Source organism: Pelecanus crispus, chromosome 2, assembly GCF_030463565.1.
Source record: "Pelecanus crispus isolate bPelCri1 chromosome 2, bPelCri1.pri, whole genome shotgun sequence".
Lineage (NCBI taxonomy): Eukaryota > Metazoa > Chordata > Aves > Pelecaniformes > Pelecanidae > Pelecanus > Pelecanus crispus.
Genome location: NC_134644.1, coordinates 137,845,916 through 137,990,094, shown reverse-complemented (window position 1 = coordinate 137,990,094; position 144,179 = coordinate 137,845,916). Strand labels below are relative to the sequence as shown.

General features: G+C 41.8%; 1 protein-coding gene across 1 annotated transcript; it reads left to right on the top strand.

The window, feature by feature from the left end:
• The first annotated feature begins 54,825 nt into the window (after positions 1-54,825).
• Positions 54,826-131,984, top strand: SLCO5A1 (solute carrier organic anion transporter family member 5A1). Its single transcript, XM_075706093.1, has 9 exons — positions 54,826-55,795; positions 89,761-89,893; positions 97,587-97,813; positions 105,806-105,970; positions 110,486-110,684; positions 123,152-123,311; positions 126,913-127,154; positions 130,208-130,272; positions 131,539-131,984. Exons 1-9 carry the CDS (start codon positions 54,826-54,828, stop codon positions 131,982-131,984), a joined length of 2,607 nt encoding a protein of 868 aa, XP_075562208.1.
• Positions 131,985-144,179: the final 12,195 nt, after the last annotated feature.

Here is a 144,179-nt window from a genome sequence, read left to right as displayed (position 1 = left end):
GCCACCATGAGTCATATTCTAGAGAGCGGTAATTCAGAACTGAACACCTTAAGAAAACATTAGTGGTCCCTCAACTATCCAGTTATTTCACCCATTGGTGAGTAACCTTAATGTATAGAGTCTTCACCCAAATGACCTCTCAAGTGGGGCCAAATCATCCTTGTGTGTGCTTTCATGTCCTCATTGAGGTAAAACTCCAACTGATTTAATGAGAATTTCAATAGTGCAAAAACTGAACGGAGACTGAGTGAAGGAGTTTTGAATTTCAGCCTGCTGTTACTATATAGAGGCAGTTCATTCTTCCTAGTATGTAGGATATATGGCCTGATGCAAAACCATTGCTCAAAGAGCTGGAGAAAATAAAAACAACATGAGGAAATACTAAGCTTTGAGAACACCAACAAGGTTTTCACTAGCCAGGTTTGTAATAAAGATGACGAATAGGTGCTTGCCTTTTGAATTGATCTAAAAGGATACAAAACAAATGTATCAATCCTGAACATAATCACTATTGTTGGAAGTCTGCAGGGTCTATAGGTAGGTGATACATGAACATAAGCGCTGACACCACCATACATCATTAATGCTGAGTTCATCACAGTAATCACCAATAATTACTGCAGTCTTCTGTCTCAGGCAGGCAGGGCACAGCTGTGTGAGCTAGGAAAACGGGAAACTTGGAACAACAGTAAGAAGCAGAGCTGTTTGACATCAAGCAGGCTTTTAATAGACTGTGTCAATCGTTCACTGCCAAAGTAGTTTGAGAGTTAGCTTTTCAAAATTATATCCAGTTACTACTATATCTGTTGCTTTGGAAATATCCGGTGCTCATAGCATGGGGTTAATGTTTTTTGTCTGCTCATGCCAGTTTAGCGATGGTATCTGCTTTTTCCTCCCAGTTTCCTGTACAGAGCGAGCTATCATTTAAATGACATGTGAAATATCATACCCAGTTTTAAAAGGGCAGTTGTAAATGCTGTAATTGTTTACTGCCTTGGGAAGATTTTTACATTTAAATATTAAGAAAATAGATCAATTTTCTCTGGTATTAATTTATATTTTACAATCACTGGGCTTCTAACAGAGTGGAAGCGTAAATCTTTTTAGTCACTGACTGTTGGGAAAATGTCCCTCTTGTTTGTGAAATGAGGCCATAATCCATTTAATCACTCAGCTGAGATATGTTGGTTACCTGAGCTGATACCACCTGGTATTTCTCTGGAGGTGCCAGTAGCATAACAGCCTCGTGTAGCATAACAGCCTTGTGTAGCACAACAGCCTTGTGCCAGGTCCTTGACAAGCCTGTTTTCACTCAGAGAGGTGTATTAGCTCCTCTACCATCTCTTTCATTGCTTCAGCAACAGAAACAATGACTGCAGTAACAGTGGTTGCTTGAATGACCTTCAGGAAAGTAGTTATTGTTGTTGTTATTAGTATTAGCATCAGTGTTAGTATTATACTCTGGGGCTGATAATGGATCTTGCAGTTTTGTGGAGTAACGCTTTTTTAATAAGAAAAATGTTCATCTCTTAAATTCTTGATAGCTGGAGGATATGCTTCTGTTAAAGTGCCCAATCACATGTGTGTGTTACTCCTAGTACTACTTTTCCCTGAGAGAACAATGACATAGTCTCTTCTTTATTCTTCATTCTAAATGTTTTAGGCAAAGATGCCTTCATGGCTAGAGAACAACTCTCTTCCTGGCTATCCGATAGGTAAAAGAACATCTGTTACTTAAGCAGTGTTATTTTCCATGAGTAAAAGAAGGTACTTGTGCTGCTAGATTCCCATGTAAATGATGCTATGTTGTAGCTTATAGGCCATTCTTCCCAAATCCAATGCTTCATGTAAAAAAAATGTCATGATACCTGCTAGACCCAGAGCGTGAGTTTAGAGAATAACTCTACTAACTTATTGTAAACCAGGGTTGTGGCAGGACCATGGAATTGGCTTTTTTGGAGTCAGAATAATGAAAACCTCTGCTTGGCTGAAGTGCTCTAAAGCATTAGAAGTAAGTTACACTTCCACTGCTGTAGGCTCAACAAAGCATGAAGTCGGTCCTGACTAATTATGTGATTTACGTCTTCATTTCTGAAAGTCTCTTCTGACACTGTGTTGTCATTTTCTTATAATCATGTATTAAAGTTCTGTTTCTTACCAAATTTGGACATCGTCATTATCTTGTTTCTAAGACTTGTGTCCTTTAACAAAGGCAAAATAACAATAAGAGATTGAGAGTTGAAGAACTTAAAACAGTATGAAATGCTGTGATTTGTCACAGCATTCGATTTTGTAAAAGATGGGATTAAGAGAGAGATAAGCTAATATGCTCAGGAAGAGCCAGACGTATCAGAGGGATGTTTTGCCATTCAGTACAGTTTGATCAAATAAACAGTAAGAATAGAAGAGAGGAAGGGAATTAACAAGCAAACAAGCAAAAAAGATCTAATTTAACTCACCATTTTTGCTTTGGAAATGTTTTTGGTTTTTGTTTTTTTTTTCAGGTTGCTTCAGCTGCTTTGAGAAGACCTACCAGTCTAGCTGGAACAGAATTTAGTATAGTTCCTTTTAGTTAGCAAATTTTAAATTGCCACAGAAAGGGGTTTCCCTCTGGGTTGAGAACGGGGGTGCCAGTAGTACACAGAGCAAAGCTAGCTATGCCTGGAAGATCCCTTCTTGAAGATTAGGATTATGTGACAGAAGGACACATAAATGCTCCGGTATTTTTTCCCTGTGGGTATGCTTGTAAGGCTATTGCTGAGGCAGTGCAAGGGAGAGAAAAAGTAAGGGAGAAAAATGTTTGCAGGTGTGTCTTGTAATTGCTTGTAGCATTCTCTGGGTGCACTGGAAGAGCATACAGTGGAGAAGGTAAACAAACCTCACCGCCTGACTTTATGAAAGGTTAAGCTAGTCATCTGACTTTTACTTATGCTTTTCCTCTGTATAACCTTTTTCCTGTTTTGTAATCAACTGAAATACCAAGTGAGTTTATCCATTAAGTCTCTAGTAGGACATTTATTATGTGGTGGTTACTTCTAAAGAGAAATCCCTTATCCTTTGGAATTGATGCTTATTAACCTTGGCCTAATTGTGGTCTTGAGCTGTCACTCATTTATTATTTATCTTCAGACCCTTTAACCTGCTTCTCTATCCATTTTAACAAAACAAGGCTACCCTGGAGGATTTGCCTGGTCTAAAATACATGTAGCTTTCCAAGTTGCAGATGGCTTTGAGTGTTAATATCCAGCAACATCACCTATTTTAAGGAGAGGCTGGCTTGCTGCACTAAGTGGAAGCTTTGCTGAGCCCCTTGAGAATAAGTAAGCACAAAGTTTGTTACACCAACTGCACTGAAGCCTTTTGTCTTGCCTTCTGCAGTGTTCCTGTTGTGGATATAAGTCATGGTGCTGGTTTATGGGTGTTTTTTGACTATTTTTTAAAGCATTTTTCCATTTGTTAAATTTTAAAAAAATCAGGTCTGTTTTCCCGTGTAGTGCAGCAGATGTGCCCACAAGCAGCTGCATTAGATCAGCTAAGGGAGCAGCGTACCATTGAGTAGGAATTGGAATGAATGGAGAATAGGGGGGTAACTTATACTGGCACATCACCTACCTTCCTACCAGTGATGTGGAGCCGTGAACGCTTGTACCTATAACTACTAAGTCACCACTTACCGTTGCTGTTGGGGATTTACTTTATCAGCTGTATGAACCCAGTAAGCTGAGTTTCAAAGCTGGCACAGAGTGTATTCCATCCACATTGCCAGCGTTAAACTACAGCTGTTTCAGAAAATGGGAAAATGATGTTTGGAAATGAGCTCCAAAAAAGTTTACATTTAAGACACTTCACGAATTTTATTATCACTTTGTTCAGTTCTTAGTAGCATGGGAAGATGTACAACTAACAGGCATATTTCTTGAAAATCTGTGTTTAAGTCTGTTGCCAGAGTTTTGCAGGAGCTGAGACTTTAATTTTTTGGAACACAATGCAAAGTGTTATAATTTCTAGTGCTTCTTGGACTGAACTTGTTCTGAAGGATTTTGTGCATATTTTTAAAAAAACATATTTTTATATGCATATATTTCACTGCTTATTTTTAGTATCACTGTGTATTCTGAAATGAGAATTTCAGTTCTTCATATCTAAAGCGTTGAACTGCTTCAACACCATTTTTACCAATGTTCTGTTAAAGAAGAAATTCTAACTGATAAGTGAGTTTGTAACTGAAAAATACAATCTAAAAATCCTTTTTTTCCCCTCAACCAGTTCTGCTTCTCAAATTTCCTTTGAACATGAGTTAAATGAAAAATGAAATCTGCTTTATGGACAGTTTAAGGTGTAGGAAATAATGCATTTCTGTTTAATTTCAGAAAGGTGAGACAGACCCTCCTTGAACCTACATGCCCTGGCTGCAGAGCTGGCTTGCTCTCCACAGAGTGGAGTCAAAGGCTGAGTGAACATGTAGACAACAGAGATGGTTGGGCCTGATGTGGGGAACGAGGCAAATTCCTGAAAATTCACCCACATCTAAAAGAAATGCACAGTGGAAGCAATTGCTTTTATCTGCTTCCTCTAAATTTGTGGCCATTTTAGAGTTTGCAGAGTTACCTGCTCTTTACAGGTTAGAAAATATCTTTGTCACCAAACCAATGGGATCTTCATGGGGATTTGCCGCTTTGCTTTCCAGCTCAGGGCTGTCTGTAATAAAGGCTGGATAAAATCCCCCCAAATCTCTTGTCTGGAAAATTGCTAAGAAATGTTTCTTCTGCAGCTTTCTGTTCCTCATTGACGTGGAACCAAGTCTTCTTAAAAGAGTAAAAGAAATCATAACCCAATCGCCTCCCACCCAAAAAAGAGGCATACAAGGGCAGGAGAGATGTGAAGATGTGACTCGATCACTTAATGCACATGAACTAAAGGCTACCTGCTACCAAACACAGCATTTTGTTCCTTCATTCCTGGTTGTGCTCCGCTTCCTTTGTGCTGCTACCGATGCTTCTTGGATCCCCCACAAAGAGGCAACTTAGGGACCAGAAATGTCTTTTTTTCCCCCCCTTTTTGTAGACTTTGTATTCTGCCTGTCTCACCCATGAACATGGAGCTGGACAAATGTCACTGATGGTGCAAGCAAGAGGGAATTTGTGGAAAAGTCTGCCTAGGAGCTATAGGAATAGCAGTGAGATGCTTGATAAATTTATCTGTATTACAAAATAACACAGTTTTGGTCACCCAGCAAGTGATGGTTTATCGGAAGTGGAAGCCCTTGGAGGAGACAGAGGAAAATTCTCTTTCTCCTGCAGTAGCCCAGGGCTAGTGCAAAGCAGGGACAGAGGAAGAATAGGTCTTCACCATCCCAGCCAAGTGTCCTAATCACTGATCTATTCCTTAGTCTGGGGTGGAGATGTCTCTCCAAATTCCTGTGCTGGAGAGTCCTTACCTGGTGAGAATTTCCTGGAGGGGGGTACATTCTCAGGTAATGTCTCCATCTCCACAAATTAGCATGAGGTTTAAAAAACAAAACAAAACAAAACAAAAAATCCAAAACTTTTGTTAGAAAATTCCTCAATAGTTCCCACTTGAGACCAGTGCTTTTTGTAACAGTATTTGGCAGCTGCTGAAAGGCTGCAGTAATGTCACTGACTATACAGCAGCAACTCAAGAAGTCAGGCAAAAGGAGGGCGATACACTGGTAGGTGCTGTGCATAAATAACCGGGTCTCAAAACACCATGACTCTCCTATCCTGCACGTATAAATAGCACAGTAGTAAAACTGTGACTGGAAGGAGAGAACCTTGCACTGATCAATTAATCCTTGACCCATTTGCTTCTCTAGGTGGTTCTTTGGGGACTGACAAATAATGGATCCAATATTTGGATGCAATCAACACTGACATTATGAGAGTTAATAAAACTCATCCTCTGGCTGTGTGCTCCCCATGGCAAGGGAAAGGATGTTAATTTAACATTTTTTTAATTAACTAACATTCTAAGTAGCCATAAGCCTCTGCCTCCAGCTAATGTTTAAAAAATGAAAACAAAATTTAGAGCTAATCTGCTTGTGTAGTGAAAAGCCCCAAAATTATGCTACTAGCCAAGCAACCAAAATTATTATATTTCTTCATTTTTGAGAGCTTGCCTTTGGACGATTATTTAAATTTCACTTTTTCTGGTCTCTTATGTAGTAAAGTAATGGAACAATCTTTATCCTAACATAGAAACCATACAAAATGTCATTTACCTGTTCTATTATTGGTGAAATGTATGCATTTGAGACATCTGGCTTGTGACCAGTAAGGAGTGAAGTGGAACAGGCAAATGACTCAGGACCTACCCATGTGTGCAGGAAGGTTTGTGTGGAACTGCAAAAGAAAACTCCGGTCCTACTGGATCTGAAAGGAGAGGAAAGGCTTTTCAGCATCTGTAGCTGAAGTGGAAGGATGATGGATCTGCGTGGGTGGGATGTTCACTAGCCTTGAAGGGCAGATCCTTTCACTGAAGACGGGCCTACTGACCTCTGGACTGTGTTAGACACCTTGTGCAAACATTATTCTAAACTTTAATCATGGAAAGCTAAGTGCCTGGGATGAGTTAATCGTGTATGTCCTTGTAGATAGTCACTGTAGACATCCTCTTGTCCCAGCTGGTTTACATACCTTCTTGAGGTGGGAAGAATATCTCTGTGAAGGTGCCTATTCTGTCTCCACTGGCCGTGGAGGGAGTCTAGGTGAGTGGGTCAGACCAGAAGCTCATCTGTTGGGTGGCTGAACAGAGGCAATTCCCACCGTTGTGTAGAGGGGATTATTACCATTGCCTACAAAACCTAGGGCTCTGATTAAGAAAGCTAAACCAGCAGATTTCTTTGCTGTCTGTCATAACGCAAAGTCTGTGGGCAAACCTTCATTTTATGTAGATTTTATCCAGAGGAAGCCTCTTGGCATACACCCCCCCGCCACTGTGCATTCAAACTGGCAGAGTGGCAGGGGATATTATTCTCTTTGGTCATTATTTTGAACTTGTGGAAAAACATGAGTTATATTGCATAAATTCTGCTGCCAAAGCAGTGTATCCAGCTGTGGAGTTCAGCATTGCCCCCTGCCCCTGGAGCCCAAAAAGCACTGGCTGGGGTGATTGCCATGGTGGACTGGTTGTTCCCTCCCTACATCTCTTCACAACTACTCCAACACCTGTAGTTACAGATATATTGTTATAATGGTAATAATATACTAATACAGATCATTGTTTTTGAGAACAGATTAAGTCAGACAAACACAAGATGTCTTTATACCAACACAAAAGCAATGTATAAATATAAATATAAATATAAATATAAATATAAATATAAATATATAAAATACATACAAAATTTGGCTAGGATTAGAAATTCAGAAGTGACCAGGACAGAACAGTTATGAAGTTACTGCCTCCTAAATGAAGGTTTTAACTTTTAAACCACCCAAGTTCTGCACTGGAACAACTTAGGAGCACACAACTACTCTAGCCCTGCATTTCACCTGCGAGTATGACAATTTTGACCTGGATCACCATAATTTAAACTGTTCTAGGTAGATGTTTTGTGTTTCTGGCCATACCCTGTCTCTGTCTGGATAAGCATGACTTTATAATTTCAAACTGCTCTTCTCCCCAGGACAGGCTACCACTCAACATTTGGTAATTGAAGTGGGTGTTGTGCCTTACCAAATTTGGGCCCAAAGACACTATCACAGAAATATATCTTGCCAAAGCTCCTAAGGTGTGTCTAACTGCCCTGGTGACTCATTACATTAGCTAGTTCCACTTAGAGCTATGAGCTAAATCCTTGGGAAATGAAGTCAGCCATATTTCAGTGACTTTAGTATGTCTGCATAGATTTAAATCAGAGTATTGCATCCACTGTAGTTTAAATATCTCTTCTGTGTGTTATTTATAGGCACAAATCCACAGTTGTTTGAAAATGAGACTTCGCAAACTTTGGTTTTGCATTAGAAACACACTCTGCAGTCCATTCTGCTACTGGATCATCTGTTGCTGTCTCCCTGCCTCCCCCCCCTCCCCGCCCCCTGATCCATTCATTGATAAATACCTCATGGACATCATGGAAGAGACATTTATCCCTTGGCAAGTACAAACTCTATTTACACTATCTACTGACAGAGCTGCCTATCACATGAAACGTTTTAATATTTCCATGACAGAGGAAGTCTCAGAAACAATACTTTACAGCCACAGGACCAATAAAAAATCCTTTACCTCTTATGTGCATTAAACCAGTTGATATAATGCGTTAGATTGAAACTGGCAATGAAGCTGAAATCCAATTGAGGTCAGTTCTTTTTATATGTTGTTTCTGTTTAAGGGCTTTAAGACAATGCCAATCACCTCTAATTGCTCTAAACAGTCTGCATTAAGTGTGATTACCCTGTTGAATTCCCACTGTTGTTAGGGTCTTTATTTTAGCAAAAAGTCTAAGCACTTATCAGATCTTCCTAACAAAACACTTTAGCTGCAGCCCAATACCTTAACCCTGCTGTGCTATTGTCTAGTTTCAACTACATCCTGTGTCTAACTATGCCATCTTTGATGGATCTATGTAAATATGGACTGAAAAGCCCCAGCGAAACCTTTTGTTAAGTAAATATGGAAATTCAAATAAGGACACAACACAAATGATTTCATCATAAAGCTTGCGTACGGTCCAGCTTCACACAATATATTTATTTACATGCCTTAAAAAAATCTTTGTTATCAAAGCTATATAAATATCAGTGACACAAATCTTTGGTCACACAGGCTTATGCAAGTCTAGCGTCTAGGATTTAGAAGATATGGTCGAGCAATAATATAGAAATACAATTATAAATAACAAGAATGTATTTTAAATATAAAGGGGGGTGTGTGTGTATACAGAGATCTTGTTTATTTAACATTTTTCTGATGAATCAAAAGATGCAAAATCCTGCTATAGAATTTTGTGTCTGTAGGTACTAATATACTACACTTCACAAAGTCTTCATTGATTTCTCCTAATACACTGTTCTCTGGTAAATGTTTGCGTTACCATTCACAGGTTGAGGAAAATAAGCCAGGCAAGCCTGAGCTTGTTAACTTGGTTAAGATAAGCACAAATAAGACTATAGAAGTTAAGTTCATCTACAGCAGTGGTCTAATTTGGGGATCAAGATTTCCTACCCTGGCTCCCACAGTAACAGAAAAGCTGATGTATTTTAAGTCCCATTTGTATGAATGCAACAATTCTGGTAGGAGAAATTAGATGTATGGTGTAAGTGTCCTGCTTTCTCTGCTGGCAAAGCCAGTTTGGGAAGTTGCCTCCATGTGTGATTTTGGAATCCCTCCTCATGGTGATTTTGTTTGCAGCATTGCCCCCCAGAGCTGCATAAGCACAGCACTGTGGGCTGTAAGCCACAGCATGGGAAGCAAATTGTCTGAAGGTAAGAGGGGTGAAAAAATGAAACCCAGGAACTTCTCAAGGTCTTTTTGCCACCAGAGACAATGGCAGTATAACTGGATTCACAGTTTCATATAAATTGCGCAACTGCTCTCCCCATCCATTCCTTCTCTGCTGTCATCTTCTGCCTTCAGGGACAGAAGTTCCAATATGGAGGAACCTGAAGAGTCTCTAGGACATCACCATGGTTTGTCAAATCTCTTAAGCTACAGATAACTGCATTAGCTTAGACCACTGCTGTAACAAATGAATGGTGAACTCAGTGTTGTTCTGGGTATTTGGTGGCTCCTGCTGGACTCTGTGAATATCAACATTTGCACCGGCTAGTTTAAAAGTAAAGGTCTATGCATGCTGCAACCACAATTCTGATTGCAGCATAGACTTATCCTTAGAAAGGAAGGTGTATTTGAGCCCATATTTTTTTATTTCACATTCTTAATGGGATGGGTTTGCATTTTTCATCACTTATCTCAGATTGTGTCTCATCTTTTTCATCTTCTGCTCATGTCTAATTTAATTCTATGTACCTACAGTAAGATCTTCCTGCTTCCACCCAGACCAGGAGTTCACTGGGTGTTCAACAGGAAGCCACAAGCTCCCTCCAAGTTCTCAGTAGGTTGATTCTGACTTGTCTCAAAGCTTTTCTTCCACCAAAACCTTTAATGTTCAGTTGCAAGCCTTTACCTCATTACCAACAAATCATCTATCTATTTAATTTTTGAAAAAGTGCACGGGGACACATTACTAACTTGCTTGATGAAAAACAGAGAGGAGTTTCATTTCACAATGTAAATATTTCCCCAAAAGTCTTTAGTCCTCCATACTTATTGCAAAAAAAAAAAAAAAAAAAAAAAAAGGATTCCATCAAGATATGCACATGACAAATTATGAGAAAGAGCCTGTTTTATTTTAGCATTTAAAAGGTACATTGCAAGTATTCTTATGAATGTCACAACAAGTAGCTATATTGTGTTACATTGGTCTCAAACTCAGCAGTGAGTGGCTATAATCTATTTTAAAAGCACTATTGGTTAAGATACTCTGTGGCTTCTTACAGTGAGTAGATTAGCACCTTATAAATCAGTTCAGGAACCAGAGCTGGCCTAAAGGTGCTGGGAAAACACAATATCTGAATGTACCTTGCCCCCAGAGACCTTTCAATGCAAATGGATGAGATAAGTGCACAAGGAGAAAAAGGAAATCATGAGACAGCGCAGTGACTGCAGGATGGCAGCAAACATTGTTAGTTACAGTGGCTTGGGGAGAGCAAAGCAGAGGGAAAGAAAATGAGGGAGTGAAAGAAAGAGGATTAGACTAGACAGCCAATGAGCAGAAAGAGGTGAAAATATGCATACAGCTGTAAAGATATCTCTGGATGTTCAGTGACTCCTGCTTTGGCTGCTTTTGAGATTCCTTCTACTGCCTGAATCCTAGTTTTACCCTAAATCATGCTACATAAGTAAAGGAAGATGCATCACATTTTCTACTGCTTGTACAATGGGTGTAGGAGCCCATGAATGCTCTTTTTTTGACCCTCTTCCTACCACTGTAATAGTCCTTCCTCTGACTTTTTATGGTCCCCCTCTTGGGAAGTATCTACCTGCTTGGCATTTGGCCACAGCCCATGTTCAGAAAGCTACGCCTTCTCACACAGGCAGCACCTTGTGTAGTCTCTGTGATACCTTTGTTACTTTTCTTCTTCTTCTTCTTCTTCTTCTTCTTCTTCTTCTTCATCTTCTTCTTCTTCTTCTTCTTCTTCTTTTTCTGTTATGTTACATTATACATTAAGTCTTTGTTATTTATTGCCCAGTGGTTGTTTAGATGTTCAGGGGATTCTTAAAAAGAAAACTGGACCGTTTGATAGTTTTAAAAAGCTAGATCTAGTCAACCTTTCAGTTCTCTTAATGATTACAGTGTTAAAAAGGATTACCATAGGCACTAACTTACTTTGTGTTGGATGCTGAGTTCCTTCATCACCTGGGAATTAAGTCCTACATAAAATCCAGTGGCTACTGAGAGTTCATTCACAAGGAATGCTATGCTCAGGCAGTTGTTGACTACAATAACCTGAACTGTCCTTCTATAACTTGTTACCTACATTCTCTTATGGCTGGAGTGAGAACCAAGGGGGAGACAGTGCTTTTGGTGGGCTCATGGTTCAAAGATGACTGCACAGCTTCCAATTTGAGCATACAGTCATATAACTAGTATTTCAAAAATATGAGACTTCCCTGTCCCTTGGGAGGTAAGTAGTATTTTCAGAGTAGAAAGTACTACATAAGGCCCTATTTCATGTGTAGTCTTTTAGGTATTTTGTACCAGTTCAAAGTCTTTTTACTATACTAAAGATTTCCAACTGTGTGGTGCAAATGTTCCTTTGAGATTCTCCTTTCGTGTTGATGTTACTCAGAGAAAAATATGCAGGAGATACCCTTTTTTAATTTCTTTCTGGGTTTGCAGTAGCTTGAGGGATGATCAGAGATGACTTGAAAAGCTGATTAGTTCTTCTGAGTTCCCTTATTCTCTCTACAAGATCATAAGTCTGTGGAAATTTCTTTTGGAAGTCCAGACACCTCTTGGCATAACTTGCTGACTTACTGTTCTTGTTTCATAGAGAATATAACATCTCTTCTACTTGAGTTGCAATAATAGGCACTAACTCTAGAAATGAAGTGTAGCTACTTGGTATTCACCGAGAGAGCATACAGTCTTTCAAAAAACACCCTGAAGTTTTTCTGACTCAAAGTCATATAATGGACTATAATCTGCCATGCTGGTAGGCTGTAGTTGCTGAAAGTGGCCACTGAACATTTAAAGTACCTGTTTACTATTAGTTACATGTATTTATATAAGAATGACCAGCTCCCTCTCTTCCTCCCCAGTTCAACCTCATTAAAAAATATCCTCCACAAAAATAGCTACTAAAAAATAAAGATGTTAAAGACCAACCGCAAATTATACCAACTCAGATGCAAAGATTGCCCACAGAAGCAATACTGTGGAATGTAAATAGTCTCATTAACATTAGAAAGGCTGATTATTAGCCGAAGGTCTAATGCTAGGCCTTCAGACCTTTTTGAACTCCTAGGCCTAGTTTTCTTTCTATTTCCCCAAAAGCCAAGAAGTCTTACAGACTCCAAACACAAACATCCACCTAGTCAATCAAGAGAATTTTATCTTCCCGTCCATGTCTGTCTGGAAGGGGTATGTGCAGCTCAACAAGTTTCCAAGACCTTACAGGACTGGGTCCCAGTTTGCAATGGCAAAAGAACACCAAGGAGGGTGCATGTTCCCTTTTCCTTGGCATGTGGTGCAACATAATGGCCCAGTAGACTCAATGTAGCTTTGGTTGACCAGTTTGAATACTGCCCAATGTTTAGAATACTACCAATAATTATAAGAGGTTTGACTTATCTGTTTGACTTCCTGTGACCTTGTGTAACACAAGGCAATAAGGTTGCTTGTACCACCAGACCACTAAAGGCAGTGATTCCCTGAGCTGGATGATTAACAAAGCCCTTCAGCAAAGATTAAACTGGCTTACAAAAATGATTGTCAGTTGAAGTGTATCTTATAACTAGATTTTTCTTTAAAAACACATATTTTACTACTTAACATATGAAAACTTTCTCTGAGTTTCATGGGAGCTAGTGGCTAGGCCTTTGGGGGATTTTTTTTTGGCTTATTTAAACCAATAGTTCATATCTCCCTTGCCCTTTCAGAAATTTCAACCATGCTATTAGAGGCCATGCCATCTTAACCAAAAAACTATTTCTTCTGCTTAAATATCAGTGGAAAGATTTACTTTTATCAAGAACAGTGGATATCAAAGACTGGCTCACTTGTTGATTGTTAAAACTGAAAGAAAAAATTCAGCCTTCTGGTGGAAAATACACTGTGTTCATGTTGTAGTCATGCTGAAAATGCTAAATGACCCTTCAGACTTTGCAGAGAAACATTATCTATTCAATTAATGGGCCATAAAATGATTTAGATAAAAGAGAAGCCTGAAATGTCTTTAGAAATCCAAGAGAGGAAAGCTAATACTATCTAATTTCTCAAACTTCAAGGATATAAAAGGTTTAGGAAATGTAAAACATCACTTGCACTGGATTCTGCACAACACTTTAGGAAACCAGAAACTACAAACTGAAGGGGGAGGAGAAGTACAATATCCTATATGCGGTAAAACACACATTAATGCATGAACGCACACTGTCATTTTCCAGGGGCGATGCATTTAATACACTTTCCAGCTAGGATGACTGAAGAACAAGAAGGTCAAGTGATCTGACTGCAGACATTGGTCAATGGCTCTGTGTGATTGGAATTAGCACTTTCCTGGCTCCCACAAACCACTACACCAGGACCTCTCATAAATATATTTTTTTTCAATCTGTGAAATAATTTATTAGCTGTCATGGCTATTATGCCACGCTAAACCAGCAGTTTTACATCTTTATTGATACATATCTATATGCAGAAGATGTTTTAAAAAAAGGAAGAACAAGGACTTGAATTGATTTTGGCCAACTTGCTTTGAAGATTTCACACCGTAATTGCAAAAGTTGCAATATTATCTCAGCTTTGCAGAAAACTACTTGAATGTTAATGATTTTTTTTTCTTGTGTATGTTTTCTTGTCCTGAATATTTTATAGTATAGTAGTCCATCTATTATCAGTTAACTAATTTCCCTTCAGCTACACCCCTGTATGGTGATTCTGACCATAGCACCCCTGTCTCAGGTTGAAAGAAATTCTTATTTAATCTTTGGTAGGTCCCTCAAGTGGACACTGCACAGCCTTAAGGAGCAATCATGATGTACAGAAGAGGGAGTCACAGGAGCTCTCTATTGCCACACATTTCATGGCAATAAACTGCAGCCAAGGCCCTACACAATCCAGTGAGCTGTGGTCAAGATACTGGGTTTTTATGATGTTTGCTTTGGCTGACTCAAAATCATTGAACCATTTGAGGAAAACTAATGATTTTCCAGATCTAAATGTATAGAAAGGAAAATGTAGGTGTCTCCAACGAGAAGAGAATAACAGCAATTAGCAGTGGTAAGGAGTCATTCACACTGCATACAAAATGTTATCTTTGTCTTTCAAAGCCCTGAAAATACTCAGTGTACCACTGAGTCACACATGGCTGTGTTAATGTGGCTGGCTAGCTTATTTTTTTATAGATATAAAGGCATAAACCAACCTCAAAATAGTAAGAAAGCTGGATATATATTGAGATATTTTAGGCAAACTTAACTTTCATGATTCCAGTAAATTTAATAGAGGGTTATTGCACTAGGAGATAAAACCCAGTAAAGCAGATTTCAGGTGCTGGATGTCAGGATAAGGAAAGCAAAATGCAAGAAAACAATAAAAATGTGTAAATTGTATTAGTAGAAGGCAAAAAGGACAGTGTCTCTAAGGATAGTGAAGTTTTATAAATAACACTAAGCTTGCTCTCCAGTAGAGGTGTGACCTGGGTCTTCCAATCTTCCACATCCTCTCCATGTTGTTGCTGCATTGAGTCCCTGCCTGCTGGGCAAGAGCAGTGCCTTTGCCTGCTCAGGAGCTGCTGGCTGCTGCCTTTCCTCTGCGGGAGCACTGGCTGGGGTCTTTTCCCTCTAGCAACACTGCAGTTCTTGTGCAAACTGCAGTAACGTAAAATCTTTGAGGCCTTTACCTCTCTCAGTTATGAGTACAATTGACCAAGAAGTTCAGACATCACTATAAGTGAGAGGACTGACAGACGAACAGACACTACACTTGTATGTGTATGCTTACACACGAGGCATACCTCCTGCTGCTAAGAAAAAGGAAGTAAAAAATAAATGACAGAACAACTTACTAGCTCTGCCTAGTGATCATGGGGCTTTTCCTCAGTAACAGACTGAACATTTTTATATGGCTGTGTAAGAACTGCACAAATCCAGGAAACTGTAACTTGGTACAGGGGAAATGATGAAGGGCTTGTCTACCAGAATGACCAGCAAACTCTTCACCCTTCAATAGCTATGACCAACACTTGACACTGCTATGCTGATGATGACAGCACCATTTCCAGGTGAGGTCTCCTCTCGGGCACTCTACTCCAGATGTGTTGCCATGAGAATGCTGTCAAGTTCCTCTTGAGAGCTTTCATACCCTCCTTACATGTGGGTGGTAAGACCAGGCTTTGTCAAGATTACTTTGAGTTTTCAGGTAGTGCAAACCTTGCCAGGGATATGCCATGATTTCTAGTAGTGTGGTTTATAACTAGCTCACAATGCCTGAGTCCTTTTTTATGCAGGTGCAAATGCATAAATACAGCAACATCATTGTTGCCTATGTAGGTATTCCTGTGAGTACTGGAGGGACAACAGGGCAGGTGATGCTGGTGTGACCTGACTTCACTGACAGTTTAAATTCTGAAGCATGATTCCATGACAAGTACTATGGTCGAGGAAATGTTGGCTGACACTGCTTTCCCAAGTTCTGGGCAGCAGCTTTATTGCCTGTACTGTGACCTCATGAGAGCTCATGGGTTAGCAGAGCTGGTCCTAGATAGACCCTGTATGTTTTCTGAGACACTATGGCAGCTGGTGACACAATAGGCAGCTGTCCTCCATGTAAGCCACTATCCCACAATGACTCCTTTGGTCAGTCTGATGGGATGCAAGTGAGTAGGTTCTTGGTTTTACAGTAGTCAAAATACCAAGGAGCAATTCACAAGAGCATCTAGGTCAAACTACACGTGTCTGGACTAACTAAGTCCCTCTTAACTTTTCAGGGCTGAGAGTATTTTTTTGTCTTTGTCTTGAACCAGTGTGCAGTTGGTACATGCTGTGCTCTCCAGAAGTTAATTCCTGCGGTGTGTCAGCTGAACCTTCCTTTCCCTTGGCTATATTAGCTGGTAGAGCTGATGTGCTTCATTATTTAGTGTTTGTAAAGCTCTTTTCAGCTCTTTGAAGCACACAAGCTGGTAATTACTCAAGCCATGGCTGTTGTAGTGCACAGTGTTTCTGCAGGAGTAGGCTACTTGGTCTCTTGCTATTCAGGACAACTAAAGGTCATATGAAACACTTTTTAGAAGAATCTAGCCATGGTATTTTGCTTATAGTTAGTCAGCAAGCAACATTTTTGTAGGAAATATCAAGTTGTGCAAGATTTGACTTTTTGATATAAAAAAAAAAATAGACTGAAAAAAGTAAATTGTTTAGAGGATGCTGTCTGTCTGCACTGCCCTGGGGTGATCTCGATAAAGGTCATCTGTGGTGTGGGTGAATGTTAGCCTGAAACTCTGGCAAAGTCTGCCAGGAAACTTGCCCCAGATTTGGCAAAAGTTCTCCGAATATGAGGTGCTTCCAAAGAAACACTTGGGTGTAGGGCATCTGTGCTCATCTGTGCCATTCGACTGCCTTCCTGACCCCTCTTTCCACTGTGGTTACCTCCCCTTGGCCCTCATCACAGGGGAAAAGCACTGAGAACAGGAAAAGAAATTACTTTACTCACTTTCCTAGTTCAGTGAATGGAGATAGTTTCTGAGCTGCCAAAAGTTCTCATAAAATAGTGCATTGATACCACCCAGAGGGTTTGAGAAAAACCTTTAAGAGGACCCCTCCAGGGTGGTTTTGTGGCTCAGAGCCTGCTCCTCAGGGTGGGTGAGGGAGATGTTTCCCCCAAAACTTTGAAGCATACGTGCAAATATACTTGAAGAAAGGCAGCAAGAAGCAAATAAATTTATTTTAGGTTTTTTGAAAGTTCAGAGAAGGGAAAATAGCCGTGTAGAGGAGTTCAGCTCTCATGGCAGGAAGGCAGGAGAAGGGGCAGGGAGAAGCACAGAACAGTAAACTCCCCCTGTGTCCACAGGTTTAAAGTTCACATGGAAAGTGGAGAAGCAGAGAATGGCACAGCTAAAAGTGCTTAAACTGGATGCAGAGGGGAACATAGAGGCAGATGCACCCAGAGTGTGCACAAGTCTGTGCCAGGAAGACCTGCAGGACACGCTGGTTGGAAATGGCGAGCAGAAAGAGGACAAGGCAGAAAGCAGAGGTGGGGAGGACGGAGGGGATGCTGTGCTGGCTGCATGCACACGGCCACTGCCTCTCACACGCACGCAGGTCTGCAATGACAGTGCAGCAGCGTGAGAGCTGAACTCCTCTACATGGCTATTTTCCCTTCTCTGAACTTTCAAAAAACCTAAAATAAATTTATTTGCTTCTTGCTGCCTTTCTTCAAGTATATTTGCACGTATGCTTTAAATTAACCCCTGCTTTCTGAGGATAAATCACAGCACTTCAGACCTTCAGGTGGAAGCTTCAGCAGGCTTGTAGTCGGCAGGGGGTGAGAGGTCTTTTGGTGAGCAGGGCTCTAACGGGACACGCTCGCCAACTACATAAAGTAGCGAAATACAATATAGTCATAAAAGGGAGCAGAAATGCCATGTTATATTGGTATAAAACGTTATTTCCCGCCCCCCCTTATTTCATAGCATGAATTTCTGGCCTGTAAGGAGTTAGTAAGACCTTTGGGTGCTTTAGGTGACGTAATATTGCCCTCTTCTGGCCAAATATGGAAATAACTTTTTTGGTGGCAGTTAAAGCGTACAGTCTGGTCTTGCTCCTGCGAGAAAACGGGATGGCTTGGCTGACAGCGGCTGCAAAACCAAGTCATGTTAAGTTAGGCTTAAGAGGCCTCTGTGGGAATTGCAGAGTGCAGAAAGCAGCAACCACCGCTCTGTAACCCCGCGCATCGCAGAGCTGCATGGATGCACCAATGTGGGTCACCACATCTCGCTGTGGCTGAAAATGTCAAGCACTGGTTCCTCCTCAGCCCAGGCACTGATTTTCCTCAACCTTGCAAATCCAGGATTTAGATAACTACCAGTGGACTGCACAGTGCTTTTCCTATGCACAAATGCAAGCACGTGTTGCAAATAACCACAAATTAATGTTGCTAGACCTAAGTGGTGGAAAGTCTAATGTAAGTTCCATAAAATCAGGAGAGTGACAGTTATAAACCGTGGGGTTTTTTTTTCCCCCTGCTTTCTGGTTTTTGAGTTTTCTCAGGTACTTTTGTATAAAAAAATTCCCTAAAGGTTTAATGGGAGAAGATCTTGTACTTGTTTTCAAGAGATGGGTCTTTATGAGTAAAATAAAATCTTGAAACTTGCGTTAAAATTGGGAAAATTGACAACGTCATTGACATTATTTAAACACCTAAGCTATTAATTTACACTTGAGGTCGGTTTGTCCCTGGCCATTCTCTTCTCTGTCATCTAGCACTGGGCTGCAGAATGCTAAATGTACTCTCCTTTTTCAAGGCTATGATTGCATTTAGTATGCACAATTCATATGGAGGCTTGTCCCAAAACACAGCAGAGCCCATCATAGCTCATATTATTACCCAAATTACCATTTTTTTCTTCTCTCACTTTTTTTTTAAACTTTATGGGAAAATGTTCTATGGAAAATACTTGCCATTGCATACTGAAGAACATGCCAGTAGGGATGAATGAAGATGATTTTCTGGTTTGTGTCTCACTTCTGAAATATACAGCATAATTTAAATGTTTGGTAACAAAAATACCAGTTTTTATCACTGCAGCAGCAGAGGAAATCTTGGAAACAGAACTCATGTGCAACAGAGATATTTGCTTTGGACTGGAGCCATTCTGCAAGTAGCAGAAGAAGATAGTCTTCTCCTAAGGACCAAATCTAGGATTTCTTCCACTATTGCAGTAGGACAGCCAGTGCCACCAAGAGACTGGCAGGAGATGCTAAGGCTCCTGCCTCTCACAGAGGGCTGGTGCCCTGCTGTTACCAAGGCCTTTCATGAGATCCTTGGCTGGGGGGATGAAGTGGCCAAGACTTTTACCACCCATCTGTGGTGGGCTGCAGGTCCTGCATGAATAAAGACTTCCACTGAGCTGTGGCTAAAATCCCACAGGGTTTAAATTCAGTCCTTTTTGCATTTCTTCAGTGATTGTGCTGCAACATGTACCTGCTCAGTTAATCAGAAACACTGGATGAGTGACATCTGGAAGGGTGGTCATTTTGTGGGAATTCATATTAATACATATACCACAAGTCTTAAAAGCTCATGGCTATTACAACTTTCCTAGCTATCAGGGCTCCTCTGGCTCTGGTTTCAGAAAGTCTTTCTTGCGTTGTTCATGCAGGTTTTAGCTCTTGAGGAGTAGACCTGTCATTTTTTTTCAGCTAGAAAAAATAAGTTCAACAATGATGCTGTGCAGTGCTCAGTGAACCGAGCAAGCAGGAGGCCTACAGATGTGTGTGATGAAGCCAATGCTCTGGTGATTCACCTTGTCTCATGCCATTGCTGTGTCAACCAAATAGCTCATCCCTTCGCCTTCTGCTTAGGTCCTTCTATGCTCTGAAAGTAATTTTTCTTGCAAGTGCTGGGATTACTGTTCAGGCAAATAATGTTGTTGCATATGCTCAGATTTCTTGATCTGTGGCAGTTGTGTGTTACTGGGTAATACTGCCTTGCCATTTCATACACCCCACCCCCCCCTCCCCAAAATCCTGGATGAAGTCAAAAAGTCTCATGTACTCATATACATATACATACAGACACCATTTGCAGCTAATGAGAATAGCTCAAGTGTGGGAAAACACAATAGGTTGGAGTAGCCTTATTAATGAGTTTTGAATGTCTGAGAGGCCCTGTTAAATAGAAAATTAATCTGAAACCATTTCTTCAAGCAGTCTGTCAACAACATGTTACACTTGATTTTTCAGAAGCAAAGGAAGTCAACAGTCCAACATGCTGCTTAGGAAAGGAAAATGAACATCAGGAAAAACATAGAGCTGATAATAATTTTAAAAGGAAACTTGCAGTTGTCTCAGAAATGGCAGAAGCTTTACAGAGATTTCCACAGCCAGCAGAAGGAGGCCTCTGTGCCACTCCCCATGGTTACCAGCGTGGCCGGAGTCCCACTGGTGGTGGCTGCTGCCAGGCAGGCTGCGCTCCTGCACCTCTCTGCAAACTCATCAGTGGAAGGAGCATTGGGGGCTGCCTGTGGGCAGAGCTGTGGGGCCTCTGGGCTGTGTCCTGAAAAGACCCTCATCCAGAGGAAGCTGCTGTGACTCAGGCATGTGTAGGGTCTCCATGTCAACACAGAAATAGATTGGGAGAGATTGTCTCTGGGGTCAGAAAAATACAGGAGAAAAAGAAGAGATCTGGAGGTATTCTTATTTCATCCTTTGTAATTTTCTTCATCTTTTCCCCAAACAGCTACAGTTTTTTGCAGATATTTAACATGCAGTCGGGAACAGGAGTGAAACAGGCATTGCGTCCATTCAGGAGCTGGGCTGTGTGGTGCAGAGCAAGACATTCTTCCAGCTAGCTTTCAAATCCTTTGGGATTCTGAACTACTTGTTAGAGCTACTCAATGTGTTAAATATAGTGGAGCTTTATTTATTAGCAGGCAGAAGATATAAAGCTCTCATCACCAGAGTGAAGTGTATTATCCAAATGCAGAATTAGTAAGTTATTTGGTGGTTTAAATCACAGTGGTCGCATGGAGGTCACTACAGCTACATCTAAACAGCAAGACCTGAGAGAACATCTATTTTGAGCCTAATGTCTACTCCTGTTATGGAGTTGGAGCTAGGACAAGATTTGGGCATCTCTCCTCTCAAATTCTGTTTTCCATGGGATCAAAACACAGCACAGAGACAGGACTCATCCAGCCATCTCCCCCCAACCAGAGTACTGAAGACAAACGCTTAGCCTGTATGTAGGTCATTGGGTTTGCTCATATTTATTTATATGAATCCTGACCTTCAAGCACACAGCATGCAGAATTCCCACTGACGTTAACAGGCTTTTTGGGCTAGTGAAGTCCTGCAGAATCATATCTTAAAGGCCTCTGTCTGGAAGGATCTTTGCACCAAGGCTGGGCAGTTGTGAGGTTCCATGTGAACACAGGTGTCCCACCACACACTTTTAAGTGCAGTTTAAAGAGATGTCTGCTACATGCAATGACATGGTGACAGAGATGGAGTTGTCCCTCTTTATGAGGGAAGGAAAACCAGTAACACCAGAGGGTTGTGCTGCCATCCAGAGGGACCTCGACATGCTGGAGAAATGGGCTGACAGGAACCTCATGAAATTCAACAAGGAGAACTGCAAAGTCCTGCACAACCCCATGCACCAGTACAAGCTGGGGGCCATCCAAGTGGGAAGCACCTTTGCAGAAAGAGACCTGGGGGGTCGTGGTGGTCACCAACTTCAACATGAGCCAGCAATATGCCCTAGCAGCAGAGAATGTTAACGGTATCCCGGGCTGCATTAGGAGGACTGTTGCCCATTGTGGAGGGAGGTGATCCTGCTCCTCTACTCAGCACCGGTGAGGCCACACCTGGAGTACTGGGTCCAGGTCTGGGCCCCCCAGTACAAGAGAGGCATGGACATACTGGAGAGGGTCCAGCGAAGGGCAACTAAGGTGATGAAGGGACTGGAGCATCTCTCCTGTAAGGAAAGGCTGAGAGAGCTGGGACTGTTCAGCTTGGAGAAGAGCAGGCTCAGGGGATCTCATCAATGTAGATAAATACCTGTAGGGAGGGTGGAAAGACAACAGAGCCAGGCTGTTTTCAGTGGTGCCCAGTGACAGGACCAGAGGCAATGGGCACAAACTGAAACACAGGAGGTTCCCTCTGAACATCAGGAAACACTTTTTGACTGTGAGGGTGACTGAGCACTGGCACAGGTTGCCCAGGGAGGATGCGGAGTCTCTATCCTTGGAGATGCACAAAAGCCATCTGGATATGGTCCTGGGCAACTGGCTTTAGGTGGCCCTGCTTGAGCAAGGGGGTTGGACCAGATGACTCCAGCAGTCCCTTCCCACCTCACCAATTTTGTGAGTCTGTGATCAGAGTCATAAGGCCCAGGATATGTAATACCCTGATTCTTCAGAATTTTCAGTTTATCCTGAAACCATGGCACACCTTGTAGTAACCATACTATTTTGAAGATGGCTGTGAGCCTGGCAGCACTGTTTCAATTGGTTATGTGAGAATTTGTTGTTGGTAAGGGTCTACAGTCTCTAAGGCAGGAACTTAACGTATGACACTCTTGCAGTGTTCACCTTTAAAAAATAATTCAGCCTTAGCTGGCCTGTTTGGTATACCGTAAAATGTTTTGTTTGCAGTATCTGTTTCATTAAAGTCTCAAAAATTGAAAGTTTCAAAGTAACTATTGCTGACTGCGGCATTCATTAATCATAGATGGTCTCCTCTCTATGCAGGTGAAATAGAGTCACTGCACATCTCTATATATTCTTTTTGTTGGTGAAGAACAGAACCAGATGAAGATTTTTTTCATTCCAGCATGGTATGGATCCAAGGAAAACTTGGGTGTATGACTGCAATGGAACCTTGGGTTGACTCACTGGTATGGATAGCAGATCTAGGTAAGATAGCAGATCTACAGAAAAATGTTCATATTCTTCAAACACCAGAACAACATGTAGCTATTATGACTCTGAGTTGTTACTCCAAAATCTCCCTTGATGAAATATTTCCAGCACCTCTCCTAAACAATTTTTTTTTTTTTAAGTCAGAGGTATGAACTTGGAAGCAATTTCTCCAGTAATTGTTTCTATTTGCTGTTGTCTATGACATCCTCCATGCAAACACCATCTTCTGAGGGCATTACCTGCAGGTGAGTTGTATATAACAAACATGTCTATTCCAGGTAACAGAGCAGCTATCTGCTGTCCAAATGGTTTGCTGACAGCACTGTTACCACTGTATCACAGGCTGTGAAGATAACATTTAGCAGCTCTCCCCCACCTATTTCAGACTTCTGAGTCCAGACTTCTGGACCAGATGCCCAACACTCTAGATCTAATAAATGGCAAAATATAATAGCTAGAAAACTGTCTGGTAAATATTCCTGAATGGTGTTTGTACTAGTGAAAATGTCAGGATTTGCACATCTTTCAAGAACAGTCAGCAACTGCAAAAAATGGTCCCACTAAGAGCAGCTGCTGATTCTGTCAACATGTCTTTTCATGTCTTCATTTTCTTAGTCAATGTAGGACAGATGGTTCAAGTATTTAGCTGCAGGTACAACTGCAGCTGGGGTAGGAAGAGTATATTTAATGCAGTGCAATCAACTTTCCAATCTATTTAAATAGGGTTATCATTGTTTCTTACCAGTCAGCAGGGAGAGGGGATGAAAGGACACCAGCACTTTCTGAAATAAAGCAGAAAATTGGGGTTCTTTTCCTCCTATCCTGCCCTGCTCCACAGTGCACACTCAAACGCACAGAAGCACTCATGTTTCTGGAACCCAGTGAGGTATAGATTTAAAGCAAATGAAATAATAGTACAATAATGTGATATGTTGATAGGAAAGAGCTGTCAAAGTAATTAAGACTTGGTTATAGATTAGAATAATGAAAGTCATCCACCGTCTGAGCACAGAAAGGGGAAAATTTTATGAGGGAAAACACGTTTTCCCAATCTTACTATAAACTTAGTTACAAGTAGCAATGTTATTGAATAATTTGCCCAGTCATATGTAATGTATGCATAATGAAAACATTGAGATGGCCTCTGGACATATGTATGAGCAAGCAGAGAATGACAATTGTGAGGCAGATATATACATTTAGTCTTTAGATCAGATAGAGTACATATACAACCAATAAACTATAAAGAGACATGACTCCTTGGGGCATGTTCAGGATCTTTTTTCTGACTTGCTGGTTTTGCTCATGAATATAAGCCTGCTCTGCTGTAAATCTGGACATTGAGTCCTAGGTGAAACACATTTCTGTGTCCCTACTGTGCTGTGTTGGCATTTGACTGAGACCGGTTGTAGAACAACTGTAGAGATGGTTCTGTGGGACATGACCTTTTTGCTTGGAGTGGGTTGGGTGGCTTGTGCAGGAACACAGCATTCAACCTGAAAAAGAAATTCAGACTAAAGAATAGGATAGAAGCTAGAACTGGAAGAACACTTCTCAGATCTTTTCCCTTTCTTTCCTTCTGAAAAATGCATATTTGAACTCAGGAAATCATGTCAGATTATTTCCGGTTTTGAGACCATCAAGTGATGGTCTCATTAAAAAAAAAAAAATCAGTAAACCTTTTTCATTTGTGTATTTACAGAGCAGCATTTCAGATTTTTTCTTTTGAGACAGAATTTCATTTAGACATCCTGAAATTAACTTTTACCCTGTTTTACAATAGATCAACAAAGGCTTAAACAATGATGTATACATATGTGGGTGTGTATTCATTTTTCCCATCATGTTGTCCCTAACAGACTTGAATCCCATCCTGATTTTGGCCAGTTTTAGCAGCCAGGTAGTGATCTCAGAGGTCATGAAGACAGGTGTTGCCTTGGAAGCCCAAACATGAGAAAGCTATGCTGCATACTCGCACAGTGAACCCATTAAGTGGAAAGAACTTCTGGGTGGCCAAAGATGAGAAGATGCTTCAGTCAGTACTCACATTTTTTACATTAAAGTTACTTACACGTAAGATCCAAATGCAAAGAAAATCAGTTCGTTAAGAAAAAGATACCAGCACATTTTTAAGACCAGACTAATCATTTAGATTTTTGTCTTAGGCAAGGGAACCAGTAAATCAGCTAGCTGCTCAGTTCTCCTTCTGCAAGGTATTATTTCAGTGAGGGACTTTCAGAACAATTGCCCTGGTGCAAAGGTCAGAGGCCAGCCAAGAAGACAGAAACCACAGGAGAGAAAGTTCTGTAGGCATCATGGAATAGCACCGCTGGTGGCTCAGTTTTTGGGCTTACCCCAGGGCTGACAGGAACGAACAGAGCAAGACGGAAGGTACTGAAGTATGACTTGTCCAGCTGGACCCTGTTGCTGTCCATTCATGCCCATGATTCCCTCCATTTTGCAAGGTTATCAAGGGAAGGGTCTTGTCTCCCCTAGTTCATGTCTCCCCTTAAAAGTCAGTTGGAGCACCTGGATCCTACAGTCAGAAGCAAGTAAGCATCTCCAGAGGATGTGTCATCCTATGCTAAACTGAGTGCCTAAAGTAAGCTGAACTGCCTCCCTCAAGTGCCTATTTCTTTCCACTGACCAACAAAGAAGTTCACAAAACCAGCTCAGGCTGCAGCCCTAACTTACAGACGGATTGAATTAGGTGAGTTGGATCCTCTCCAGGTTGTACGACAAGGCCAAGGAATGACTGTGGTGCACAGAGCCTTTTTGCAGGGATTGCAAAGCCTGCAGAAAGTACTGGCAAAGGTTTGATCAGTTCCTGTGCCAGGAGAACCAGGTCCCTGATTACAATCCAGCAGACAGTTAACTGCACTTTAGGTTCCTTCCTCATTAATATTTCCAGAAGTAGGAAGTGTTGCTATAATGCTATTTTTTAATTTGATTTAAATGATTCATAGCATTTACAAGGACTCTGTTTTGTCATCGCGGTTATTGACCAATTATGTCTACCACGCTACCACTGCCCTTTAAAAGATCACAGAGGTTTTTATTTTTAATGAAATCAAGCTTTAAAAATATCTTTTGAGAACATTTCATTTTCCTTAATGCAGTCAGCTGAAAATACCCAGACTTTCCAAATGCATTCATTTCTGATTTCCCCCTTACCCTCTCTTCCCCTTGCTGGGTCATATTGAGACTTTAGGCCAGTGCTTGTGTTGTGCAGGGTGGCCAGGGCTGTCTCCCCGCTGCATGACATGATGAGAGGCATTGCAGCAATGACATGTCAAACGCCAGTTGAGAGAGAGACGTTTTACTGGAAATCCTTTCCACGTGGCTCTTGCACATCTGATGCACAATGAAATACAGGCTACAGTGACTACAGTATCAGTACAGTCTCCCTATATTTCCTAGTTTATTCTTTTTGCTTGTTTTTGTCTCCACAAAGGCCCACACAGAATCACTTTAAGAGCGACTTCCAAGTAGATGTATATGTATGGTTCTGCTCTCTGCTTCTCAGGTAATGATCCAGTCTGGAGGCTATAATTAAGAGCATGCACTACCTCCTTACCTCCTTAGGGACTGCAAGAGAGGCTTACTGTTGCTTTTTCCACCTGACAAATTAACAAATCTCCTCTCTGCCTGTCAGCTGTGAGGCAGACCAGGATCTGCTTCAAAGACACCAGCCTGCAATCCGGCAGAGATGCACATGGTGAATCACATGAAAGATAGTGTTCCTTGTATCAGTGCAACCACGGGGCAAGACCCCATGAGTGCCCCAAGTCAGTGTAACTCCACCAGTTGCAGTAGAGATTTAGGACAAGGTCTGTGGTGTCCTTGCAGGGGTCACAAAGGGATTTTCTTTGCCTGTTCGGGTTCTGCACGTCACAGCTTGTATGGGATCTCTTTAGCCCTCACGAGCATGACTCGGTACTCCTGTGAGGCAGATGGTGTCCAGACAGATGAGCTATCTGCCACATCTCAGCCAGCCAGAACAGCTGGGGAACCTGTGTGAGGGCAGTAACCGGTGCTGAGGGAGGTCATTAAAGGATTGGTTTCTAGTGGATGAGCTTTGACATCCAGGGCTCGTACATGGGAACTGTAGTGTCTGACCTTTAAAATACAGTTTAATTAAGATGGACATTCAGTATATTTGTATCCACAGGTTTAATTCCTGAGACACAACGCCACACAACCATGGCTGTACCACTTCTCACCCTGGGCTGGTGGGTGTGAAACAGGCCCTTGGGCCTCCACAGCACTCCCACATCTAGAGCTAACAGGATTCTGACTTAGATTTGCCTGCCCTTGCTGAGGTGTGACAGGCTCTTTTCCAATGTGTTGGGTGGTGTAGGGAGGCTTTCGGCTCCCTCTGTGCTGGGGCCCCTTGTCTGGAGGCAGCATGAAGTCTGATGGCAGTGTGGGACTGGCTTGTTTGATACCTGCCTGGGAAGCATGTTTTGTTTTCCCTTCCACCTCCACACCGGCATACAGTGAGAGCTAAGACTGCCATTGTTTCTGTTCAGGTTATTTTGTCTTGTGGCATGGGAGGTGGACAGGACAGCCAGCTGCAATGGCACCACATGGCTCGTCTGAACACTTTCCTTTGTAGTTAAAAGCATTCAGTCCTCACAGGGGTGGAGTTTGATAAATGTAATGAACCAAAACTCGTTCCAAAGTAGGGCACTTGGGAGCAGGATACAACTCCATTTTCTTTCTCTGCCTTTTGCCTTTCTTTTGTAGCACTACTTGAAGAAAATGATGCCCACTTCTGTTGGTACGATGCTCCTCAGTCTGATTCACCCCTCCTAGCCACAATTTTCAAAACATCAGTGCTTGCTGTAACTGACCCTGAGCAGAAGTGGAAATCGGAGGACAGATTAATGTTACCAGATAAAAAAGTCTTTTTAACGCTGTCATTTTTTGTTTAGTGGACATTGCAGACCACTGTATTACAGTCTAAACTACTTTCTCTGGAACATGGGGTTTTCCTACAGACCATCTCAAGGTGGAGTTCATAGTTGTTCTTGTGATATTTATGCCAAAGTTCTCTATTTTCAGTGAGTCAGCTTCAGAAAGAAATCAGAGGCACTCTACTGCTCTTGTGTACTTTCAGCTCGTGTATAGATAAGGTCTTCGACTACATCTATCTACATGTGAAATCTTTCATTGTCTCACACATTGATACAAGAGGTACAAAGATTAAAACAGTAAAAATTCCCCAGCTATTGTAATGAAAGGTTGTACAACAATGGGTTTTTTTTTGTAAATACAGACCTCAGTTCCCACATCTTTGCTATTCATCTTGGATCAGCTAGGTTAGGACTAGAATTAGTCAAGCAGGCATTGCTATTCTCATCAAGAGTCTGAAAAACAGTGAACTGATTGGCATTTCATATCACAGCAGGCTTTAACAATCATAAAAAAATAATTAACATTGATTTGGCTTGTTTGCCTATTGTTTTGAAGAAATGCTATGAAACTGTGCTATCGTTGATGCTAATTTTAAAGTAGATTGTTATCCAGCTGCTCTTTAATGCTAATACCTCCAAGGTTGTGTTGGGAACAGCTTGATTCAGTTTGGATGAACTGACTGCTGAAATCACAGCTGTACCCTGAGCTGCCTGTTAAAACCTGCTCTCACTGTGCCCAGCTCCCTGCAGCCAGTCTCTTTCCAGAAGCTTTTTCCTTCTGCTTCACACCCAGAAGTCCCCGACCTGTGTGCATACAAGCCTGGGAGGAGGCAGTTGCTTTCAGGTGTCTGCCTTGGCCCTGCCCTGATCTGTGCCCAGGAGGCCAGGGACATCCACGGGGCAGCTCACCCCTGAATAATCTGTTATAGCTATTTACTGCAGCAGAGCGTGAGGCAGCCCCATACCTAACTGACAGCAACGAGAGCATCCAGAAAAGTCCCTCGCTGCGCTAAAGCATTGGCTTATTGGAGGCCGAATCCCGCAGTCCTGAAATATCTCTGTTGCTAATATCCTCCCTCAATTCCCCAGGAGCAGCCACGGTTATGGATACCCAAACTGATCGATGTCTGATACACGTTTTTTAATAACTGAATCATAAAATATTCAGTAACCCCCAGGACTGCAGTGCCTGGTCTCTAGCCATGACCTAGCATAATTTTCTGAGCAGCTGCATCTCAGGGCCTGAGGGCTTAATTTAGAGTCCATTGAGGTGAGCAGGAGCTTTCTGTTGGCACTGGTGATGCTGGATCTGGCCCAAAGGCCCAGATCCTTCGTCATCTTATTCCTACAGGTGATCCTTAAGGAGTCTGTGCTAGGAGTATTAAATGTGTTACTTCTGTACCATATTGGCCTCCCCAAACCTGAGCAAATACCTCCTGAATCTCTTTCCTCCTCACGCATTACTTGAGGGAATTTGGGTGTTTTTTTTCCTCTGAGGACTAGGATAGATAAGCCTACGTAGACAGTCCTGCTATGGATCTAGATGACACTTGATGCCGGATCTGTTTTGAGCACCCCTAGGCAGCATCACATCATGCAGGGCAGACCTATGAATTCTGGTGCTGTAGCAGTTCTATTAACAGGCCACATTTCAGCCTGCTTTATCCATTACAGTTAGACAACCCCATGTTACGTGGTTGATGAAGCATGACAGAGCACCGCAAAGGGCTGCTACATAACCTGGAATCAACATTGGGACTAACCCTGCTCAGGGGTCTGAGGAACAACTTTCACTGGTATAAAAGTGGTAGATTCCGGTATTAGCAATGAGTTAAAAATACAGAACAGTTTCTTTCTCCTAGTGGAGGCTTGTGTTATTTGACCACAGAGAAAAGGGGATAAAATTGGGCAAATTGCAGAAAAAAGTCCCCATGTCCCCCGCAAATGCATCTGTGAGCCCCTGGGCCCAGGTTTTGTCAGGCACTCTGCTGAGTGTCTGCAGGTGTGAAACTGGAGTCTGCATGGGGAAAGGCTAAATGAGCAACTGGCAGAGCAGGAATGGGAAACAGTAAGCAAGGGAGGCCTTGCAGGGTATGAGGTCTCACGGCCACACCACATAAATCCCATTTCTTAGAGTTTAATCACATATTGAAAAGAGGGCACAGTTAATCAATCAAACCTGATCAGGCAAACCTGTCTCAGAGCTGCAGGCGCTTCAACTCTACCTGTGTAACTTCTGGTCCGTGTTTTTTGGATCTACTATCAGGACATGCAATTACAGAGAAAATTCCCAATTTGAAACTCACCAGTTGTATCTGTTTGTGTTCTTTTCAGCATGAATTCTTTTCTACTTGGTTGCTCTGTGTCTTTAGTGCAGGTCCAGGGTAACATAGTCACTGGTTTATTTGTGTCTGTCTTTATTATCACAGCTCAAGTGAATGCCTTCTGGAAGGCATCATCACTGAGGATACCACTCACTGCATCAGTCTTGCCAGCTCTTGTAGCGTACCTGCAGCTAAGCACAAAGAGGATTCGCAGCTACTAAACATTTTCTGGCCACTGAAGGAACAGCTTATCTCAAATGCTGTTCTTGGAAATGGGAATGGCTTATAGCATCAGCCCTGTTGCTTTTCCAGCAGCATCTCTGCAGCATTGGCGAAATGCACTGCCCATTAAACAATGTATGACTAATACCCATAATGGCTACATTAGAGAGGGACTCTTTTTAACTATTTTTCCTTGGTTCTTGGAGGTGAGGCTGTGGGATTAAACAGTGCAGCAAGAGCCAAGGGCATGGGGTCAACTTTCAAAACGGTGTGTGGCAGAACTGCAAAGCAGAGTGTGTTACAGAGGTTACAGAGAGGAGAAAACTGGCTGCAGCTGGACTCATCCAGGTCTTTCTCTGCATTTCTGAATGTTATCGCTGTGTATTAATATAGTTTCTGTGTTTACTCAATATTTGGGCTACTGATAGTCGAACGGCAAGATTTATAGCTTAATTGATTGACACAGCTCCTATAAACTCAGCCAAGTTTGTACCACCTGACAGTCAAACGCTAAAGAATATTTTTGCAGTGTAATTTTGATCATTACCCGCAATCAATACAAACGCTATTTTTAATCACCAGAGTTAATGGGGAGATTGTCACCGCTGTGAGCACAGAGTAAATTCTGCTGTGTCTCACAATCACATTGACTTCCCTGGTCCCCCCACCCTGGGCATGGGTACCCAAGGGGCAGCATAGTCAGACTCAGCCCAATTTCTGCTATTCCTGCCCAGTCCCTGGACTCCAGTTTTGCAGTGGAGGAGCAGCCTCAGGCTACCCTGCACTGTGACTGTAGCTGTGATAGGTGCTCAGGAGCAAAGCCTTACTACACTCTCTTGACTTTCTGCCTGTAATATTAATCAAGCTGTCTCCTTTGGGAGGTTAAATTGGTACTCATGTTTTCCCGGATATTTTTGAAAGCAAGAATACCATTCTTTGAATCAAATGAACCAATCTTTGAATCCAACCATCCAAGTTCATCCTTTAGGTGACTTACATCTAGTCTTAGTTCCATACTCTCAGTCGCTATTTAAATTGTATCCTGCATCAGGATATTTTATTGCCAATGACACTGACTTTCTTGATTCATTTAATTTTTGTTCTGAATGAAATGCAAAATCCCATACAGATATGTTTATTCATACGCTTTATGTAAATTCATACAGGCTTGCACATGGGGCTTGTAACAGAAAGTGTTGGTCAGCCTTAGCTGGAAGGGCTCATTGCTAATGCTGTCAATACGAGTGTATAACATACATACAGATAGGACAGGATTCAGCCCCAGCAGTGACCGTGGAGATGCTCAGCTGTGGTAGTCTGCCCAGAACTTTGCATATACCATGCTATACAACAGTAATAGGAGGGGCTACAACTACACCTTCTCTCCAGCCTAATTCCTTATACAAATTATTTTAATTTCAGTGGAACTGAAAATCCACCCGTGTGATATAACTACCTAGTAAGCAGAACTTAATATTCTTTTTGAGGCACTGATTCACATAAATTGTTCCATATCTGGCTCCAGATCTACCGTTTTCCTTTTTGTTCAATACATAGTTTCTATTATCCTGATTATCACTTCTCTGAGCCTCAAAATGGAGGGCCACTGTGATGGGAAAGCCCAGCGGGTGAAGGTCAGACAAACCTTATATGTTTTCTGATGTTCTATAACAAAATAAAGACCTCTGGTTAATGAACTAGTCTAAGAAGCACAATGAAGTATCAAGAATCCTTGGCAGCACTGATATCAGAGGCTAAGCATTACTCAGGCTGCCTTATCTAGGAGGAAGACTTTGCTCCATTTCCATTCCTATTAACATACACAACAAAGTCCCCAAGCAGAAGAGCAGGGAAGGAAGAAGACACAAATGGAGCTAGACTGCAGTCCTATCCCCAAAGGACCAGGAGGTTTCTGAGATTTATTTTCATGCTTTTTTGTACTCATTGTGTTCCTGATGTAGGAAGAATGCAAAATAAAGGATGAAAATCAAGGAACTTGCTGACCAGGGACCCGTCCACTAATATGACTGTGGCTTGCCAAGGGCCAGAGATGAAGCCAATATATTAGCTAGAAATTTGTAATCCATTTACTTGCTTGACCTCTTTATAATTCGGCATCCAGGTTTGCAGCCCACCCCTTAGCCCATTGCTTTAATAGAATAAGTTTGATTTAGTCTGTTCCTAGAAGAACATCTAGCAGTGAAGATCATAGTATAGAATCATAGTATGCTTTGGGTTGGAAGGGACCTTTAGAGGTCATCTAGCCCAACCCCCCCAACTTTGTTCTCAAAGTAATGTAACAAACACGATAGGAGCAGCAAATCTACAGCCAAGCTGGTGTATCCTAAACTTCCTACCATCTAGCCTGGGACAGAGAGAGGGACACAGTGAAAACACTCTTTATCAGGCTGCTAGGGTGGCTTGGGGACCGGTGAGGTCAGGTACCTGCTGCCAAGAGGGAAGCTTTCCTTGGCAGGCATCAGGCACTGGCTCTTCAGTAAGCAGCAAGCGGCCGGAAGGCAGATAGCGCTGAAAGCATCCATTATTGTGACAACCTGCTTCAGAGCAATCATTAAAAGGTGCCAGGTGAAGATAGAAGGGAGGGAAATGTTCAGAATATTTTTTTTGATCCTGATAACTGTGCAGCCACAGACTAAACAGAGCAGATGGTTTTCAATTTTTGTCCCTCCTGTTTCTGTCTTGCCATCAGTTGTATGCTCTGCATGAGGCACACAGCTGCCATGGCACTTTGCAGGGACAATCTTTGTCAGTGTTGGATGAATGAGGCTGCATTCCAGGTGGAGATTTTTTGTTTCTTGGTTTTGATCTGATCTTCTCTAGGAAGAAAACATGAATTGTAAGAAATCAGCCTTGATTTGGGATGCTCAGTGAATGGTGGTGGTGGACAGAGCAAAAAGCTGTCTTCTACTTCTCTCTTTTTTTTCAGCTGTTCAGATTTGTATGAGGGCATGGAGATCATCTGACTCACTCTCACCATCAGCAGCACTACTAAGAAAACGAGCCAAAAGTGGAATCACAATTCTTTTCTAATGCCAAAGTGTGCCAGAGGCATCCTCTGTCATTTTGAACTGCCTGGGCACATGCAGAATGGGTTACTACTGACCATAGCACAGGTTTTATTTAATCCGATTGTGCCATCTGTAGTTTCAGCACTTTCCCTAGAGGACTTCTTCCCTTCTTTATATTTGAAGGGTATTTTTGCCTAAAAGAACATTTGTTACCTCACAGGTCTAGTCATAGCTAAGAAGGCAAAGCATTAACAAGATGGACAAAGAAAGACAGTAATTTCCTTTAAATACTGAATCCCTTTTGTTACTATCTTTGACAGCAACCTACTAAAGAGTCATTGCATGGAGTTAGCGTGTACCAATATGCTAGGCAGGACTCCTGAGATCCCTTTCAGCCTGTTTTCCACAATTTTACACACAGATCAGCTTCTTCTAGGCTATTTTCAAACGCACAAGATGTCCTGTTCTGGGCTGGGTGCGGGAAGGGAGACACAGCTGTCAGGGGCCAGGGGTTGTCTTTTAATTTAATTTTTCTTGCTCTAATTCACTGAAGTATGTTGTTTATATTTGCGTGGATGGGGGAATAACCTTATTTGTGTTCTGACAATCACTGTGCTGCTTTTCTGGAGGGGCTGATTACCTCTTAGTAGAGAGGTACCAGCGTCAGCAAATAACTATATTTAAATATACAGTTATTTTACATTTAAAATAATCAACATACATGTAGACAAAGCAGGCACGACAGAGGCAGTCAGCTAGCCTTAACTCTGCTCTGTCATAATACTATACAGTAACCACAAAATCCTGATGATTGCATGGCTGGATTTTTTATAATCGGTTCCTTGATTCTCAGTTTCCCAATTTATATTGCCTGAGCTTTGGATAATTACAGTAGTCCCTTAATGTATTTTACCCTTGAATTATTGACAAGTGCTTTCAACCTTAAATCCACTTAAATGTAGAATAGATTTCTGAAGTGATCATTATGCTGTCTTGTGTGTCTCTTCTATTACCCTTCAGAGACTATATAATATTTGTATGTTTACATTTATATATGAAGGAAGTGTCTGAAAAACTTCTTCACTATGGACACACGACGAACTATCTGCATAGGATTTTTACCCAGTCTCCTCCTCCATTTCTTCTTTTTGCTTATTCATTATATGAAGTCTAAACTCATCTTGCTTTTTAATTCCTTTTTTAATTGAAGTTTCTCTTAAGAAGGAGTTTTGCACATATTTAATATGACACACCAGACATGCAATAGTAACAGATACAAAAATAAGCTTGACACTTTTATTAGAGAGAGATTTGATAGCAATATAATCATCACATTTTTCTGGCTGACAAGGGCAGGATGATTCCTCCCACAGTCTCAGGCTGAATGATTTAGTTGCTTTTGATAAGACTTGTGGTCACACTCAATTTTTCCTAACCCTATATTAATTTTAAAATGGTTTTGATATAATTTAGAAGTACTGGAAATTATTCTAAGTACCTATGTTAGGGGTCTGAGTCATCCCTTGGAGAAGTAATTCTCCTGCTTTGGACTATTGGAAAATTAAGAAGATTTTACTGTTAGATATTTATAGGAAAAGAATGAGAATAACTCCAGTATTTTTTGTGCCATCACCTCTACTGTCCTGTCACTGTAAGAAATCACCAAATAAGCACAGTGTGCTTGCTCCAGGCACAGCTACTGCCTGACTCCTGGGGCCCCAGGAAAGGACATCTCCCTCCTCTCTTCCACAAGCTTGGAAGATGCACCTTGGCTGACCAAGCAGAGCCTTCAAGGTCTACAGCCAGGGGTGCTCCTGGGGCTGATATCACAGTGCATAAAATACAGTTTAGAGCTATAAATGTTCTGGACTTGCCTTCATTCGGAGGAGGGAAGCAAAGCCAGATGTGGGAGTGAGCTGAGTCCCCAGCAGCCCAGCTGAGCTCCATGGATGCTCTGCCTGCCTGGCTGTGGTTCCCCACTTGTTGAGGTCTCCACATGCAAAGAGGTCTCATCCACGCATCTGGCATCCACACATCTCATCTGCCCACATCTGGCATGTGCAGCCCAAGGAATACCCTACACATGTCTTGCTGTTTCTAGTATTATGAGCGAATGTAATTCCCAAAGCTCTGTTTTTAAACCTAGTCCTGTGTATTGACGCTTCAGCAGATACCTTTTATAGAAGTGCAGAAGATGGTCTTGATGGGAATAAATGGTGTTCTGTATTTTCCAGCTTAGAAGAATCTGGATTTAGACCTGGGATCATCAAATGGGTAAAAGTCTTCATGCTCAGAAGCGTACGAGTACACTTATAAACTGGTTAATCTCCATGTCAGCTGTCTTGTTTGCTGGGAATCCTTTGACAAAGGCCTGAGGGCCATTGTGTCTCATGTTTATGCTCCTCCATAAATTGTTTTCCTGACTGTGAATGTGAGATTACATGAAGCTCTGCCATTGATGACTGATTGCACCTACTTTGGGAATGCTTTTAAGGGTACATCAGGTTTTCCAAAGTTACCTATAATGAGTGATACTTGGAAAGGAAAAGAATATTTTCTTATATCAACTACTGCAAATGATTTCTCTGAGATGTTACCTCCTAATTCACTCTTCTCCCTCCCTCCTTCCATCCCTCCCAAAAGATCCCCAAATCATTTCAATTGCTGTGCTGGCAACCAATCCATTTGGACTGCTACTTCATCTGCTTCTTTCTTCTCCCTTCCCAAGCAGTGTCAGTATCTGGATTTAGGCCTATGTTCCTTAAATGGATGAATCTCTGCACACTCAGCAACAGGCAAAAATGCATTTATAAATGGGTTAATCTCTTTGCCAGTTGAGTTTATTTTCAGGGAATCTCAGCCCTTTCCCCTCTCATGGATTTCAATACACACAGGCTGATGTAAAGCTAGTGATATAAATCAGGTCAGCTCTGAGATTAGAGGTGTGGGAGAAAGGCAGAGAGAACATAATCAGTGCCTGCATGCTGCTGTGGTGCTAATGACACGGTTACAAGGAGTAACTTTAATCCCGAATGTCCTATGTGTTCTTCAAAAACGTGTCAAGCCAACCTGCCAGGATTTAAGATAAATCCACTGAAATGAACTGTGGCCTTTGCCTTTTTTTAAAGTGGCAGATGTGAGTTTAAAAAAACAAAACAAAACAACAAAACCTCATTCAAATGCAGAAATTTAAAAATAGAAGCTAAAACAGTTTCAGCTTTCTGGCTAGGTGGCAGATCATCTGGCTGTAAAAAGTAGTAAAAAAATTATGGCCAGAATATATTTTAGAAAACAGAAGAAGTTTCATTACAGTAGTGAAGAATGAAAGCTAGAGGAAACCCATGATATTTCTGCAGTGTGATCAGCATCACACAGGTTCTGGCCTTAATTGCCTGCAATAATTGTAATTCAGTATATGCAAAACTATGAGCTGGTTATCTGTGCAGTTCCATGCTGTAATTATTACAAACATGAATAATTAATATTTGGGGAGAGTATTCTTGGTAAAAAGGTCATTTTAAAATTCTTTCCCAAGGTGTTTTGTTATGTAAGTGCACAAATCCCAGATTGATACTTCTAATTAAATCAGATGTTTCTTCCGAGGTGAGCATGTTAGGTAACAGGGACAGAAAGCAAAGTGGGCAAGCACACAAATCTTTGAACTTATTTTTAACCTCTTCATCATACTTGGTCCATCTTTCCTCAAATAGATCGGCTACTAACAGTAACACTATCTCCTACTGCTTTTGGGACTTGTTAATGTTTTTGTAGGATCAGTTTGGATCAGACTGACAGTCAGTTTACATGGTGAGCCCAAATTTTTGACACTGATGGAGAATTTGGCTTGAAAATGCCAGAGCCACAGCTACAGGACCAGGATTTAATCAAATACAGTAGACAGCACAGTACAAGTAACAAGCTCCTATTAGGTATTTGAACCTTACTGGATACTACCAATGTTTGGGTCCCGCTAGCTCCATCTTTCAGCAGGTGCTTTTGTACTTTTGCACTTAAATTGATAGTGTATTTCTGGGTTTTATTAACAGTGTTTTACTGATTTAACATAGCAATGTAGTGCTAAATTGTACTGATGGTTGTTTTCATGCTTAAGGAGTTCACGGCTTTGGATAATAATAAGATCTGAGAAACAACCTGATGTTTCACTGAAAAAGGTGAATTAAAGAAATGATCTCTTAATGGGGAAAAAAAAAACCCCAGACAACCAGGATGCCCCTGGGAAGGAAGATTGCATGACAAGAAAACATTTAAAGAATTCACTCCTTTCATTTAGCAGCAGATTTCAGGACAGGATTCAGAGTGCACACAGCTGCCTGAGTCCCACCTGCCTCAGGCTCTGGCCCTCTACCAAATGGGTACGGAACGGCTGGGGAGTGCCCCGGGGACCGCTCTGCTGCTGCAAGGTGAGAGCTGGGCTTTTGGGTTGAGACCCTGTCACTGGTGAGGCAGTGGTTGTAGTGGTACCAGCTGGGAGGAAGGCAGTAGGGAGTGGGGCCAGGATGCACCTCTTGGGGTCAGGAGGGATCAGGAGCTGCGGGGAGAAAGTGCGTTGTGGGTCAGGACCCTATACCACAGTGGCAGTGAGCTGGAAAGCAAAAGCCATACTGGGAAAGGAGGTTGGAAAGGAGAAGAGACTGAAAAGGGCAAGGGAGGCGAGGGCAGGTATTTAGGGTTGACCCCATAACGAGGAGGTCAACAGTGGAGGGAGGAACTGTTGAAAGGTGTCGTTCAGAGGAGCGGGGTGACAGAAATAGTCTTTAGATTGATGTGTGCTTTTAGTACAAGGATACATAGGTGTTACAGTCAAGATATTCAATAAAGGACAGCCAGCATCCTCTACCTATTTTACAGGAGAAAAGACAAAGTCCAAAGAGCTGGAACAGAGCTGCCTGCCTCAATCTGTAAAATAGTCAGAGGTGCAACACTTAATGCAAATGCAGACACACTGGAAAGTGCTGACTTACAGCTCTTCTTTCTTCAGAGTTGATGGGGATGAAGCACTCTTCCTGGGGCTCGTCTGCATTGGTTCTGCAGGGTGAAAGGAGGCGACAGGGTGGTGGAATCTCTTGCGGAGATACACAGCCCATTTACATTACAGAACTGTGAGTCTCCTTCTAAGTCTGAGCAGGAGGGTTTGGGCAAAAACAGGCTGGGAAGCATACCGACAAGACGAGCAGATCAGCATCCTCCTGTCATTTCAGTAGAATATGAGCAAAACTTTTTGACAAATAATTTATTAATTGAAAATGCATTTGGCACACATAGTTCAGCTGAATATAAAAGAATGATGGTGGCTGGAGAAACGAGACCAAATTAAGCTAAGCTTGGCTTTAGTTTAAAAAGCAACTGAAACACCACACCTTTGATATGGGAAAGTTGACATTTTTGTTAAGTTGTTTTACTAAGGAATGGATTTTTTTTTTACATTAAATAAAGTATCTCTACTTGAAGTTTGCCAGTTCACCACACCCCCCCCCCAAAAAAAAAAAAAAAAAAAATCTACACTAATTACACAGTTCCTGAAAGAGTAAAACAGGCCTAAGACAGGTCTACGGAACCTATTCAAGAAAAGGATCATTCCAGCTCTGGTAAGGAGCCATACTTAGGTTAGATAACAAGACTGGTTTATTTACTTTTTTGAAGAGGTTAAAATACTAATATTTTCTTCTTTGTCATATATTTTACACCAGAAATTGGTTCTTCCATGAGGACATGACCATTTATTTTTGTAATCTCTCAGTTCAGCCCTGGGAGTGAAGAGATCTGCATTTTATCTAAGTTCACAGTAGCAAAATTCTGGGTGAAATGAGAATAAATGAACATTTTTATTATGAAGTCCCCATTGGCTATAGAAGCATCCAATAGTAAAATGCTTCTCTATGCCCATAAATTTGTTTGTAAAAGCTTATTTCATAGTTTCCAAAACCCACAAAAAACTCTTGGGAAGACATGTTTCCTCTCTCTTTTGCCAATCAGTTATGGTCTACAAGCTTCTTAAAATTAAATTCAACTTTAAATACTCCTTACTCAAAGACATGTGCCTAAATTGCACATGCACTGCAGAACTATGGCCATGCACCTGAAGACAAAACCCCTGTGTTGCTTAGGCAAAAGCAATTTCACCAGCTGATGTACCTCAGCACACTGGCAGCTACTGTGAGTGCTTGAGCATGATGATGACGTGACTTTGTATTTACGATTGTGCTCAGAAATTCACTTAGCTGAATTTAATATTTTTTTCATATTTCCACTGAGGTTGTGCATGGTAGGCAGGAGTTGCAAAGCCTTGTGCATGAGCACGAGATTTAATGTAGGACATCATGTGTATATAGACCGAACTTGAGACCCGAATCAGCAGACCTGTAAAGCATATCCTAAATTCCTGGAATATGCTACAATGCTTCATTGAATAAAGACAAAACTTATTACATGCTTAATGGTAAGTACTTTGCTGGAGTGGGACCTTACCCATCAACCTATTCCAGGCAGTGTCTAATTCTGGAAATTGCTGTTCCCTGAAACATCAGTGTTACCTGACGCACAAGACATTTTACTTCTGTCTCTTCAGTTCCCAATAACTTTGTGTTCTTATCTGCACACCCATGGTGATATTCAGCACCAGATCACTGACACTTAAATTTACGTACCTAGATGTAGGTAGCAACATGGGAACTAGGTGTCTAAACTTTTTACACTCAGTGGAAACCTAACCAATGCAGCTAACAGACTGCTCACTGCTGTGAGCTCTTCAAGTCACCCTTAAAGAGTGGTCTACAGGAGAAGCTCCAAAGTCTATTGAGTTTGCCTAATGGAAGAATCTAATGTGCTTTGGGTGTCCTGCCTGATGTCCTGATGAAGTTTGGAAAGTCATGGGTCTCTTCTGTGACTTGTGCCACATCTGCCACCTTTACTGTACTCCCAGTTGTCCTGTGACATCTCTGACGGCACTTGACTTGGCAAATGAATCAAGTATTTTATCTTCAGTGACTAGAGCAGGAACTTCTATGCTTAGATTATACGTAGACACCTACATTTAGACACTAAAATGTCCTACAGGATGGAAAGTATCACATTTTTTTGAAGTATTCTCATGTTATCCATACAAAATCTATTCCAAAATATTTATATTCTTTAATGCTAAAAGCAACAACAGAGTCTTACCTGAGTTTTAACACAGCTGTTTAAAAATCTGTGCTTCCTTACCACTCACTGTAGTGGCAGCAGAGCACTGACAGTATGGTTTTCTTTTAGGGAAGAGTAAGAGCTCTGTATAGCTAAGAGGTATCTGAAATTCTTCCCTGTCTACTGCGCTTTGAAGATCTCCCTATGGACTCCTGACTGAAACTCTCAGATGCACAGATTTTATTTTGCACGCAAGATAGGACAAGTGACTGTAGAAAATTTCTTTCTCCCAGGGCCAGCAATTCTCATTGAAAGAACCAGATGTATGGCCTTTTGCAAAACTAGCAAAAGATATGAGGTTTCCATACTGATGTACATGCATATCCTGAGCTTTAAGAAAGAGCTGAAAGAGCTTTTTGCAGCTGAAGGGGCCAGGGGGTGGGGGGGAAAGAAGGAAAAAAAAATATTTCTAAACACCTTGCCCCAAATGTAAGCTTGTCTAAGGTAAGTCAGTCTGTGAAACATCCATGCTATTCCCATAGTCTTAACTGCTTACAATTTTCTATGCTTTTATTTGGATGTGCTAGGATATGGCAGTGTTCCGCCATTTCTGTTATTTTAAAGCACTGTAGATAGAGGTTTACAGCCATTAACCTCTCAGCTATTAAAGATATTAAACTTAAGGAATTTGAAGCGTCTAAGTGCTGGGGATACTTTCTAACTTACACGTTTCTTTTGTGTCCTGAGGTACCAGAAAGGATAGAACAGAACTTGCATGTTTATAAGGTCTGTCTGTATTTGGGAAAAAAAAAAAAAATTAAGAGCTCATTAACATTTGCTGTATCAGATGCAAGACTTTGTTACATCATGATGCCTCTTTGATGATCTGACACAAGCTCTGCTTGTGTCATATAGCTTTGCTCTGAAAGCTAGATTCAGGCCAGCTTGTTTGGCTGAAGGAGATGAGGAGAGTACAAAGCTGTGCCATCATGCCGAAGTGAGGCTGGTAGGAACAATTCATCCTTCTGTGGTCTGCACCCTCTTCCCTGTGATGCAGAGACCATGCGCTGCAGGAGCTGGATGTCTGCTTGCACACCTACTAGGTGACTTCTAGCATAGCTGGCAGAGCAATGGGACAGACCTTTTTGGAAGGGTGGATGAGGAAGGGGGTGGGGTTGGATAGGACGAATGGAGAAAGTAAGCAAGCCTAACACTAATCGCTGTACTGTTTTATAATTTTGTTTAGGATTTCTGACTAAATACGAGTAGGAAAATATACAAGTTGTACAAATTTCAGGTTTTTTTCCCTAATAACTAAAAAGCTAAGGGCTTTCAAATCCCATATATGAGAAATGTATCAACCAAGCACTAACACTGAAGGGTATTGAGATAGATGTAACGTGTCTAGATAACACAAAACAGGTAACTGAAGTCTTAAGTATTCATGCATTTTAGTTTTGTATAAAATCCCACTGACACTAAGCAAAACTGTTCAGAGCTACTTTGTTGTACAGATGTTCTAAGCATTTTCATGTTGGAGTAACTAGCTATTCACCGTATGTGTATAAAGAGCAAAACATGTCTAGAGGACAACCACTGACTTCTCTCTGTATTTGTTGAATATGGAGTCTAGTCCATGAACCCAGCATGGATGGCCACATATTAGACAACTGCAGTTAGGTGAGTTGGATCCCATTCACTGCTTTTAAAATCTCTTAGCCTGATAAGGGGGAAATGAACAGACTTTCCACAACATGAAACTGTAATTTATCAGAGATAAAATGGCAATTTTCCTCTATGTGCTTACATTTTCTGTGTCTTCTACAGCTGCAAAAAGAGTAACTAGCAAATGAGAAAAATACCACAGATTGATGTCATGTTCAGCAGATGACAGTCTACTAGTAGATACGTTTCAAAAGAAAGAAGGAAAGAAAGGAAGGAAGAAAGAAGGACAAATTTATACAGTGACCTGGCTCATCACTTGATTATATTCTATATTCTGTTTAAAATTGGGCTGTAAAGGTGTCCATTTAATAAAACAATGGACTTCCTTGCTATGCAGTGTCTGCTCCAATCTTATCTAAATCAGTGGAGCTACATCTCTGTAACCTCATTTTGGTGAAAGAACACAGTGTTTATGCCAGTAATATTGCGAAGATGAGTATACTGAAACTGGCAACTCAACACGAACAATGCTGAAGGCCTTAATATGGAAATCTTCTCTTTCAGTATCCACAGTTTTAATTTTGCATTTTGAGGTTTTAAAATTTGTTCAACTATTCCTTGCCTTATTCTTCTGAGTCACTCTTCAATCTCCTTCCAGCATTCTGTTTCTGATTAATAGTTATTAAGTAGTAACAGCAATCATGGAAAAACGTCTATTTTGTCCTGGAAAATTTAGCAGTTCTAATAACTGCTAGTATTTCCACAGTTGAATGTGAACATATAGAACAAAATCTGAAGCAATGCTAACCTTTTAAAATCTCTCTCTAAAGAATATTGTGTTTCTTTTGCATTTTCATTATGACTGTGAGCTACTATGTTTTCTCTATAGTTTATTTTAATAAAGCTGGTATTTCCTTGTGTGTCGTAAACAATAAAGCTGATCTTTCTACTGCAGAAACAATCTACGCTGTAGAAATAATTAAAGCTATAATTGTGCAAAATGCCAAAAAGAAGGGTAAATTGGATAATCCAAACATCTGGTTTTGTTCACAAATGCAATGTAGAGATCCCTAAACCCACCCAGGGTAAATACAGACTGCTTTGTATTTAAATTCAAATTAAGCACCTACAGAAGAGGATGTCAATTTTTTTGCTAGAATGATTGGGTTTCAAGGTTCTTAACAATGAGGCTCAGTACATATTTCAGGTGAAACCATGGAAACAGCAGGAGCCATTTTACTCAAAATAGAAATACCACAAATGACCTTGACATTTAAAAGCTGATGCTGCACATTGTCATTTAGGTCATGAATGATGGGCATATTATCATGTTCTCTGTTCCAAAATTGTTCTTGGTCTTCCAATAAGGAGTATTTGAAAGCTAGGGACCGCTTTCATCTCCCATTTTTATGGGTGCAAGGTAGGTAAGTAGCAAATATGCAGGAAGACATGACAAACTGTAAATTATGTCAGTGGAGCTTGAGAGAGAGGCACTGGGAGGAATTAATTTGCACCTGAAGACTGTAGTTTGAATTCTGGCTGAAGACCGAACATGCAAAACTTCTTCCCTCAGGTAGCTGTGTGTGAATGGCTTTTTGCTCTCTACGTGCAGAGAGACAAAATTTTTCTACCTTACATGTTTGAACAATACTAACATTTCAAAAGACTGCTGAATTGAAGGATTTAATCCTTTGGGGTATTGATGAACAACGTGATTTCTTAGTCTACAATGTCTGCATAAAAACCTAACTTCTACCATCTTTAAAGAGCTCAAAATTGCAAAGGTATATTGGCTTTTGCTGTCAAGCCATCCTTCTCAGATCCATATTTCTCTTCCCATTTGAATGGTATTCTTGTTGCTGAAACATAATTGCTGATCCAAGGCCAGTGGGGGGACAGGGGTCAGCAGAGGACCCCTCTTAAAAGGGTCCTATTGGAAAACACATCTTCCAAGAGGGACCATCCACCACTGCTTGTCCCTCTTATAGGACCTGCTGCCAGGGACAGGCACCTTGCTTGGTGGCTAGCACATATGCTCTGGTGTCAGCACCCTGTGCCCTGGCCCTCACCAGCGGGGGAGAGTGAAGCAATGCCATGTCTGAGTGAGGTTGGTTGTGAGGGTACAGCAGTTTGGGTGAAGTTCTTCGCTGGCACTAACTTCTTCGGAGGCACTAACTGGAGGTCATGTGTGGGAGGATGGGACTGGCACTCCCCATTCTGCAGCTTGTTCTCCTTTGAGAAGACTGGGCCATGTTATTTTCCCCAGGTATTCAGGATCAGTCAAAGACACTCCTAAAGAGGTTTCAGATGCATGTAGGTTCTTTGTTTCTCAGAAAATGGGTTGAAGGAGACAATAACCTGGCGAATCAGTCCTGGCAATGGGGATTTTACCATTGACTTTTGTGGGGCCAGGACTTTACTGTTTGACTTTGGACAGCATTTCACCTCTTGGGTGTAGCTAACACTTAAAAAACCCCCTTGTTGAATTCACCACTGCCCCCATCCACTAATTCACAGAACAAAAGCCAACACATGTCAGTGGGAATTTCTGCTTAAATGATGAGCAGTAAAAGAGCTAGCATTGGGCACCATATAAGGAGAGAGTTGAAACGCCTACTGGAGCTTGGTTTGCCTTCTCCAGTGGCTTTATTGATCTCCATTGAATTCACACCCTTTCTTTCAGTTTTCAGCTCAACTCTTTCCCTTTATTCATTACTGGTATGAGTCTAGTCTGTGTGCGCGTGTGTCTGTGTGCATACATGGGTGCACATAAGTAATAACAGTTTTTACTTGTCTTTTCTTTCACTTTGTTGAGTAATATTTTTACCTCTAAATAAGATTTTTAATACTTAAAGAAGCCCACTAATACTGCCTTTGAAGCTTTACCTACTTTGTCTTGTCCTCATGCTGGGAGTAACTCTTCCTTTAGGTGACGGACAGGAAGCCCATTTTCTGACATTTCATATCCAGCGATGTCATGACATGAAAGGCAAAATAATAGCTGCAGGGGCAACAATGACAGACTAAAAACGTCTGAGTAAAAATCTGTTTTATGAGCATCATTTTAGCCAGGATTTCCTTTTAAAACTATTTAGGATTAATTTTACATAACCATTTTATATGTAAAATAATTTCATTCCATTCACCACAGGTAATGTTGCATATTGAAAGTGAACATGCTGCAGTATTTCTTGTACAAACACAAGCTCTGTCCCTGTGGACCAGAAGGGTTTCTGAGGAGTAGTAAAGACAAGAAGAAACTCAATGTTTACTCCTGCTGACAATGGGAGCAGCAGTCCCAGAGATGTCCTGTATGATTTCAAGTCTACCACGAGAGCCTTGAGGTCACACTCCACAGTGTGTCCTTGAGCACTGCACAACACCCAGGTCTTAATGGTCCCTACAGACATCTAACAATAACTTAACAAATAATACAAAACATTTTTTTAAATAAGAAAATAAAAAACCTACCATCTGTGTGAAAGGAGCCTGGCTTTGGCTGAGTGGATTCATGCTCCAGGGCAGGCTTGGGTCAACACCTTTCAAACACTACTCCGTCCCTAACCTTTTTGCAAATTGTATTATTGGTTACAGATATAACAGACAAAATAACATTTACTTAGTATCCAGGCCAGGACCATGTTGCCAGCCGGGGTGGGTGGAGGAAGGGAGCAGATAGAGCCTCCTCCCTCCACAGCGGGAATGGAAACTGCATTTGCAGAAGAGGGAACTGCAGTCCCTCAGCCCCTCTTGCAATTCCACTTCTGCCAATGCCTCGCTCTGCTCTAGCCAGTATTTCTAATGAAAATCTCCCATCTTCCTCCTATGATTTAACCTGCTAGCTAAAGCTAAAATGAGAATAGGCCTTCCCCAAAATGTCATAAGTATCTTACAAGTGCCTGTGACCCTAAGCTGAAGAGCTGCACAGACTTAGCTTAGCTGATCAGAATATTATCATTTAAAGAAGGACGGCAACAGTCACCTTCCTCTTCTTGACAGCAACGAGGTAGCTGGATCACATCTGGAGGCAGCAGTAGAGCCTGCAGTAGGAGACTGAGAGCAGGAAATTCACTGGAGAAAAAATGGGGCTGGCTTGCTTTTCCCCCTTTGAGAAGGTGTCCTCTCAGCCCGACGTATCTCCACCTGTCTCTGGCGACACCCAGGAAACACTAGAAACACCAACCCCGCTGTGTGCAGGACCTATGAGGTCAACAGTCATCACATTTCTGCTCATCACTGCAGCTGCAGTGCAGCAAGGTTCCCCAGTCCCTGCTGAACTGATGAATACTGGATTAAAGTCAGTGTTCATCCTCAGTGGCAGCTGGACAGCTGATCTCAGTCCTATGGGTAGAACAAACCCAACGGTATTTTCCTGAACCCAGGGGAATTGCTTTGTCCTATAACTCAGATGAGAATTTGGGCCACAGAGATGAGAGCTCAGGGCAATAGTAGGGTGGTCTTTAACACAGAATGGGAGGCTGCAATAGTTTAAATTTACCATTGGATTTCATATATAAGCCTCCATGACTGCCATGCCTGAAAGCTTTCTTGGGTCAGCAGCTGCAGAGCCTACTGCTTGCTGAAATAAGCCTTCAAAGTGCCCACATTAAAAACATGTTTTCAAGGATAAAAGGTGAATAATGTTTCAGCACATGGTTCTTCTTAGAGCATTTCCTTTGGTGCTTTTTTCAGCCTTATAATAACAAATACATAACTTCAGGATAATTTTGCATGCATTCCTCTAAGAGATCTGCAAGTTTTATTTGTATAGGGACCCTAAGGCTGTAAAATATGCCTTGCTGGGCAAAATATTCTTCCTAAAAAAACAACAAAACCCTGCTCTGATATCTGGCCTAAATCTGTTTTGAACATTGGTGCATACTTACCAGCTGCTTTCCTGGCTACTTTTTTGTATCTCTGCTTTTTACACTGTATTGCTTCAGACCAGATAATTGTAAATAGCTCACTACATTCCTTTCTGTTTTTCATACTCTAGGTAGAGAATCTGGTTTAAGTGCTGGAGATGTACAGTAGCCCCAGGGCTTTGAAATGGCTTTACCACTCCAGAGGTAGGGAGTAGAAGTTGTATGGACTTATCTCAGAGTATAATCCTCTTCATTTCAGCAGTTTTCTCCCTTTTCAGGTCTACTGAAACAGGAGGAAGCTAGCTTCTCTACCGGCAATTGAAGAATGTTTTTAATACTCTCAGATTTACTGAACTGGTTGTATTAAATCCAATTTTAGATGGCAGTGTGTTTCATGAGAGTCTATTCTCATCACTCCTTCTTGTGTTACCCTTATTTTGTGCTACCTTTCTCTATATTCATCAACGTTCAATTACTTTATTGCTACTTGCTAACTAAACTTGCTCACGATTTTATTTAAAGGTATTGGTTCTGAATGACATGCACTTTCCCTGGACAAATACTCTTTCCCTTTGTGTGAAGGCACAAGTGCTGATTCCAGGTGGCACATTTTTGACTCCCATCTGAGGTGACTGGCTGGGGTGACACCTGGAGTGACAATTCAGACAGTGGCACAGTCCAGAAAGATGTATTTGATGTGTCTACCTCTAGACACACAGGAGATTTACTTAGAAGCTGGCAATGAAATTGAGGTTTTTTTTCCCTTGCTCTCTGTTTAATGGTGCATTATAGATTTTGTGGGGTTTTTGGTGTTTTGTACTAAAACCCCTACGTTTTGCGGTTAGTGATATTTGTGGTCAGGCCACACTGTGGCCCACAGTAGACTAAAAGCCTCTCATGTCATGTTAACTGAGATCGGGGCATGATGATCCAGGAGTTCCCAGACATTTTTATGTTCCTGTGTACTGACTTTCAGAGAGGATATTTTTACTCGGTGGCATTCTTCCATGTTTCTTCTATTGTGGCGCCAATATTTTGTGATTTTGCCAGTGCCTTTCCCCTGAGAGAAACTAATGATCAGGTGGGGGAAAAAACAATGAGCAAATGTTCTATTTTAATATGGAATTTTGAATTTGGATATGGGCAAAGAATTCAGACAGATTCAAACTGTTATTTCAACGTAATTTGACCTTGTCACTTAACATTTAAAACTAGCACACTTGAAGGCATACAAGTGTAGAGAGGAGAATAATGTTTAAGGATGGTTAAGGTCATAATGCATATATTAACCAAATATAAATACATTAGCTTATACATGAATACGGAATTCTTGCCAAAAGGCCGCTGGAAGGTGACATTGAAATAAAGCGGCAGATGCTGAGAAATGAGATCTCTGTGAATGAGACTAAGAGGGAAATCTGGTTTAGTCTTTGTTCATGGCTTTGATCCTGGGTTCAAACAATGTTTCCACAGTTTCAGATGAATGCTTATATCATTTTAAAAGCAGGATGTTGTAGAGGAACTGGGACTTTCATGGAAAAAAATGTGAACATAAAGAATGAAATAGCATAGAAAGGCACAGTACAACTCCCTTCTTCCTCTCCCATGGAGACTGTGAGTATCTCATGTCTCCTTAATGCCTGATACTGCTTTGGCAGTAGGAAAAAAAAGGCTTAAACCCAGGGGTATAGATCTTAGGAAATAATTATAAGCACTAAATGTGGCTTTGCATTCAAAGCATATACCATATCTCATCTCATTGCTGCTAGGCTACCACAGCCCTGTACACATTCCTAACAAAGTATCCTGGCGTTTAATAATCTGGTATATCTTACTTGTAAATATCTTGGAAAAAAAGATATCTTTGATGATTAGCTGGTGCATCATCTGCCTTTAGATATTCCTTGCTCCGGGCTAGAGTGCAGCACTTACAGCACTGTGTTGCAGGATGAGCTGTGGCTCAAAGCTGCCCAGAGCCTCCGCACCCTCTCGTGCTTGAGTGAGGGGCTCCAGCCCTGCTCCAGAGCGGAGGAAAAGGCCTGCTCCTCTCCTCAGCGCAGGGACAGAGGAAGCCCTCACGGCTCTCCTCAGACCTGAGAGACTGCCCACACAGAGGTCCTGTGCTGACTCTGAAAGTTTCCTGCATCCTCCCCCTTCCCTCTGCCCCAGGAGACAAATTCCTAGCACAGTCTGACATGTTGCAGGATGGGGAATTAGAGCCCCTGCCTCCTAGTTTGTCACTTTGCATTTATCAATATGAGGTTAATGGTATGTAGAAAAAGAAAATATGCTTTAGTTTCTTCTTGTTTCTTCTGTGCTTTCTCTTCCAGTTTTTTTAAAATTTAATTTTATTCTTTATACTCCTTATGTATGAAAACAACTGAGACTTTTTACACTTAAATTTGTTTTTCAAAATAAGAGTTTTTCTGTGTGTACTTGCATAGGAGATAGACATAAATAATTGAGAGTCAGTCCCATTTCTAAGATGCTCAGCTAGCTTTTTCAGACAAACACACTTAAACATTTGGCTTTTGCTTGAGAAGGAAAGTCTAATTTTGAACGCAACTGCTAAAATTATCTCAAGTAGATTCACTATAGCTTTCCTCCTGAGACTTGGCATCTTCTAAAATAAGACAGTAGGCTCTATAGAACCCTCACTATCACAAATATAGGTGGCATGGGCTTTATCTAGGCACTCAAAGGGGAGCCCACGTTTGTAGGCATGCTGCCAGTTTCAGCCCTGCGATGGGCAAGGCATGTCAGAGCCTTCCCCGCGCTACCCTTTGCAGACAGCCTTATCACCCGCTGCTTCTGACTGGGCCCCCCGCGCTGATGCAAGCCCGGCTCACCACCTCTCCGTGCCCAATGATCACTGGATGGTCAACGGAACCCATTGCTCCCACTGCCCCGGCCCCGCTGCAGATCAGGGGGCTGCTCCCTGGATGGGAGGGCATGGCACGGGGCAGACTATGATGTAGAAGAATGACCTCTAGTGAGAAAAGGTAGTCCTTTCTTCTCTGATACATACAGTTTTAATGTTGACAGCTGTGACCCCTAAGCTTAACCGTTATTTCTGTGACTATCTTTCTCTTTTCTTCCTTTCTCTTATTGCTTTGCACCTTCCTCCCATTCATGGTTTCTTTATTTCATTCATCAAACTGTAGCTAGCTCTTCTCTGGAGACCGATGAACATTAAGGTGGATTTATCTGAACAGTATCTGAGTGTGGTTAAGCTCATTTCTTGTACTAAATGAGCTGTTTAGGATCTGCTGGTATAAGCACTCTCTCTGACATGCCAAATAGAAATAACGAGCTGCTCTCTCCCAGCAGTGAGCTGCCCTCGGGAGTTCATTAGGACACTAGCTAGCTTGGTGAGGGTCCCTGAGGAGTAAAGTTACTTGTCCTTTCGCTTTATGCTTCCCAATGCTCATGCTCCAGGAGGACCTGAAGCCCATTAACCTCCTAATGCACATCCTGTTTTGCTTATTGCTTTATTAATATTGGTCTGGGAATGAAGAGCAGATGTTGCCCAAAAATGGCAGCAGTGTTAGGGAAAAGGGGAAGACAAGCGTGTTGATTTATTGCATTTGTGGCATAGCATCGAATGGAAAACCTGGCTGGAAATGTGAAATACTGAAGGAGAAGCAGAGACATCAACTCACACCATCCTTCAGCTGAGTTTTTCCCCTCTCTTCGTGGCCTAGAATAGACCAGGCTGAGGCACCTCATTGGGTGTCAGCAGCTCCCTGGACTAGCAAGTACATGTAAACCCTCAAATCCATCACAACTAATGTGTGACCTTAAAAAGATGGTGCCTTTGTAGCTCTTTTACCTTCTCTTCTGAAACCGATAGAGCTCATGAGACCAAACCAGCTTGAGTTAAGGTACTTCTCTTTCTCTCTGCTGGTGACTACCATCTTCCCTCCAAGAGGTCATGTCCCTCAAAGGACAGCAGCTGAGAGCACTGCACGAGCGCTCACCACTGCGGCGGGGGCAGCCCACGTGTAAAGGAGGTTGTGTCAGCTGGGAACTTAGGAGCTGTTAAGATGAATGGCCTGTCCCCCGCTAGTCCTGACTTAATGTCTTTCACTAACACAGATAAATCAAAAGTAGGATGTCAGCCTATGTCCTTAATCTAGCAAAATGGCAATGATGTTCTTTTGCAGTTGTAGCCATAAACAGATCGTTCTGCAACACCAGTTGATTGCTTTGTGCTTGAGGGATCCTGTATATTTTAAATTCACTAAGGTGAAACTTTAAAAGCAGAAAGTTTGCATAATAAGTCTTATACATTTATATTTTATTGTGAACTTGGGTACCATCATTGCACCTTCTCTAATCAACCTGTCAAGTGAAGGGAATAATATGCTTTCCCATTCATCACTTGGATGCTCATACCCACTGGAGACTACAAATAGTCTCTTTGCTCAGATAACCTGTTATTTAAGTATTCAGAGCCAAAAGTAAGCAGGGAAGTCAGGCATTTTAGCAGCTGTAGTCTGCTAGAGTAACTTCCTAAAACAAATATCTTCACACAGTCCTAAGGACAATTTTATGTCTTGATAGGTTTGCCACTGCAGAAAGAATTGAAATCGTGCCGCTTTGCAGGCTGTACTGTTTGCAACTGCTGTGAAGGCGGTGAATGCTACACCCTTATATTTTCCCATGGGATTGGAGAATGCTTTTGTAATACCTATGTGTATTAGGTTATTCTGTGATCTCCTGAAAATTATTGATTTTATATAATGGCTAGGAATCCTGGTCATAGAACAAGATCCCAAAGCTGATGTATGAATACATGATCCAGAAAGCTTATGAACTGCAGTTACTGGCTCACATACTAGTTCAAGTGCAACGGAGTTACTGAAGTTTAACAGGTTACTGCCTATCAGCTGAATTATACATATGTTTTCAGGGATGGCTCAATGAGATGACTGAGTTGAATTAAGAGCTCATCCTTGTTGAAATGGGTTATCCTCTCTCCTTTCCCCGCAGACCTCCTCTCTTCCTTCCCTTTTTTATGCAAGCTCTTGTGCTCCCATTCTTGGTGAAGTGATCCAGCTCACAAAAAAAAAGCAAAAATCTGTCTTTCCTTTGGGCTGGTTTCATGCCACCTCAGTGAGCTGAATCAGCTTACCGAGGGCTGAGCTGAGTGCCAGAGCCGGTGCAAAGGAAGCTGTGGCCATGAGGGGCTGGCAGTGGAAGAGGTACAAAAAGAAGAGAGGAACTGCAGTAAAAACAAGCTGTGGGATGATGAGATAGAAGAAACTGTGTTAGGGAGCTTATGTGGGAAGAATCATTGAGGTGGAGAATCACTGACATGAGTCTGAGTCGAACAGAATACTAAAACCACAGGCCTAGACAACCACTGGCCTTGGGCTACCTTATCAACAGGAGAAATACGGTGAAAACCTAGGGAAAAAAAAAAGGTATTGTTTTGGCTGTGTTGAGTTTGAGCTATTTGAGTGCAAGCAAGCACAAGGAATTATCAAGCACAAGCTTGATAAAAATTGAAAATGGCGTCCTATGAAACTCCTATCGATCAAGATTATAAATAAGTAAACAAATGTGGTGAGTCAGTCTTAACCACTTTTTTTTTTTAAAGGAGGGGAAACAAATCAAAGATAAATCCTCTATCCTGCCAGAAAAGCACTAGCTATTCAGAAATGTGTGGGATATTATACTTCTTTGGTGTATTCCTCAGCATTATTTTTTGGTAAAACTTCGGGCAAAAAGAGGAATACCTCATCCGTTCACCCTCTATCAAACCACAACAAATGTAATAATTTGCAGGACTATCGAGACTTATCTTAGTACTAGGGCTTTAAAAACAGAGACTTGAGATGAAAACAAACCAGTGCGAATCAAGACACTACACAAACCGAGAAAGGGGGATTAAGAGGAAACTGCGAGGAGTAAACTCCAAACTGCTTTTCTCAGGTTTTGTGTGTGTTTCCAGCTTCTGGAGGTGGCTCGTGTTGGAGACAAGAGCCTGGACAAAATGGATCATCAGGTGGCCTGGCTTTCTATTTTCCTTAAAAAAAAAAAAAAAAAAAAAATCCCTTTCTTCTTTCTTTTCACTTTTCAGCAGACCCTGTAACTGAGGTATCGCCTTCCGACTATTTCGTTACCTTTTACAAAACACGGCGCGACACCACACGGAGCATCCTAAACTTCGCCTGGGGGCTGACGACCGTGCCTCCGCCCGGCGGGGCGCTCCGCCGGCCCGCTCCGCGACGGCCGCCAAGTTGCAGCCCTGGGCAGCTGCAGCAGGAGAGGAAAAAGCAGCGGCCAGCCCCCCGCAAAGCCTCCCCCGCCGCCGGGCTCACCCTCCCGCAGGGGCTCCGTACCCTCCTGCCAGGGGAGGTAACTCGGTTTACCGCCGGCTGCCCGGTGGGTGCGGGCGGCGGGGGCCCCGGCAGCCGCTCCCGGCTCGGCGGCCAGGGGGAGGCCGGGGGGGACGCGAGTGCCGGGCGGCTTCGCAGGCAGCGGCGGGAGGCGGAGGCGGCCGAGGGGGACCTGGCGTGGGGTGGCGGGGTGGCGGGGGCGAGGGCCCGGCTGGCTCCCCGGCTCGGCCGCCGCCCCCCCCCCCCCCGCCTCCGCCGCGCCGCAGCACGGTGAGTAGCCCCGGCTTTCTTCTCCCCGTCTTCTTGCTTTCTCCCCCGCCCTGCCCGCTGCCCACCCTCCGGGGGTGCGGGGGGGGAGCCGCCGCGGGGGCGCGGTTGCCCGATCTGCCGCTACCTCCCCCGCCCGCCCCTCCGCACCGAGCAGGCGGCGGCGGGGAGACAGAAGCGGACAAAGGAGGCAAAACGCGCCTTTCGCTGCCGGGGTAGGCAGGGCTGGGCGTCGCTCATCGCTCGCCGGTCCCGGGTCTCCGCGGGCACGGGGGGGCACCCGGGCGAGCTGGGGCGGCAGGGCCGGCCCCGGGGTGGCGGCTGCCGGGGTGCCCGCCGCCGCTGCCCCGGCATCGGCTTTGTTCCCCTCCCCTGCGCCCGCGGCTGCTCCCCGGGCCGCCGAGTTGGAGCGGGGTGTTTTATTGCAGCGTGTTTTATTTTCGGGCTGGAAAATGCAAGGCTTGGCATGGCGACCTTTGGCCGCCGCATCCGGCGCCAAATAAAAGGGTCGCGCTGTGGCCGCGGCCCACGGGCGTGTGCGCCCGCCCCTGCGCTTATGCAGACCCCCTGTGCCGCCCCCCAGGACGCGGTCCCCGTGCGGGCGGCGGGCGCTCCCGGCGCTGCAGGCAGACCCCGGGGGGTCGGGCGGGCGGAGGCCGGGGCGGCGGGGAGGGGGGCGCCGGGGCCGGCGCCGCTGACCTGCCGTGCTTGCTCTCCGCCCCGCAGATCGGCAGCAAACCCCCCCCGGAGCTCCGTCACCGGCGCCGGCGGCGCGGAGAGAGGAGGATGCGGGCGGCGGAGCGGCGGCGGCGGGCGGCGCTCCCCGCCGGCGGGCGGGCCGGCCGCGGGGCCCCGGCGGGCGGCTGCTGAGCGCGGCGCCGCGGGCATGCGGCGGCGGGGAGCAGGAGCCGCCGGCAGCGGGGGCGTCCCGGCGGGCGGGCGGCCCCTTCGGCGAGGCTGAGGGAGGATGGAGCCACAAAGGACTTTGGCTGACACGTGCGGCGGGGCGGCCGGCGGCCGCGGCTAGGGCCACCCCCCTCCCCTCCCTCCCTCCTCCCCTCGCCGCTATGCTGCGCTCCCGCCGGGCCCCTCAGCGCGCTCGACGCACGGCGGCGATGGAGCCGGCCGGGCTCCTCTGAGGCCGCGGCCGGACCCAGCATGGCCTCGGCGGCGACGCCGGGGCAGCGGCGGCCCGGGGCGGAGCGGGCGGCGGCGGCGGCGGCGGGGGGCCGGGCGGAGGCGGCGCGGTGCCGCAGCCTGCCCGCGCTCGGCGGGGCGGCGCCGGGGGGCCGCGGCCCCGCGCTCGGCTCCCCCCTGGCGGCCGGGGGGGGCGGCGGCGGCGGCGGCGCCGGGCCGAGCCCCGCCGCGGCACCGGCTGCCGAGCACGGACGGGGCGGGCGCGCCGCCGCCGCCGCCGCCGCCGCCGCCGCCGGGGCTGCCCGGGCCCCCTCCGCCGGCGGCAGCGGGAGCTTCCCCCGCAGGACGGAGCGCGGCCCGCCGGCCGGCCGAGGGGTGTCCCCGGGCCCCCCGCTGCCGCTGCGGCCGCCGGCGGGCCCCCCGGGCGGAGCGTGCCTGCGGGCCGTGCTGGCGGACTCGCGGTTCTTCTTGGTGTGCATGTGCTTCCTGACCTTCATCCAGTCCCTCATGGTCTCCGGCTACCTGAGCAGCGTCATCACCACCATCGAGCGGAGATACAGCCTCAAGAGCTCGGAGTCGGGGCTGCTGGTCAGCTGCTTCGACATCGGGAGCCTGGTGGTGGTGGTCTTCATCAGCTACTTCGGGGGGCGCGGGCGGAGGCCGCTCTGGCTGGCTGTAGGGGGGTTTTTCATCGCCCTGGGGGCTGCGCTCTTCTCCTTACCTCATTTCATCTCTCCGCCGTACCAGATCCAGGAATTGAACTCCTCCGTCAGTAACGAGGGCTTGTGCGTGACTGGCAATGGCACTGCCAAAGAGCAGTGGGACTCACCGGCCTGCGTCAAGGACTCCGGCGGAAACGACCACTCGCTCTATGTAGCTTTATTCATTTGTGCCCAAATCCTCATTGGCATGGGCTCGACGCCCATCTATACCTTGGGACCAACCTACTTGGATGACAACGTCAAGAAAGAAAACGCCTCGCTTTACCTAGGTAAGGCATCTTAAGTACTGGCGCGCTGTGAAGGCTGAACCCCGGGTCTCTCTGAGGGACAAGGTACAGGTACTTCTGCACTGTTCCTTCTGAACAGCGTCCGTGCTAAGCTTTCCTTCTGAAGTGAACTTTTGAAGTAAAATTGCCAAGCTTTCCTATTTCAGAACGTTTTTTTCCTCTTTCTTGTGGAGCGGTGAACAGCAGTAACAGGTGAAGCTAACGTAGTGTGCGTGAAAGCGGCTGTGCTCGCACTGTCCCACGTGGGAAGTGGGACAGCAGAGAAGGTCAGCTTCTCTAATGCTTTTCAGCACTTGGCATTAGCCGGTGACTTTTTCAGAAAGCAACGTTAAAGTTTGCCGTGCCCCTTTAAGTTTCTTTTTGCTAATACAGAAGCTATATATTTCTAAATTTTGGTCAGCATGCCTTTAGCCTAGAGTCCCTATCTATCATGTTAATGTTTTCTAAGCACTTTGAGGGATTTCGGCATGCTTCACTTTACTTTTCCGGCATTCATTTATTTGTAATGAGCAATGAATTTTGGCTGGCATAGGTAAATGATCTGGCAACTCAAAATGAGTTGAAAAAGTTGATAAAACAACAGGTAAAACCTTCAGGGTTAAGAGCTGGGTTACAGGAGCTGAAGGGATGAGAGTCTGTCCTGTTAGTACCTGGCACCTGGCTTTCGGCAGGTACAGATGGGTCTTCCTGATAGTCATTCTTAGGATGGGAGAAAGGGGTTTCTCAGATAACTGGGTACTAAACTTTTTTGGAGTTTGAACGTGATAACGAACACCGTACATTTCTGATAGTTTGTGTAAGGCGCAAGAAGATTGACTGTTCTCTGAATTTGTATTAGTATCTTGCACGATTCTGTAAGAAATGAACCTCATGTACTCCTTCAAATTCTTTTCAGATAAGGAGAGGCACTTACGGGGCTGAGAGAGCTGCCAAGGGGGTTTTGGATGCTCAGCATTACCATTTGCAGTTCAATTTACTTCGGCTTTATGATAACCATGGAGATAATAATTCCATGTAAAATAGACATGCATGAAAGGAATACACTCGGGGGGTGTGTGTAATTACTTTATTAAACAAACGTAGTGATCTGGATCAGTATTTTTATTCCTTTTGACCTGTTCTTCGGCAATTTGACTGTTCCCTGTACTGTTTTAAAGCCATGTACAGTCTATATGTGGTGTCTAGAGAAAGCCTGAGGCACTGTGGGTTTTCAGAAGGAGGGAAAGGTATTATCTGTGTTTTTTCTGTTGTTTTCACAGCGTTGCTAATCTGCCTAATGAAATATTTGACAATGTGTTTTCCCTCTCTTCCTCCCCTCTGAGAAAGGTTAAGTGGTATGGAAATTTAGATTAACCTGGAATCAACTTTATTGGCAGTATGAAAAAGTAAAGCATCTTGTTGCTGAGGTTAGTAACTAGTTTGGGGCAGCAGAGAGGGGGCCGAAACTTTGGCAAATAGATGATTTCATACAGTCCTCAAAAACATGGCAAAAAAGGTAGTGGAAAGGCTGTAGGTGAGGAATGAAGGGTAAAAGATGAACGGTGCGAGAGGAGGAAGTCTTCACCGAAGGGGGAAACAAGGTCAGTGGTCGGAAATCCTCGCTGTGCAGGAGAAATGGTGCCTCCCATTGAGGCGCTTCTAGCGCAGGAAATTGTAGTAAAGTGACTCAGGTAACTTTTAATTGCGGCAAAGATCAGCCTTAAAGTTAACAAAGGTAAAAGACACCAGCAGCTGTTGGAAGACTGTATGTGACCCTGTCGCCAGGCACCAAAGGCGGCTTTGATCTATACTGGGAATATGCTCGTAGAGTTGGAGTCCATATGCAGTGATACACAAAAGTAAAGATGAGGTACCCAGCTAAAGTGTACATGAAAAATTTATGCCCGTGATCTGATTGTGTCCACAGGGAGAAGAATTAAAATGAGCACAGAGCATGTTTAAACATCGAGTAAAACATACCATCACCTCCTCTCAGTCTTCAAGCTACTGAGGGCTAGAAGCAATGTTGCTTGCCATTGGAAATCTTGGTATTCTCTTGTTTAAGTAGAGTGAAATTCTGAGGAAACTTTTAAGTTGTTCAGGTTTGAGCGTTTACCTCTCTTTAGACTTACGCCAATGACTTTTTGAGGGGTAAAAACCGAGTTCAGTGGAAAAAAAGATCATCGTTTGGCACGTTGATGCGAGCAAACATGTTTTTTGGAGTTTCTCAGAGCTCTGGAATGTTTCATGTCCTCAAAGAGAGGGATTTGTGGGTGGCGGGCAGCCCAGCTGGGTGGGCTAGAGGTGGACGGGGCATGGCTCTGCAGGCCAGCCACCACACATCTTGTGTTATGCAATGCCTGTTTCTCAGGGCAGTATGATTTTATGCCTGGGGCAAGCTATGCAAATGGTGTCAGAATGTAAAATGTATTTATGCATGTAGGCATGAGCTAATAAAAAGTCTTGGAATGGGCCATGGAGCTGAGAGGTTTTGAAAAGAGAAGAAAGCCTGGTGAAACAGTTCCGAGTCACACAGATATGTGTCTGATTGAGGACAGTTAATTAAAAAAAAAAAAAAAATCCTCTAACATGAAGTGGAAGATCACTAATGTATTTGTTTGTAATCATGCTGGTATTACATTCTGTGTTTTTTTTCCAAAGAAATGTAACATATATAAAGATGTGTTCAGATGAGAAACATTTGTTTACAAGCATACACATGATAAAAGTTCCACTGAGCTGCAGAACTGAAGAGCTCTTCCAGCCTGCGAGCGTGCCCGCTAATCGTAGGTCAGTAAAACCCCCCTGAGTATCACTAATCCTGATTCTGCCAAAACTCACCTTATGTGGCTGTTGGAAGCTATTTTATTTCTTTTCCAAGTTAATCCAGCTCAGGGCTCGAGTGGCAATAGCATATCCTCTTAAGTGTAGGCATGCAAGCTCAATGTGGACAGCTGTTTTAACATTCCTGGCTGGAAGTTCTGCTCTCAAAAAACATATTTGATGCTTATACATAGTCTCTTGGCTGCCTACACTTAAGTCCATCTGTCAGGGTGGCACGGCGCCAGCTTACAAGGTGGTGTGTCATTTTTAGTAGGACAAAGGTGCCAAGCAAGGATGTGTATTTGGGCTGCCTGCATAGCAATGTGCGCGCTCACTCTTCTGCGGGATGTTTCTTCCTTGTGAAGGCAGTGCCACCTCCGGGTCCTCCTGCCCCTCAAACCTGGCGGTGCTTTGATGCCCTGATGCTAACTTTGAGAAAATGTATGACATCAGGCTTGGAAACAAGTCATAATTGTAACAGGTGCCTAGGAAACATAAGAACCGGCTCCCTTAATCACAGATAATCCAAAATGGAAGTTACGCACTTTCTGTAAAAACTGGGCAATCACTAAGTTATCTTTGTCCGCTCCTAAAGTCTCTCCCTTCTGTGCTGGGCTGTACTGTAGCATGTCTGTCATCAGCTGCCTGGTGTGTGCAGGTTCTCCTTTCAATTAATTACTTAAGAAAATTAATTTCAATTTAATTTGGAGTCAAATTGGACTTCACAAGTCTTGTTTTGACCTCTTGATGGTGTTTCTGCTCCTTGTCAAATTCTAGCACTTAAACACGGTGTGGTTTTTTCTAAACACTGCGGGGTTTTTTGTAGGGATCCAGTAGTTTGTCTTGAATATGAGTTTACGTTGTGATTGTATCATGAATTTTAAAAGTGGTTCCTTAAAATTAACTGTGGCACTTGGAAAGGGAAGTTTTATTAGTGGCATTACAGTGCCTGAATAATTTTTAAGTATTTTGCTTCTTTTGCAAGTGGGTATTGTAATAAAAAAGGAATTTACTTTGAAAATTCATGCATAGAAAATCAATGTTAGTTTTTACAGAAATATTACATTAATGAAAATATTTGAGCATTCAGGAATGGCTTTCACCAATACCCCCCAAAAGTGACTACTGGATGAATTAGTCATTGGGCTAAGGGTGTTTTATTTCTGTTTCCAGAACGCTATAGGCTGGTTATGATATGATATGAGAAGCGTTTTGGGAACAAACCGTAATTACAAAATGCAAAGATAAAACTTTTATGAGATAAGAGCTGAAAAATTGGATAAACCTGTGTAAATGGGGTTGGTGCAGATAATGGCTTGAGAGCCAGGGAAGTAAAATACTTTCCTAACCTGGAAAAAGAGTAAATATTTAGACTAGTTTCAAAAATATTTTGGACTCTAGCTTTGTTTTCATGAGGATCATCTCTGGGTTGCTGTTTGTAGCATTAGGTAAACCATTTCACTGTGACTGTATTCTGCTTGGAAATCACCTTCTTACCAGTGTTTTACAGCTGGATGCTCTGTGTACCCCTCATGTCTTTTACAGACTTCCTCAAAGCATATCAGCATGTGTATATGTTGGTTGTATTTACTGTATTTCTAGTTAAATCTTCCCTTATATTGATGTCCCGCCTGGAAGGAGAGGGCAGGAGGAGTAGCTTCACTTACTCCATCAGAAACCCACTGCCTCTGCCCGCTGGGTCCCAGGGCAGCGTCCAGCTGCCGGACGAGCTGGGCCTCCATAACGTGCCGTTGCCTGGATGTTGGCACGGGAAGCACTGGATTTTTGTGCTGCTTTGATTGATTCGTTTTGGTCTGGCCACTTCTGGGGTTGCAGATGCCACTGGAGGACAGGAGCTGGAGCCTGCTGAGGGCATGAGGCCCTCTGTATGGATGCTGCAAGATCACTGAGGTTTTCCAAGGCAAGATCAACTTTCTAGCTGAACAGGAGGGACCGTCTGGAAGCAGTGAAACGGCTGACCAGCGTTTCATTTTATTCTCACCATTCAGCCTATGACCACTTGTGGTTTAGATTGAATACGCTTCCTGCTACCCGATATCCAAAAAGGCTCATTTCCTACAGGGTTTTCTCAGCATTGATCCCTATAGTTGGTAAACCCTACAGACATAGTACATTTATTTTTACAGCATGCCTGTGAGGAGGCAGGATTTTATGAATCAAAAATTGAAGCAAAAGGGCATGTTTACCAGCAATTTTTTTATCGCTTGTTGTATTTCCCTTGTGAAAGAGCAGCATGCTGACCTTATTCCTTAAATACAGGATTTGAGTTTATCTTAGTGACAGCCGCATCTTGGTTTATCCATAGGCTAACACTAAGACTTGGCCCATCAGCAGTGTTTTTTGTACAAACACGTGCTTACTTTGTTTGCACACTCAGCTGGGCAGAGCTAGCTGCAGGCTGAGCACACTGTGCCTGCCCTTGGCTGGGCATAGAGCACATCTTGGGGTGTAGGTGAAGTGACTGTGGGTCTGTTTGTGTATATGGATTTTACTGTTTTCCCACACAGATGATTTAGTGCTCAGAGGGTTCAGTATTGTGCTTCTCTGGCATTTCTGTAACATCTTTTTTGTTAAAAGACTGATCAGGCAGCAGGCATGGTTCCTAATAGTTATTTAAAGTAGCACTGTGCAGTTTTATTGCCCTTTCCTATAGCTGAGGAAATAGATAAATTTTACTTTTCTTCTCCACTTAGTCTCCTGCTCCATAGGTGGACTGATACTTCTTTTTTTTTTGTAGTATAATCCTAGATAGCATTTTCTTAGGCATTTAAAGAAGGTGGGGTTCTGTGTCTGTGCAAGCAGTGTGTACATACAATGAGGTCAATGGAAGGTGAGGGCAGCCTTTCCTCTGAAGTTTTCTGCCTGTGGGATTTAATGTCGGGAGTGATACACCTTCACTTGCCCTGCCAGTGTCGTGTCCCTTAGGGATGCTTTCTGCATCTCTCCCGTTGTGTCCTCGCCATGAGCTACGTCATTGCTCACAAGCAGCTGCATTGACAAAGCATCGCTTGAAGTAACTAGCAAAATGTGCTTTGCCCTTCTTAGGAGCAAGAAGAGACTTATGCACATACTTCCCCAATTGTTGCTTTCCTTTTATATTAAAGGAGAAAAACTGTTGGATCCAGGGGTCTGAAACTCACTGAAGTCCCAGGCCCAGTTGTTTTCCTTGCTTAGTACTTGTCAAAATGCTTAACATTTTATTTCTGAGGCTGACAGCGCTCTTTTCAACTGCTCGAGCTCGGGAATGGTGTTTTCTTGGAGAGCAGCTCCTTTCTCCTCTGGCGAGCTCTGCTGCAGGGCTGGTTTGGGCAGACGAGTGTTTGAACCTGCTGCGGTCCCTGGAGAAGCTTGGAAACTTAGATGTGAAAGTGGCCTTTAAGTAACAGCTTGTTTGTACCTTCTCCCAGGAACTGAAGGCTTGGGATCTGGTGTCTGATTACCCTGGGGCTGGAAACTTTAGCTGTCTGCTGGATATCCCCACTATTTTGTAAAGGGTCACTGTGACTACTCCTGTTGCAAGCGGATTAGAGATGCTTTGTCTTTCATGCATTTTCCCTTAACTTTCATTCAGTGGCTGCCTCACCTGGCAGAACTTAATTGCTGTGGAAGTGCTTATGCAGTCGAAAGAGAGGAGACCAGACTTCTCTCTGTCATCATTCAAAGATACATAGATTTCCATCTTGGCTATGCAGGGAACACAGACAATTACATAAATGAGGCTCAACCTGCTGTTTTGTCCAGAAAGCCAGCATCTAAAAATTCTGATTTTTAAAGTAGGGTGAATGGATTTCATCCATGGATTTTAAAAGAGCAGAGAAGTAACTTAACCATATTAGACTCGTTAGTCTCACACTCTCTTTTTAACCCTATTTTAAGTCTTTTTCACCCTAATAGCTCTTTTAAAATCCTTGTTACGTGGGAAGCATGAACTCAGTTTTCCTTTTCTGTTGTTTTTACATGCCTTTCCCATTTCTTTTGAAAACAGTTGAGAAGTTACCATGCAAAAAATGGCACAGACTTCAACTGGTGCCCTCTGGCAGTTGTTGCCTCTGTGGGCTGTAGGGGTCAAAGTAAGCGTTAGCTCTGTCTCATGCTGCTGATGGATCGGATGGTGTCACGTGGACTCTGACGGCAGGACAAGCCGATCGCCTGCCTTCCTGTGAATCATCACCAGAGCTATCAAAATTTCAGCTCCAAGGTGCCTCTGCCACCCCCCTCAGCAGCGACGGGGGATGCTGGGGGTCGGTAGGGCTGTAATCTGAAGGTGCTGAAGTGGCGCAATCAGAAGAGGGAAGTGTTTTCCCTGGGGAACTTCTAGAAGTGAGGGCTGTGCACAAGGAGCAAGCAACTCTGTTGGCCTTCTGAGTCTTGGTGTCCATGCTTTTATTCAAGCACCGTGGTGCTTTTTCCACGGCTCAGTGGGACTATCTGGGCACATGGGCTGGAGCTAGCAAAGTTATGACAGCAGACAACTCTGCAGTGTGCATGCAAGCTGATTTCACTTGAGTCGGCAAGATCTGTACCCCAACTCCTCCCAAGTGCCCAGGAAAAAATATCCCATGATGGGAACATTTCCCATGATGGGAAGGAATATGTCAGCATCCGGCAGCACGGAGAAGTATGGGCTGTGTCCTGCTTTGCTGCTGAACAGTTGGGAGTTTGGGCATCTGTTGTGCTGTCACAAGGCCAGAAATTTAGACACACTGCATGGCATTAACAGGAGAGCTAACGAACCTGGGTCTTTCCTCTTCCCTTTCCTCCATCCTTCTCTTCTGCCACGGTGAATTTGTTCTTACCTGAGAAATCAGGAAGTGTGAACACAGAAACTTGAGGGCTATGTTCTGCTGCTGTTACACCCGATAGTCTAATCTGAAAGCACTAATTCTCATGTAGGTAAACAGTTTACTTGGTAGCAAAGACACATTACACCAGTGAAAAACATCGTACTCTGGTATGAATTACATTTTAACTAGTCTCATGGCGAGTTTGGAGGAGATGCAGTCTGAAAAAAGGTGTATTTTTACTTGTAATTTGAACAAGCGGATACAAAAATTATTCAGAGAAAACAAACATGAATTTTATCGAGTGAAGTACTTGCAAAACAGTACTACATGTTCCCTAATCATAGCTCCTGTGCTGTTCCTCTTTGATTTTCTTCTCCATTTTCAGTACAGGTTCTTTTTCAGCAGGTTGCTTTCTTTTCATTAGCTTGCTGGGGTATTTTTTGGTTGCTCCCATTTTTTTCCTTGTATGTATTGGTTATTAACACTTTCTTTGCCTTGCACCATGCAGAATAGGACCTCAGTCTGGTGGTTACCCTCTGCGCCTTTTATCTTTGGTGCTTACAGGGTCAGAATGAAAGCCTCAAGAGTGTCTCAGCATTGATTTTCTTAAAATCCAGTGCTGCTCTGAAACCAGCTACCAGCTCTTCAGTTGTTTGAATTTAGTAAGCTTTTGTAAATCAGCAACTACTTTCCATATTTATCTGTCTGTTTTCAGTCAGCTGCTTCTATTTGGTACTGGATGGATTCTCGTGTGGTTGTATGCTTTCCTTTCTGGATTAATTAAGCTATCCTCTAGAGTCAGAATATTTCAGATAATCCATGTATTAGCTGAGTGTAGCTGATAGATGCTTTGCTAGCCAGGGCATGGTATTTGCTGTTTCATGCTCAAGTTGTAGTTTACCCCAGTGCTTGTCATATGTTCGTTCACAGTGCTTTAGTTCAGGTGTCACGTAGGCACTCAAAGGTCCCAGTGGGCTCCTGAAGTCAAGTGCTCCCAATGACACCTTGGTTCCCGCTTCTCCTTTTTTTCAGTCCCTGGTTAGATTAAAATCTAAATACCTAACCTCCCCAGAAGTCATTTTAAGAAATGTGTTTTTGTAGATAAATCAAAGTAGATTGTGAAATAGTTGTGAGCATGCTGTGGTGGCTGCTAACCTGTAATTACTCAAACAGAATGTGTTAAGCAAGCCTCATTTGTGTCTAAAAGTATCTAAAGGAAATACTCTGTAAGATACTATCTGATATTGCTGTGTGTTAAGCTTTCCCTGCACTTCAAGAGAAATTGCTGTATTCAGCTGAGCTGTTGGCTCAGTAGATTTTGCTAGGTGTAAGATGACTGAAAACACTACCTTTTCCATCCAGGGTCCCAGAGGAATCAGCTCATAGGCTCAGAGGTCAAAACCATGTGAAATTAATGAGCAGAATACCCTGAGGATGCTGCTAGGTGGGATTTCTCAGCTGAAATAAAACCAGGAAAGGTGGCAAAGGGGAAGTTTGGTGCCAGCAGCGTGGGACCAGCAGTGCCTCTTCGGTGCGGTCCAAGGCGGTGGGTGGCAGAGCCAGAAGGGGCTCTGGGCCAAGGGGCCAAGGGGCTGGTTCCAGATGGAGTCCATGGGAAGGGCTGAAGGTGCTGCTGGAAGTGTCTTTGGAGTCCTGGAAAGCCCCTGGCAAGGCCGGGGAGTTTTGGAGATGGAGGCAACACAGAAGCTTTGCTTCTGCCCACGCTTTCCCCGCCCCCAGCCCAGTATTTCCCGCTTTAGTCCATGCCACCCGTTGATTCCTGCCTTTTCAGTAGCTGGAGTTTAAAAAAATAATAACAAAAGAGTTTGCCTCTTTATGATTTTTAATCTGAATTTACGTTTCCATTTGTTACTTCATCCCAGTGAGTGAAAAAGAGGTTTAATAGAGAGTGTAACCTTCTGGAGTGCAAATAGCTTCAGTAATAACCCTCCCATTTCAAAAAGTAAAAAATTCGCAGAGGACAACTACATAATATTAGAGTCTGTAATTTCTGTAAACATGATGAGCAATTTATATCAACTTGATTTAACACAGCTGTCTAGTGACAGAAATAGTGAGGGTATCCCTAGGGAAATTTTATAGTCATGGGTGAATATGGGTAACACATGAGCTTTTGTGCCTGCAATATGGTAGTGCTGATGCACACAAATTCAGGCATTTATCTGGTTAGCTATATAATTGGCCTAAAAGAGGAATTTCAGGAAACTGTTTCTTCGGCTGATACTGTGACTGAGAGAAGGAAGTGGGATTTTGGGGTTGTCTGAAACAAGTAGGTGTGAGTCTGTTACCACACTTGCATTGTGTTATTGGAGGAATATTAGTCTTGTTACACAGGGAGAGTAAAAAGGCTCTGAACTGAGCCCTACATCACTGTAATGTAATGCCATACTGTAAATAATTTCTCAAAAGCATAGCTGAGGACTGAATTGATGCTTGAAGGAAGAGCTGTGTGCTAAATTACAGTTCCTAAGTAGCAATTGCACTCTTTTAATATGTGGAAGCTCTGTATATTCATTGACCTCAGTGACTAAATATTTTAATGGGACAGTGATGATAATGGCAAAGATATAGCTGGCCGGTGTGAATTACTTTGGTTGCAGAAGCAAAGTAGGCAGCAGTATCCATATGTTTATTCCCATGGCTTCTCCAGAAGCTCCAGGAGAAGGAAGATGAGCACTTCTAAAAGAGTATCCTCTACATTTAGGAGTACCTCTGCGACTGAGCAGAAGTATAAAAAAAGACCTTTCCTCATGAGCTTTTGCTTCTTGCCTTGCTTGATATTTGTTAGCAATTGATTTTTGCTTAGATGTGGACATTTATTGTACTTACTGAGTTTATGGGTAATTGCACTAGCTTTGGACACTCAGAAGCAAGTAGGATGCAGACAGCAAGTAGGGAGGCATTTTGCCTTGAAATGCAAAATAAAAAGAGTGGGTAAGGCTTCTGCACCCATATATTTGTGGTAATTAAAAGATCAGCCTTCTATGAGAAATGAGGTAAAACTGCTTGACTAGTATTTGTCAGGCCAGCTAATGGGAAAGGAGTTGAAAAAAGCTTTTAAACCTGGTGAGTCAGAAGCCTTGGGTACATATGTGCCTTCTCAGCCTACAATAAGGATAAGAGATTCAATTTACCAGAGAAAAATAGAGGAATATGTGAGCTAATATAATTTTAAGAGTTCCTACACTGATGTAGTTAGAGCAGCTATTACTCCTTTGGGTAAGTAGTAATATTTTAAGTATTTGGATAGGGAAAAAGTGAGCTGTTTATGATCAGATAGATCTATAATTAACTTCCCTTCATCCTTATTCCCCTCTTCATCCTCCCCTGCATCCCCCACACTCCAAATTTAAATCCTACAAAAGAAGAGCTTACCATGGGTCTGATGCAGTGCAATGCTTTCAAGAAGACTCCATGTTTTAATTCTCAGAGTTGCACTCTGTATTTATACCTATCCTGAGTATTAAAAAGACTGAAGAAGGGATCTATCATGTGGCACAGTTTCAGGGTATGTGAGAAATGACATCTCATTGGTTGCCCAGGTTGGCATACTGAAATCTTTTACTAACTGTTGGGTTAAGGTTGACCACTTTCCTGTAGGAGGAGATGTAACTGGTCCAGACAGTGAGAGGACTGCTGAATGGTTGTGGTAGAAGAGTTTGATAGCCATGAGGTTTATATTAGCAGGTAGGCATCCTACACTATGAGGCAGCTGCTCTTTGTTTGAATTTGTCAGGAAAAAAATGGTGTAGTGTATTAGGAATGTAGTGAATTTCCCTTCACTAGTTTAATAAGATGCTGAGATCAGTTATTTCGTGGTCTGAGCATTAGGATTTCTGCAAAGTACAACTGCTGGGCTAAGCAACTCTTCTAGTGCTGGATTAATCCCAGTTTGCATGGCCTGTCCAGAGATATTAGAAGAATTAGTAGCACAGCATTAGAAGAGATGGTAGTGTAACCCTTGCGACTGTGTCAGAGAGTCCCTGGATGCTCTGAGGATTGCTGCCTGCTGCTTTTCTACTGAATCAGGATACGGAGTGTGAGGAGCAGCATGGTTATTTTTGTACGCAGAGGACTAGAAAATAATACAATTCTGCCCTTAATTTAGGCTGTATTGCACTCCTGTTAAATTGAAAACAAAAGACTTCTTGACTTTTCTGCTCTTTTCCCTTCATTTTGTTGAGTAACAAAATGGTGTGCTCAGGGAACTGACAGCTGGTGGTTTTCTGATGTGGGAGATTTGACTTGAAGAATATATGTGTGGGTGTGATGATACGAGGCAGCCTCTTTGTACAACCCCTTGGTGATGTGCTGTATACTGTTGTTATACATAGTGCCCAAATAGACAGTAATCCTCTTACGTGGGATTGTGAAGCAAGTAATAATAGAGCACAAGGCAGTGTCATCAGTTCAGAGCTGGTTTTTTGATAAACATATTTGTCATTTGTATCTCCTAGATTCTTGAGTACCTCTTAATCTTTATATTAACTAAGTCCTGCTCTCCAGCTGGAAATGTTAATATTTCACAATTGTAATGTCAGCTGCAATCAAGATCTTTCTATTCATCTTTCTAATTGATGCACTTGCTTTAAAAAGGCCAGAGAGATTTTGAGTTTTATAATTCAACTCATTTCCTAATATGAAAAATTCAGATGAGGAGAAATGGTAAGATCACTCAGTCTGCGTAAAACATTTCAATTGTCTTACGAGGCACCCTGAAAAGATCTGAGGCAGTCAGAGTTACTATCTGCAGGCTGTTCATCCCATTTAGAAAACATGTTCTGCAGCAGGGCAGGCACGATAAGCGTGTGCTGGAGGAGAGAGGCAATTAGCTCTACAGCAAGTGCAGTCAGAGCAGAAAGGAAGGTCTGGAGGTGTTTAATTAATTCTAATGCTTTTGTGCTTTATGAGGACCAGAGTCATGATAGGTTACTGCTGCCTTGGTCTTGTGGTTCTCAAGACTGGCATCTAATGAACATTAGATTTAGGAAAGCTTTCCAGAAAAGTTAATAAATCACAGCTAACTGTGGTACATTCACATTCCCCCTGAAGATAAAGAGGTATACCTGATATTGAATGGGAGCAGGATCTGATCAGTAAAGCTTTTTCATTTTTAAACAGATAACAAGGCCTCTTGGGATTTTTGTACCAAATTTGTTTAAGTAATCTGAAATAATGAAAACGCATGCTGTTTATTAAACATTTCTCAAGTCACCAAACCAATTAGGGAAAAATAAAGCAGGGTTTCTTTTCCGTTGTGAAAAGAATTTGGGAACAGGTATCATTTTTATTAATCTGAGTTTGATGACAAAAGTACTCTTGATGGAAAATTGTTTAGCCATCAGTGAATACTTATTTGCATAGTTTGACATTTTGAGATGCATTTTTGCTCTTTATATTATTCATTTCAACTTCCATTTATTCTTTAGTGGAAGATACAAGTAATGTCCCATTTGGTTTGAAGACCACTGGCTGTGTAACTCCTCTTGCTCCTGTTTTCATCTAGTACATTATTCAAGACATATTTAGACTCCAGTAGGCTGGAGAGGACGAATTTTTCCATTTGCTCCCACTGAGAATACCAGCTCTGTGGCTTCCGGCTTACCTGTTTTGACATGTTGTAAATGTTTCCCTGATGGGTTTCAGCAGTGTGCATTAATAAAAGGATGATTTCTGTGATGATTTACTCTTTGTGCAGGAGCACTAATATACTCCAGTTTGAGTTGTATTTGTAGTCACAGACAATTTGTATAACTGCAAGGGGCCATCCACAAACTTTTCGGTTCTGTTTGGAAATTGCTTCTCTTTAGGTAACCCTATGTCACCTCTTCTACCGATGGCTATCTGTACAAACAGCTTTATTGTTCTGTTTTGGGAGCAAACTTCCATATCACATTTCATTTAATATATTGTTTATTGCATTGATTGCCTGTTACTACATATATTCCGATTTTGCAGGTATTGTGTGATTAAAGTATTCTTATGGCACATTACTCTGTGGTCCAAGAGTTACATATCAAGGTAATTAGCCTATACTTTTTCCGAGGAATAAGTCAAAAGTACGGGATTAGAGTCACAATGTTTAATGATTGTTTTTGTCACAAGAAAAAAGCTGAACAGAAACGTTTGGATTTTCCTATTTTGATGGATTTTTAAGTGTGTAGCACTTCATTTCCTTAGTCATATGGGACTCCCCAGCTGAACGTTGTGAGTACGGTGGTAATAGCTTACAGGTCTGGTAAATGAAAATAAGGAGTTGAATTCTGAATTATGGGCTTCTGAATACCCTTAATAGCATCGATATGCTGTTAATATAATGCCAAAAAAAGGGTTAGTGTTAACTTGAATTGGATCTGGAGGCTGTTTTCCCTGAAGGCTGTCCCGTAGGTTTTGTCAGCCAGCAGATGTGTTTTCATGTCGGCATGGTAGGCTGCCTGGAGGGAGGTCTTCTCCCACACCGCTCCTTTCCCTTTGCTGTGGGTGTGTGCTGCTGCCGCTCCCCTGGTGCTGGGTTCAAGGATTTTGAGACTAGAGCATGGATCAGACCTCCTGCTGCTCTGACATAAAACTCCCTCACCACCACTGGCAGGGCCAGATTATCCCAGATCTGCTCCCTCCCGTAGCTTGCCTGTGGCTACTGGCCCTCACGGGAAGGAGGGGGACAGCCAGGGCACCCGGGGAGCGGGTGGCTCTCAGGACCACCCGGGGCAGAAGCCCGCAGACGCACGGGTGAAACCGCACGCGGCAGCTGAACTGCAGGCTGCCTGTGGTTGTTTTCCTGGCAGCCTGAAGAGAGGCACCTGCAACAAACATCTGAATTTTTACCAACTGCCTGAAACTTTCACTCCTTTAGTCATAGACTGTCTTGAAATGAGGGGTGTTTAGCTGAATAGCTCGTGTATTTTTAGCATTTTGGAAGAGAGGAGTTTTCTTTAATATCATACTTGGAATGGTGACTTCCTCATTACACATCTTTCAGTGGAATATTTTCTCTGCAGGTTTTTTCCCTCTATTATTGTGAATGTTTGAAGCTCCCACACTGTAGGTAACAGTACATTATCCATTGATACGCTTCTTACACGCCTGTAAATACAAATTTTCAAGGTAATGTTGTAATTAATAGTAATATATTATTCATTAATGTGGTGCTTGTGTCGAATAGCAGCCAAATAAAAAAACCTATTTGGTTTTATGCAATATTGGATATTGAAAATAAATGACAAAATGATAAATGAAAAAAAGGTGATAGGGGTTTATCACCCCCCATAATAGACATGCTCCCTTTCTTTCCTCTGCAGTAGGAGTTTTTCTCCCAGCGTCTTGCACAGCCAGGTAGACATTTCCCCAGGATGTTGCCAAACTCACCCTGTTCTCCCTTACCTCAAGCATTTAATATGAAATGAAATTCATGCTGAAGTGTCCATACTGTAATCTGCTTTCGGATACTGCGATGATGAATCTGATCTAAAAAAAATAATAAAATAGTGTAGAATAACCTTTGAGATGAAGTGCTGTCCTTTCAGTGAGTAGCACATAGGGAGATGGATGTTACAGCCTAATAAGGTATTTCTTTTTATTCCAAATAGATTATTCTTACAATGGAAGATCAGACAATTTTCATTTAAAAATTTAAAAAAATAGCAAGCTAGAGACAATGCAGTATGTATTATATTTGTTAGAAATGGCAGTAAGTGGAAGTAGGTGGTCCTGCAGAAGTGTTAGCTTGTAAAGTTGTGTGAAGGCACAAGGCAGGACGACACCACGTGCCTGCCAAAGGGAACCTCTGTCGAACCCCATCTGCTCAGCAGTGGGAGCGTCTCTCTTTCAAGCCTGGCTTTTCTCTTTCCACTCATAAACAAAGTTGATGCATCTCTGCAGAGATTAATATCTCCAGTGTCACAGGGCTAGCTGTGAAGCTGTGAACATTTATGCATGTGCTTTAATTGAATTGCAGGAGGAGGAATAGCTTCCATTCTTTAGGATTCAAACTTGATTGTTTGGCTTTCCCTGACATCTTTCCTAACACAGAGATCTGAAGTTGTATTAATTATGTGATGACAGCCTCAGCCTGAGGCATGGGAGAACCATGGTATGGGTGACTGGCAGGAGAACCTCTGGGAAGGCTGTGCAATGGCTCCGTAGTAGTGGAGGTCTTTGGAGAGGAAATTAAACAAACCAATCAATAGTAATAACTACAATATTTAGGATTGTTCTAAATGTTTGTTTCCTGGAACTAAATCTCTACAGAAATGAAAGCCTTCTACTTTTTAACTTGTTTTGAGTGGAATAAAGTATCAACACTAAAGGTGGCACATAAAATGTGTGACTCAAGTGAGCTTACTGAATAACTAGTTAGCAAATAATTGTCCCCCAAATCAGTGCTCCTGTTTTCCACCTGAGAGTCTTCAGAGCATTCCTGAAACTGGGCAATAAGGGGAGAAAGCCATTTTCGAATTTTGTTTCTTCCTGTGACAATCTGAAAACATTTCATTGACTTCTGTGGTTTTTTTTTTTTTCTGTATCACATTAATGTAAAAGGAGAACATAGTGTGATCTAAGCATTTTACTTTTTGTTTTCATTTTTAGGCCTATGCAAATAGCTTATTTTTTAGTTCATCTCCTGAGCCAGTTCTTCTATGATTGAAACATTACATATTTTCTGTGATTTCATGAAAACTAAAACCTAAAAAATAACAGAGTACTCTTAAACAAAAGATTTCTGCCTGGACAGTTATAAAGGTGTGGCTGAAATGAAGCGATGGATTCATAAAAACAGCTAGGGAAGGCTGTGTGCTAAATATCCCAAAGATAAGAGCCTGGGGTGGTACCTCTGAACTGTTCCTCCTCTGGAAAAGGTGATAAATGCTGTTAGAGTTTTCTACACATTGTTTCACACGTGTGAAACTGAGAAGTAACATTTTAGTTTGGTTATTCAGCTATATTTGCCAGGAGCAAGTGTCTCATTCTGCTGCCATATCTCTGCTGGTGTTGTCACTGCAGTGTTTTGATCTTTTAGTTGCTAAGTTTTTCCCAACAGTTTTAGTGTTTGAAAAGCATAATGCTGTGTTACTATCATTTGTCTGTTTTGGAAGAAACATTTGCCTGAGTGGTTTATTATACGAGTCAGCAGATGGCAATTTAACTGCACTTGATCCAGCAAGAGTCTTGGTTCTGTAAGTATGTCTCTGGCTCAGAAAATCTCTGCAAAGCACTTAGAAAGCAGTGAGCAAAGTAGCTGTGCTGTTTGGGAGCACAAATGGAGCAGTCGTAACGTGTTTGACAAGGGTTTATGCGGTTTGGGGGGTTAGAATTGGCCTCTTGACAAGGACGTGTCACTCCAGTATAACATACAGTGACCTCAGTGATGCAACAGGTAAGCTGGTTGATTGAGGAGAAGAGGGAATTAGAACAAGAGGTATCTCAAAAGTTGAATTTACTGTGTGATGTTTGATTCCTGTATTCTGTGTATGAGTGTTACCATGATGTACTTCATAAAACAGCTGAAGAACTTCACCTGTATAAGCGGTTACAGTAGATGAAGATCTGCATTTCTCAGAAGTTCTGCAAAGCCCTTTTTTTAACTTGTTTTGTTTTGTCTGAGCCATTTGTGGTCTGACTGTAATGTCAGCACTGATGGCAGAAGTAGACTTGTAATCTTTGGATGTTTTTTAAAATTTATTATAAATGTGGAATTTAGGGATAGGAATGTGTCAAATATAATTATCTGTGTAATGATATAAAAATATGGATCTAAGCATGTTATATTAACTTATAAATAATTTACATAACATTTTTTGTTCAAGGGAATGTGATAATCAGATTTTTGTTCTTAAGGCAAATGTTTTATTGTAGATTGTATTTTTATTTATGGAGTTAATTAGAAGCAAGTATCATTTAAACAGTGATTGAAAATTTAAGAGTTTTATTACTGTTGTTCTCACATTTGATTATTTTAACTTTCACAACTTCAGTTTTACAAGAGGCAAAACTAAGGCTTACACTGCATCTTCAAGTATATGTGTTTAATAAATATTTGTGAGTGCTGTATTGAAACTATACTGTCATAAATTAATCTCATGACAATATAGTTTGTTAAAATTATCAGTACAATGGATTACAATTGCAGTTAAGTGTAACATGCGATATAGAAATGTATTTGTATAGAAGTGCTCTTTGAAGGAGTACTAGATGGTTATGTTTTTTGATGATTAACATTTTTACTCTTTGTCTCTGCCTATGGGCTGCGTGCTTCCACTTGTTTTGTTGGCAAATTTATCAGTATGAATCTGAAAATTTAGTTAAGGGTCCAGCAGTGTGTGAAGACATGTCTCTTCTGTCGCATGTTGTAAAAAACTCCCATAGAGTGGAAAGATGCCAGATTGATTTTCATTAGATGTGGAAAAGCTCTGACAGCAGCAGAGACCTGGTAACACTTGCAATCATGGTTATTCCAAGCAACTCCAGTATCATTCTTTGAGGACCTCTCTGTCAATCTCTCTCTCTCTCTCTGTCAGAATAATTTAATAACTGAGGTTAAGGTTTCCTAAGGAGCCTAAGGAAGTCAAGGGATCCGACTGTCAGTGAATGTCAGTGGGATTTAGGGCTTAAATTCAATTTTCTTTGCAAACATAAGCCTAAAGTTTCAACAAATAGCTTGCTTGTGGTAGAAAGTAATTGAAAACTGATTGAAAGCTGTGATAGTTTGCAGATTGTGTATCTAAGTGTAGTTTTCTAATTGAATCTTCCTAATGTAAGTAACCAAAAACATGCTCCCTATGAGGAGGGATGCAAATGGACAAAGATACTAGGAAAAAAGGTCACTGAATTGCTTAAATAAGCAAAATCTAAGTCATTAAATATATTTGATTTTTATTGGTACTTAATACCTTATTTCCTAAGCCTGGCTGAGCAGTTTCTATGTGTTCAGGTCCCATTTTTCTGGGGTGTTCTTGCTTTTCGGTGCTCTCGGAGTCAGCCTGGTGGAGAAGGATGCCCCAGGGTGGCTCAGGACAGCCTGGAGGTTCCCTGGCTGCCGCAGGTGGTACTGAGGCCACCCGTTCTGGGGCTACCTCTGCTAAATGCTCAACTGATACACTGGTGAAATACGTAAACGGCATGGGGACAGCTGGGGTCCTTCCCTTACCTGGGTAAGGACTTTGGAGATGTCTTGAGGCAGCATGGCCAGGAAGGAAAGGTGAAGAGGTTTCTCGTCTCTTGGCATCCTTTTTTGCAAAGGATGATGACTGTTTCTGCAGGATCTACTGTGGTAGAGATGGAAAGAGAATTTGTGGGATAATTTCATGCTTTATTGGGCCAGAAAGGACTGTTATGTTCATTTACTCCGACATCTGTGTTGAATCAGATTTCATTACAGTGTTATCCTTATGCAAAGCTCTATTTATATAAAACCATTTAGCTTAAAATGAACCACTCAGAGTTACAAGAGAGTCTGCCACATCCATGGAATATAATACAGTTAATTACCCTGTTAAAAAAGTTACTGCTATGAAAGTGTGCCTAAAGTTGGCTGAAAGTCATTTGTACATAGCCTCTGGCCACCACGTTTTTCATGTCTGTCTGCTAAATGTGAAAGCATCTTTTACTATTGGAGAATAACAATATGCTTAATAATCTGATAATCTAAGTAGTTGAGAAACAAAGCTGTCATGTCTAATTCTACTCACAGAAGAAAAAGAAGCAGAATGACAGTCTTTATTTTAAAAAATTGCAGACTAAATAAAAGGATATTGGCCAATTTTCCCCACAGCATGTCAGCTGAATAATTAAATTACCTAGTTAGTGAAAGTAACTATAGCTGATTTTAAATTTTTCAGTTTTTGTAAATCAACCATGTATGGTGGTTTGAAATGTCTTGGAAGGATCCCTGTAATGTAAATAATTTTCTCTTGGGAATGCTAACACTGCAAGTTAGTATTACTTCTATATTTTATTAACATATTAGCATATCTTACTGTGACTGAGAATGAGCTGCGAATGGAGCCCTAAATCACAGTGACAATTTATATCTTAAAAAGGAAGACAAATGTAATTATAATATTACCATTAAGGAGAACCTTTTGTAAGAGTAATTACTTTTTCAATGCTGCACTTGGTGTTTAAACTATGGCATTTAGTAGCACTGATAAAGATGTTCTGATGGTTTTGTGCTGGCAAATTATGATTCAATTAAGTCTTGATTTTTGGGATATATGGATTTAATATTTTTTTCAGGTAGGAAAAATGATTTATTTTTTATAAGGTTGAAATATTTAACTTATATTGCATTATTTTGACCTTTGTGTAGGAATGCAGGTTAGCGTTTTAAAAAATCAAGTTATTTTTACTTGACAGATAGACAAAACCAAACCAAACTAAACCATGTAAAACACATTACTTAATAATGTCAAATAAAAATATTTTCATAATTTTTATTTGATTATTGACTTTGCATGTCAGTATCTACTTTTCCCTGTGAGACGTACATTAATTTCTTTCAGGACCCTAACTAAAACTGTCTAAGCAATCGTATGTATTTATAGAATCATTTGTTACTAACAGATGGTGTCTGTGGTGGTTTTCTGTCCAAAGCAAAAATATTAATGAATTTCCTTCCTTTTGGTTTCTTACAAAACTGTATTCCCTTCCTTTCTCCATGACTCTGTCAGATCTCCATTCTGTTTTCTCAGAATTCCTTGTATGGCTCTGACAATTCACATCCCTTGATCTATCAGGCTTAGCAGGGCCTTTTCGGGGATCAACAGCAACACCTCTGTACTTCTGTGTCCTAATTAATGGGACTGTGTCAAGAGTGCTACGGTCATTTGGGAACAATTTGTTTCTCCATGGGGCACCCATTAGCTCCTTAACTTGGGGAAGGAAGAAGGTGGTGGGGCATTTCTTGCTGGCATTTCTCCATAGGCTGGGATGTCTACATAAGGATGAAGATAACCCTTTCCCTAACTCAGGGTTATTTCTTCTTTAATTCAAGATGTTAGTTCAGTGAGTCCAAGTCAGGGCCTAGAAGCTCACAGTGGTCCTGCCTGGTATTTGGTGTTGCCACAGGGATATATGGAAGTTTCTTCTGCTTTGCTCCTACTAAGGCCATGTGGTCCGTGGTCAGGCTTGGTATGGCCTGGGTTCACTGCAAGACCTGTTATTTAGATAATAACGATCTAAGATCTAAGACCTGGTTATTTAGACCTGGCTGTCAAAGATCTGGCTAAGCACCATTTCCTTCTAGGTGGTTTTATTTCCCCTGCCCTAACTCTATTAGAAGTTGTGATTAGAGCCATTTAGAACATTTTGCTGTTGCATCAAAACCAAAAGCTTTTTTGTTGTGGGCAGTGGTGGAGAAGACAGGGGAAGCCTGTAATTTTCATCATCCATCTGTTGTTGATAAGGAGACTGTGCTTAAATGGTGAAGAAATTAATTTTGGTGCTGCAGCAAAAAACTCTGCTCTCTCCAAGCAGAATATGGAGTTGAATGAACTCCCATGTCTATCTTATAATCCCTCTATGGAGACACAGAGAAGGAGAGCACCCTACCCAGAACCCAAAGCTCGAGTTTTTTTTCCAGAAACAAACATTTCAGCATAATTCCAGTTTCGTGAAAATGCCCAAACAATGTTTGTTCCTATGAGAATAAAGAGCAAATTTTGAAACTTTGGAGGTTTTCATAAAATGGTGGTGTTGTCCTATAGCCAAAATAAATAGCCTCTGCTATTTATAACTGTTACACATGGATGGAAGTGTTTTTCGGGCTCTTTGACCTGTAATAATATTTTCAATATGGTTTCAAATATGGATATACGGCTCTGCATTTCACTTTGCCAATTGTTACTTAATACTTTTTTATTGAGGCTATTGCAGCTTTCAGCATTTTTTAATGTAGAAAAATAACTTCTTTAGCAACACAGTAAATGTTAATGCTAAATGTTAAAGCTAACAGGGTCATCTGCAAACTACTGGAATAATGTGCTTTTGCTTACAGGCAGATTTTCAGTCAGATATGAGTAATGAACTGTAATTCCTGTTGTTTTGGTTGAAGGATGAAAATGTAAGTGCAATTTACAAAGAAAACAAAAAGAAATGCTATTTGGCTTGCTCTTCTTTGCAATCTATTAGCGAGAGGTAGTCAAGGGAAAAACGATCACCAACATTTTCAATAATTAACCTGTGCCTCCTAGGCAGAAACCAATTTTTGAAAGGAAGTTAATTCTGAGAGAATATCATTGAAATAATTTCCCCCTTTACTTCTTTGTTCCGTTGTCTTGCTGGTGGGACAAAGGAAAAGTGAAATATAGAGAAATTCTTTGACTATCGGCACCTAACCTTCCCTTTCAGTAGATATACTTGGTCTATCTCCTTTTCTTCCTCACACTTTCTTTCCTAGGCACAAAGGGTCTGGTTTTGGATAATGATGAAGTATGCAAAATGTGTGTCAAACCTGCCTCTGAAAATCAGGTATTTATGTGTGCCATTGCCTGGTTTATGCACAATAACCAGTAAAGCCCAGATCCATAGACATTACGTATTTAATGTACATAGACTTTGCTAAGGAACTGGTACTTATTCCTGGTTCTTCCCATGGTACGTGATGGCATACTCTAAAATCTGGTGCCTGAAAAATTTCACCAGACTCTTCACCTGCCTTTCCTCCAAGAAAAACATTCTCCCAGCAAAAAGAAACAAGAGGGCCTGTATGATATATTCCTGCCTGGTTATGCTGTTACACTGTCTGAACATGATACAAAACTAGGACAGATACAAATATTCTGAAGTACTCTTCTGGGCTGGGTTCTGCTGGTCTTGTAGCTATGGACCTGGGCTTTCTCACTGCAATTTTAAAATCACAGGATTTAAAAATACTTCAGTCTCTTTCTTTCATTTGAGTATTCATGATCTACCTGGAGAGGTCTGCTTGCAGGCCAAATTTCAGCTTTCACTGCTTGATATTTTTCAGTTATGATAACCTAAAGAAAAAGGAATGAGATGCAAATGAACAACCCAGCCTCACTCCAGTTTAGTTAGAAGTAATACTAAAGAAATGAAAATTAGTTTTAAGAAGTTGAGATCAACAGAGTCCGTAAGCACATGCCTGGGGAGAGTCCCCAGTGAAAATTAAATGTGTGTACGCACCTTCGACTGCCAAACTGTTAAAAAAACCAAAGCCAAGCAATTAAAAGGCAGAGATGAGATATTCCCATGTGACATGACTTAATGGAAAGGATGACTGTGAGTCAAGGGCCTGCTCCAGTACCTCTTAAAGACAGCCAACAGCTTCAGTGTCCTCCTATTAGGAACATCACCGAGTAATAGAACAGAAGTGCAAAATCCTGCCTGCCTCGTGAGAGTAGCCCCACTAACTTGTAGGATCCTGCTACTGTGAGTGGTGAATTCACTACTGTGGATTTAGCTTTCAGTGTTTGAATGAATGGGAAATAAGACCATGACATTATCTAACTAGTTATTTCTTGGATTTGGGATGTTAAGGCTTTTAAAATAATTTTGAGTAGTAGTTTACTTAGGATTTGGGTTAGTGGTTATATACAGTAGATAATCTTCTGTATGGAAATGAATGTTACATTTATGACGTTTCATTGAAGGTAACTTTGGGATGCTAACAGGTCGAGAATTCAGAAGGGACTGAGGAGTCACTCAGTAGGTATTTACATGAAGGGTCAATGTCTCTGCCTAGTTCCATTAATTAAAGGTATTCACAAAAGAAAACTTCTTTAAGAAACATGGTCTTTTGAAAAGTCAGGGTTTGGGAACTCACAGCGAGTGACCTTCTTGGCATATGTTGTCTTATGTTTATAATGCAACCTACTGACAGAGACTCTAAAAACTTGAAGGTAAGATGTGGAGCTTTTTTTGAGAACCGATTTCCAGAAAATAACAGCCAAGATCGAAGTTTTGCCTTTCAGGGCATCTTTGGACATTCTCACTGTGTTCAGCACAAGTCATGTGTGTATCTGTCTGAGCGCTAAATTTCAGTAACAGCTCATTTCCAAATCAAAATTCCCTTTGTGTGGGAAAACACCCTGGAGGTTTAAGAAAGACAGTTTTCATGCTCTCGTAGTCATGCATTTAAGTAGTTGTTGACACTTCTGTTTTTAAAAAACATTTATTGAGGGGACCAATGCCTCTTAGTCCATGGAAAGAATGTCAGAGCGTCGTTGTTTTCAATTTAGGTTCTGATCATGCAAGTATAGACAAGCTTATCCTTGGTCACATGAAACATTCGCATCAGTGGGGACTTTCCTTATGCTTGAAGTTAGAGATAGCTGTATGTGCTTTTGGAATACCGTCATCAGAAGGTTCTTGACTTTGAATTCGTTTAAGAACTGATAAAGCTGATAAAGCCTGATTTGCTTAATTATCTCATCTAAGAATTTCCTCATTCATGGTGTCTTAAGTTCAGTTAACCACACTGGTTATGGAAATTGCACTCAGAAATTGCAGCTGTTTTCACTAAACTCTTGCAGCAGATGTGTCTTCCATATTTACTTACTAACCACAAGTTATGCTGGGTAATATTATCAGCAAATGTTTATTTATATGTGAATATAAAGACAGAAAAGACAGATTTTGAAGAAAAAAAAGAAGTAATATTTGTGTTTCCAAACAAAATGGTTGTCTCTAAAGAATGGGACAGTCTCCAGCTGCCCCTTGGGTTTCTACTTCCACAGTTTTCGGGTTTTAGGAATAAAGAAATAAAGACTCCATTTTAAGCACTGGCATAGTTTTTCTTGGGGCAATCTTTTCTTAAGCCAAGCATCTCTAAGGCTGAAATAACATGGTACAAGTGCAAGCCTTTCTTCTTTGATATTTTCAATGTTTTCAGATTTTGGATTGGATGCACACACCTGTTGATAGTGTAACCTGAAGACAAGTGCTGAGTCCTGTGAAATTTTGATTTTAAGATGAGGCTTGCCAATGTGACGCCCATCTACAAGAAGGGCTGGAAGGAGGACCCAGGGAACTACAGGCCTGTCAGCCTGACCTCGGTGCCGGGAAAGATTATGGAGAGGTTCATACTGAGTGAACTCAACAGGCAAGTGCAGGTCAACCAGGGGATCAGGCCCAGCCAGCATGGGTTCATGAAAGGCAGGTCCTGCTTGACCAACCTGATCTCCTTCTATGACCTGGTGACCCGCCTGGTAGATGATGGAAAGGCTGTGGATGTCATTTACCTGGACTTTAGCAAAGCTTTTGACACCGTCTCCCATAATATTCTCCTTGGGAAGCTGGCAGCTCATGGCTTGGATGGGCATAGTCTTCGCTGGGTAAAAAACTGGTTGGGTGGCCGAGCCCAGAGAGTAGTGGTAAATGGAGTTAAGTCCAGTTGGCAGCCGGTCACGAGCGGTGTTCCCCAGGGCTCTGTTTTGGGGCCAGCCTTGTTTAATATCTTTATCGATGATCTGGATGAGGGGATTGAGTGCATCCTCAGTAAGTTTGCAGATGACACCAAGTTGGGTGGGAGTGTCGATCTGCTGGAGGGTAGGATGGCCCTGCAGAGGGACCTGGACAGGCTGGATCAGTGGGCTGAGGCCAACTGTATGAGGTTTAACAAGGCCAAGTGCCAGGTCCTGCACTTGGGTCACAACAACCCCATGCAATGCTACAGGCTTGGGGAAGAGTGGCTGGAAAGCTGCCTGGCCAAAAAGGACCTGGGGGTGTTGGTAGACAGCCAGCTGAACATGAGCCAGCAGTGAGCCCAGGTGGCCAAGAAGGCCAACAGCATCCTGGCTTGTACCAGGAATAGTGTGGCCAGCAGGAGCAGGGAGGTGATCGTCCCCCTGTACTCGGCGCTGGTGAGGCCGCACCTGGAATACTGTGTCCAGTTTTGGGCCCCTCACTACAAGAAAGACATTGAGGTGCTGGAGTGCATCCAGAGAAGGGCAACGAAGCTGGTGAAGGGTCTGGAGCACAAGTCTTGTGAGGAGCGGCTGAGGGAACTGGGGTTGTTTAGCTTAGAGAAGAGGAGGCTGAGGGGAGACCTTATCGCTCTCTACAACCACCTGAAAGGTGGTTGTAGTGAGGTGGGTGTTGGTCTCTTCTCCCATGTAGTTAGCGATAGGACGAGAGGAAATGGGCTCAAGCTGCGCCAGGGGAGGTTTAGGTTGGATATTAGGAAAAATTTCTTTACGGAAAGGGTGGTCAAGCATTGGAACAGGCTGCCCAGAGAGGTGGTGGAGTCACCATCCCTGGAAGTGTTCAAAAAATGGGTAGATGTGGCACTTGGGGCCATGGTTTAGTCTAGTCTGCCCTTGATTGGTTTAGTGTGGACTTGGTAGTGTAGGTTAATGGTTGGACTGGATGATCTTAAAGGTCTTTTCCAACCTAAACGATTCTATGATTCTTTGATTCTATAATTGTTTTGTAGTCACTGTGGTTCCACAGCATAGCAAGTAACTGGGAGCAGCATTGCAGTGAGAATGTATATGAGAGGCACACTTTGGGATAGGCAGTCTATTTTAGCTTGTTTTGTTTAGGCTTATGTTCCTGGGTTTTTGTGATGTTAGAATTGGTTCCTGTGAAAATGATTGTAATGTTTTAGAATATGACCACAAATGGAGAATACAAAGCATAAAGTAGCTTAGCTGTTTAAGCCAGGGAATGATATCTTTTTTGATACAAATGATATCTTAGTAATAAATCTGTAAGAGAAAAGTAAAAATGTAATGCTTTTCATCTGGCGTTGGCAGGTCACTGGACATATTTGTGTTCAACTTTCAGCATTTTTTAATGGAGTGGTAAGCTGGACCATTTGTTTTAGTTTGCATGGTAGGCATGTCAAATTAAGTGTTAGCTATGCTTCTCTAAAAATTTCTCTCCTAGATCTGTGGAATCTGCTTGTGAAAGTAGTGGTAAATATATTTTATACAAAGATCAAGGGAGGCTACTGGAGTAGTTTTGTTGCTCTATTTATTGTTCTGAGTGGAGCACTGGATCTGAGAGCCTTTTAAAGTCATGGTAATGCTAATACATTTTGAAAGGAAATGATTTAAAGGTCTGATCTGTACATTGTTATCTGAACTGCAGTAATGCTCAAAGCATTGTTTTTTCCTGAGCAAATAACCACATTAAAGAAAAAATCCTAAAGCATGTATAGATAGGCTTGGCTGCATGTTTGTGAAGAAAAGGAGGAAGTGAACTGATTTCCTGACTTAAAAGCTTTTGAGAAGTATGCCTGGCTTCTGCTCACAGCTCCTCTCAGTTTTGTGTCCTCAGGCTCAAAAGGGTGGTCAAACCTTATGGTATTTTGGGGTAGCTTCTGTGTGGGTGAATTTAGACAGGATGAGGTAAATATGCCTTTATGAATGGGAGCAACGTTTCTTTGAAAGCTGCTTTATGCTTTTTTTTTTTTTTTTTGCTACCCCATCACGGTGCTGGGATGAGAGGGACAGGGGAGAGCTGAGACATGATCCCCTTCGAAACTTCTGCCTGTCAGCTTTGTTCTGTGGGGAAATGAAAACGTGCTCTGTACCCTAGAGAAATATCCTGCTGCTTGTTCTCCAGTGACAGCATAGCTCAGCTTTCCAGGGAAATGTGTTGCAGCAGGACTAGAGAGGATGCTGTGGTACCATAGCATGGTGATGCCTCTTTTGCTGCAAAATCCCAGATGGTAACCCCTGTGACTATCTTTTTTTTTTTTTTTTTTCTGTAGCCCCCTAAATTTTCTGACACATAGAGACACAGTCAGGTTTATATAAAGTTCATCTTGTCATTTCTGATAAAGCTTGCTCCTCAGACTGTAGACAGGTAATCTATAAACACGAGGCTTTTCTTGCAAATTCACATGAGTGCTTTCTTTTTTTGCTGTTTTTATTCTCCCTTGTGCTGTTCTTTCCAGATGGGTGTTGTTCAGCAGGTAGGACACTGAATTATTGCTTTGGTGAAGTAAGCTACACTCCTGGATGTACTACTCTACTGTATGACTATGGGGGATTAATTTTATCTTTTGTATCTCTGTTTCCCAATCAATACCCTCATGCTAATGACAGTTAAGTTTTTGGAGTAAAAATTTGAAATCTGCAGATCTAGAAGGATTATATCTCTATGTAATTAAAAAATATCCTGCAAAATCTACCAAAATTACCATACTATTTTGACAGGAAAAAACATGCATATATCTATATATATGTAGATATATAGATATAAAACCTCCAGAATGCACACTGTAGCTTTTGCAGGATTTTGCAAATTCTAAACTTTCATTGAAAATAGAATAAAGGTCAAATTCTGCTTGCCTTACACATATATGAAATGAACAGTTGTACTATGGTGACGTGCTGCCAAGATTTGAACAATGGGGTCTTTCAGAAGTGTTCCTCCTCATCCAGTGATAAACTTTGTGTGGTGACATGTGTGTGCACACAGGGGAGATGAGAGGCACTGAGCAATATATGCCTTTGTTTTTACTTTTTAAACCAAAGTGGCTTTTTTAGAACCCAGAAATCAGACAGCCTGTTGTAGCCCACTAATGTTGTGTACTGTCTGTTCATCTAGGTACAATATGATGGCTTGTGACTTGTAACTGGTACTAGCATTACTAATACAAAAAGGCACAGTTGGGGAGTTAACAATGTATGCATTTGAAGATGCCGTAGGGACATGTGTTACATATTCCCATGTGCAAAATGTATTGAAAGTTGTCATTTGGTGTGATTAGAGGAGGAAAAGGACATTCAATGTATTTTTATGACCTCTGTCTCAGTATATTTTTATAGTGTGGGTAGATTAAAAAAAATAAAATCTTTGGCAACAAAGTTATTTCATGCATGTGATGTGAACACAGGGATTTTCGGACTCATGGAGGATTCAGTCCATCTTACTGTAGTCATAGAGACTTTGCAATAGGCTCTCTGTAAAGCTTTCTTCTGTTGAAGAAGAATCTCCTAATGAATAGAAGCAATAGACAGTATTATCATTGACAGATGTTGTCAAAATGGCAGCATTCGTTGCAACATGTCCCAGGATAAACTTTTCAGTGGAGAAGAATGACATGCTTGATCTTATTTTGCTTTGGTAGGTTAAATTCCATGTGTCATTCAATTACTGTTGCTTTGACTGCCTGTCTGTCTCCCATCCAACATCTTAGCTGTGATGGATGTTTGTGGCTAAGCCTGGCTAGCCATAGCCAACTGCAGTTTCAAAACTAGACAGCCTTGCTAGTGTGATGTTGTGCCTGAGATGATATGCCATGCCGAGGCCATACTCAGTGAGGCAGAGAAGCTCCTCAGGTACAAAACTTCAAAGGAATTAAAGTAACCATGGCTGGATATCATGGGGGCAAATGGGCACTTAACTAACTGTGTCTGAACCAAGATATTCTTACTCATCTACAGTCTGTGTCAGAGGTAGAACAGTGAGCTGAAAGCCCATGTTTGGGAGGGCTGGGAAAGGCTATCCCTCATCACTGAAGAGAAGCTGAACCCAGAGGAAGAGGCATGCTTGCTAATGCAAACTCCTCCCCACAACGCTGAGTTCTTCAGAGAAAAGGGAAACTTGAAAGAATCGGCAAGGTCTTTGGTCTTTGAAATTGTCTTGTTAAATACCATGTAATTTTAGTAGACTAATCTGTGCTTTGGTTTGAAGACGTGAGATCCTATATGACAGCAGCAGCAAGCTACGACAGGCTTCTGGGGAAAGACATTTGCAAGGTCCAGTCTGAGCTGTCTGTGTTGAATGTCATGAGTAGTTCTCAGGTGGCTCTAATTCAGCAAGGAGTGGGTGACCTGCAGATCCTTTTTCCTGGAGACCCACGTTTCCAGAGAAGTGTACTCAGTTACTTGCCAGCGTTGAACATGCATGGTTAGTGCAGTAACTCTTGAGGGGTACAATTTTTCATTTCAGTGAAAACCAATCAGAAGAGAATCAGATGAATGTTGTAGCCCATATGTCTATATTAACATTTCTTCCTCATTTTATCTTTTGAAGATGATTTATTGTTTGGAGTAGAACTGTAACTTGTAGAATGTATATCATCTCTATTTTGTCATGGGAAAGGAGATATTACTGCTATTTTATAGCATATTTTTTTATGGCTTAAGAAATTTGAAGGCAACTTGCAAATCTAAGCACCAGTGAAGGTTATGGCTAGGAGGTTAAAAGAGAAATCCTTGATGTCCTTAAGGGTAATTTAAAAAATCATCTGGATACCACTTGGCTTACCTCTGCATCACAGTACTCCAGCATGTCCCCTGATAAAAATGGTCGTTACTTCTGTTGTTGAAACTTCTTGGCTGTTGAATCAGTGCAACTCCCTAGATGAAGATCCCGGATCATGGCCTGAAGAGTGAGGACCAAAAAGAGCTAGCTGAAATGCTAGGCAGGGGGCTGAAGAAGGTGCTCCTACGTCATCTACATATTTCAGAACCTTTTTCATCCAGAAGCTGGAGACCTTCTAGTGACCTGAGTGGAAAAAATTATGGATCAGTTCTCCATAGAATTTTCTATTTGTGAAGTGGGTTCAGTTTTGATGATGCCCTGATTGAATCTGTTTCCAGTTTAGTTTCCTTTCCATATCATCCAGTAATCTTGCTGGCCTGTTCGGGAATCAGGAACCTCTTACTCCTGGACATTGGGGTACATAGGTGTGAGGGCTGTGACCAGAATTTCAAGGGTCCAGGACCCTGGAGCAGCCTGCCAAGGTGACTCTTGGAGATGGCTCTCCCTTCCACTTCCACAGCAAGGTTTGGAGGTTTGGGGTAGATTTTTTCAGGTACCTCATTTTGAAATATCAAAATTTTTTACTTGCCATGGGCTATCTTAGTTCTATTTAGAAGTACAAATCAATTTCGTGCACATGGTGTCTGGTTTCTGACAGTGGCCATTACTATGTGCTGAGGAAGATGCTGCAAAGTGTCTTAAAATGGCAATCGTGGAACTCATCTGCTCACAGGTTTCTTCCTGCCCTGGACCAGGCACGTGGGGGCTCTCTGTTTTCTGGAAGATCGAGAAAGCTACATGTTGTCTGTAAGTTATATTAAAAAAAAGCTTGAAGCCTGAACAGCATACAGTAATCTTAAAATACTTTTGAAATGGTGGACAGCATTCCCTCCTCTAATGGAGCACAGCGTACACTGTTATTTTTATCTTTACTGTACAGTATTTCTGCTTACAAAGAAAACCCTCTGGAGTTACCAGATGTACAAGATACACTGTCTGGGTAGTGCTCCTAAGCCTAAGCAGTTGCTGCATTTTGCCTGTTTCAGTGGTGGAATTGAAGCTGAATAAATGCAGCATAAGTATTTTTTCTGAATACTGAAATGAATGGATTAGGTCACTGTTTTACTCCCTTTGTGTTTCCTCTGTAAACTTTTTAGAGATCTGAGTTTGCTGTAGTTGTTTGAATCAATTTTCCAAGCAAACATTTGTAGAACAAAATTTATTATAGTGGTTGGTTTTTTCCCCCCTCCTTATGATGTGGATTTTACGAGTAACAGTTACTATGGGGTTTATCTAACCACTTACTGCTACGGAGCAGTGTTACAATGTCTGATGGAGCATTTTAGGCATACAGAGAATTGTTTACAATCAATCCAGAATGGAACATGGCTGGAATAAATTTAAATAGTGAACATGGTTCTGGAAACCATCATGCAAAAAGGACTTCAGCAAAATCTGATTATTTGAAATTGCAGTTTCATAAAAACTGAAAATGTGTTTAAGAAAGAGTAACTTAAAAGTGATAAATCTGTTTAATCAATTTGTAGTCTGGAAGCATTTTTTACTACAGGCAGTTTACCTTTTGTGGTAGCTTCTGTGGTTTTTTTCCCCTGCAATATTGCTCTCAGATAGCAGCAGCTTTTTACTCATGAGAATGTTCTTTTTCTTCTTCCTCTTATTTCAAAACATAAGAAGAAAATGTACAAGTTATTTTGGTTTAATCAGACAGATTTAGTGATTTGTTTTTGCTTATTTTGTCCATGAGATATAATTTACTACAACTGGTAACGCAGAAACCCAAGCTCTAACAGCTCAGTTATGCTTCCTCAGCTTCTGCAGTCTAGGACGCAGCATGTCTGATTGAGGATGGAACCAAAAAGGATGGAGTCTGCATACTGCCATGGAGGGTGACTGGTCCACAGAAGCGATGTGGAGATAGAGATTTTGCAGTGAAGATGATTTTTTCAGAGAATTGGATAGTCAGTTGTTTTTTCACGTGTTACGTAGCGGATCTGCAGCAGCCGAGCAAGTGGTGGTGTGCTGCTGGAGCTTGGGTTTCAGTGGTACCAGACATGTGAGTGGAGCAGAGACCATCCCTCCTGCCTTTCATGCTCACAGCCAGACAGTACGGGAAGCAGGGCAGAAGCATCTTAAAAGGGATGAGTACTGCAGGATGCATTAAGGAAGGAAAGAGATGGAGCAGGGGAATAGACTAGACTAGACTAGACTAGAATAGAATAGAATATTTCAGTTGGAAGGGACCTGCAGTGATCATCTAGTCCAACTGCCTGACCACTTCAGGGCTGACCAAAAGTTAAAGCATGTTGTTAAGGGCATTGTCTAAATGCCTGTTAAACACTGACAGGCTTGGGGCATTGACCAACTCTCTAAGCAGCCTGATATCAAATTAGTTAAGCAGGACTTTCCCTTTGTGAACCCATGTTGACTGTGCCTGATGATTGCATTATTCTTTAAATGCCTTCAATAGTACCCAGCATAATCTTCTCCATAATTTTTCCAGGAACTGAGGTTAGACTAACAGGTCTGTAGTTCCTTTGTGCCCTTTTTGCAGATTGGAATAACATTGGCTAGCTTCCAGTCAGCAGGGACCTCCCCAGACTCCCAAGACCTTTGGTAGATGATCAAGAGGGGTCCTGCCATAACATCTGCTAGCTCCTTCAGTACTGTTGCGTACTCCTTCAGTACTCTGGGATGAATCCTGACTCCATCAGGCCCCATGGACTTGTGAACATTCAGTGTATACAGCTGGTTCCTTACAAGAGAACAATCTTTGGAAGATGGCTGTAGTCTTGATGTTGTGGTCAAGATCATGTGGATCTTGTAAAAGGTGTCTGAATTTAAGGTTGTGATAACTGACCTTGGCTTAGTTCAAAAGTTGATTTGGGATTTGCAGAAGTAGAAAAGGCATGGAGTGGAATTGGCAAGACTTAAGGGCAAGACAAATGACAGCCTTTAAATTATCCACCCTTCAAAACCTGGAAAGGAGAGCAGGATTCCTAAATCTCAGCACTCAGTTCTTGTCAGCAAACAGACCAGATGTTTCTGTCATCTCCTGCTGGTGTCTCACAACTATGCCTCTACTGGGAGATGCAGAAAGGTTTCCTGGGTCCCAGGTCCAGTTGCGTCTTGGCCCCATGCTAAGATGTAGTCTTTCCTTGCCTCTGTCTCTCCTGTGCTCCTGACAGCACTGGCACACAAGCCAAAGGGGAGCTGTGATGTTTTCTCACACATGCCCTGGTGTGGATGGCTGAAGGTCCAGGACAGGAGACTGCACTCTGAAGAGTATCTTGTAGAAGACACAGCCTTCTGTTGGTATCTCCTACTCTGTTATGCCAAGTTATAAGGATTTTGCTGTCATCCAATGTTCAGACCATGATGATGTTGCAAAATGTGTGTCTGTATGGTTGCACATGAGAAACTTACTTTCATTTTACTTGCTTTTTAAATTAGGAAATCTCTTTTAAAATAGCATTAAGATTTTAAATTTAAAAGATCATATGTTCTGAATAAGGCAGGAGTCTTGCAGGAAGTACGATACATATGGTCTGCTGGTATCAGTATGTAAAACAGGTGCGAGTCCATGGCTACACAGATAAAAACATTATTCTAACATTATTCTGTCAATCGCTGAAATAGGAATATTTGACGTCTTAACTTTGATTGTTCTTTTAAACCCAGTATTAGTCTGATGGTAACTAATTTGGAATGTTGCACTTTGTTCTTTGATGTCTTACACAATTTTTATCCTTTGCTTTTCTGTTTGCTTACCATTAACTATATTTTTCCAACTTAATATGTAAGTTTTGTTTTGATTCAAAGGAAATGTTACCAAATATGAAAAATGTTGTCAAAGTCAAGTATGCTTTCCATCCAAAATACCAAAGTAGTATATACTTCCATCCATAATTTGACTGAAAATGTACAGAAAGCTGTAATTTTCTTATCAATACGTTACTTATGCAGAAGTTGCTGCCTTTGAAGGTTGCAAAAAAGGGCTCTGAAGGTTTTAGGGTACAAAACTCCCTTCTTTAAGAAGCATTTTTTACTTTTGGATTTTACATGTAAATAACTAATGAAATATTCATTTTATTGATGTACAACTCTGACCTTTTATTTCCTCAGCCATCATGTACGTAATGGGAGCACTTGGTCCTGCAGCTGGATACTTGCTAGGAGGACTTCTTATTGGTTTCTATGTTGATCCTAGGACAACTGTTTATATTGACCAGAGTGATCCCCGATTCATTGGAAACTGGTAAGGATCAAGCATTTTTTAAAAATACTCCCTAAATTACTGGTAGGGAATTGAGACAGGTTGGGAAATTGTATCCCTTGAGGGCTTGTTTAAGGTTGTAGAAGGAGGCCAAGGAAGAGGAGGTTTCCACTCATTACTACACACTAGCATCTGACAGAGAGGGAACGCTTGCCACAGAAGTGCACAGGCACATTGCATGGAAAACCTCCTGCTTTTGGCTGCTCCAGGACTGTCTCTGACCACTGTGGATGCTGATTGACAGTGCTCAGCACAGGGATGGCAGGACAGAATATCCATGTTGCAGGAGGCCACTGAGGATCACTGCTGCCCAGGGCTGAGCCCTTCCTGCTGGAAGGTGGATTAATCCCTTCTTTGGTTTTCCAGAGCAGGCAGCATGAAATGCTGAGCTCTGCTGCCCAGATGAGAAATGGTAGACTTTGTTTACCCTGGTCTAGGAGAAGGAGGTAGGATGTGGTCAGAACATGGCCTTTCCAGTCTCATTTCTCAGGGTGATGGCTTGTGTTTAGGCAGCAGATGATGTAAACCATCACATTATTCTCTAGGCTTCCAGCAGCGCTGAGGTGTAACAGCCATAATCATTAGCTGATGTCTTTGGGCAGCCTTTGATATGTGGCTTCCTTGGAAATGTCTCTTTGAGGAAGCAGGTCTTGAGGAGGCTGTAACTGGCTTTTCTCAGATGATTCATAAATCTGCTTTGAAATTTTCTTGCAAACCCGGAAAAGACTTAAGTTCATTATCCCAGGAGGAGACCTCTACTTTCTAGGTGTAGGGTGCAGTGTCAGTTCTCGTGTGCTGGATTAGTGTTTGTCACTGTGCCATCGCAGTCAGATCGTATCCGTTTCTATTTATCCTGCAGTGATCTCGCCTGACAGTTTGATGTGAAAAAATCTCTCTTTGGAGTGTTCTTAAGCCTTTGAAGATTTATCGCTGCTTTATTTGTCTTACTTAGTCCAAGAGTATTGCTGCACACGAATGTCTAGCCGAATTTTCAGCAAGAGAAAGGCAAACCTGAGTGCTCAGTTAACCTGTGACCTTGGGGTTAACGACTTTGTGGTCTTGTGTATATACTGACTTATCTCACAGAAAAGATTTGTCATGTGAATGTGTTACAGTGTTAAAAATGTGCTTTGACCCTTCTTGAATAAAAGGTTAGACATCAAAGCAAAATATTATACGTTCTTCATAAAACTCTCATGTTTCATGTGTTTTTAAGGATGTCAGAACGGGTAGTCAGCATCTATTCAGTACTTTTCGACAGAAATTGTGAACTGGCCCATAAATATATTTAATAATTGAAATCAGTGGGGCTATATGAATGTGGGCTAAGCTTTACTTTTGACTTTATCTCTCATGCAACCACTGATGTAGCTGCCTTGTAGTGTGGGCATATCTGTGTGAGTTTTAACTTAAGCAGCTCAGGTGAAGATAAAATAAGCAAAGGAGCACAGACACATCAGTTTGCCTCTTCTTGAGCAGTTTTCACCAAGCTCTGTGCCACAGCAGATGGACAGCCACTACTACTCGTTTAAAGCTATCTTGGATATATGTGCGCTCTTGTCATAGCCAAATGCATCAGAGAGATCAGGCAAAAAAATGCCTGTCCTTGCTCATGAATTACAAGTTTAACTATCCTTCCTCAAAAGATTGAGTGGCAGGGATGGATGCCCAGTGCCAGGGATGGATCCCGGGCATCCTACAGGAATGCTGTAACCACTGAGCTCCGTGGTAAGAGTTGTGAGAAGTCACCTCTTACAACCATTTCTGTGGACAGGCTTTGAGAACATCTGCGGTACCAGGCCTTGCAAGCAAAATAGGGAAAAGAGCCTAGTTTGGGCATTTGGAAGATTTTCTGTCGAATTGCTAAATGCATTTCATGTATCTCCAATATTTAATGTCACCTGAACAAAGTATCTTGGTGATTTCAATTTTGCACAGAGGTGCCAGCAGAAGTGATGCAAATATGACTGAAGCAAGGGCAGGAAATCAGCTATCATAGGATCTCGGCAGGCAAGTCATATTCTAGCCAGCATAGAAAAGTAAAAGTCATTCAGTTTCCACTTTCCATCATGTTGATTAAATCTGTAGAGACTAGCTTTCCCTGAAGGGTGTTCCAGGTCCTTGTATTACTTTTTCATTTTTGGCACTCTCAATTTTTTCTCTCTTTAATTTCTAAAAAGTATCCCCTGCTATCAGATCTCTGGTAATTTGTCTCACAATCTGTGGTGGCCTGTCATAAAAGTTTGGTGGTGTTTATAGCATCTGTGCCTCATTCTCTTTTCTCTTTCTGAAGCTTTGTCTACCTGTTAAAATGAAGACTGTCACGGTGTGAGGATTGGTCCTTTGTCCCTTGCTGCTCACTGACTGCCTGGTTGCAGAGAGCTCTGGAAGTGTACACTTTCATTCCACTGAAATCTATTTTCTGGGACCGTGACATTTTCTTCTTGGAGGGAAGTGCTGTGTAGCCAAGTTTATTTTTATTTATGTAATCTAACAATTTGAAATATAAAAGTAGTCTAGCACTTACTTCAGCTGACACACTTTTAAAAAGTAGGGTACGGTTGAGATAAGTTAATGGGCAGTCATATTTGAGATTTCTCAGCCTTGTCTCCTTTGAAGTGAATTAGTGTCTTTGATGCTCATCTTTCCTTTATTATAGCTGTAAGGTTTCTAACATAACTTCTCGCAGGGACCTAGTGGAAAAATTCCATTATTAAAGGAGGTAATGATTACAGACAAAATAGTAAGTACAGCAACTATGATACATGGCAACACAAATTACAGTAAAGCCTTTTTTTTACTTAAGCTATTCCTGTCTAAGAGGTATATTGCATATATGCAGGACAGGTAACTTGGTTTATCTCTTGTGAAACCTGCTAAACAAAGTGGTTATTTCTCAGGGTTATTTCTGATCTAATTCTTCCTTGAGATTCACAGAACTTGCGTTTGCACTCCTGGGTTTTGCACACCTGGGCTTTCTGTAGGTGCTCTGGGCTAAATTACAGGTCAGCTGTCTATGCCAGCCCATCAAAAGTTTAAAACTGCTTTTTATTCAAATGTGGTAACTGTAGGGATATCTGTTAGAAATCATCCGTCATGTTGTTGCCTTTGAGAACTGTTGATGTGCTATATAGGGATCTTATTAGTTGTGGAGTAACCCTTGGCGGTCTGTCAGGTGCTTTTAATGAAATTTTCTTTTGCTGACACTTTCCTGAGTGTTTGCCTAGTTCTGAATCTGTTTAATACTTGGAACTTCCCATATAGTCTTTCATCGGCATTCCACACTAGAAGTTTAAAGGAATTCCTCCAGCACTGGCTGGTCCTTCCTTAGCTTTAATTGCTTTCGTTTGAGGTCCTAGTGCTTGTGCAGATGCCTTTGAGGTGTTCTCCTGCATATTTTCTTTGCCTTTAGAAGACAGAAAGTCAAGGGCTTTTTAATTATTACAGAACCTGTTCTGACCTCTTATTTCCCATTGTAGTGTCCTTATTATTTTTGATATGGTCTTTTGTCTGTTTTCCAATTCTTTGATATTTCTCCAGAAAGATGTGAAGTGTAGACGGTGCAGATAATTGCATCCAGTGCTGCATTTGTGACATCTCCAGCACTCGGTATGCTACCATAATGGTCCCTTTGGATTTGTATTTCATCTCGTGCTACATCATAGGCCCCTATCTCCTTTGCTGTTTCCTGCTGAGTGGGTGGTTTCAGATTTCTGTGTATTATTGCCACAGATCATTTCTTTGATCACTGCCATTGCAGCTTCTGCCTTTGAGATCCTGAAAAGGATGTTCCTACATTTTTATACAGTCTACTGATTTATTCCTTGTCTGATAGTGCTGACTAATCCTCCTAAAAGTCTGCTTTCTAATCTGTGTATGTTATCAGCTAAAATGAATGGAGGATTTTCTGTTTACTTAATATCAACACTAGTCAAAACTTTCAGTCACTTAGATTTGCCTCACAAATGCTTCCCGTACAATCTTTCTAACAAAAATGGTGTTACACGTGGCTGTTTGGTGTTTGCCTTTCCATAACTATTTACAACACAAACCATTACACATGCATATGAATTTGCCTTCATTTAAAAATACAGTTTGCAGTATCTTTGCATTACAAATATGAGGCTAAATGTTTTAGTTCCTTGTGCAAGTAATCCTGTCTGCTCAATACTTTTAAATGTTTAGAGTTTGAACAAATATGTAATTTGGAGCTTCCTGTTTCGGCTTCCATTTTTAAGTGTAAAGGATGTACAAAAAATGTAAAAAATTGTTCTTGTATTGGGTTTGCGTGGCAAGGTTTTGGTAGCAGAGGAGCTACAGGGGTGGCTTCTGTGAGCAGCTGCTAGAAGCTTCCCCTGTGTCCGGTAGAGCCAATGCCAGCCAGCTCCAAGATGGACCTACTGCTGGCCAAGGCCGAGCCCATCAGTGATGGTGGTAGCACATCTGTGATAACATATGTAAGAAGGGGAAAAAAAAAACCCTGCACAATTGCAGCCAGGAAGAGGAGTGAGAATATGTGAGAGGAACACCCCTGCAGGCACCAAGGTCGGTGCAGAAGGAGGGGGAGGAGGTGCTCCAGGCGCCGGAGCAGAGATTCCCCTGCAGCCCATGGTGAAGCCCATGGTGAGGCAGCTGTGCCCCTGCAGCCCATGGAGGCCCATGGTGGAGCAGATATCCACCTGCAGCCCGGGGAGGACCCCACGCTGGAGCAGGTGGATGTGCCTGAAGGAGGCTGTGACCCCGTGGGAAGCCTGCGCTGGAGCAGGCTCCTGGCAGGACCTGTGGACCCATGGAGAGAGAGGAGCCCACACTGCAGCAGGTTTGTTGGCAGGACTTGTGCCTGAAACTTCCAAGCACTAGTGTAGATTAGTGTGGTGGATTAGCCTTGGCTGGCTGCCAGGTGCCCACCAAGCTGCTCTCTCACTCCCCCTGCTCAACAGGACAGGGGGAGAAAATATAATGAAAAGCTCGTGGGTTGCGATAAGTACAGGGAGAACACTCACCAATTACCATCATGGGCAAAACAGACTTGACTTAGGGAAATGAATTTGATTTATTGCCAGTTAATAAGAGTAGGATAGTAAGAATTGAAAACAAAAATAGAAACGCTTTCCACCCACCCCTCCCTTCTTCCAAGGTTCGACTTCACTTCCGACTCTTCTGCCTCCTCCACTCCAAGTGGTGCAGGGGGACGGGGAATGGGGGTTGCGATCAGTTCATAACACTTTGTGTCTGCCACTCCTTCCTTCTCACACTCTTCCCCTGCTTCAGCGTCGGGTTCCTCCCATGGGAGACAGTCTTTCATTAACTGCTCCAGTATGAGTCCTTTCCACAGGGTGCAGTCCTTCAGGAACAGACTGCTCTGGTGTGGGTCCCTCATGGGTCACAGGTCCTGCCAGCAAACCTGCTCCTGTGTGGGCTCCTCTCCACAGGCTACAGTTCCTGCCAGGAGCCTGCTCCAGCAAGGGCTCTCCACGAGCTGCAGGTGGATATCTGCTCCACCGTGGGCCTCCATGGGCTGCAGGGGAACAACCTGCATTACCATGGTCTTATCCTGGGCCTGCAGGGGAATCTCTGCTCTGGCGCCTGGAGCTCCTCCTCCCCCTCCTTCTTCCCTCACCTTGGTGTCTGCAGGGCTGTTTCTCTCACATTTTCTCATTTATTTCTTAAATAAGTTACCACAGAGGTGCCACCAGCATTGCTGATGGGCTCAGCTTTGGGCAGTGGTGGATCTGTTTTGGAGCTGGCTGGAGCTGGCTCTGTCCAACATGGGGGCAGCTCCTGGTGTCTTCTCATAGGAGCACCCCTGCATCCCCCATGCCCCTACCAAAACCTTGCCATGTAAACCCGGTACAATTAGATTAGTATGTAGTATTTTCAATGCATGGGAAGAACTTTGGGGGTGAATTCTGAGGCCATCCTTCTTTATGGAAGCATCTATGTGACTTCATTCATGTTTCCCTGTAGTCTTTCATTGCAAGATGAACTTAGAGGAGAAAATATGTTACCTGATATTCCATGATAAGCCTTCTGACTGCAGAAGGTTAGCTCTAAAGTACTTTCTAGTGAGGCCCTTTTGCCCATCTGTGTTGCTGTGGTAAAGTTCATTAAGCTTCTTGGCCTCAGGAAGTCCCTGCACCTGGGATGGGGCAACCCCCGGTATCAGTACAGGCTGGGGGATGAAGAGATTGAGAGCAGCCCTGCAGAGAAGGACTTGGGGATACTGGTGGATGAAAAGCTGGACATGAGCCAGCAATGCACGCTTGCAGCCCAGAAAGCCAACTGTACCCTGGGTTGCATCAAAAGCAGCGTGGCCAGCAGGTCGAGGGAGGTGATTCTGCCCCTTTACTCTGCTCTGGTGAGACCTCATCTGGAGTACTGCGTCCAGCTCTGGAGCCCTCAGCACAAGAAGGACATGGACCTGCTGGAGCGGGTCCAGAGGAGGGCCACCAAAATGATCCGAGGGCTGGAGCACCTCTCCTACGAGGCCAGGCTGAGAGAGTTGGGGTTGTTCAGCCTGGAGAAGAGAAGGCTGCGAGGAGACCTTAGTGCGGCCTTCCAGTACTTAAAGGGGGCCTACAGGAAGGATGGGGGCAATCTTTTTAGCAAGGCCTGTTGTGACAGGACAAGGAGTAATGGTTTTAAACTAAAGGAGGATAGATTTAGACTGGATATAAGGAAGAAACTTTTTACAATGAGGGTGGTCAAGCCCTGGAACAGGTTGCCCAGAGAGGTGGCAGATGCCCCATCCCTGTGAACATTCAAGGTCAGGTTGGATGGGGCTCTGAGCAACCTGATCTGGTTAAAGCTGTCCCTGCTCACTGCAGGGGGGTTGGGCTGGATGACCTCTGAAGGTCCCTTCCAACCCAAAGCATTCTATGATTCTATGACAACTGTATGCCTGCAGTCTGAAGGGCACTTTTCTGGCATCCCATACATTGCCCCTTCTGTGGGCATGTCCCAAGTCATTCTGTGTGAGCCAAGGGATCATTTCAGGGTGGTTTGTATCCCGTTCTTACAAGACAGAGGGAGAGAAGAGGGAATTCTTTGTGAAAGGATATTTCAGGTTGTGGTCACAGAACAGAGCTGCAAAGTTTTAGGCATAAACCGTGGCATGAACTGCAACACATCAGTTGTTCACAATCAGGCTTTGGGAGCTCTTCATTGGGAAGGGAGAGAATTGGACAGTCAGGGCAGTGAGAGATGGGCACTGGAAAGCAGAACAGATTTAGCCCTGATGTATCCATCTGGACATTTTATCTTCTTATGCCATGGATACCTTTTTTCATGTTCTCCAGAGGAATACTGTATTGCCTTACTGGGAATTATCTAAGAAAGGCAAAGTAAAAGTGAGTATCTACTTCTCATCACTCGGTACTAAATAATTACCAAAAGTGAAAATTTACAGGAACTCAAAGCTGACACTATGTCATAATATTTGGTGGGTTCTGGATAAATACCTTTATCAGTAGACAAGCCAACAGAAACATCTTCTAATTAAGGGTTTTAGTGCAGGGAAGGATTCTCCCCCACTCCAATCCTTTACTCTTAATGTCAGTGTTCCATATTTTGCAAATACATCTTTCCAGCCAGTACAGCCTGTAATAATCACTTTGGTTTTTTTATTTCATGTAATGCATTGGCTTTTATTTCTGTTCCTGTCTCCTGGTACTAGGTGGAGTGGATTTCTCCTTTGTGCCATTGCAATGCTCCTTGTGATATTTCCCATGTTTACCTTTCCGAAAAAGCTCCCTCCTCGACATAAAAAAAAGAAAAAGAAAAAGAAGATGAACTCTGATGACGTTTCAAGTGATGACGAAGTCATGAAAGAGAAAACAAATAGCAAAATACAGGCAGAGAGTGCAGTTCCTGCCTCTATGGGATTTGGAAAGAATGTTAAAGGTGAAGTTTGGCTTTAATTTTTAAATGCTTTTGATTTTGTATACAGGGTCATCTAGGATTGTATGAGTGTAATTGAAGGCAGAGTTTTGACATTCTATATTTAATATTACATTTTGCTATTGAGATTTTAATAGATGGTCGTCCTCTAAAATTAGAAAATGCAGTGATGAGTGTAAGACATCCATTTACTTAAACTATTGAAGTGTTTAATGTGCACCTGTAACAAACAGTTAGCCTGTTTCCTATAGTTATAGGACCTCTATTACCAGACATATTTGTGCACCTTACAGTTTGTAACTCATACTTGCTTTAAGCTGTCCCTCATAGAATAAAGTGCTCTTTTAAAATATAGGTGAAACAAGTAAAAAGAATTCTGGTATGTGAGTTCGATAATATGCATGCATTGCGGTAAGTTAATTGAGAAAGAGTATTTGTTTCATACACCTTTCCTGCCTATTTTGTACTGTGTTTTCAGAAGGCTAGGACAAATGAAACCTATGCTAATTTTGAAACAAGAAGAGGTCAAAAGATTGACAAGTAATAGAGATTTTTATTTTATTAAGGAAGTAAACCATTAATGTGAAAACTAACAGTAAGTAGTAATCACTGATAAAATACTGTGGGAAGAAGGGCAGTGTTATTAAGAATTAATTAATGTGAAGCATATACATTTGACAGTATAGGCGTAACAGTGTCATAATATTGAATAGTATAGGACAAGAATGAATGTGCCTTAATGCCGTTGTGTTGTCAATGCTATTGTGTCCTCCTTGAATTCCATGGTACGAATGCTGGTTGTGCCATTTTGTGGTACCCTGAAGAATGCAATGGGACTAGGAGAAACCATGAACTGTCATTTGTACCATTAGATGTAATCTGAACTCAAAACTTTAAGTGTTTATTTGTTGACATGAACAGTAGTGTTACTTTTTCATTGGATATCAGTCTAGGATATAATGACTGGTAGATTTTTTTAATGACACATTTATGATTACTCTTTATATTGAGTAGGCAAGGCTTAGCAAAACCAGTGTGCTGGTTTTAAACTAAAACCACTGTAGTTTTAAGTAATGTTTGCCCACATGCATATTGATTTGCTCTACATTGCATTTACATTTGTACTCTCAGGGTACCTAAAGTTACTGTTAATTTCTATGGAAGTAAAGAAAAAACAGGAGACCAGAATTTGCTTGCGGTGATTTTATTAGCTTAGAAAACAGCATCTTAATCGAGGCACAGAGCAAGCGAAGTAAACCTGCAATATCAGATCTTTCAGAACTATGTTCTCCCTTTGCTTGCAAAGTAGCTAAAAAAATGGTGGAGAAGCAAGAAAAGTATGTTGTCTACTTCCTTCTTTGAAGACTCTCTATTCCCCATATTTGTGAGTCCCCGTACATAATGTTTTCTCCTAAATCTATAAAGCTAGTTGTGGGGTTTTTTTGGCCTTCAAGCCTACTGACCTCTGATTAGCAAAAGTAGTTCAGGGCTACTTCTGTCAAGGTTTTCTCACTAACTTAGGGAAGTGGGAAAGGGGAGTTCAGTCTTTGCTTGTCCCCTTCCTAATCATTGCAGGCAGTGTCACAGGAGAGGGACTGCTTCATCCTGTGGGTGTGCCTGGAAAACATACAGGTATTCAGACAAACTCTGCATGTGCGGGTTCTCTGTTTCTGTACATAATTTCACCTTCCAGACCATGTTGAGTCACTACAGGCACAGCAGGTACACAGAAGACAAGTATACTCTTAGGAGAATGTTTCCTAGTACTTTTTTTCGCAGAAATGAAAACAACTGTGTGTCTCGTTTTAGCGTGGTTTTTTTATATCTGCCTAAATGTGTACCATACCTTCTACAAAATCCTGTATTAATATATTAGCGGAGCCACCAAATTAGAGCTTCTCTTGAGGAGAAACTTCACCACATGGAACAGTGAAAAGCAGCATTGTATTCCACATGTCAGAAGATACCAAGCGAGTCGAGATAACACAGAAAAAAGTGTTTTGCTGTAAGCTGATAATAGCTTTCCCATTAGGTGTCATTTACCCTAGCAAAAAGGGCCTGCAGCAGGAATGCACTATCATTTAATTATTTTTCAAGTTTAAGTGGGCTTTATGGAATGAGGTCATGCCTCAAGCTTCTCAGTTGAGGTAATTTTGTTTATAATGGGAAGGAAAAAAGGATCACATGAGTCTAAGTCATTTACCATTGCTTCTTCTGAGATGCAACGTACATTTTATACTTCCCGTTGAATTTCAGGGCTTCATCTGTTTATAGCACGGCGGGCAGAAACTCCATTTAGGCAGTAGCCGGGAGACTGATGATTTAGTAGGTCACATCTTCTGTTCTGCACTAATAAATACCAGTGATGTCGTAGTCTGCCATGACAGAGGTCAGTGCCATTAAATCTGTAAAATCCATGCAGCTTTGGTAAGGAAACTCTCAGGGAAGAAGCTGGCTGTTCTGATCTTCTGATATGATGTTGTACCTGGGAAGTCTGGCAAAATGATTCTTGTCCTGCTGTAACTTGTCCTAGTGTCATGTAAGTTGGGTCTCTAGATGAATGAAAAGGAATTGAAAAGGCATGACAGGAGAGGGCCGGGGTCCTTTTTCTGGCAATGGCCACCAGTGAAGAAATAAACCAAAACTGCCTCTGGCTGCAAGTAGCCTCCAACTTCAGTGATGTGAGCTTTATTTTGGCCCATGGTAGAGCTGGGATCAGACATAAATACAGATACATCTTTTCTTTTTCTCATGTTTTGAGATGCAAGGGCTTGTAATTCAGTGTTTTCCTATTTATGTTGCAAGTAAACAACATGAGAGGGAGATTGCTTCTGAGGCAGGTATCGGAAGTATTGAATAAAAAATGAAATAGGTCACAGGAGGAAGAAAATTGGATGTAGTTTATTGGGAGAAATAGTAGTGTAGATAACATGAGCTAGAGGAGATTCATGATGAAGAAGCCACGGTTCAATCCCATACATGCAGATAAATCATGAACCCGAGCAGACAAAACCACTGTTTTCATTTATTACGTGGATACCCTTAGGATTTTGTACCATGGAAATTGTATCTGTAGTCCCTTTTACGTACCACTATAATGAAACTTACTGTGCAATTGAATCAAGGAGCAGTGTGAAGACAGCAAATGTATATATTACCTAAAAGGTACCGATCTAATCTGAAGGGTGTTAATTAATTACACGTATTTTGTAGTCTTTGGGGTTTTTTTTTTAACATTTTGAGTTTTGTCTCTATGTACAGCCCTTTCTTAAATGTCGAATGTTCCTGTCTGCCTTCTCACGCCTGCCAGCTGTCGTATGCCCTTCCCAGTCAGTCCCTGCTGGGGACTGAGGCAGGATAATAACGCTTGTCAGGGCATCAGCAAAGGTAAAAGAAACTCCTGAGGAGCTCATGGCTGTAGGGTAGGCCCACCGCAGTGCTTCCCCAAGGATCCGGACTGGAGTTTCTGCGGTACCTGAAGATTAGTTGGCAGGGATCGGAAGAGGAAGAGGCGGCAGTGGTCTGTGTGCGGAGGCGCTTGGTGAGCCCTGTAAATGTCAGAGAGTTCAGCAGACTGTGGGCTGGAGATCCTGCTGTGCCACTGACCTTGAGAGAGTCACTCCCCCCCTCGCCCTTTCTTAGGCCATCTTGAAGAGCTCAAAATAGAAAAGGTTGGCATGGCCCCGTGCAGTGGTGAGCAGTGTTAGCTGCAGCCTCGAGGAGCTGCTCTAAATCAAGTTCACAAAAGTAATAATCAGATCAAACGTGCTCTGAACCTCCCTACTCTTAATGCGATATTAGGGGCTGTTCAACGATCTGGCCACCACCCAGCTACTTAAGGCATGTCCTGAAAATGCTTGAGCGGTTGAGTTGAATGAAGTTGTTTAACTGGTGTGTGAGTAGATAATGAAATGAAATACATGGCAAAATATTTTTCCAGAATTTAGTGATTAGCTCCATGCAGAATATATTTAAAGTAGTTGTGTGTGACTGAAAATGCTCATTTTCATTCTGGTAAACAAACCAGAAATTCTGTCTCAAATCTTGGCTCTCCTTTGTACTGTGTGAGAGCAGAAGCTGCCCCTGAGACCTTGGTGTGGAGGCAGCCTCCTTCAAAGCTTCAGACTTGGATAGTGCTGTCCAGGCTTGGAGCACCAGCAGAAAGGAGGTCCTTTGGCTAATATCTGGGTGACCCTTACAAGGCGTCACCCTTACAAGGGGCTTCGCTGATTGACTACAAGAGGACAGTGCTGTAGACTGGGATAGTTTATTCCCCTGGTTGTATTCATTGCACCACCTTGGGCTAGATGCACAGGAACAGAGATAAAAGAAAATATATTAAACTATGAAAAAGGAGGTGAAGTCAGAATTATTTTGAGTTTTTTTGAAATTCTGTTTACAGTGCTTTAAGAGTTTTTCTTGGAGCAGTATTTACAAATGTTTGTATTGCTTGCAGATTTTTCTTATGCTTTTCCCTTACCTTGAATTAAGCAGTGGTCCAGCACACTAGTGAAAGAAAATGAATACTGACTAGAGAAAAAATACTGTCAAACACCATGAAGGGAAGAAAATTGCCAGTAGACTAGCAAACCAGTCCAGCAAGGCAGGTTTCAATTTACTCTTAGTTACACGTTAGGTTATTAAAAAAAAAAAAGATGAGGATGTTTAAGATTTGAATTACTGCACAGAAGAGTAAACATGTTTGCAGCCATACTAGAAGATCATTTCAGTTTTAGGAACGTAATTGATAGATATTTATTTGTTCAAATGGCAGAATGAGGGAAACTGCAAGTTCCCATGGGTTTGTTTCTCATGCACACTTGCAAAAACAAGAGATGTTTTTTGAAGACCTCCTAAAGATCCGATCCTGACAGGTTTAATAAGGGTCTTGAAATCAAAGCCTAGGCCTATGGCTAGTGACACAAAACTAATGTGGCATTGAAGTGTTTTAATTACATGATTGATTAGGTAGTGCGAAGGATCCTTAAAGTTTTTAGCATTCTTGCTTTTTAGTAGAATTAGTGTGGTTGAAAGATATGAGATACTTATAGTGCCTTTTTATTGTAGGTTTTTAAATTCAGAAGTGTAATACAGATTCTGTCACACAGGATCAGTCTATAATCATAGGAGGAAATCAGGGAAAACCTAATTCTGAATATATATTTTTATTTGCAAATTTCTTACTATATAGGGACTTTTCCTTGTATGCCAGACAGTTGCTCTTTATAAGTCACAAAGAGCTTCAACCCTCAGCTGCTCCAGGTGATATGTATTAGTGCAGCATGAAGGAATAATCTCTGTTTTATTTCATGCCAAAAATTACAGTAATCAGCAGAGCTGTTCCTGAAGAATCCTTCACACAGGTGTAAGAGAACTTGAGCTTATTCTAAGACACTGAGTTTTATCTATTTATCATTAGAAATCCAATTTGAAAATACTAATTAGTTTTGAAATTAATAATGACCTTTAGACTGAGTGCTCAGATGAGATCCAAGTAGGAGTCAACAGGAAGTACAGCTCTATATCCGAACACCAGAGCAAAATGTTTAACTCTGCAGTTCTTTACCTAATTAGTTCTTCACTCTCTTTAGATCAAAAATTCTAAACCAGACATTTTCCTGAAGCTCAGTTTTACCAGGAAGACGTAAACTTTACCAGGTATTAAGGTATTTGGACCAGGCCCTTTAAAATAATGGATTTAGCAAAGATCTTGGACTCAGCCCTTGGCCAAGGACTTCCAGTTCATTTCTACAAAGAGCACTTAGTTCATCATCCTAATAAAATGGTATTTCTCTTTGTCCAGTCTTCTGAAAGTTACTATCTTACTGTTTTCTTCCACATGTTTTCAGTACAGGCGAGCAACTGCCACCAAATAGCTCAGTTTCTAGCAGGACCGATCCTGGCTCCCCCCCTTTTTGTTTCCTGACTCCTTCCTCACAGCGGCAGCAGCACAGTTGTAACCGCTTGCTCCTGTTGCAGGGGGAGAAGCACTCAATCCTGCGCCTTGTCCCTGGGGAAATCCTGCTACAGCTGCCCCACTGCAACCCTTGTGGCAGCCGTTTTCTTAAACTGCGTCATCTAGCCCCATGAGAGGCTTTGCAAAAGCTGGGTTAGAGCATCTTGGCTCTTGCCCTCTGGTTTCTTTTTGCATCTAAGCCCCCATCAGCTAACCAAAGCCAACCCAAGCCAACCCAAAAATAGACACAAAGCCAAAGCTGATGAGGTTTGAGGGCTGACATCTGATGGTATTTTAGATACTTCATTTTTTTCTCGCTTTCATTTCCTTTTGAACAATGAGATAAATTTTGATCAGCTGTATTTTGAACATGCAGCATATTTGCCAATAAATACTGATACTGTTTTATCTTTGTACTTGCTACTGTAATGTAGTTTCTGAACATGTACAGTTGCATTACAGTTTCCATATATTCATGTTGATATGATATGGTCTCATAGTCCTGTTATCTTGTTTCTTTCTGTTCTTCTATTGCAAACTGTGCCACATTTTTTTTTTAGAAAAAGCTGTAGGTGGTAAAAACACATTAAGATTCAAATATATGAGTGCTTCTTAATATGATTTATTCATTACTTATTTCCACCAAATTTTATATTTAGCATTTAATATGTTTCTTCATAGAGGTAGCAAGAGAGCATTTGACTGCATTAAAATTATAAACCCTGTACTCATAATGAATTCAGTACAAATTTTGACAACTGGCATAAGCTAAGGCTGGATGCAGTCAGACAACTTAGGTGCTAATTTGCAGCCTGACAAGTTTTGACATGACAAGTGTCTAAATTCTGTTTGCTTTTATACAGATAACCTACTGGAGTCAGTGGAGAAAGTGAGGTAGATTTTTGACTTGACAACTTTTAACATCAATAAAGTTCTCACTCAGGAGTCCTTACTAAACATGTTGTATTTCTAATGGGCGCTCTTGTCATTGAATTCAATGGGCTTTGATTCAAGCAGTGTTCAATTTCTGTATGAAGTGAAAAGCAAATGAAAAAACCCAAGGCATAGCAGGTTAGATATAATACTTGAACAGAAAATCTGATCTTGGTAGAAGCCCCAAGGAAAAAAAAAGCATGTTTAAAATCATGCCATCTAATCTGAAAAAATTAAGTCTTGACTACTGTTATCATCATCTTATGATGATAATTTACCATCACTACAGGACTGAATTAAAAGTATTTAAGTGTTTCTTTCAACTACAGTGCTGAATTTCCTGGGGTTTTGGTATTTGATTTGAGGACAATTGCAACATCTATGAATACTTTTTCAATTTAAGTTAATGATGTGCTCTCATTTTTAATTGATTGTTTTATCCCTTCTGAGAATATTAAATGAGTTGTATGTAAGGTATGTTGAGATTCATTGATATCATTGACTTCAGATTTCAGTATGCTTTGTCTGCCTCTATTGTAAATACTTTTAAATCATGTAGAAAAATGTTTAATTAACAATCTTTTGGTTCCCTTTTCGAATTATAGTATTATTATCCCAACTTTCCAAGCATGGTCCTTGAAGCAGAGGGTTACAGGGGGAGTACGTGATCTGTTTTCCTCCTGTGGAGTGCAAAGCTCAGTACTGTCAGTTCAGCAGTGTGATATGCGTTATGTCCTAGAAAATTTCAAAATAAGACGACAGAATAATGCCAAAATCACTACATTTTACTGCTGTTTTTCTTTCCTTCATAGTGTTACTGTGTAGACCCTGTTGCTTCAGGTGGTTTTGTTAAAACAGACCTCAGTTGTGTTTGTGAAAAGTGGGACTGCAGCCCTGGGGCAATGCAGTGAGATAGGGTAAGAGCAGACAGTGAAGACTGCAATCCCAAATATGCACTCTCTCTTCCGCTTAGCAAATGTAGCCAGATGCTAGCAAGCCATTATTGCCAGTCCATCTCAAAGAAAATTGATTTGTTTTGTTTCAGTTTGCTTTTGTTTCTTGCTCATTATTTATAACTTTCCTTTGTCATTTTTGTCATTTTATAGAGCTTCCAAGAGCAGCTGTCAGGATCTTAAGCAACATGACATTCCTTTTTGTGAGTTTGTCATACACAGCTGAGAGTGCTATTGTCACAGCTTTTATTACCTTCATTCCCAAGTTCATCGAGTCACAGTTTGGCATCCCAGCTTCCAATGCCAGCATCTACACTGGTAAGGCATTGCCACATAGTGTAACATTGAAAGGGTTGGTGTTCTTTGACTAATGAAATGAATCAATACAGGAATGAATCAAAAACATGCTTGTTAGAACAGGTGGTTGGATCCAGCTTTGTGCATTTGGTTAGATATTCAGGCCATTTTTTGCTGTATGCGTTTAGTAAAATGTGAACCCATTTGCGTTTTTTTACATAAGCCTAGACAGACATTTTCTAATATGTTAATGGTCTTCAAGGGGGAAAATAGCAATAAAAACAAGCTAGAAAACCCATCGGTTTTACTGTGATTTGTGTGCCTTAAAAGATATTCTCAAACTGTTCTTACTTTCTGTGAATTTTGCTTCCTCTTTGATCTTTAAAATATCCTAATCTTTCTTTTTTCCCCAGTGACAAGTTGTTTATCTGTCCCATCCTTCAGTTATCTCTCCCCTCCGGGCGGGTGGTCTTCTGCCTATTTACTTATTAACATTGAGTGCACAACGATCTAGTCTAGCCAGGAGAGCTGCCCAAATCCTCTCCCACTTGGAGGTCTGAGGCCCTTCTTTTGCTGGTGTGGCACTTCCCCTGCTGCCATGGCAATGTGCAGCAAAGTCCAACTTCTAACAGAGCTACAAACCACAAAATTTTAAGCTTCGTACTGGTCAGTGGGAGGGAGAGATGGGGACTTCCCTAGGGAAAGAGGCCAAAATGTTGTGCAAAATTGGGGCCCATGTCATGCAGATCATCTCCCTTCTCTCCTAGCTGCATCAAAGACACTTGTCTCAACGCCTCTTTCTTCTTTTGCACTTACAAGCATCTTTTCTGCCTTCTCTATAGTGCTTCCCATATAGAATAGCTGCTGATTGCTAGACAGGTTAGTTCTTTGCTCCCCCATACTTCCAGATATTGTGCCTGAGAAGGAGTGATGGAGTGGATAGTGAGTTGTGGGAACAGGGGTGAAGTATAGGGTGAAGCTGCCCAGGGGCATCAGTCAAGGAAAAGACAAAAGGTGGTAGAAGAAAGAGAGACAAAGACACAGAGACCTCTCATGGGAATCATTTGTCACCTGCAGTGGCTGGAAGAAACGTGAGGAGTCTTTCTAGGGTGCTGGGGGGAAACATCAGAGAAGCACCACGTGGTGACTTCTGTGTTTGAAAGCTTGCTGGGATGAGATTTTCTTCAGGGCATGATATCCCTATGTTCTGTATATAAGGAGGAAACATTAATTGACAGGACTGTGATTCTATCTGAAGCTTAGGGTAGCTACACATGCACAGGAGGTTTGCTGTAATGAGTCTTGATGGGATTGCTACTCTGTAACTTGCTTCATTCTCTGGGTAAACCAGAAACATTCTTGCCAGACAAAAAATTCAACAGACAGTACATTAAAAGAGGAAAAAATTATGTGACCCTATCCAGGGTGTGAAGCTATTAACATCTGTTGTTTTCCCTGTTACAAATAGCTTGATAAAGACTATTATAATGAACCAGAAGAAGATGATGAAATAACTCAGGCTGGATGTGCAACATGGACAAGTGAGCACTACTTCCACAACCCCAGCTCCTAAACTTAGCATTAAAGTCAACAGTTGTTATTAGTTTTATAAATTCTTTTTGTAGGAAAAATGGGAAAAGGAAACTTGGAGATTGTGTATTAGATTGCTCTGGCTAATCTAGTAAAAGACATGTCCAGTTTGCAAACTTCTAGTTAGCAAAAGGAGGACTTACATGTTACTTATATTACTACATACATCATATGTACATCGCCAGCTGAGTACATGTGCTTGATGAATTTGTCCATGTGACTGATGTAAATTTTTTATTTGTCATTTTCTGTCTCAATCATAAGCAGTGATTCTTTAATTAAGTCTCAGTTTGTTTCTATTTTTAAGCAAACCTCACACTAATCATCAGCAAAAACGTCATGTGCTAAACTTCATGTCTTGAACTTGTGCAGCATGTGCTGCAGTCTTGTCTTGTTTGGAATTTTTTTTGTGTGCAGAGCAGGTGGCATTCAGCCTTCAGGCTTTCTCAAGTCCAGAAAAAATGGACTTTGACTCTAGGTTACAGATAGATCTCAGACAAATCCAGGTTAATCTTTCAGGTGCTTTGCTAGCATATTTACCTGTGAGAAAGAGAGTTACAACTGAAATAATTTGTAATTGGAAGAACTGCACACTATATATTACAGAGCACTGCTCTGGTGACTTCTGCTAAAATGGTTACAAACAGATTGGATCTACCTTTAGTTTTAGAAAATGTGTAATATGTATCTCAGACAGAATTGGTTTGAAAATCTCCATGGTATTCCCTTAGTGTAGCCTGCTTAGCAGATATTGCAGTTCTCTGTTCCCAGATTATTAGTAGCTGTTACGATCATCTTTTGCCGCTGTGAAAAGCCTCAAGTGCTGCAGCATCCTGACAACAGCAAAAAGGACAAAGCTTGAAAATTGCTGACTGAAAGGCAATATTGCCTCAGAGCACTGGACCCAGGAGCGTATTTGGCACATGTACAATTCCTGTAAGCCAAACTGTCATTACAAAATGAAGGAGAGTGCAGTGTGATGGCTTAGTATCACATCTTAAGCTTTATTCCTCTAAATGCCTTTGAAAAAGAAGAATGCATGTCCTAATTAGATGTACATGCTTTGCTTTGCCCTGGAAGCTCGTCTGGAAGTGCACTGTAGTAGCTGTGTTTCTTTGACAGTACATCACTTCTGATTTCACGTCCCCTGCAGAAAGAGAGGGGCATAAGGATAAAGAGTTTGTACTTGGGGCAAACAAACCTGTCAGGCTTCCTGACATATGGGAGGGAATGAGTACTTCTCTCTACTGCCTTCACCACAAACAGCAAAATCTGCTCCTGCCCTTCCAGTTCCTCCCAGAGAGAGAGTTTTTCCATCTTCATCTTCAGTTTGCATGGAGGAATTGGTCTTTATACTTCTTCTGTGTAGGCTTTCCTTTGCCTTTCCATCCTCCTGAATGAGAGTGAGCCTTGGCAGACAATTTGTTCATGTTTGTCTCCTCATTTTTTATGTTCTGATCTTCATGATGTGGCAGAGGATGGATGAAAACAGCAGCGCAGTATAACTCACAGTCTGCCTTTCGTGTGGATGTGGGCTTCTCTGACACAGATTGTCACAGAGCAGGGCATGCCTGGTAGACATAGATGGCTGATTTTTTCACCCAGAGCGAACATTTTCAGTGCAAGCGAAAGGATTTGCATTATTTCTTTCCCTCGTTCATATTCAGCCATTGAAAGTGAGAGATATAACAGCTCAAGAGAGATAACAGCTTTGAACTTTGTGAAAATCATTTAATTCTTCTAGAAGGACTTATACATTTAAATTCTGCTCTTATGAGAAAGACTGGGTTTGAGTCTGTGAAGGGTTATTATTAAGAATCTTCCTCATGAAATTACATTTTATTTTATAATGCCGTTAGTGATGGCGGTATAAGTAAGGCGGCAACTATTATTACCTCTTATTTTTACTTTCACCATCTCAACATTTTGATAAATATAATGTCCCCTTCACCTTTAGACAAATTAGCAAAGGATGAGAATGCTTTGCAATAATATTAAGGATATTTGCAAGTGATAGTATTACTGGCTTCTTTAAAAAGAAGACCAATATCTTTAAGAATTTGGATTATGAAGGTTAGCTCCTTCTCCTTAGATGCAGCTGCCAAAGGTTGTTCAAATTCCGTATTTATGTGGAATGCGTGTTTATTAGCAAAAACCTTATTTAAAGACCTTCTCACATGGCAGTGAGAAGTAAAATCCAAGGAAGGCTAAGAAGTGCAAGACATTCACTGACAACACCACCTCAGGCCCTGGGGAGTGAGGACAGCCCGGTGACATGTTGCTGAACTGCCACCTTGTAACTGCAGCAGCAGAGCGACATAAATTTCATAGGCATGTCTTTTGTGTCTTAAAATTAGCCTAATACTAATTCTAGTGTCTTAATTTCTTTCATCGTGTTTGATCAGTTTGCTCTCCATGTGGCTGCGCTGAGATGAATGGGGCTGCTGATGTAGGAAAGAGCTATTCAACTTGAGTATCGTATCCAGAAGGCAGAATTTGCAGCCAGGCTCATGCATGCACTCCCAGGTGTGCAAGCTTCTGGGGGCCTGCCTGGGATTAACACTTGTGCTTCCCTGGAATTTATTATGCGAGTAGGAAGAGGAAGCTTTGTGTCCAAATCTGGATTTCTTCAAATTTTCAGTAATTGAACTGGAGCAATGTGTATCCCTTCTCCCCATTCTAAAATAAATACAATGCAATGTTTCTGCTTGTGAGTACAATAGTTCTCTTATAGTGCTTTGGCTGCTGGTAATATCATAAGGAGGCTTTTATTAATTCTTTGACAACACTCCAGAGGCTTGAAAAGTCTGACTCAGTTTGCTAACAGACAATAGAGATCTTAGTACAGCATTTGCAGTCGTCTAATTAGGGAATGAAACCAATATTTATGTTTTATTCCATTTCTGTAAGTCCTGTTTTAATGTTGCTTGAATTTCTTCCTGGCAGGTGTGATTATTGTCCCGAGTGCTGGTGTTGGTATTGTCCTAGGCGGCTACATTATAAAAAAACTGAAACTTGGTGCGAGAGAGTCTGCAAAGTTGGCTATGATCTGCAGTGGTGTATCTCTGCTGTGCTTTTCAACTCTCTTCATTGTTGGATGTGAAAGCATTAATCTAGGGGGAATAAATATACCTTACACAACTGGGTAAGTATCTTGGAATCATCTGTGGCAAAACCAGCTTTTTCCAATAAGCCTGATAAAGAAATGTAAAAAATGGTGATGGCTGATGTACTGAAGAAGCCACATGTTCAAATGAGAATTCGGTGAGTATTGTGATATAAACACACACTGTTACTATGTGGCCCTTTGGTTTTACATCTAGCTTATTATGAAGCTTATGTAATAACTCACCTTTTTGAAGGATGGGAAAATGCATTAGAATGGACTTCAGTGATTTTTACAGGAAAATAAGAATAGTATCCTCTGTAGACTGTCCAGTTTAGTTGGTGTTTCAAAATGTTTTCTGCTCATGAAAATTGTGAAAATACTACAGGGATTATAAAAATTTTTTCTGAATAGGTTTGTTTATTATCACCATAATAGTGTCTTAGGTCTACAGTCCCTATTTGAGAGGAATCACTTGGGCATGTGCTATCAACATTAGTGGTGTGCGCTGCTTCTGAACCCCTTACTAGTGTATGAATGCCCTCCAGTGCTTGCTGGATCATCACTGAGACAGCAACTAGATCATAACCCTTAAAGATATATTGAGAATGAAGAAGGCTGTCATGAAAAAGAAGGGGTGGATGTAGGAACGTATTGGGAGCGAGGGGTTTAAGCTGTGACATTAAGAAATGCATGAAAGGGCATTTTAAAAAAATGAGGGATATTTGGAAGGAAGACAATTGTGTAAGGTAAAGGGTGTGAGAAGGTGTTTCACTGGAAGGTAATTCCTCAGAAGGCTGTTCATGAGCTTTTATTTTCTTTCTTATTTGGTACATTAGCTTTTCCCCAAAATTGCCTTCTTCATGTATCTTAAACACAAGAACAGAGTAAGCGTTTGAAGAGCACGACCTTATCTGAAGCAGCGTTCTTCCCTTTGCTTTTACATCTGAGACATCTGCCTTTTATTTAAGGCCAGGTGCTGGGTATCAGATCCATTTGAATATCTTGCTTTTAAGGCTTAGCTCCGGACTCTTAACATTTTGAGGTTTGGAAGAGAATGTAGAAGTGTGGACCAGGAAAAGAGATGATCAAATGGAGAAAAAAGGAACTACAGTGGGGCAGTGAGCAAGTGTCATGGTTTAACCCGGCGCTGAAACCAGGACAGTAGGCCAAGTGAAAAACAGAGGAAAAATGGGAAGCAAGGGAGGAAGAAGACAGGCACTGTTTACACAGAGAATATTTTGCATTGCATGTTACTGAGTGTTACTACATTGCTCGCAAATCCTAATCCTAGAGCAAGGAGAACCAGCAACTGAAAGTTGATGGAAAGCTGGTTTACTCCTTTGTATTCTTAACACCTAAATTTAAAGCTTGTTGCTGAGGGACTGACTGTAGAGGAGAGTAGCATGGTGATATATCCTTATCTGAGCATAGTGGGCTGAAGGAGAGGACAGGGATGGGAAGGAGGTGGAATGCTTTGATTGTCCACCTTTTGTTGATGTTTTTGGCAGCCTGTGGGCATAGATGAAGAAATGAAAATTTTTAGGTATTAAACCATAAATTTCAGATAGCAATTAATTGAACTGTGTGGCAAGTCAGAATGTCCCTGCCTGGCTAATGAGAAGGCTGTACTTTCCTGTTTGTGAAAAAGTGCTATTTAATTTAAATCTATTTCTAAATTGAAGGCAAGGCAAACTATTGCTATGGAACACATAAGCTTCACACTGGAATTGTAAGAGTATCTATTTTTTTTTTGCAGTAAGTAATAACATTTGCAGTAAGTACATAGCCTGAATTGAAATAGGCATCTATTCACAGCTGTTCTGAAAGTCTGCAGTAGCATTACTTCTTTACTACTTTCATCTAATTGTTGCTATTGAGAAAAGAGGTGAGAGATGGTAATGGCAAAATTCTTGAAAATGTTGAGGTATATCTAGGCTTTGAAATCAGTATAAAAGTCAGTATGCTTAGACTGTAATGTCATCAGAAATTGAGAATTACGAGGAAGTTATAAAGCAGGGTTCAGGAGTTTGCAGCCCCAGCCCTATATGATTCTTTTAATGCAGAAATGAAATCCAAATTTACTATCAAAATGATAATAAAGAAGCACTACACATAAATTCATCTTGAATATCTGACATGATAAACATTCTCTTAATCCTTATGGTCAATCATTTGATAGCTACAAATCATTCACTTGGTAGGCAACTCTTTAACTCAGACATCAAAGGATGTTATTGTTCATGTAACAAAAAAGCATGCTTTCATTTTGAGGTTTAATAAAACACACACTTCATTCTCTAGTTCCAATGCAGTGCAGCATTCTGGACATCAAAGCCAGTTCAACAGGCTAGATTGGATAGAAGAAGCAGTACAGCCGCTTGGTTCAGAGTAACTGTTTTGCATGATGTTCTACCTTAACATGGCTATGCCAGGTCTGATGTCTGAGCTACCTGCGCTGGCAGCAGCCCAGAGATCTCAGCTGCATTGGGCAGTGTAGACATAGCCTGCAGGAGAATTGTCTCTGGCCAAACACGTTTACTTCTACTGTTCTTTTCTTTTACATTTAAAAATTTTCTTCGATGAACTGAGCCATAAACTGGTACAGAGGAGAAGGATAAGCTGGGTTTTGGTTAACATAGAAGTATGTGCATACCAGTAGTTAGCAGAGTAGGCAATGATTTTTCATAATTCAGTATGTTTCATAACTCAGTATTTTTCTAACTGTACCAGCTGTGAGGAAGTGGATGGAACCTGGAGGCATGCACAGATTAGAATACATTTGCAAGGATTTTCTGCTGTTTTATGTCGGGCACAAGCAGTTTGTTGGTGTGTCGTCAGCAGTTCTGTTATCAGGAAGGTCAAGGGCACCTCTGTATCACACACCTCAGCATTTTAGAACCTGTTGTTCTGTGCCCCAGCCTTGTCTCAGAAGGCATGTTTGGTATTTGAACACAGTATAAGGAGCCTTATGTCAAACCGCAATATGGCATCCCTTCTCTTGCACCATAACCTGCGTCCCAACGGAAAGTCCTGAATCAGTGAATTGTCTTCTTATCCAGGCAGCTTTTGAAGATCTCCACGGGGAGAGACTCCACAGTCTCTCTGGGCAACCTGTGCCACTGCTCGGTCACCCTCGCAGTGAGAAAGCATTTCCTGATGTTCAGAGGGAACCTCCTGTGTTTCTGTTTGTCCCCTTTGTCTCTGGTCCTGTCACTGGGCACCACTGGGAAGAGCCTGGCTCCGTCTTCTTTGCACCCTCCCTTCAGGTAGTTATAGGCGTTGATGAGATCCCCTGAGCCTGCTCTTCTCCAGGCTGAACAGTCCCAGCTCTCTCAGCCTTTCCTCACTGGAGAGAGAGACTCCAGTCCCTTCATCACCTTAGCTGCCCTTTGCTGGATTCTCTCTGGTATGTCCATGTCTGTCTTGTACTGGGGAGCCCAGACCTGGACCCAGGTGTGATCTCACTAGTGCTGAATAAATGGGAAATAGCAGAGAACAGCTGGTTTGGTTGTTTGTAAACCTATCTCTTCCATGTTTTGTGGTATAAGGCAAATAAAACAGGCTCCACAGGAGCTTACTCATAGTGACAGATTCCTGGGTTAGATCAGTTCCATCTCTTGTATTTCTGGCAAGTAATGAATCAAAACAGGCCCTTTCTGATTGTTTTCTGTTGTTTTGGTGCAGTTAAGGTTTAGTTAAAACATGCAATTGACTTACTGAGGCACTTCACATTAAAAAAAAATCTCCTATTCTTCCTCTTACACCACCAGTTTGGGTTTCTGTTATTCTTGTCTCTCTCTCAGTCCAATTAGCCAGTCGGATCTCTTAACTTGAAAGTAGTGACTAATTGGATCAGAACAATAACAACAAAGAAGGAATCCAGCTAACACAGTGAGATGGTCCCTTGTTTGACAGCTACACAAAAATTGCGTCATTGCTGCAATTCCAGCTGCTTGCCAACAAGGACAGTGCAGATCTCTACCATCCAGAATGTTCTTCAATACCAAACCAAAAATACTGCTATCAAACTAAGAGAATCCTTTTTATTATATAGCCCAATATTAAGATTATAGAAACTGTGTGGTGAGGGGTTATCTCTTTTCCTTTGCATTTCCTTCGTCCTATAGGTTACTACAGCGATCTAAATAAATATGACTAGAACCATGTAGCAAACCAATTCTTTGTTTAGATGTTACCAAAATATAGTCAGGCACTGTTTTGTTTTTTAAACTGCATTTCATTTAGATTGTAGCCTCATGGGAAGAGGGTCCACTTTTTTTTTCCAATATGTGTGCATTGACTGCCAGCACAATGAGGTTTCAGTCCAAGCCTGGCTATCTGAAATAACAGGTCACAGCTCTAAAACCTCCAGGCAATAAATCTTGCCTTATACTTTCACTTTTCTTACTTTACTCCCATACCACAAGCCTTCCACGGAGTAATAGTTGGAGAGGAGAACAGGATTTAGGAAAAAAAAAAGTTAAGAACTAGAGACCTTTTTATCATTAGTTACATCTTATAAAGGTCTCCTCTTTATTAGCTTTACCAGCATCGTGTCATGGAGACACAGAACAGTCTCCCTGAGAAATGAACAAATGCAATTTGTCAGATGGGATTCTGGGTTTTGTCCCGGTACATATGTTTAACAAACTTGCAGTTGAATCTTATTAATGAAAGGAGCAGTGTCTTTGCTTGTAAGTGAAAGAATAGTTCAGGAAACGCTGTCGTTTGGGGCTGGTTTCTGTTAGCATGCTCAAGCATGACGGGTGTCCTTGGCAGATCAGGTGCAGCAGCACTGCAAGTTGACAGCATCTGCATCCGCTGAAACAAGTGGGGCAGCTGTTTCTCAGACATCCTGCGTGTCTACAGCAGTGGACGCATTGAAACTAAGCTACTTTTCCCATAGGCCAGCTCATGAGCAGGACATAGTAGCTTCTATGCAATTTCCATAAGAGCCTGCTCTGTCTGGCCGATGCAGGTAAATCTGCAATGTGCTGTGCAGTAAGGGATCAATGCTTTGTTTTCTTTTGTGGAGAGCAGGCAGCTTCCCAGTGTCAGATTAGGATTAGTAGAATACTTTGGTTCAGTTTATTGCTGGAAAAATACCTACCTTCAAGAAATAATGATCCCCTACTGCGAGAAGTGTTCATAGAAATCTGTTGTAATACGTGCTATATGGTAGATCACATGTGATGAAAATGGGGTTACATAGATACATGTCAGTAGAGATTTCATGCCCCCAGCATCTGAATTCCTTCATCCTTCATTAGTTTCTCATCATTGAAAGAGGAGTGAACAATGAGTGAACAGGGAAGGTAATAAAGATGAAAGCATGAACCTCTTACAACTGTCTGATAATGAGCTTTTGGAAACAGAGTTAATAGATGATTTTGTGTATCACATGTTCTTGAAAGGATGAAAAAAAATCTCTTTGCGTGCAAGGCATTTGCTGAAAAAAACAAAAAAAATCCCCCAAGTAAACCTTAAAGTGATTTGCTGAGGTACAAAAGGTGGTGAAAGATGGAGAGACATGGCTTGCCATAGCTTGTTATTAATTTCAGCATATTTGCTTTGCATATCTGCAAACTTAAGGTTTCTTCAGGCGAAAACAAAAAAATGCTACTGAGATTAAATTTTCACAGTGGTCTCAGTTCAGTTTCCAGTTCCATGCTTCTCATTTCTTGCATGCCTGATTTCATTCATCTTCATTTTTAAGCTGATTTCTTAACCTCTGTGTCATGGTAATGTTCAGCAATGCAGCTGAAGCGAGTTAGCAATGCAAGCTCTCCTGCCTGTGGAACAACACGACCCATCTGCTGCTGAGAAGGGGGTTACATGATGGAGGGATAAGGGGTCAGAAGAGTGCATTTCACAGGGTGGGAGAGGTTGGAGAGGGGGACCTGAGCTGTGCCTCTCCCTGCAGCCTGGGCTGTCCCCAGACCTGTCCGTGTGCAGGGTGGCAGAGCCCTGCTGGCAGCTGGGACACGGGCACGAGGGTCTCCAAGGCAGGTTGGGGAGCCACTGCTTACCCCAAATATTCAGGCATCTGGGACATCCAGCTCAGCAGGCTGCCAATCAGCTTGCGAAACTCCAAAAATGCTGCCTCTCTTGTTGGTGTGAAAAAATTCTGTCACTGTGCTGCTGAAATCAGCATGTTCCTGAGGAATGTTTTGATGATTTGGTGTTTTCCGTCAGAGAAAAGGTTCTGTTGAGACATTACTGGAAAAGTCTGCCTGTTGCTATGTGACGTGTTGCTGCATATTGCTTTCTGGAATCCAGCGTGATATAAGAGAAGTTTCAGCTGATAGCTGAGAAGGTGACAGAACCAATATCAGTCCTGGATATTTAATTTCCTGCTCAAGCTGCAACTTGTTTCTAAAACTGTGCCTTGTTTGTTTATGGCGCAAGAAAAAAAACACTCAGGCTTTGGTTAACATCCAACTAGACCATAAAGTGTAAAGTAGCTCCAAGAGCTATATTTGTGAACCTGCTTTGTGTGATCAGTAGACAGTCAATAAATATTTAAGAGTGACTTAGTAACATTTGATCGGCTGCAAAAGTACCCAGCTGTGAAGACAAGCATATTCAGCAAAAACAAATAAATATATTAAAAATGTGTCAAGTGGAAGCCACTAAGCAGCAGTCATACTGCTTAGTGTCACTAATGACAGGAGGTGAGGTGATGGACGACATGGGTGACAGTTGCTGTGTGTAGAGTGGCTCCTGAGCCGAGTCTCTGATCCATTTGGGTGTACAAGATGGGAGCAGAAGACCATCCCTTGTGGTCTGTGGGGTAGCTGGGATGCAGTAAGTCTGATGCTAGCTGTTCACCTTTACAGCGATCCTGCCCACACATTACAGATGTGAAGGCAAGCAAACAGCAGCCCTCATGAGGCTCTGCAACCCCGGCAGTCTGTGAGCATGTGTACAGCATCTCAGGGATGCAGCCACAAACCCAATCCAGATTCCTGTTCAGCTCCTGTCTGGCTGAGGAGGTGCTAAAATTCCATGGATATCTACTGATTGCTTAGAACAGATACTTGAGCTAGTTTTAAACAGCAGTGGCCTCTCTGTGGCACCATTGAGCAGGGCAAACAAGGCAGTACAGTTAATTCAGTATTACACTGCAGTGCCCGGTGTGGGGAGATTGTGCATACCAACATAATTCCCAAGGCAAGATTTTTGCTTACGGCACATGTGCATATACTCATGCCCCAACAGAGCTCAGTACTTAGCTCTGTCTGGTTTTGCAGATTCCGCAGGGGTCAAACTGGCATTTGTTCTCAGAAATTCAAGTCTTCTGGACTGGACTGCACATGGACCACAGGCAGAAATAGAGTGGTGCCTGCAGCTCTGCTTACCTCTCAGGTGTGAGAAGGCAAAGGGCACAGTCTTCTCCTGGAGTTAGGGATTTTCATATATATATTCTAGTCTCTGGAAAAGGCCTTTAAATTTCACTCCCGCAACCTCTCCTCTTTATCACATTCAGCCGTTCATGGATTATTTCAGTATTCTTTGGAAGCTGGGTTTTCTTATCTAATCAGTGGACTACTGGATAAATGATGCAATGGAGGACACTTTTTGCTTCCATTTGTGAAAAAAATGCCAGCTAGTTTAAAAGTATCAGGCAGTAAGAGGAAGAAGGGACAGCCTTGTGTCACAGAGCTAGGCAGGTCCAACCTCTTGGGAGAGGACCCAGAAGCTCTGCCCCTCTGGGGATCAAGGCCAGAGTGATCGTAGCCATGAGCCACAGCATCTTGCAGTCTTTGAAGCACTGGTGAAAGGTGGCACATGGAATATTCCAAGTAACCTTTCAAAATAAGCTAATGACACACCAAAGGGTTCTGGTACCAGTGTTAAAAAAAAAACAAACAAACTAGCATTGGCCACTATGTTTAACAGTTATTGTGGAGAAGATAAGAACCGCCTGACAGTGTGTTTTTGTTAGGAAGTCATGAAATTGGTTGCTACAGAAGTTGCTCACCTTATGCGCAGTAGGCTCTACCCAGCTATTTAGTCGGAGAATCTGACTCTGAACTCCTGCTGTCCCAAAGAGCACCATAACCACTGCACAAATGGATGGTGGATATAAGGGAAGAGAAAGGAGAAAAATGGGGAATGTATAGAGAGGCAGCAGAAGAAAAAAGAATACACAACCTTCTGAAAGGAGATTTCCCTTGGAAGAAATGGCTTCAGTCCTGGTCCCTGCTCCAGGTTTTGCTTGTAGATATGGCAGTAAAGGGGTGTTGATGAGGAGACATGGGGAGGATTGGGATCACATTCAGCTTCAGCAGGAAGGATGGAGAGAGATGCCATTCTGGAGCTTGCTGATAAGAACATCATCAAGGAGATGTAAGTTTGAACCCCTTCAGGTTGAGGAGGACCTGGAACCTGAGTGTTCCCACTTGGGCAACTGTAGAGCTGATGAAGAAGAGGAACCTTCCTCTTCCACTTCAGAAGATATCTGTTATAAATCCATGAAGTACAGTGTTTCTGAAGAAGGCTATCAGCACAAACAGGCAGCTTTTTGCTCTGTGTGTAGGAACTCTCTGAGCTGTCTGCGGTGAACACCGATATTCGGATACAGTGTCAGGATGCAGAGCGTGTCCCCCCCACTTCTAGGAGCTTGGTCACCTGAGTTAAGGAGTTCAGCTGGCTGAGTCCAGGGTCAGCTCTGTCACTGCTGAGAGATGTTGTGAAGAAAGGTGGAGGTGAGGGCCTGCCCCTCCTTTCTCTTGGACTTGCTGTGTGATCACTGGACTGATCATTGTGATCATTGTATCTGGACCCATTTCTGATCTGGTCTTGCTATCACTCTCACCTCCCATCTGACCTTCCCTGTCCAGGGTGCCAGCCAAAAAGCCACAGGAAGGAGGTCAGGCCTTCAGTTCCATGTTCTGAATTTTTGGAGATCTTAGAAGTGGCAGGTGTCTTGATTCCTTATAAAACCTGCCTTTCTGACTTGGGCACCTGGAAGGACTGAAAACTTTCAGGTTTAGGTATTGCAAATTACAACCTGTAAAGTACATGGTTTGAAACTGGCCCTCTATCTTCAGAAAAATTTGTGTGTTGTGATACTGAATATTGCAGTGCCTAACATTTGGGTACTTTGAAACACAAAATAGCATTTACAAGGCTAGACTGAAGCTATGACAGAAAGTAAGGCTTACATTTAAGAGTAACCGCAGAAAAAGCAAGCTATTTACGCATCACAAGGAACTATAGATTGCAGTTCCTGAAAACATAATAAAATGGGGGTTTTCCTAAGTAAGAGGAGAAGCTTCAGGTGAAAATGTTGATATCAGCTGCTTTTCAGTTTTCGGTGGCTTGGTATCACTTCATGCAGTGAAGAGGGAGTGTGGGTGCAAAATTCAGGAACTGTGATTTCTTTAGACAGAAAGGTATTTAGGAAATAAGAGTTAGGGTCCCTAGCCTCAGCCAACCCTATCACTTGGAAATAGATTGGTATGAATAAGGTCATTCAGGTAAGTTTTCCATTGGCTTAATGTATTCATGTTGCTGGTAGTATTTTAACCCCAGATGAAATTCCAAATGAGATGCAGTAAATTGAACCAGCAATAAACCACACTGCAGACTTTTTCTTTTCCACTTACTAAATTAATTCAGCAACCTGAAACAAGACAGAGAGCATGGCAAGTGTAGTAAAAATAGGTATAGTTATAATATGGACCATTTAAAAGTTCATGCTTTTTATAATTTGGCTGCATAATGACAGCAGAAAATAACTTACATTTCAAAGTGTGTCTTCATATATATTTAAGTGGAACAGTTATTTCTTTTTGGTACCTGAGCTGGCATGTTCAGTAATAGTATGGATAAAAGGTAATAGTTTATGCCTATACCTTCAGGTACCTTCTGGCATAATGGCTTCGGGTAATACTAGTTGTGATTAGATTAGATAGTTAATATTAGATGTGGTTTATTTAATTGCAACTACAAGATTTCAGTAAAGCTTGCAAATATTTTCATGTTGGCCATAGGAACCCCTTAAGTTTATTTTTTCAGGAGCTGTCATGTGTTCAGAATTTACAAGCAAATTAGTAGAAATAGGGACTGTCAAATAAAGCTAGAAAGAGCCAGATATAAAACAAGCAACAGCTCGTGTAACAGGCTGTGGACTGCCAAAAAGTCCTTGCTATTGGATATTGTATATGCAAAAAATTTAATCTCAGGGTGAGAAATACAGGGGAAAAAATTGAGGTTTATTAACTAAAAAACCACATCAGACTTACAAAATATTTTGGGCTGATACTCATTAGAGGCTGAGAGACTACTTTTCTGGGGGAAGTTACTTGCGCTGTTCTTGCTCTTCCCTGGTCATCTTCTTATGGCTACTGGTGAAGAGACAACCGTGGTCTCAGTAGCCATTTTCATGTGTTTCTAAAGGTATTCACAGAAAACATACGCATACAAAAATAAGTTTTCTATTAGTCTTTAGCCAGCCAAGGAAAAAAAGCAATGCTACAAAACTCATCTGAGCGATCTCAGTAACTGAAAGGGCCAAAGGTAGTATGGTAGCTCTTTATAAACTAGTCTGAGGTTTTCAAGAAAATACGCCCATTAAAACTAAATGGCTTTTCAGACCAGTTATTTGTCAGAAGCATATGATATGATATGATCATCAACTGCTTCCTCATTAATGAGGAGCTTCTAGATAATAGAGATTGACACTTTACATCCTCTGATATTAGCTCTGTATACACTGGGTCCAGTTACGCCAGTCTGTTTTTAATTTGGTAACAAACTAGCATCCATTTTCTCTTTCTTTAAGTCTTTCATTTTAACTCTCTCTTTTTCTCTGTAATCAGAATTTATATATACAGTTATGTAGGGGCTTTTACTATTGTTTTGTTTCAGTGAGGTTGCCTTTGTGCCTGCTAACACTTTTCCTCCTTTGCTTTGTACTCCAAGCCCTTACCTTACCCAGGAATGGTAAAAGTCCAGTGTCACCTTGGGCTTTACTTCAGCGCGGAGAGTAGCTGGGTGTCCCCTCCAGGGTTTGTGCCCAAAGCTGGGCATTTTTAAGTGACCTGAGAGTTTTTTGGGCAGGACTGAAGTGATATGGTAGGTAAGGCAGGAGCTGGTTAATTTGGGGACTGTGTGACTTAATCAACCTGAGTCAAAACCTGTGATGGTGCCAGCTGGTGGTCAGTTGTAACCAGAGTTGATTTCTTTCTACTGATAGCAGAAAGCACCATTTGATCAGTGGGAGTTTTTTCCCCCATCATCTTCTGATGAAGAGTCTGTGATCTTACAGATATGGGCTCTGCTATTACTAAGGCCTTTGTCACTTCTGGATTGAGCTGCAATGGTACAACTGGTACAATTATAAAATCTCGATTCCAGCCACAAGTTGCAGGCTGGCACTCAGTGGTTCGTACTGGCTCCCCCTTGGCAGCTCAGGATATCAGGTATTGGTTCTGTCTTAGGAGTTTGTCTTGCTTTGGGACCCCCAGCACTCAGGGCAGTGCCATTTGGGGAGACCAAAACTGCTTCCAAGTGATCTGCTCTCTCCAGACAGAGTCCAGACGTGCCATGCAGAGGTGTTAGCTGGAGGAGAGGGTGCATCCAGAGAGACCTGTGGCTGTCTCAGTGCAGTACTTCATTCAGGCCTTGTTACATGTACCACTGAGCTCAGATTGCGTGCCATGAGCTGCTGCCTTTGTTGGGGTCCCTTTGCACACTCATCCCATGGTGAGGATGTGCCCAGGCTGGCATGGTGCTTGCCGGTAAAGAATTGATGCAGTTCCCTGCTGTAGCAGTTGAGATCTGTTCAATCACCTGTTTGGAGCAGCAGTGATAGATAGTGAAGAGCCTGCTTTTTGGGGGGGGTGTGTGTGTCCTTCAGCTCTCAAATTCCCTTTAGTTCTTTCTGAGCATGCTGCCAAACACTTCTGGGGAGGACCTAGAAAGTTGGTCTGTGGCAAGATTTTGGGGAATAGCAGTAGTCGTTCTTTTACAGATGTTTAGTAAAAGCACAGCAGTCCTCCAGATCTAGAGACATTCCTGTAGATTTCACATATATATATATATAAAAAAATAATACAAGTATTAAGTTTTCTGAACAATTGTTGATATGTGGGAAGAGATGCCTATTCATTCATGCTTACATCTCATCACTGAGCCCTTCACTAGTAATCAACAACAAATTGCTGCAGCTTAGGATAGACATATAAAAATAGTGGTATCTTAACTCTTAAAGGAAAAAAAAAAACGAGGGGAAAAGTGCAACTGCTACCTGGACAAATAAGATACAAGTTTTAAACTTTGGTATTATTTTTGTATTGTGTTTTTAGTTGATGGCAGGGATGCCTTGGATGTTTTTCCATATTGTTTAAATCATGTACATAACCTAGAGTTAATGCAGTCTTTCTCTGATAATCAACTCTCAGTTCCAGAGTTAATGAGTAGGATGTTTTCACCCTCTGAACAGCAGGATATCTGTGCTTGCTCTACTAGCATGTTCTTTTTCCTTTCTTCAGTCCCACTCTTGCCATGGCCCACAGGAATCTGACTGGGAGCTGTAATGTTAACTGTGGATGTAAGATTCATGAGTACGAGCCTGTCTGTGGATCAGATGGAATAACATATTTTAATCCTTGCCTAGCTGGCTGCATCAATGGTGGAAACCATAGCACAGGGGTAAGTGCTTCACCCGCCCACATACCACCCATGAGTAGCCCCTCGGGACTGATGCAGATCGAAGACTACTCTGTTTCTAGTGCAGGCATGCACCCTCTTAAGCTCTGAAGAAGTTGCTCTGCTGCTGACTCGTGCATGAGTCTTTCCATGCTTTGAAAGGCCGGTGATGCATGGTCCCATTCCCCTTCCTTTCAGTTATGTACAAATTTGAGGCACAAGCTCATTTGTACCAAGTGGATTCTCCAACTGAGGGAGTGCAAAGTGCCACGGGGCGGGGAGGGCTGGTGTTTCCACTACAGACTCTGAAGTCCCTGATGGCAGTGGCCTGCCTGTCTGCTGCTCCTGCAGGGCTCGGAGGGGGGACCTTGAGTCAGTGTCATCTAATTCAGCTTTCTGCTAACATAGGCAGCCATGTCATATTGTCTTTCCACAAGCTCATCAGTGTTACTCTTAAGAGCAGGTTTGGGGTTTTTCGGGCTCCCTCTCTGAATGGAAGGAAGAACTTAACTCTTCAGGTAGTTGGAAGTGTTTTAAACTCCTGTTTAAATTTAATTACGGCCTGTTTAAAGTCATTGGTGTTTGTGTCAGCCTCCTCATTTTGCATAAGTAGCTGTTGCACCTGCACCAGCGTATTGAGAGGTCTTTTGTATGCATGGCTAGATAAAGACTGCCCATTTATTCTGCTCTTGTAAAGTAGTTTGGCCATTCTCATAGCCTTTCTGTAAACCTCTTCCAGGCTGAATGAAGTGATTGTCATTGAACTCAAGTAACCAGAACTTAAAGGATGTTAATAATACATTTTCTTTCTTGGAAATACATTGCCTGTTACAGCCTAGTCTTCCAGTTATGCTGGACTGGGGAAGGGCATCCTGCTGGTAAAATCACACCATGGAAATTTGGCAGTCTCCAGGACTGGGCACAAGAAAATGGTTGAAAAGTAGAATCTGACCTAAATGTCAACAGAGTGTTATGGTCGTGCTCATTTCGTACAAAAACCAAACTCTTAAATTCTTCTGTTACAGAACTGTCCTTTAAAAAAGGATAATTAAGAAAGACAGGAAGTAATATAAACATTGATTTTCTCAGGACTTGATTGTGCTTTCCAGAAAGCTTATTTATAATGTATCGGTCTCCTGATTTGCAGTCCTGAGTCAGCCTGTGAAGCAGGAGGGTGTTAGGTCCAGCACTGCGCTTTCTCAGGTTTGACTGGATAATGGTCTGAAAATGCAGGTTTGTACGTAGATTTCACTTAGAACAGATTAACTTTCTTTATAGTTTTTTTTTAGAATATCTTGCTGGTTTTTAATAAAAAATTGCTTTGGCTCAATGCGAAAAGCCTGTGATGTGAGCCTGTGGTTAACTTGCAGTGTCTATATAAATCTGATTTGTGCTTTGCTGGATTGACACAAAGGTCTTTGCTACATTTCACCTAATATCATACTGGCAGTAATAATTCATTAAAACTTTGGGAGTATGTACTCTTCACTACAGATTTTGAGACATACTATTTCCTCTTATGATTTAAGAAAAGGTCCTTCATGGCCTGAAGTTTTAACTCAGTAGCTAATGGTGAACAGAATAGGACTGACATCGGTAGGAAAATACATTTCTTCATTAAATAATGCTTTATGTAGGGCACTTTTAAAGGTGTAAGCTTGTGTCACTCTATAACACATATATAAACATTTGGATTTGAGTTTATAACATACACTTTTTTCAAAATTAACCACTTAAAAATTGGAAGTAGGAGAAAAAGATGCCTGTGTACAGTTCATACCTGTTGTTTACATATATTCCTATACTATAGCATTTCTGTTGTGTCATATCTGTGTCTTTTAGTGCACAGGCTTGGTTTATCTGGTGATGAACCAAGACTGTGTAGTAAAGAGGACTATTTTCTGTAGGATGCCTGTTTGGAAGCGGTAAGGACATTAAGGTGAGGGACTGTAGGAAGAAAACAAATACTGATGTGATAGTAGACAGGGACAGTGTAGTGCTGCCTTGGAAAAATGGATTCTGTCATTGCCTCCATTCCTAAGCGAGGCTGGGCAAGTCACTTAAACAAAACCTCTCCCAGTTGGTCATTAATTTTGTATTCATATTCTGATGACAGACATGAGTAATAACCAGAAGTGCCATTTGTAGAAGCAGTGAGTGCATAAATCTCTATCTGAAGGCACAAAAAGTTTCATTTAGAATATATTAAGTTGTATATAATGGAAAATGTTCTGAAAAAAAGGATCCCGGCTATCTCAAATTTGCCACCCACATTTGTGAAACTTTTGATCTGTTTCAGTTACTTAACTACAAAATAGACATAAAAACATCAGTGCCTCATTCATAACTGTTTTGAAGATAAATTACTCCTTTTTGAAAAAGTTAAGCTGTAATGATGAGTGTGATAGAAAAATCCATATGAAATGCGAGTCATTCTGTCTTTATAGTGGAATATGTTTAGTGTGAGGAAAAAATTACATGGAGCTACATTTTGAAAACGGGAGGTAAAATACTGGATAAATTGATACATTATTAAGATGTTCAGCGAAATCCTATGGAAAAAAAATGTGAGGCTATGTCATAACATGAACACATACAGTTATACATTAAAGTTGACAAACAACCCTCATTTGGATATTTCCTGATGTCCAAGTGCTTAAATTTGCAACCTTAAGATGGTCTTGTAATGTAGCTTGTGCCTGTGTGGTCCTAGGTTTTATGCGAACATCAAAACCAAAAACTCCTTCCTGTAACATCACATGAGCCCTGACCTGTTTCCCCTCTAACGCTGGAGTATTCTGATCTACCACATACCCATTCACTGTTAGAGCACTTGAAAACAGTAGTAGGATAAATGTGATGGGAGGCTATTTCTGATGTAGCTCTTCCTTGCCTTGCTCAAATCACAGTCCCTTTGCCTATGATATGCCACTTTGTTATTCAGTCTGTTCATCCTAATTTCAGCCTCTTTGTCCATTCAGGAATCCCTCATGTCCTTCAGTCTCACTGTTTGTCTCTGCTTTCTCATTCTCTGGTTTTGCTTCTGTATTCATTCCCTCCACATCCACATCCACATCCACATCCACATCCACATCCACATCCACATCCAACTGGAAGGCCCTGGACTCCAAGCCTGAGGTGCAGCTTGTTGCTTTTTAGCCAAATCTAGGGAGACTTTCATTGAGATGGCAGAAGATACCTCCTGAACATGGATGCTGACAGCCTGCCAAATTCCAGAACATGGTGTTGTCAGTGCTGCTTAAAGAGTGTTTCCTCACAGTTTTTGTAATGCAATAGAAACAATCTTTTTCTCCAGCCTCCCTGTCAGAAGTGATTGAATTGTTTCAGCAGAATTTTCCAAAACTATTCCAGAATTTTCTCTAAACTCAGCCTAAACAGTAGAAGTAGTAAGCAACGGAAAGGCAGTCTCATCACAGGAAGTCCTGGCCAGCTTTAAAAGTACTTGGAGTGGTAACCTCGCTTGTACTTGGGGTAGTGATGCTAGAGATTGAGAAGTACCATGGGACTGTTGTACCATGTCTCTGTGCAATGTCTTGCTCACATGGATTTTTCACATGGAAATGTTCTTTTTCACTCTCCCCAGGTGAGAAATTACACAGAATGTGCCTGTGTCCAGAGTCGTCAGGTGATCACTCCGCCGACAGTGGGCCAGCGCAGTCAGCTCCGGCTGGTTATTGTCAAAACCTACCTGAATGAGAATGGCTATGCTGTTTCTGGGAAGTGTGATCGAACGTGCAACACGCTTATCCCGTTCCTGATATTTCTCTTCATTGTTACCCTTATAACAGCGTGCGCCCAGCCATCAGCCATCATAGTGACACTCAGGTGAGAACTCAGTTAAATTTTTTTAAGCATTTTTGCTGTGCCCGCTATCAGCAATGCCTGTGTCAGAAGAGGCTGGAGCAGGGAAACCCAACTCCTTCAAGCTTATGTATCCTTCAAAAGTGAATAGAATAGGGCTGACATGGATAGGGTGGAACTTGCTTGTATTTAGAATATGTAACATGATAATCCACTTTAGGAAACATGAAGTGCCCAGTGATTTCCAGGCACTATAAAGAGAGAAGAAGTAAAAGCATCATGAAGAAAATGATTACTTCTGAAGAAATTTTCAACCTCCTTAGAGCAATGGTTTGGATTTTCAAATGCAAATGAAAAAAAGTTAGTGTTTAAAATTATCCTTTTCTCTTTCTTAAAATTATTCATCCTGCCATGTGCCTGTTTTTGAATCTTCCTTTTTTTTTCTTAACAAGAATTTTGAACTTGTACTGTAGTAGTGTTGTCACCATGGTCATTTAAGGATAGAGACCAACACAGTCTTTATAGGGAAAGGTAGTGTCATTTGTCTATTTGAAAAAAAAGTGTTCAGGTTTTTGGATTGGCTTTTCCCATCTCTGCCATCTGGTCTGGTAAACTTTATCACTGCCTGTAACGTCTTTGTCCACTTAAAATACAGCTTCTGTAAGTAAATTTCAGTCTGATTTTTAAAGAAAAGTGAGCTGAAAAAACAGAATATGGTCTACTGCTAAAATAAATTTGTATTTGTGTAATACATGTTGCTGTTGTTAAAAGAGGAGGAGGAAGAATTAGAGGAAAATGAGATAATTATTTACTAGGATTTACAAAGCACACCCATAGGTTACCATACTGGTAACAAGGACAAAGAGAATGGTTTAAAGATGTTGATTTGGTTTGGAATCTGAAGCTGAAGAGCTCTCAGAGTTCAAGTAAGGTCATTTTGGACAGAGATGAGCTGAAAAGTAGAAAAACCAGAATAGAATAGAATAGAACAGAACAGAACAGAATAGTTTAGTTTAGTTTAGTTCCGTTGGAAGGGACCTACAAGGACCATCTAGTCCAACTGCCTGACCACTTCAGGGCTGACCAAAAACTGAAGCCTGCTATTAAGGGCATTGTCCAAACACTGACAGGCACAGGGCATCTACCACCTCTCTAGGAAGCCTGTTCCAGTGTTTGAGATGCTCTTCAGAAGCACACCCAAAATGTTCCAGATGCAAATGGGCATTCAGTCCCTGGGACCAGGTTAGAGCTGATCTGAAGTAAATCCCTACAAAACCTGAAATGCTTGTGGTGTAGGTGTCAGGTCCTCAGCACGAGCTGTTTAGCTGCATAAATCTGCTTCTCTTGAGCGACATTAATTGCTAACTTAGAGACACCTTTGACCTGTTTTTTTGTAAAGTCTCTCCAAATTGAGCTTTTTTAAACCAGTCTTGGGCCTTTTCTTTCTGTGAGAATGGGCCTTCCAACCAAGTAGGATTTTCTCCTGGTGGTGTGGTCTTTCTGTCTTTGCTCTGATATTCTGAGACCACTGATGTTCTGCTGCAGCTCACAGTTACCCCCCTATAAAAATAATAATGGCAAATCTTTGTAATAGGTCATAGAGCCTTAGAAAACATGAGGCAGATCAGGACTTGGCTTTGCTCTCCTTAGGCTCAGCCGTGAACACAGCTCTGAAACCCTCTGGCAGGCGTCTGTGTCTCATCCCCAGCAAGGACGAGCACGCTCTTGCTGTCATTTTCTCAGCTCAAGTGGCTGAGCTTTATGCAGGAGCCTGATGCTGACACATGGGGGACTGTGCCATTTCATGTGGTGGAATTTGTCTTCCAGTTTGCTTTTCAAAAAATCTGCAGAATGGGTAGAAGGACTGTGAAGCCAAGCGCTCGGGAGTGAGCACATCAGACTTCCAGTTGCTCATGCAGCTTTAGCTCAACTACTGTGTGCACAGTGCTGTTATAATTCAGAGACTTCTGACCTTATTCCTTCTGTCTCTGGGTTTTCCACCTGCACAATAATAAAAATTAAAAAAAAAAAAAAATTGTCATTGCACTGCAATTATGCAAATGTAAACTACAATTAAGGAACCTTAATATTGCAGTGAGCCTCACAATAGTGAGGTGCATCAGGGACATCTCCAGCAGGATTTTGTAATGTTCAGTAAAACAAAGGATGGTCCACACACATGAACAGTGACACCCACTGTCCCAAAGCATGTATTGTGCACAGCGTATCAGTCTAAGATTTGTGGCCCAAGTTGGTTCCCCGATTTCTCAATTTATGAGTGAGTGCTTGACTTAAAAAACTTGATTTTACAGCTGCACGCTATTGACTCCAGTCTTTTTGTGTGTTTTTATCTTGTACTTCAGTGGCATTAGAAGCTGCCTATCTTAATTTCAGACCTCTAGGTTAAGATTTTAAAATATTTTTTAAATCAGAAGAATATTTGTGGTTTACTAAAATTATAGTTGCATTGTGGAATGTCATTACGTTGTATTTAGTGTTTTGAAAGCTTGACATTTTTCCTTTGAAACCAGTGGAAGAAATCTTGTATTACTTGTATTGAAAAGGAACAGTATTTAAAGAGGCTGTTTGGATGTTTCTACTGATATTTTTCCTAAAGTAGCTCCAAAGTGCTTGTGCTACACAGAGATCTGTTAAATTCAGAAGCTGAGTCTAGCTTTCAGCAACTTAATTCTCCATTAATTCTAATTTATCTGAAAAAGATTAAGAAAATAAAGCAAGACATTATATAAGATAATAGGAAACTATCATGAGAAGCCATGAACATTCTGGATGGATTCTCTAAATCTCCTTAATGGGTTTGGATCAAATTCTTCAGACCTTACAGAGGTAAAGAAAGGTTAAAAGGTATGATTGAGATTTTGATTAAACAGGGACAGGAGGGGCTGGCTGTATTTTTTCCTAGCAATAAGAGTTAACAATATGAGAAGCTAAGTGGAAGAAATTTAGAGAAAGTTTTTTTATGGCTCAGAAAAAAGCCAGGAGGTAGAGCCAGAACATACTACAGTGATTATCTGTTACGACTATTTCTTCAGAGGAGTTTTCTTTTTGCCTGCTAGGTCTGTGGAAGATGGGGAGCGGCCCTTTGCACTAGGAATGCAGTTTGTTTTGTTACGAACTCTTGGTAAGTCTTAGAGTAACTCAGAGTTTTCATAAAAGCTCACCATGTTTGGCTTAAATGTACCAAAGAAGTACTAAAAGTCCATAAATCTGCAACTAATTGCCTAATTAATTGTATTAGGAACCTAAAATTAATAGCTTCTGAAAATGTTGTAGCTGAGAATGTATTTAATTTTCTTTTTTTTTTTTATAACTGAGTTTCTAGAACATTTTTGTCCCAGAAAGAGGTATTTTTACAGTTTCAAATTTTATTTAAAAACTAATAGTTACTAAATATTATTTTATAAGGATTTTTTTCTTTTTTTGAAACAGATTTTTATTGCTTTCAGCAATAACAATAGCTTTTTGCATTTTGTACAATAAGAAGCAATTGTTTAAGTAAGAAGCAATAGAAATACCTAATTTCAAGTGTTTCAAAGCAAAAAAGGTACATGTTAAAAGTCTTTATTCCACAAAATAGTTTCTTTCAAGCTCTTGAACTCCTAAAATCCTGCCCATAAAGAACTCTCCAGGTGTTCAGCTACTACGAAACATATGGCTAGAGCAAACAAGGACTATTCTAAGAGAACAAGAGGAGAAGCCTGTATAGCTGCATCTGGAAGTTTTCTTTGAGGAAGGATGTTTCTGACTTGTCTTAAAGGTGTCGTATTTCTGGAGAAAGCAGGAGCTTTCAGTGGGCTGGCTGCATTTTTAGGAGCCTTAGAAGTTAAAGTCTGTTTCTCAGGAAGATCTATTCAAAAGAAAATTTTCAATTTTAGGGGTTTCACTGCTTCCATCCATCTAAAGTAAGAGAAACATTTTGCGGTCTTTGGGGCTTTTTCTCCCTAATTTAAAGCAGTGACCTCCGCCCTTTCCCAGCTCATGGGCAATGGATGTTCAGCAAGTAATGCCCTGGAGATAACGTTGTATTTTGATCCTCTCCCATATTTTATTTCCCGAGAGCAACACTGTATTTTCTTTTGGGGACACGTAGTTCAAGACAAGCTGTCTGGGGATGGCAGATTGAAGCAGTACCTGTTGTAAGGTGCTGCTGCATTGTCTTCTTTGCTTGAATTCTTTCCTATTTGTGGTACATTTCATGTATGGGATAAGTAGTGTTGGTAGGAAGATTGGCTGACCAGTTTTCCATGTTTTACATTTCATGTGAGAACAGCAGTGTAGAAATCTTAAAACTTCTTGACCTACACTGTTTGGCTAAGGCATATAGTTTCTTTAGAAGTTTTCCACTATATACTAACACATATTATTTCTGTTGCTATTTTTATTTCAGCTTACATTCCCACTCCAATTTATTTTGGGGCTGTTATTGACACCACGTGCATGCTTTGGCAACAGGATTGCGGCGTACAAGGATCTTGTTGGGAGTACGATGTCACCTCGTTTCGTTTTGTCTACTTCGGGTTGGCAGCTGCTCTCAAGTTCGTGGGATTCTTTTTTATTTTCCTGGCCTGGTATTCCATTAAGTGTAAAGAAGAGCAACTGCAGAGACGGAGATGGAGGGCTTCGCCGGTGAACACTGTGAGTGAGATGGTTGGTCAAGTTGGACCCCAACAAAACTATGCACGGACTAGATCCTGCCCGACCTTCAGTTCCCGAGGAGACATCAGTGTGGCACAAGGAATGAACTGCGTAGCACAGACATACCCTGGCCCTTTTTCAGAAGCAATAAATTCATCAAATGAAAATGTGTTGGAAGAAGTCACTGCTGAGATATAGACCCCTGGCTTGGTAATGTAATATTTAGTTTTGTTGGTTGACTTAATTATGGCGCCTTGTAAAACACCTGTGCCTTCTATTTTTAATCTAAATGTAACACATGATAAAACCAACAAAGCTTAATGCGAACAACCGTCGTATGTTCCTGAGGGCTGGATACCTCAAACCAACCCAAGTTCTTATTTCTCCCCTCCCGACAACGGGGTTTTAAAAATTGTGTTTGTAATTATTTCAGATGTGTCCATTCAATGTCCATGCTCTGATCTAATATCAGTGTAAGGGTGAGGTATTATGAACAGCAGAAGTCAGTGGAAGAGTGACAAAAACTCATATCGTTGATGTCTAGACATCACAAAAATACTCAAATGTATTGTCAACTTCATATCCGTGAATCGTGTTTTTAAGAGATGAGCAATTACTGTGAGTTCTGCTACGAAGCACAACTGAACTTGTTTAAACTATGCAACTTATTTGGATAATTGTATGTGCAGCAAATTAAGTTTAAACTTTGCTTTTAAAGACATTACTGCAACTGATTTGAAAGGGGCTATTTTCAGACATAAGCATTAAATTGAAAAAGAACATAAGTTTTAAAGTACTGTTAATAACGTGTTAAGCCATACAAAAGTTATGCATCAGGTAACATTTGCAAACGTTGAGTCGTAATATCTTTATCCTGTCAAAATGTGCATTAATTTTCATTTGATGGGATATAGTCATTCTTCACAAAGTACGCAGTCTGGGAAAGTATAATGCTTGGAGTAAACAACTTCAGTATTAATTTATAATAACATTAAGATGTATGTAATAACGTACCAGAGTGGATATGTGCGTATTTCTGTAATGTTATTTGGGTGGCCGTTACTAGTGCCGAATCCATACTTTTCCTGAAGAAGAAAATAACCAGTTATAGCTTGATAGGAAGAGCTTGGCTGTCCTTCAGAAACGCGTGCCAGTCTAGTTCAGCTTCTGTGAAAAAATCTCAAGGGAGAGCTGATGGCCTCGTTTCATGTCTGAGCGGCCGCCTGGGACCCGGCGGGCCCCCCGCAGCCAGCGACGGCGCGGGGCTCGGGCTGGTGCCGCCTGCTGCCTTGCTGCAGGAGTGAGCAGAGAGACCTTGGAGTGGGCTGCACGCAGCCTGCCCGCCGTGGTGCCTGGTACGAGGCTTTCCCCTCCGCTCCTGGCACTGCCGGGGTGCTGTGCTCCCCACCACCGAGGACAGCTGGGGAGGGGACGCCAGCTCAGACCTGGGGTCCGTCTTGTTTCTGCCCCCCTTCTGCCTCTCCCGCTGCCTGGTGCTGGGCAGGCTGGTGGGACAGGCCTGGAGGTCACAGTTGCATGGTTTGTCCCACACATGGCTGCCTTTCCTTTTCTCAGCTTCATTGAATGCTCCTGTGAAGGCAAAGGGCGAGTCATCTCTCCTTTGCCCTTCCAGGGGAAGAGCTAAGAATAGAAATTGTCTGCAAGCATGGACCCACGGGATGTGATGTGGCCTTTGCTTATTCCAAATTACTGTAGTGTGTTTTCTCCCCCGGAGCTGCTGAGACGTTCTAATCAAATGCACTTGGCATCTCATTTCTTACTCTGGAGGCTTTGTAGTGCCACACTTATGGCATACTAATGATGTCTCAAAGGACAGAGAATGATTTCAGGTGGACACTAGGAAGTCAAAGTTGTATTTTGCCCTGCAGGGAAAGTCTTAGAAGTTTAGGACTTAAAAGCACTCTTTTAAGAGGACACAGTGATAGGCAGGTTTGGATTTTGCCATGTGGGGGGCTTGTGTGAAAATAAATAGAAGAGAGCAGAACTTTTTACATATTTTTGAACAGAGTTATTTCTGGTTTAATTTTTAATTTATCAATGATTTAATTTATTAATGATCAAACATTATGTGGAACCAAGTCCTTGAAATTATAGACAGTACTCCCCTTGGCATCCATTGAATTGTCCTGTGCCACCTGAGATGTTAGCTTTTACACTTCTCATCCTGAGGAATAAATTTCCTTGGCTCAAAGGCATTGGGTATTTTTTTTTTTTGCCATAGGAGATCAGAATAGATGATAAAAGTCTCTCCTTTTGCTCCAGTCTCAAATGCTTCTTGCACCAAGAAATTCCTGCCGTGGCAAAAATTGGGGCAAAATAGTAGGACAAAGTGTAATTGCAGTCCATCACCCATCCATTTTAGTCACTCGCCCATTTTAATCAGCACGGGATGAGGTGAAGAGTGACAATCTTTTCAAATACCTCAGAAACAGAGCATTTAGGGAATTGTAAAAGGCTGGAAATTAGTAATCTATCCTGATCTATTCTCTTTCATGCCTTGTGTGCACTTCTGTTCCATGCGAATAACAAGGGAGAACAGATTAGGCTTGCAGGATTGTCAGGAGCTGACACTGATGGCAGAGAATGGGAATGGTGGAAGTGACACATCTGCAACTGCTGCTGCTTCTGAGCTGATTTCAAGGAAATTCAGAGCTTGTTGGAATGGAGACCACCTGCTTTTTAGGAGATCCTGACACACTTCTAAAAACATTGATTTTTTTGAAACGTTTGAGAAACTGCAATGTAGAGGGAAAGATGTCCACTCTGGAAATACTGAAAAAGCCTTGTTTATGTACTTGCAATAACCTTTTAATTATCCTTTCAAAATTATATGCAAAACAAAACATAACATAAAAGATCACTGGTATTTTTTGATATATATAATTTTGACAATATGAGTATATTTCTACAAAATCACTTAATCAGCATGCTCTGAAAGAAGTAAAACCCAAACTCTGGCCAGTTTTTGATTGATTCCTGAAGGAAGCTTTATTGTGAGTAAGCTGTAATGGTCTAAGCCAATAAAGGTACACAGGAGAAACACATTAACTTCCTAAAGAAGTCAATTCCAGCATTGTCAACACTGACTGAAATATAGACTGAGACCTGCTGAACAAACACTATTTTCTGAGGTTGTCATTGCTGAAGGAAGCAAAATTGCAAGAGAAGTTGTGTGCATCCCTAGCAGTAGTCACGATGGATGTGTGGTGCTAGACCAACTCACAAGAGGAAAAAAGGAGCTTTATCTATCACCGAGTGAGGGTGGCCATGCTGTCTTCCTGCTGTGAAACCCTCAGGGAATATAAAAGTCCATTGACTTGTAATTTCTACCACATTCCCTCTCTACCCCCAAACACTAAAGTTTGGATAGCAGTGAGCATAAGAAGATGCAAAGTAGGGGTCCTGCTCACCTGCAGGCTGCTATCGGTAACAAACTCAAGTCATCTACCTGCAGTTAATCAGCCAGGGATGATATGGAGCAAGGACACCCCGTGATTAACTGCAAGTCGACAAAGTGCCATCATGCCATCACAAGGACAGACTAATTTCCTCTTACACCACTTATTCCTGATTTAGAGTGAGGGACATGAGAGGAGAAATAGCCCCAGTACGTGGACTTGACTGAACAGTAATCGTCCCTGCCTAGGCTCCTATTTGGGGGCTGCGGTCTTGGCTGGAATATCTGGAGAGTGGAACTCTCTGTATTTCTAATTCTAGGCAAAAGCCCTATGGTTTTGGTCCTCCTTTTTCCCCATGAGCATACTGGATATAATATGGCATAGTGTGGAACTGGTGGCATTTTATATCCTTTCAGTACAGTGTGAGCAGCTGCAAGAAACATGTTGAATATTATGGTGCAATTTATATTTAATTGGAAACTTTCAGTTCTTTGACCAGCCATTGTATCTTTAAAAGTACATGTAGTAACATGCAGTTCCTCAGAACTGGCTGTTCTGTAAATGAAGTAGGGGCACAAATCTCCTCCTAAGTATTAGAAATGTAAGTTTGAAACCCCCTAAATTAGTTACAAACACTTGAACATAGTGTTTTCAAAAATATGTTTTCTTGTTTTTAAAATCTAGCTTATTAATTTGTAGCATTAACTATTCATTCATTATGGCTCTGATCCAGCAGAACACTTAAATGTGTGTGTAAGTTTATATGCTTAAGTAATGCACTTTAAAATAATGCATGTATGTAAGTATTGTACCGAATCCCATCTGCATTCGAAAAGGAGTTCCTTTTCCCAAAGAGTAATTTCCATGCTGAGTTTTTTTTTCCCCATGGATTCACCGATCTTTGTAACCAGAACAGCACAAAGTAGCACTTGGGTACTCCTCTGTGGCATTCACGTGTGGCTTCTTACATATCTGGCAATGGAGGGAAGCTTTCAAATATAATTAAAATTAAAAATACTTTGTGGACATGCTCAAAGATACATTCTAGCCTTTCCCACCATTCACTTATTTTATGAATTTCTGGCTGAAAATCTGTGCATTATGTGGGGAGATAGATTAAATAAGGGCATCCTACTGACCTTAAAGCCAATGAAATTGCTCGAGTAATGCTGTAGGTTTGGGTTGTGCCCTTTCATGGAATTTGGACCTAGAGGTTCAGGTGGCAAAATTTCAGTGTCCTGCACAAGCAGAGCAGAACGCTGCCTGCTCCGTGTACCTCCAGAGAGCATGGCTGGGAGAGGGGTCAGCACCTGTACTGTTCTTGTGGGTTTTCCTCCCAAATGCCTGAGTTGTTGCTGCCTTACTATACTTTCTGTGTGTGTAATACCACAGTTCTTTGTAGTTTTATGTTGACATAAAACTGATGATAAATAGGTCCAAAGTGTCTTACTGCTATTTTTGATTCTCAGCCTCATCAGTCCGATGACGAGGCTGAAGAACTGGGCCAGTACCTTGGGTTGGATGTTAAGCTGGTGCTTTAGCACATGTGTGTGAACTAAATGATACCAAGTGCTTGTTTAGCTTTTATACTCTGTTCACTGGTTACTACTACTGTTTTCGGAGATCAAAGACAAAATATTTCCTAAACAAGTTTATCTTTTTCTGTTTTCTCGTGAATGTGTCTTTTATAACAGCATAGGCAATGCCATGCTGCATGCTGCAGCATCTGGGTTCCCCCAGCTGAAGCCATCCAGCTGTGATTGCTTTCCAGGGGCTTAAAACACCTGGTAACAGAGATGTATCTGGCCTGCAATCTGAATTGGCATCGCTTTGGACGGAGTGTATGCCCCTTGTAGATTGAACCTGTATCAACACATTTCAGGTTCTTCACATATTGGACTTCATTTTATAGACATTTTTATCCTTTAGAGTGCTTAGAAGATGGACAGTCGACATCATGGTGGTAGATTCGTTCTTTGGCATAGAATTAGGGCTTTCTTTTTTTCTTATAACATCTTGTTTTACAAATAACAATTCAAAAAGGTTCCATGTAAACATTGTTGCACACTAGAGTTGAGGAGCCTTCAGTGTAGGGACTAGGTCTGGCCAGGGTTCACATGATTCTTCTTCTTCTTTACGCTGAATATCACTAATACCTGTTATTATGTGGCCAAAGGTTTGAAAGCCTACCTGATCCTCAGGAAGGAAATTTTCCCTATCCTTTCCATAGAACGTATTACATAGATTAAGGAGGACAGCTAACACTACCCATATCCCATAGCCGTATCCATTACATTAACTACAGTTAGTAACTAGTTTTTAGCCACCGCCCCTCCAGTCCTTCAGATAAACTATTTTCTTTTGACTTACTACAGCCTCTTAAACACAGGCGTAGCTCTGCAAGTTCAAAGTAGCTCCAAACTTTTCTTGGCTTCAAGTGTTATGAAATAGATGCTTATTTATTCAGGTTCCATTCTACTCTTCTAATTATTGTATTATTTGTTGTGCGTACTGTATTTTCTTATTTTTTCTATCTCAAACCAGTTGTCACAATGTTATCCTGTAACAACATTTTGTTCATGATGTAGAATAGGTGAAAAGCTGTGGAATTCATGAAGGGCTACAAAAAGCATCCAAAACGTTGTTCACCTCAAGGAAAGGTGAGCCAGCTTGATAATCTTTGGACAAATAATTAAACAACACTGTGGTGCTAATAGGTACTGAAGTATTTTATGATGTATTCACTATGACTTAAGTGACATATTCAAGGCATCTGAATGATGCAGCTGCATGTGTTTTTGTTCTTAAAGTCTGGACTGCTCCAGCAAAGACAGTGTTTGTAATTCCTGGTGGGCCAATTCCTACCTAGCTCTTCTGTGGGAATGGCATTTCAGGAGGCAGTATAGGATTTGGCCTAGCACTAACAGCTAAGGTAAAAGCTATACAGACCACAGAAATCTCATGTAGGATGTATTCATCCTGCTGTAGAGTGTTACTTTAGTGGCTTTGCTTAAGCAGAGGCTGAAAATAAATTCTGTAGTAATGACAAGACACACTGGGCTAAATTCTGGGACCCCTTAACCAAGCAACATTAGTAAGCGTTTGAATTAAATTGAGAGTTCAGATCTGAAATATTAATGTTCTTCCATGGAATACCAGAAAGAGAAGGGTAGAATAAGAGCAAGTTCTAGCTCTAGCACTGGAAAAAGGCCAAATCTAGTCAACTTTAAAGTGAGCTTCAATTGAAAACAGAGGGGGGTTGTGTTAAAATCTTGAAGACAAAAATATTTCCCTTCCATTTTGAATTCTGAAAGGTAATCATTTTGTGTTACTGTGCCTGGACTGCTCATGCAGAGAAGGCATCTGTATCCTAAATAGCACTAAGAGGTACACCTCTGACTGCTAGGTTGGAAATTTTCCCTCTTTAAAAAATTCCATTTTTGAAAACATGGAGGGAAATTAAAAAAAAAAAAAAAGTACAAAATTATCCGGAACTGAGTTTTGGTATATAAGAAAAAGAATTTGGAGTCAGTGTGACCATGGTTGAATGAAGACTTTCCTTAAAGAAGACCTGCTCTTTTTCCCAGTTGAGCAAACAGGAGTTTTCCCCTTGTCTGCAGTGCATACCTCTACCAAATGATTTAAGCAGAACAGCAACAGAATAGTCTGGGTAGTATGTTAGGAGCATGGAGTGGGCACGCTGCCTGTAACTGTTTAGTTTTTAAAAAACTCATTATTAAGCAAATGTGTAGAGTATTAAGGAAATTTGTAGAGTATGTCTGACCGTATGAGTGTGTGGGTGCTGTGCTGTGGTAAAAAGAGACTAATTGATTTATGCGGTTTGTTTTGCATACTTTAGACTCCTGTACGGGGTTTTTTAATTGATATTTATTTCTCAGCAGAGCTTAGAATAATTTTAAAGCTGTGTAACACATCATTTAATGAAATCTATTGTCAGCATCTGTTGTAAACATGTGTTTACAAAACAAACTCTTGAATACTTGATATTTGGAAATAAAAAATAGCGTATCAAGTGTGTTTTATTTCTGAAAAAAAAAAGCAACAAAAAAGGTACATGGGTCGCTGTGCAATCATTCTGGATCAGGTGATGCAGTATTTGGTCTTTTAGCATGTAGTCAGACAAAAACAAATCTTTCCACTGAATTCAGTGACCACCGAATCACAACTAAGTATTGATCATGCAGAAATAAACTCTAAAATTCCAGTTTCATCTAGCACTAAATTTGTTACATGCTAAGAAACACAAATTTGTTCGAAATAGGTATTGACAGTTGGAAAAAATACATAGGGTACAAGTCTATATGTGCATCTATGCTCCTCAATAGAAGAGGGCCAGCGCATGAACCCAAGGATGGGACTCCTGATAGCCACACTGCTTAGTGTTTAGTTTGCTCCTTGGCTCTATTGAGACCATGCTGACAAACTACCTCCATGTGGTCTGTGGGGAAGGGCTATGCCACAGAGACCTCCCACATGTCAGAAGTGGCTGAGCCAGGTTTGGTCCTCCTAGTTCCTGCAGCTACCCAAAACCTGTGTGTTCCAGGGACCCCATGTCCTCATGCAGCACTGCAGAGGCTGCAGCACACGCCGCAGTACAACACCGTAAGAGCTCCAGTGGTTGCAACACAGGTCTTGTATTACCACAGACATTTAAAAATGGAAACAATTGGAAATTGTTTATTTTGAGTCCACAGGGCTAAGTGCTACATAATATGGATGGGGCCAGCCTAGTCTAGCAGTGTGGGTGTGACGTTGTTCATACCATCTGGTTTTGGAGCTAGGATTTCTACTCTATGGACTCATTTTTATTTAAAAGTATAGATCTATCTATAGTGTAGCTTCAGCTGATGTGCGCAACCAGGGAGGAGCTACCATTCCATGGATGGCAGAGAAATCTATGTGGTCCAGATCCTCCCCAACTTCTAAGTTTGAAGTAAGACTTAGCCATTTTCATTTCCAATATGTATTAAGCACACGTAAAAGCATCTTGCAGATCCCACTGGATGTCACCAGTGCCCAAGACTAGAACTGTTATACCAAGGAATGTACTGTGGATGAAATTATCATCAGTAGGTTTCCAGCACATCAAGAGTATCATTGCTAGTTGAAAACTGAATAAATGAGCTACCTTGGCAGGGGTTGGAAGCACAGTGGGGTGGTGCAGGGGCCAAGGAGAGGCACTGCTGTGTGACATCTGCTGCCTGAGCAGGAGTAAAATTACCCCAGGCAGCTCCGATGTGGCTCAGGCTGTGATTGCGTCCCTTCAGGTGGGACATAAGTTTTCGAAATTGCTCGCCCGCTTGTACCCCACTTACTGCACATCGGTTCTCACTGCAAAGTGGTGTCAGAGCACACAAACTGGATTGTTTTTTGCTGAAACTAAAGGAGGAAGTTTTATTACAGCATCACACATCGTGGGCACCAGCCACCCAAAGGTCCTTGGGCCTCAAGACCAGTCCTGAGCAAATCCTCCCGGAACAGGGTTGCTGCAGCTCTTGGCTTCTCAGCCCCAACTGTTTCACCACACAGATCCTCTTCCACTGTGCTTCAGTGTCTGCCAATGTAGACAGCTGCATGCATCTAAAGGGATTTTGGTGGGGAGAGGTGTGGGGGGGGTGTCTATGCCCAGGCATGTACTCTGAAAAACTCTTCACTCGGCTGTCAAATAAACCTGAATTCCAGAATGATGGTATGATGGTGTGATCCAAATGTTACCCAAGAGCCTTTATTTTTTATTTTTTTAGCTGTTTGTGTGCATTAACACTTCAGGACCAAGAGGACTTACCTCTCCATAACGGCAACTAACTCATGTTTGAAGTTCTGGAAACAAGGCTTTACCCATCTTTGCTTTTCTTGAAGACTTTAAGTTGGTAAGAGGTCTCAGAAAGTGTCTCACACAGTCCAAGGGTGTGAGGGCAGTACTGGCTGCCTTCTTTTAAAACCCAGAGGAAGCATTTCAAATAATGTTGACACCTCCCAAAGATGTGCAAGCCTTAAAGTTATTCCTGTTCAGCTCCAGGCCCGCTTCAGAAAGTAGATAACTATGTACTGCCTTTCAAAAAAGACACACCTGCCATTATTTTGCAGATCAGAAAAAGCCAAGAAGGTCCTCCTCTCAGGCCTCCACTTGCCTGCTGTGAGGAGCGCCTTCCCACGAAGTCAGATTTAGGCATTTGTTTTCCTCCTGAGCCTGCAACTGCCTGATGCCTGTAAAAGCTTCCTGACAGTCACACCATGCACTGCTCATGGACTTGACTGCCTCAGCTACAGGACAAGAAGTACTGTGCAGAAAGTAATGCAAAATATATTGGGAAAGCAACATGCTGCTTAGGACACCTACTTAGGGACATGACAGCTTTTGGCCCCTTGTCTTTGGGCTGGTTTAATATTTGGTGTGTGTTGCAAGAGAGCAAGGATCAGAGCTCGTTGCTACCTGTACCTCTTAGCTACAGAATAAGTCTCTTTTTAATTTTTTTCCCTCCACAGCTCTGTAAGAGAGCTGTAAAACAGGCTCCCACCTAAGCTATCTGATGGTTTGGAGGATAGGGCGCTGTCCTGGAAGAAGGTTGACAACTTTCAAGCTGAGGAGGTTGCGATCTCTTCCATTTCCTGAGTACTTCAAGCTGTCATATAAGGAGGAAGGACAAGTGGGGTAAATGGGTGGACCACGCTATTGCACCATTCCCTTCTCTATCTCTACCCAAGAGAAGAAAGCATCTTGCTTGGTTCTTTCAAAGAAATGCACTTTCAAAGAATGGAGGGCACATGGTTGGTGCTGCATAATTCCCCACACAAAGATATGAGAGGTAGTTATATAGGACCTTGCTTCAACTTGCCTTTGTCCTTAAAGTCCTCCCAAACTTGCTGACTGGGGCTGCTTGGCACCCTGTTTTGAAATACATCTCATCTTTGCCAGTGTGCTTTCCAGAGGCAGGCATTCCTCAGGGGTCTATCTAGCATTGCAATGATGGATTTTTGAGCACTTAGGTTAACCTTAGGTCCCCTTTCCTGATTCCCACAAGCATCACCTGTAACTTCATGTCTGCAGGAGCATCAGTGTCCAAGGACTGTGTAGAAGACAGAAGACATCCAGAAACATAGCGTCAGAGGCTGATTTTAGCTTATGAAGCTAACCTTATTCACAGGCCACCAAAGAAACGTAGAGTGCAAGTAAGAGTTTACCTTGAAAGCTAAATTGCCTTTTGTGAAGACTTGTGTGAGGAGTTACTCCTCCTGACTAGAGATCTGTGGTCCATTCCTGTTAAGCCCTGTGTGTCTGCTCTGCTGTGCTTTGCTGTCACAGGGAGAGCTCTGTAGGGAGGAGGGAAAGCGGCAAAGCGAGGAATGGCACCGTGTAGCATCACTTTACTTCTGGGAACTGCTGGTTGTGCAGCTCGGTGGGTTGACTTCAAGGAAGAAAGGATCGGATGAAGTGGGAATTAAAAAAAAAAAAGTCACAGCATGTCTTAAACAAAAAATATATATTATTCACAATCTCCAGGAATAATTTATAACTAACAGAAGGTAGTGTGCTGTTTCTTTACCCATTGCTTTAAATGTGAATGGATTCTTAAAACTGAAACTGTTAACATATTTTTAAAATAAATCTTAATTAGGAGGAAAACTGGACCATCTGGACTTCTCTGAAGCAGGTAAAGTAAAACACTTTTTATTTCAAGAAATATTGCTTCTAGACTTTCCCGAAGCCAGAATTGTTCTATAAAAGTATCACAGAAATATTATACAAGATTTAAAACCACAGTCTGTATCCTAGTGACTTAAAACCTATGTACAAATAGCAACATTCATGACCATAAATACGTTTTCTATCAATCAGCCCATGACACATACATCAGATAAAGAGCTAGTAATTTTAACATATGTACAGAGTCCATCAAAAAGACTGCTTCTTAAAATTATTAAAATCCTACTAAAAGAATCTCCTTTTTAAAAAGTTTCAAATTAAAATACAATGCAACGAATGTAGGTTTAACCTGCAGTGCTTGCAATAGCCAAAAAATACTCACTACACTAAATAACTTGTAACAGATAGGAAACACACCCGTGAATTGGACACTATGGAATTACATCTGTTTGAGGTAATTCTCTTTTGTTGTTGTTGTGCTAATTATTTAGAAATTTATAAAAGAGCAAGGGAAGATATTAAGTTTGAGTAACACAGATTTTCAAAGTCATTTTTGTATTATACTTTATAAAATGTAATGTTTGGTAAAGTTCAAGAAAAAATTTAGAATACAACAACAAAAATTATCTAAACTACTATTTTTAACCTCATGTGCCTTTTGTATCTAATATAATATAAATCTAACATGATTTTATCATTCCCTTTAATGCCTGTTGAAAACAAAAAGAATTTAAGTCTCAAAATGATAATGATGCTTTCAAGATATTGTTCAGCCTAATAAAAATCAGATGTGGTGACAAAAGCATATACGGATTGATGTAAACCTTTCTACCAACATCAGAAAAAAAAAAAGTCAAAAAACCTCATGAATTTTTAATACTGACAATATCAATATATAGGGAAACAATCCAATTTAAACAAATCCTCCTACAGTTAACAATCATTAGCCATACCTTTCTGAGAGTAAATTTGATTAAAGTAACAAAAACATGCAATATTTTTGCTAAAATAATATTCAGAGAGTCTGTTTCCACAATCTATGCTGATTACCTGTTTCCTGTCAATCTCTTTATTGGCTTCACAATTACAGGAGACAATGAGCAAACTGAGAACATGTAAGGTATTAGATTCATAAATGGTATGGCATACAGATTTTAAAAGTGCATTTTACTCAAAAGCGTGACTTAGGAATTTCCAGTGGTTAAAATAATTTATGAAGAAGACATGCAGACAGATTGGGTGGACTGAAACATTCATTCATGGTGGGGTCATTTGGAAATAAGGAAAGTAACTTGAACATCCTCTGCA

Excerpts from the sequence above, each read along its gene's own strand:
- SLCO5A1 (XM_075706093.1), top strand. The coding sequence starts at position 54,826 with ATGGCCTCGGCGGCGACGCCGGGGCAGCGGCGGCCCGGGGCGGAGCGG. Across the intron at positions 89,894-97,586 it reads CCCCGATTCATTGGAAACTG|GTGGAGTGGATTTCTCCTTT; the intron begins GTAAGGATCAAG and ends TCCTGGTACTAG. Across the intron at positions 97,814-105,805 it reads ATTTGGAAAGAATGTTAAAG|AGCTTCCAAGAGCAGCTGTC; the intron begins GTGAAGTTTGGC and ends GTCATTTTATAG.